Consider the following 144,179-nt stretch of genomic DNA (forward strand, 5'->3'; position numbering starts at 1 on the left):
GATGACAGATTACAGGTGCCCTCTGACAAATGTATGCTGCCCGAGGAGGAGAAAACTGATATAGTGGTGGGGGTATGCAAGTCCTAAGCACACTGGGATTTTGCAACTGGCCATAGAAATCTGAATTTCAGAAACAATATTAACTGTGCTGGGAGAAATCATTTAAAGGATTTTAAAATCTCACTTATGAGAATGGCCTGGCAAGAATGTAAGGTATTTATTGCTCTCCTGACCTCAACACTAACTCAAAAGACCTAATAGGCACGAAAGGGAATGGAAGAGGTACACACCCACATTACCAAAGTGGAAAAAGGCAAGTGCTTATGTGTCGTGCCTGCTGCGAGTGACAAAGCTAGCGTCTCATTGTTGCCCCGCAATCCGGTCTTTCTCCCATACTTTCCATTTGTTTTTCTTCCCCTTCTTCAGTTAGCCACGCGCTTTGGGGAAAACTCACTCTTAATGTTAGCTTTAGAGGTGGCCATGGTCTACATCCCATAGAACATTCCATTTTTCCAAAGTTTTTGATTCAGAGAAGTCATGTGACCTAGGAGTTCTGATTGAGGTGAATCCCTGGGTTCTTGCTAGGATGCTGGGCTAGTTGGGGTCTCTCACCCAGAAGGAGAAAACCTATGCCACCTGACAACCCCGTGCGAAGGGGGAACCAAACTTACTAATCGGCTAATGATGCTGAAGGCCTAACACAGATGTAGAATAACTGTATCTTTGAGGAAAATGTTGAGCCACTGGCTCAATAAAGCCCAAAGCCCGCTCTACCTCTGATTTCCAGGTACCCAAGCTGAATCTCCTTGTTATTTAAGGAAGAAATGAAAGAGGAAATAGCCAGGACTGTTCTTATCTAACTTTCAAAGCTGTCTACGTAGGTTCTGAGCTCCTATCAGGCTAGTTACACCATAGGAAAATTTAAACATTTAAATCAGATCAGGTCACTGCCCTGCTCTTAATCCCCCAGTGGCTTCTACCATGCATTGTTAACAAGGACAATAACAATAATGATGAATAGTCCAGTGCCCTCCCTGGCTTCATGGCTCTGGCCCCAGCTGCCTTAGCCCCCCTCCCTTTGTGTGCTGGGTTATTTTACCTTGTGTCTCAGTGCTGCTGTGCTTACTGTCCCTTCTGTCTGAAATGCCTTTCCCAGGATCGTCACATTTATGTCTAAATCATTCATTTACTAGCTCAAGGATCAGTCATCAGAGGGGGTTTCAATGACCCCCTTACTGAAAGCAGTACCTCCCCCCCCCTTTACACTCTATCCCTTGTTCTGCTCTGTTTGTCTTCAAGGCAATTGTCCCTGCCTGAATTTATATTATTTGCTTTTTAAACCTGTCTATGTCTGCAGAATGTAAGCTCCATAAAGGCAACAACTTTATTTTATTTACAACTGTGTCTCCAGCACCTGGAGCATTTCCTGGCACACAGCAAACAGTCAGTACATATTTGTTGTAGAAAAAATAAAGAAAACAATAATAATCTCAAAGAGTGGTGGTCCTCAAGAAGAACTATCAAGGGGCAACTGGGTGGATCAGTCTGTTAAGCATCTGCCTTTGGCTCGGGTCATGATTCCAGGGTCCTGGGATCCGGGCCACATTGGGCTTCTTGCTCAGCGGGTAGTCTGCTCCTCCCTCTCTCTTTGCCTGCCCCCCCCCACCAACCTGTTTGTGCTCTCTCCCTGTCAAATAAATAAATAAAATGTTTTTAAAAAGGAATTATCAAAGAAAAGTCCTTGACTATTTTTTATTTTAATAATGGGGTATATACTGCTGGTTGAGTGACTCAAGAATCATCCCCTGCCTGCTTCTGTCTGGCTGCTTTCCACGATCCTGCCTTCAAGGTTTAAATACTTCTTTTCTTAGTCTTCATTGCTACCACAGTCCTGCCTATAAAACAGTTCTGGCCAATGAGATATAAGTGCAAGTCTGGAGTATATTTCTGGGGGTGTGTTCGGTTGCCCTAGTAAAAGGGACAAACAACACTGGCTCTATCTTTCTTCCTTATTTCTGTTCAGATGCTGGGTATGATCATGGTGATCAAGCAGGGATCTGCGGACCATACAGCTATAAACCCAAGAGAAAAGTCATATCATACCATCGAGCTGTCCAAACAAAGCCAGTAGTGAGAAAAAGAACTTCAACTGTCGACTGAGTTTTCTATTACTCATAGTGCAACAAATCATAGCAGACACAGTGGTGACAAAAACAGTTACTGAGCAACCACTGAGTGCAAGACACTGTGATGAGTGGTGAATGTCGCCATTCCTGTTTCCAGAGAGTTTCCAACTTAAATGGAGAGAGAGACCCTAATACTATGAAGTAGACTGGGTTCACTGTTAAAATCCCCATCTGACCTTGAGCTTTGTAAAGTCACTATCCAGTGCCCACTACGATGTCTGACATATACTGGTATGAAATAAACATGTACTGAGTGAATGGAGGTGAGACGAATTCCACTTGGGTGCATTAGGGAAGGCCTCAAAGTCTTGAGTGGCAATTTAAGCAGGTAGGATTTCAACAGGGAGAAATGTTGGGTGAAAGGTAAAATGGCATTTCAGGCAGAGATCAGGAAGCTTCAAAGCATAATGGTAGCAAAACATAACAAATATAAGAGAATGATGATTGGGGGTGCCTGGGTGACTCAGCCATTTGGGTGTTTGCCTTAGGCTTTGGTCTGATCCCAGGGTCCTTGGATTAAGCCCCGCATCAGGCTCCTTGCTCAGTGGGGAGCCTGCTTCTCCCTCTCCCTGCTGTTCCCCCTGCTTGTGTTCTCTCTCTGTCAAATAAATAAATAAAATCTTTAAAAAAAAAAAAAAACGAATGATGATTGGCCATTTTGTCTAGGTAAAAAAAGTATGTGACCACTTCTAACTTAAGAAGGGGCGATAATTAAATATATATGCCTTCATAAGCTTTTAAAAAAAATAACTCAAGCAGACATTCTTCAGAAATATGCATTAGTGAAATCTATTTATTTTACAGATAAGGACAATGTTTTTGTTTATGCTGATGATGGATTCCTTGCAAATGGGAGGTACATAAATGTACAAATCTTTATCTGCTACCAAACATAATTTAAAAAAAAAAAACTGGTAAGTACAAAGCTCTTTGAAATTTTTAGAGTCTGTAAAAGAAAAATAAAAATATTATCGAGAGTTCAAAATGTGTTTTGTGATTGCAAAATAGCTCTGAATGGAAACTGTTTCCAAAGAATAAAGCTCTGAGTTTTATGAGGATGATAATGGGGGAAGGGATAGAGAGATGAGGTCTCTCCCAGAGCTTCGCCATATTTCCTGGGATGTGCAATCACCTTCATTTGAGGTATGCAGTATCACCTCAAACAATAGTTGTAAGCAACTGAAGATCAAGGTAAGATGGCCTTAGGGCTTTACTTGGTCTTATTGGAAGTCCAATGTTCTGTCCCAAACTTCCATTTCCTGAGGGACACACATTTCAAAGTACTCTTTCACTCATCCTCCACTGAAGTCTTTTACTGTGCTTCATGTCCTGAAATTTTCCCTCATGTCTTCCGTGGTCGATATTCACATGGTAGAGCCTTGGAAATTTGGTACTCAATTTAATTCACACACACCTAGACCTAAGACTTTGCACTGGTTCCTATTGCCCTTACCCCACCCAGTCATGGCACTGGTTGGAATGACCCGTACAGTGAGTGCAGAGAATCAACGTTATGAAATTAGGCAGAAGAGAAACCAACCAAGGGTACTGAGAAAAGGTAAGAAGCAAGGTAAGATATAAGCAAGGAAACCGTGGGATCTTGGAAGTCATGGAGGGAAGTGCTCCGCAAGGATCTCTGTTGAATCCAACATTCAAGGATGCTGAGTTCTGCTGAGAGTTCAGGGAAGTCGAAAGTAGAAAAGTGACCAGTGAAGGCGGTGACTTGACAACATCTTGGTCAAGGGATGGAAACAGAAGCCCAGCTGGGATGGCTTGAAGGAGAGGAAATGAAGACAACACGTATGGACAGATGTCTCAAAAAGTTTTGCTAAGAATGGGGGAGCTGGAGGGAGTTAAAGGAACGTTTTTTGAAAAGTATATTTATATTTGGTTGGGATGAGTCAAAAGTGAGGAAAAATAGGCAAAGCAAGAGAGAGAAAGGGAGAAGAGACAAAGCATAATTACAAAGGCTAAATTGTTGAAAAGGAAGAACAATTTCAACAATTGTTGAAAATTGGGGCGCCTGGGTGGCTCAGTGGGTTAAGCCTCTGCCTTCAGCTCAGGTCATGGTCTCAGGGTCCTGGGATCAAGCCCCTCATCGGGCTCTCTGCTCAGCGGGGAGCCTACTTCCCCCTCTCTCTCTGCCCTTCTCTCTGCCTACTTGTGATTTCTCTCTCTCTCTCTGTTAAATAAATAAATAAAATATTAAAAAAAAACAATCATTGAAAATTGTTGAAAAGTTGCCTTTTGTAGGAGCAAATTTACCTCAAAATAGCAGTAATGAAGGCAAGGGAGCAGATGCTAGCAGGGTGGATGATTGGGGGGGGGGGATGCTGAGGAAATTCCCACCTTAGTTCTGTCTTAATTCTCCCAAGCACAAACTCTGTGACAGCAGAAACATCTCTCTTCTGAGCTATTGTTCAAAATAATCCCTTTGAGTATGTTTCTTCCCCTCCTCTTGTCAAAGATAAAAACCAGGGAAGTGAAAAATTACAAAGGGTTATTCAGTGTAGACGCTATATCTGTACCTGCTAGCTGGCAATTATCTTTGGGGACTGGGAGATGGAAGCCGATCCTTCCTGATGACTACATTTCAAAGGAATGGCTTTCAAGTCCTTGAGAAAGGCACTCCTGAGTTGTAGAAGGTACACATATGTCTACCTCAAAGGTACAGAGAAAGAATTCACAATTGTAAGCCCTTTTTAGTAAATGTTCTAAGAAACAGCAGTCCAGGGCTTACGTGAAGTGTTACAAACAGTAAATTCTTTTGGCAGCCTTGAGCTATCTCAGACAGGGACCTTACAGGAGGCTAGGCTCATCCCGGAAATGAGGCTTGAGCTGTTAAAAACTATGTTCGTGTTGGTTTAAGTATTTTAATGGGGTGGGGGGTGTGGACAAAATCATCTGTGCTGGGAGTCTGTAGTTTTTATAGGACACAGTTGAGGCCCAGCTGAGAAGGTTCAAAGAGGCCTGGCTGAGGTTTGGTCAAGAAGAAATTGTCACTCTCCACCTACCAGAATCACATTACCCTTTATTGTTTAAAAGGAGAAAAGCTTGGGCTGCCTGGGTGGCTCAGTCAATTAAACATCTGCCTTTGGCTCAGGCCATGATCCCAGGGTCCTGGGATCAAGTCCTGTGTCAGGCTCCCTTTCCCTTTCCCTCACCCCCTCCGCCGTTTATGCTATCCCTCTCAAATAAATAAATAAAATCTTTTAAACTGATAAGAGGAGAAAACCTGCATGCTGTTTTCTTGCCTTATTCCAGCCAAAGTGATAGCTCTCTTCTGAATTCATACTTAACTATAGTACTTCTCATATAGAAAGACATCATGTTGTGTCTCTGTGCAACTTCTATTATCCTGTTTCATTGTGTATCTGTTCATGTATTTTTCTGGATTCCCCAATTAACCACAATTTCCAATCGGTGCACGGGGCTAATATCTCTGACATGTTTTTACAGTTACAGGTTCTGCACAGCACCTGGTCACTTGGAAAGGACTCAATCCAACTTACAGGGTATCCATTCACCTTCACTCATGCCAGAATGGTTGTAGTGGGTGCCCACTTTGTGCATCTCATTTTCCCAATGCTGCTGGGATGAAGCTCAGTAAGATCCGTCCCTGGCTTTTAGTCTTGGCTCTCCCTCTTCTCTTCAGAGTCCTGCCATGTTCTATCGAGTAGAGATATACATTTACTTGAAGCTTTTAAAAATTAAATTCTGGGGCTGGCTGGGTGGCTCAGTGGGTTAAAGCCTCTGCCTTCGGCTCAGGTCATGATCCCGGGGTCCTGGGATCGAGCCCCGCATTGGGCTCTCTGCTCAGCAGGGAGTCTGTTTCCCCCGCTCTCTCTGCCTACTTGTGATCTCTGTCTATCAAATAAATAAATAAAATCTTTTAGAAAAAATAGAATTCTGCAGAACCTGATCTGTAAGACAATATTAGATGAGTCATCATATATATAATTTAGAAGTCTGTTATTCAAGAATCCCCTTACAACCACAGGCTCGAACTCAGGATACATTAAAGTCATAACCACAGTGAGATACCACTCATGCCCACTAGGATAGCTATAATGGAGAAATCAGAAAATAACAAGTGTTGGCAAGTGAAGAAATTGGAAACCCTTATACACTGCTGGTAGAAATGTAAAATGGTGCAGCCACTTTGGGAAACAGTTTGGCAGTTTCCCAAACATTTCAATACAGAGTTACCACATGACTCTCCTAGGTGTGTAGTCAGTAGACATGAAAACATCTGTCCATGCAAAAACAGGTACAATTTTCTTTGTAGCATCCTTCATACTAGCCAAATGATGAATGAAGTAACAACACGTGGTATATCCACATACTAGACTACTCTCCAGCAATAAGAATGATGTACAGATACATGAATGAACCTGAAAAAGTTATGCTAAATGAAAGAAGCCAGACACAAAAGGCTACATAATGTATGATTGCATGTGCGTGATATTCAGGAATAGGCAAATTCATAGACACAGAAAAGTTCATCAGGGCTTGCTAGGAGCGTGAGGGTGATAACTGAAGGGTATTGGGGGAGCTAATGACTAAAGGCTACAGTAAGGGGTATCTGTGACTATACTAAAAGCCACTGAATGGTACACTGTAATGAGTGAATTGCTGGTGTTTGAGTTCTATCTCAATAAAGCTGTTAGAAAAAGCGAAAAAAGTCATGCGACCGAGTATTTCAGCCACCAAGAGATCGAGAGCCCAAACACTGCGATTTCGAGTCCCCGCGGCCAGCAGAGCAGGGTAGTTCATGGGCAAGCATCCGTCTCCGTGCGTACAACAGTACAAACGCCGCGGTGCCGCGGGTGGCGAAACCGGGAACGTTCGCCCAGCAAGGACAGACCGCAGGCTGGCCCCGGTCCTACCCGGGCCCCCGGGGACCTGAGTGCCTCGGGGTCAGCGCGCGCCCCTCCTCCGGCCTGAGTCACGGCGCCGCCGGAGTCCCCACGCGAACATGCTCCGCTGAGCGCGGCCCGGACGCCGCGGGCCCTGGGGCGCAGCGTCGGGCGGTCGGGCTGTGGGGCGCGCAGCGCCGCCACTGCACGCGAAGCCAGGCCCCGGCCCGCGCTCCCCTCCCGGCCGGGACCTTGCAGGCCGGCTCACCGGACCCGCCTCCCAGCCGCGTCCCTGACTCCTCGCGGACGACAGCGGCGCCCGGGCCGTGCGTCCCCGCGCGCCCGCGCGCTGCCCTCCCTCCATGGCGTTTATCCGGAAGAAGCGGCGGGAGCAGCAGCTGCAGCTCTACTCCAAGGAGCGGTGAGCGCCTGCCCGGGACCCGCGGGCGGAGGCGGGGAGGGCGGGAGCGGGGGTCGGGGCCGGGGACCTGCTCGGGGGCGGGAGCGGGGTTGCCGGCGGGGGTCCGAGAGCCCGGCCCCGGTGTGGGGGCCCGGCACAAAGGCCGAGGCCCGGAGCGTGCTGGGCGCCCTGGCGGGCGTCGCGGCCGGAGCCCGGGAGCCGGTCAGGGTCGGGGCCGGGTCCCGGGCCGGGTCCGACGGCACGCGGAGCCCAGGCGGAGCTCCGCTGGTCCCGGCTCCTGCGGCCCGGCTTACCCGGAAGAGGCCGCGCGGGTCCCGGCGTGGACTCCCTCGCGGGCGTCCGGCCCCGAGCGCGAGCCCCGGCGTTCTCTAGAGGGGAGCGGCGGGGGGTGCGCGGGCCGGCGGCCTCCCTTGGACCCCGGGTCACCGGCGCTGGGTCTCCGCACTGCGTGGGAGCCACAGCGTTGTTCCGCCCGGGCGGCGGCGTGCAGGCGCCGACCACCCCGCCCGCACCGGGGCAGACGCGGATGCTTCGCTTCCCTGCGCCTTTTTCTGCCAACTTCTTCGGACGGAAGGCGAAGGCCTGCCCAGCTCCCTGCCCGGCTGGGCCGCGAGGTGGGCCGCGAGAAAGGCCTTCCCCTGAGAAAAGCCAAGCGGCAGCCCACAAACATGTTCTGCCGAGCAATGGGCCTCATTATATTTAAGTGTATTTGAAGGCTTTGCATTCGAACGCTCCGTGAGGCACAACAGTCATTATCACCAGATCCCTGTAAGGGGGACCAGTAAGGATTTAGGGTCCCATGGCGAGCCCAAGCTCAGATGATCTCAGAGCAGCACCGTTTTAGTTTCTGATCCTCAGCCTTCAAAGGAAAACGTTTTTAAAAACAAAACAAAACAACACACAAAAAAACTCACTTCTGCTCTAAGTGTATTTCTGGTGAATGAAATAACTTGCTGATTTTCGGGTCTGTGGTCCCAGGTGCCAAAAAGAACTGGGAATGAATCATTTTACAGTTATTTTGATTGTGAGAACAAATTACCCAGGAGTGCTGCTAGCCTGTCGCCTTGTTGTATGATGGATGGTGTAGGGAAGGAAAAAAATCTTTACCCTTTAAGATCTTCCAGCTGGACTAAATGAAATATACATAAAACAGATTAACAGGAGAAGAAAGCCAAAGTTTTATTACATGTATGCAGAGGCCCAATATTAAAATAGAGGCCTAAAGAAATGACCAAGGCAAGTAGTTTTTATATATTTTAGACAAAGAGACAATACATTTGTGAGGCATTGACAGGGTAAAAAAAAAAAAAACACAGATGTTTGGGAGCTTTAATTAGGAATTCTAAGCAGAATTTAGGCTGAGGTAGTAGATTAGAAAAAAAAAATAGTAACAAGGTTTGTTTCTGCAGCTTTCTTGGCTTCTAAGTCCCTATCTCTGGTGATAAAGATGTCTTTTTACTTCTTAGTTCAGGGAGATTTGTTTCCTGCTTTCAAGGGGACAGAGGAGGGTCTGAGTGACCTTGCACTGGCTATTTCTTAAGTAACTTTTATTTCAAAAAATATGCCAGAGGGTCACATTTTGGGGCAGCCTGCCCTTGGCCCCTGCAGTGGACACCAACAAAGCAGATTATATGTGGAAATACAGGTGTAGGCTTAAAGGTCTGTGTGATCTTGCAGCATCCACACTTATTTTATAGGTATTGACTTGACCCATTTCGTCCAAACATTCATATCCTTTTCTAATCTCTAATATTGGCCTGGCCAGGATATCCATAGTTTAAGATTTTATTCTCCACTCTAGAGAAGAAGATAAGATGTATCAAAAAAGCATATCTTGGTTATGGCTTCGGAGAACGTTTTGGTTTTATGATTAGGTTTTATCCACAGAAAGACTTACTTTTAATGCTAAATAATAACTAGACCCTGAATAAAGTAACTCACACTCGTAGAGGCTCTTCTGACTTCATTTATAATGCCTGTTTCATGCGGGAGGACCTCGAGGAGAGTTTCTTTGTTCTGTACCAACAACATTAAGAATTGGGGGTATTCTGTATTAAGTAGATGGATGTGCAAATTTGCATCGTAAGAACTTAGAAACACTTGAATTGCCATCGTGTTCTGTGATCAAAGAGTCGTTTGTAACCATTCCGTGGCCCCTTTGGTATAGAGAGAAACCTGTTTTCTTTAGATCTGCCAGTTAATTCCATAGCTGTCATTTTTGTTTAATTTGGTTGGTTTATACAGCTCGGCAATGTCACACAAATCTTAAAGTCTGCTCTTGGGTTTCAGTGTATAATCTGCTTTGTGGTATCTATTGGTCAGACAGTGTGACAGGCTAGCAGCGCACCGAGATAACTGTAGCTCTCAAAACCAAAACATTTATTCATCCGTCAGCAGGCAGCCAATATTCCTGAGCATCAGTAATCTGAAGAAGTTGGTGTCGCATAGCTTCAATATATTTGAATCCTCTTTGCTGACTGCTCCAATTTTTTAACTCTTGGCTCCCTAGCTTTGCAACTGTGGGCTGAGAAGCAGACTTCTACCCAGAAGGTTTCTACAGAATACTAGTTGGATGAAAGGACTCTCTCACAATTAGGTGTGGGTTGGAACCATGCGGTCCCTATAAACCTTAGAATGCACTCTGAAAGAGAGGAATATTTTAAACCGACTTTATTTCCACACAGATTTTTTCTGGGTCATCCCTTTGTGGCAATAACACCAATTAGCGCAAGAATTGATAAAGGTCATTGGCTCAGGCGTACCCATGAGAACTGTTACTTTCTTTGGGACTGCTTCAGGGCTGACCCAGCAAAAGGCCTCACATCTTCAGAGTTGTGAGTTCATTGGTCCCCCTCTCATGCTGCTTGTGAGATTTTAGAGTACTACCACTACTAGATAATGACCCCAGGAAATGAAAACCCTGAAGTTAGCTTTTATTTCCTTTAGTATTAAACTGATGCTACTGCATTTAGAGTAAGCAGTATTTCTACAAAGGTAGAGCAGAGAGACTGGTTGGGAGTTTCTTGGATTGGTGGCTTAGACCAAGATGGGGGCAGAAGAAAGATGGATGGGTTTTAGATATTTTTGGGGGGTAGAGTGGACAGGTCTTGGAGTGGTAGATTTCATATAAAAGGTAACAGAGAAAGAATCCCAGCTAGAGCTGTCAGGTAAAATACAGAATGCCCAGTTAAATTTGAATTTCAGATGAATAGTGAAAAATCTTTTTGTATAAGTATGTACCATGCAATATTTGGTATACTTATATTAAATTTTTTGTAGCTTATCTGAAATTCAGATTTCACTAGGCATCCTGTATTTTCATTTGCTCAACATGGCAGTCCTCTCAGGTTTCTGGCTTAAACAACTGTACAGTGGTGCCACTTACTAGTAATGTTTATAAAGAAATGCTTTGGTAATGTTTGGTATTAGAAAACAAAAGAGATACTTGGTCATTCAGGTTAAGTACACTGGTATCCTGGTTAAGATATAGATGCCAGAAACTATAATAATTTTACTGGTTTTTAAAAATTCATTGTGTAGGTGTTAATGAAGGTAAATGGAAAAAAATTTCAAAAGACAATTCACATATCTTTCTTTTGAGTTGTTGGAAATAACAAACATGTAGATAAGGAAATAAACATTAGTAGATAAGGATAGTTTACAAAAGGCTGCTATTTAAGATATTTCTATTTTAAGATTTAGAAGTAGGCTAATTGTTAAATATTTTTTATCTTTACATTTAGAAGTGGTGTGATGGAAGAATAGCTGTTTTTTCTTGGATGACTAGAAATTTAGGGAGTTGAGGCATGCTCCTACTGGGGGAGAGCCAAATTTTTCATTTTAAAATGTTGTACAACAAATGACTTAGGTGTAGCTTGTAAGCTGTCATCCCAGGATAAAATATTAGTAATCATGAATTATATATTGAGCACACATACTTCCTTAAGAGTTTTACAGGCACTTCTTAGAATTCAACTTTGCTTTCAAACATTCCACTGTATGTGATTCTCTTGGTTATGCTTATATTACATTTCTTGGCTGATACTAAATATCTTCTGCTTAATATGTTATTTTTTATTTATTATACTATAAGTACTGGTTGAGAGGGAAAAGTGCTTTGCTATCCTCCTGTTTATTCTCTTATTTCTAAGACTGACCGTCCTGTTCTTGTAATATCTCATTGATATATGCCAGGTGTTGAAAATGGAAATAAACTGTAGAGCCACAGTTAGTCAGGAATGCTGAAGGGTTGAAGGAAATCTACCACACTATGACTCAGAAATAGGGTTTATTTTCCTCACATAAAAAACAAAAAACAAAACAAAAAATTGTGGAAGGAGAAATAAATGTTGCAGATATTTTGATTAACTTAGAATTTACACTGTATTTACCCAAACTACATTACTAGTCCTTCACCTTATGCCCTTATGGCTGTCTAAAAATAGCTTCTTCCCAAATGGTTACCATTTAAGAAGACACAAGAAGGGGTGCCTGGGTGGCTCAGTGGGTTAAGGCCTCTGCCTTCGGCTCAGGTCATGATCCCAGGGTCCTGGGATCGGGCCCCACATCAGGCTCTCTGCTCCACAGAGAGCCTGCTTCCCTCTCTCTCTCTTCCTGTCTCTCTGCCTACTTATGATCTCTGTCAAATAAATAAATAAAAAATCTAAAAAAAAAAAGAAGAAGAAGAGGAAGACACAAGAAAACAACCATAAATTTTAAATGGGTTTGCTCTATGATTTTCATTAAAAAAATTTTTAATGTGATATAAAGTTGGGTATGGTCACTTAATGAATTCATTGCTTTTTTTTTTTTTTAAGATTTTATTTGTTTATTTGACAGACAGAGATGACAACCAGGCAGAGAGGCAGGCAGAGAGAGAGGGGGAAGCAGGCTCCCCCCTGAACAGAGAGCCCGATGTGAGGCTCGATCTCAGGACCCTGAGATCATGACCTGAGCTGAAGGCAGAGGCTTTACCCCACTGAGCCACCCAGGTGCCCCATTGCTTGTTTTTTTCTAAATAGCGTTGCAATTTCATCTTTCCCCATCAGACATGTACAGTTGTAACTTAACATTTATAACTCAAAGATTTTGAAAATTATCTCTGCCTTTTTTATTTCATTAAGTAGCTCTACACCCAGCATGGGGCTTGAACTCAGGACCCTGAGATCAGGCTCTGAGCTGAGGTCAAGAGTCAGATGCTTAACTGACTGAGCCACCCAGGCGCCCCATTTTTTATATTTTAATTTATGTTTAGTGAATAAGCTTTGCTTAATACTAATTCTTTGAAATTATTATGATTTAGATTGTAGTCATTTTTCACAATTGATGTGAGATTGCAAATAGATGTATATTAATATTGGTATAATATCTATATCTGTTACATTAAGCTTGTTAGATGGGTTTAGAGCTTTCATTTTTAATAAAATTTTTTCTGATTGACTTATCAGTGATTGGGAGTTTCTTCATGATGCAAACTTTGACTTATATTTCTATCAATTTTTGCTATACATATTTTCAGAGGATATTATTAAGTATGTAAGTTTAAAATTGCTATCTTCTTAAAAAATTGAATCTTCTGTTGATATACAATGACCTCTTCTAGTAATGATTTTTTTTCTGTTTTGTCTGATATTAATATAACTATATCAGTTTTCTTTGGGGTATTTGCATTATATGGAATTTTCATTTCTCTGCTTTCCAATTTTTCTGTATCCTTAAGTTTCAGGTATATTTCTTATTAATAGATTAATATAATAGTGGGATATTTTAATAATTCATTTCCAATACTTTTTGTCTTGACAGATTAATTTTAGTCCATTTACATTGATTATATTACAGATATATTTGGATTTTTAAATTTTGTTCTTTAATTTTGTCTTATTTTTTCCTTCTTTTAGATTAAGACCCCCTTGCTCCCTTTCATTTTACCTGGAGATTATGGTACTTGTATGTTCTGTTTCTGTTTTTCTAGAGCTTACCTGGAAATTTTAACGTTTATCTTTAGCTTAAGATCTGAAACTAATCATTCTCATAATCCTCCTCCCTAACAATATAAGGACCTTGGAGTAATTCCTGTTGTCCCATCCTAAATTATAGTCTCTGTTTTCTAGTATTTTCAATCTAGATTTAAAATCTAGATTTTAAACCTACAAATTAAACATAGCAATTATCTAGTTAATATATTTTTACACGCATATTTACCATTGTCTTGGTTCAGCATTCCTTCTTGACGATCATATGTTCTCTGTGGAATTATTTTTTCTTTCCTCAAGAATATCCTTTAGAGGTACCCTTAATGGTAATAAACTATTTTTGTCTGTTTGAACATGTGCTTATGTTCTTGTTTTGGTGATCAGTTTTCCTAGATATATATTTTTGGCCCTTGAACAACATGGGGGCTAGGGGAGCCAATCCCTGTGCAGCCAGAAATCTGTGTATAAATTTTTTTTAAAAGATTTTATTTATTTGACAGAGAGAGATCACAAGTAGGCAGAGAGGCAGGCAGAGAGAGAGAGAGAGGAGGAAGCAGGCTCCCTGCTGAGCAGAGAGCCCGATGCGGGACTCGATCCCAGGCCCCTGGAATCATGACCTGAGCTGAAGGCAAAGGCTTAACCCACTGAGCCACCCAGGCGCCCCTGTGTATAAATTTTGACTTCTCCAAAACTTAACTACTAGTAGCCTGCTGTTTACTGGAAGCCTTCCAATAACAACCAACCAATTAACATATATTTCGTATGCTATGTGTATTATATGCTGTATTTTTAAAGTAAGCTGGAGGAAAGAAAATGTTATTAAGAAAATCATAAGGAAGACAAAATACATTTACAGCACTGTAGTGTATTTATTGGGAAAAAAATCCACATGTCAGTGGATCAGCACAGTTCAAACCCATGTTGTTCAAGGGTCAACTGTAATTTTCTCAGCATTTTGAAGATGGTGCAAATGAAGATAGTTAGCCAGGGAATATGCACCCAACTTGCTGGAGCAGTTGTTGGTGGGAGGAAACCCAACTCGCAAACTCCGAGAAAAGGTCACTAACAGGTGTGCTCTGCGCCCCCCCCACCCCCCCCCACCCCCCCCCGCCGTGGTGCAGCTCTTAGCCACCTGACAGGGTCATGCTTCAGGCTCCAGGAGAATCCTGTATCTCATGGAGTGCCCTGGAGCCAAGATGCCTAGAGCTATGCTGTGATGGAACCTTGTCTCGCCACGTCCAGCTCGGCCTCTGTGGCTGTGCATTGGCCTTGTCTCTTCCCTGGCCTGAGTGGGACTGTCAAGCCTTGAACTTGAGTCTGTATAATGTGGCAGGATTGGGGCAAAACTTGATTTATCTGTGTTCATGTTTAGAGAGCCACCAGCATGTTCTCTGGCATAATTAAGACACTGGGGTCCAACCCTTGCATTTGACTGGGACTGTTTGCCGGTGATCCGGGAGCATAGCAGGTTTCTGTGGAGCTTTGTAGGAGGCCACTTTCCATTCTGGGGGAGACCAGCCTGCATTTAAGTCTAACAGCTCTTTGTAAGGACTCTGTCTTTTCTCTGGCTGCTTTTAAGATCTCCTCTTTTTAGTGCTTTGCTGTTTGTCTCTATAGAAATTTCTTTTTATTCACCTGTCCTGATTGGTATTCCTAAAGCTGAAACAGTTTCAGAAAATTTGGAGCCGAGCCTTTGGCTCTTAGAATATTGCTTTTATGTCTCATAAAGACTCTTTAACATTTATCTGTATTTTTATGTGCTGCATTCTGCATTATTTAAATCCATCTTACAACTTACAGTTTTTTTCTCTAGTGGCCTAATTTGGTGTCTATATCACTCATTTGCTTTAATTTCAATTATTTTTAAATTTCTAATTCTATTTGGGTCATTTGTAAATGCCTGATCCGTTTTGATAAAAGTCTTTTTGTTATATTTTGATGTCCTTCTATTTCTTTAAATTTATCTCTTGAAGCGATCAGATACAGAAAATAAATTATCTGTATCTTACAGATCCAACTGAACAGTTTGTTGCTTGTATTGACCCTCATTCGGTAATTTTGTTACTTGTTTGTTTTAGGATTTTTGATTTTGGCTTCTTGTTCTTTGGAAGCTTATCCTTGGGGATTCTTGTAGGCCTGGGTTTCAGCTGGATTTTTCCAGAAAGTGTTTGCATTCATTTCTGCCTGGGGTGCTAGGAGAAAACACCCTGGTTTGTCTTGAGTTTTACTGGGCTAGTTAGTGGTGTGAGTTCTAGCCCCTAATGTGTGTCAAGGTAGGCTGGTGGTTTCATATTCTCAAGGGAGACTGACTTTGCCCCCAGCCCAGATCCCAGGGCCTACCATCTCCCTCTAGGAAAGGGAGGGTAGGTGGTTTTATTTCCAAACTCCAAGGGTGTTAACTCTAGGGATTCTAGCTTTTTCTGGCCCTGCTTCCTGTACCCCTTTCCTCTCCCCACCCCCCACCATCCTTTCAGGGCACATGGCTCTATGAATGCAGGCTCTCTAGTACTCAGAGTTGGGCAAAACCCCGAGGGGGAAAAGACTGCTCCAGTACCTACTAACTTCTCTCTTCTGTGACTTTCCCTCACTTTCCCCATGTCCTCAGCCAAGCATTTGAAAAAAAGATTGTAGTAATTTATCTAGCAATTTTAGAGTCTCTGTATCTGTAGTGAGATTGTTGTTCTGGACATGTAATCTGCCATTAATGTCTGAAATGGGATTCCTGCTGATTTGTGTAAGCCTGGGTTTATTTAGTGTATCTATAAATCCACTGGTTAATAAGAGACTTTCAAATTCATCTAATTTGTCTCTCTCGCTTCAATTTTATAGTTGAGGCCTAAATAGATAAAGTGATTGGACTAAAAGTCTAATAGCCAAGTCACAGTTGAACTAAGACCAGAACAGATGTTATCTGATCCAAGGCCATCCCCAGTGCCACCATATGTGTGGTTTCTGTCTTAGATATTAGGACAATGCTTATTTTTATGGTATCTCAGAAATTTAGAATGATTGAGGAATGATGGAAGCCTGGTTTACGTGGAAATGAGTTAGAACCTTGTTATTAGCAAGACAGGAAACAACGTGTGTTGGAGAGGATGTGGAGAAAGGGGAACCCTCTTACACTGTTGGTGGGAATGCAAACTGGTGCAGCCACTTTGGAGAACAGTGTGGAGATTCCTCAGGAAATTAAAAATAGAGCTTCCCTAAGACCCTGCAATTGCATTACTGGGTATTTACCCCAAAGATACATATGTAGTGAAAAGAAGGCCATCTGTACCCCAATGTTTATAGCAGCAATGGCCACAGTCGCCAAACTGTGGAAAGAACCAAGATGCCCTTCAACGGATGAATGGATAAGGAAGATGTGGTCCATATACACTATGGAGTATTATGCCTCCATCAGAAAGGACGAATACCCAACTTTTGTAGCAACATGGACAGGACTGGAAGAGATTATGCTGAGTGAAATAAGTCAAACAGAGAGAGTCAAGTATCATATGGTTTCACTTATTTGTGGAGCATAACAAATAATATAGGGTAGATGGAGAGGAGAAGGGAGTTGAGGGAAATTGGAAGGGGAGGTGAACCATGAGAGACTATGGACTCTGAAAAACAACCTGTGGGTTTTGAAGGGGCTGGGGGCGGGAGGTTGGGGGAACCAGGTGGTGGGTATTAGGGAGGGCACAGATTGCATGGAGCACTGGGTGTGGTGAAAAAACAATGAATACTGTTACGCTGAAAATAAATAAAAAGTTTAATTAAAAAAAAAAAACCTTGTTATTCTCACCATGGACCTGCAGCCTCATCATTGCCTTGGAGCTAGTTAGAAAATGCACAGTCTGGATGTCTGGGTGGTTCAGTTGGTTAAGCTTCTGCCTTTGGCTGAGGTCATGATCTCAGGGTCCTGGGATTAAGCCCTGCCTGGGGCTCCCTGCTCAGCGGGGATCCTGCCACTCCCCCTGCTTGTGCACTTTTTCTCTGACAAATCAATAAAATCTTTTTTAAAAAGAGAGAAAATTCACAATCTTGGGCTGCACCCTAGATGTGCTGCATCAGAATCTGCATTTTTATGTGATCCCCGCATGTCGTACACACATTCAATCTGAGAAGCACTCTCCGGATAACAGTAATTAAGCATTTCTCTCTCTCTCTCTCTCTCTCTCTCTCTCTCTCTCTCTTTTTTGGCTCCTTTGAACTATGCTTCCATGTTTATCTTCTCCATAGTTTAGAGAAGGCTTATGGCGTATCCTCCCTCAGGCTATGACCCTTGATGAGTAAATTGAAAGATTTTGAAAGCATGCATGATCTTTTTGCCATTTGTTCTCATAGATAGTTGAGACTTGAAAGTAGAGATGACTGGCCTTATGGAGGGTGTCAATGAAAGGGATTTCCATATCTGAACCATCTTGTCCAGGAAGTAACTACAGTTTACATAGTCAGAGGAGAATGTAATTTCCTAGAGTCTGGCCAAGTGGTAGAGTTTTAAACTTAGCCCCAAAGGAGAGGATCACAAGGCCAGAGGAAATGGTGACATTGGTTACACTGGAGGACAACAGGTAGAAGATGAGATGTGACTCCAGTGGGAAGAGGAGGCAGTAATTTACATAAGAAAACAATCAGTTCCGGACCTAGAAATAACATTCAGTCACTCAGATGTCTCTATGCGAGTATGTATAACATGAATAATAAAATGAGTTAAATTTTATTACAGAAGAGGATTAGTGTGTGTCTTAGATGTAACTGAAGTTTATTAGGATGGGGACTCAAGATTGGAATCTAGGGACGCCTGGGTGACTCACAAGGTTAAGCGTCTGCCTTTGGCTGAGGTCATGATCCCAGGGTCTGTACACTGAGTCCTCTATCCCACTCCCTGCTCAGTGGGGAGTCTGCTTCTCCCTCAGCCTCTCTCCCATGCTGATGCACACACGCCCTCACTCTCTTTGTCTCTCAAAAATAAATACATAAAATCTTTAAAAAAAAAAAAGGGATTGGAATGTAGTGCTGAAAAGATACAGACCTGCTCAAAAGGAATGACGTGTCAGGAGGTGAGGCCCTGAATGTCAAGGAGTACAACTGCCAGGGAATCTGTGAATAGAGGGAGAAAACCTAGGGAACTTTCTAGAAGGAGGATTGGAGATAATTGCATTCCTTTGTTAAAGGTCACCTAAGTGAGTAGAAAAAATGGCGGGTATGTACCTGATGTAGATTGAAAACAGGAAATAGCAACACAGAAAGTGATGAGAGACCTTACTTAGTCAATGCCTAGTGAGATATAATTACAGTTTCTTGAGTTCCCTTGTTGAAATTTTGATCTATTTTAAGGCAGGAAACTTGAGAACTTTGCAAAATTCTGAATATTAAAAAGAAACTAATTAAGTAGTAGTGCTGGTAACCTTTAGGAAAAGCTGTCCATATCCAGTTGTTTATCATTGAAGCCCCAGGAGGGGGATCAAGCTAGATTCTGTCTTAACACAGAAGTAGATTTTTTAGAAGGCAGATAATGAAAATTACAAGGGAAAAAAAGAGATAGCTATTATTACTGGGAAGTTCTGGAATGGATATTGATCCTGTAAGTTTTGAGACTCTGAAAATTTAGAACGTCCAAGCCAAATGGTCTTTGGCGAGGAGTCATAGAAAATGAGACAAACAGTTAAACCTAGGATGGTCAAATAGGTATTGTTCCTCTGAGCTTATAATTTTTTTTAAAGTGTAAAGCTGGAAGGACAACAGCCACGGACAGATGAAGAGGATGCACAGACCTGCACAATTAGCATCAAGAAAGTTGAAGCCCCAATGAGTGGTGGCTTTAAAAAATGCTACAGATTAAAAAAAAGTTGGTTTGGTTTTTTTTTGGTTTGGTTTTTTTTGTTTGTTTGTTTCCTAAAGTTGAATTTAAAAGCAGCTTGCTGCCTCGGGCCCAGGCCGGTAGTGGAAAGTTGATGTATAACAGAGGAAGTGTGTTTTGTACTCTGTTAATGATACTGACCTTCAGACTGGAAATGACAGGATCAGCGGTCCTAAGATGTGTGCTACCTCCAAGCTGCTGGGAGAATTTGAGTTTGGGACCACAGAATCGTTCAGTGATCCAAGAGCTTGGAAAGGTGCAGAAAGAACATATGTGCATAAGTCAGTTCAGTGCTAACTCTAGCTCAGACAGGTTATTTATAAACCACTAGAAGAGGAAGTTGTTGCCACCAGGCTCCAGCGTGAATCCACTATAAAGTCATGTCATGCTAATCTCTTGACAGAATTCTGGCTGGTAAGTCAGGAAAACACAGCAGCTTAATTCACCGGAACTTTGTCAGAGAGTAAGGGTGGGTGATGGTGGTTGCTGTTGTTTATGTCCTAATAGTGGAATTGAGAAAGGAAAATTAATGTTAACGTAGATAGGCGGGATACTATGTGTCTGAATGACTGTGTTCAGAGGTTCCTGTCAAATGTATTATGGGGGGAACATTTTCATGTTGAGTCATAGCACTGTGTTCTCGCCCTTGTCCGTTCAGCATTTCCTTAATGTCGTTATTTCAGAGCCATTTTAAGAAGCTCACAAAAAATGCCCAATTTGGTTACACCAATTCTCTAAGTGGTAGGGGCCCTAGAGTCCAGTATGACCTGAGGATAGTGGTAGGGGATCCAGAGTAGAGATGGCAAATGCTGGGCTCTCGGGCTTTTCCCATGCCCGTCCCTGCACACATTACCACGGCATCGGGTCTCTTTCTCCCACTGAGCACATAACAGTTCTCCTCAACACAGCGCCACCTCTCCAATCCAGAGAAATGATGGACTAGCCGAGTCTTCTGGATCCATTATAAATACTGTTCATCAGTAGAGTGTTGGGTGGTGGGTGAGTGTGGGCACAGACGCAGGGTTACTCTGAGGGCCACCTTGAATGAACTTGTTTCTGTTTTTTGGTGGAGTGCTGAATAATAAACTTCAAAATTAGGTGACATGAGGATGTGGCAGCATCTTTTCAGGAAAGTTAAGCTGCTGAATGAATAAATTTATCAAAGAGGAATCCGAAGAGCCCACCACAGTTCTGTAAAGACAAGACAGATTAAGCTAAGGAGTTCCCAGGGGCAGGGCAAGAGTCTCCTAAAGAAAACATTTAAAAAGTGATTTCTCAGGTGCATGGGTGGCTCAGTGGGTTAAGCCACTGCCTTTGGCTCAGGTCATGATCCCAGGGGCCTGGGATCGAGGCCTGCATTGGGCTCTCTGCTCAGCAGGGAGCCTGCTTCCCTTCCTCTCTCTCTGCCTGCCTCTCTGCCTACTTGTGATCTCTGTCTGTCAAATAAATAAATAAAATCTTAAAAAAAATGATTTCTTAGAACATTTTCCTCCTGAGGATATGATTTGAAAATCATCGTGCAAAATGTCATGAAACTTTATTGTTAGAATTTGTGTATACAAAAATAAAGCAGGTGTAACACTTCAGTAGAAAGAAAATGCATACTCTGAAAAATTCCTTAATCCTTTAACTTCAAATAATATGATTTGGTTCTATCTGTTTATCTTGTATTTTACATTTCTTACAAAATACATGTCTTGGTAAATTAAGGAGGACGTAAGTTACTTGCCAAGATCATTATCCAGTTCTACAATAGTTGATACTAATTTTTTTAATTGTGGTAAAAAAAAAAAAAAACATAACATAGGCTTACCGTCATAGCCTCTTTTAATTGTGTAATACAGTAATGTTATGGATGTTCACTCACACTGTCGTGCAACAGATCTCTAGAGCTTTCTCACCTTGCAAAATGAGCTCTCCCCCCACTGAAAACAACTCCCTGAAAAGCAGCTCTGCTTTCCCAGTACAACCAGCTCCTAGCAGCCACCCTTCTGTTTTCTCTTGTAAGAGTTTGATGACTTTAGATACTTTATGTGAGTGGAATTATGTAGTATTTGTTTCAGTGTGACCAGGTTATTTCACTGACATAATGGTTCATCAGTGTAGTAGTATGAGACAGGACTTCCTTCTTTTTTAAAGCTGAATAATATTCCACCATATGACTATATGACTATAGTCATATATGACTATTCCACATAAGACTATACCACATTTTCTTTAGCCATTCATCGGTGATGGACGTTTAGGTTGCTTCCTCCTCCTGGCTATCGTAAATAATGCTGCCCTGAGCACGGTGATGCAAATATCTTTTTTGAGATCCTGTTTTCACTTCTTTTAGATAAATACCCAGAAGTGGGCCTGTGGCTTGTGTGGTAGTTGTATTTTTAATTTTTGAAAGAACCTCTGTACTGTTTTCCATAGCAGTTGCACCATTTTACAGTCCTACCAACAGTGGGCAAGGGTCCCAGTTTCTCCACATCCTCACCAACATTTGTTATTTTCAGGTTTGTTTTGTTTTGTTTAATAAGGTATGAGGTGATCGCCCTCTTCTAGTTTCGGTTTGAGTTTTCCTGATGATAAGTGATACTGAGTATCTTTTTTTTTTTAATTTTAATAAACATATAATGTATTTTTATCCCCAGGGGTACAGGTCTGTGAATCGCCAGATTTACACATTTCACAGCACTCATCATAGCCCATACCCTCCCCAATGTCCATATCCCCACCACCCTCTCCCGTCCGCCCTCCCACCAGCAACCCTCAGTCTGTTTTTTGAGATTGAGTCTTTTATGGTTTGTCTCCCTCCCAATCCCATCTTTTCATTTTTTCTTTTCCTACCTCCCCCCAACCCCCCCACATTGCATCTCCACTTCCTCATATCAAAGAGATCATATGATAGTTGTCTTTCTCCAATTGACTTATTTCGCTAAGCATGATACCCTCTAGTTCCATCCACGTCATCGCAAATGGCAAGATTTCATGTCTTTTGATGGCTGCATAGTATTCCATTGTATATATATACCACGTCTTCTTTATCCATTCATCTGTTGATGGACATCTAGGTTCTTTCCACAGTTTGGCTATTGTGGACATTGCTGCTATAAACATTCGGGTGCACGTGCCCTTTCGGAGCACCACATTTGTATCTTTAGGATATATACCCAGTAGTGCAATTGCTGGGTCATAGGGTAGCTCTATTTTCAGTTTTTTGAGGAACCTTCACACTGTTTCCCAGAGTGGTTGCACCAGCTTGCATTCCCACCAGCAGTGTAGGAGGGTTCCCCTCTCTCCTTGAGTATCTTTTCATATACTTTTTGGCCACTTGTATATCTTCTTTGGAGAAGTATCAATTCAAGTCTTATGTCCATTTTTTAATTGGGTTACATTTTGTTTCTGTTGAGCTGTAGGAGTTTTTAAAAATATATTCTGGGTAGTAACTCCTTATCAGATATGTGGTCTTCTTATATTCTTTCCCATTATTTAGGCTGTCTTCTCATTCTGTTGATCATTTTCTTTGCCACACAGAAGTTTTTAAGTTTGATGTGGTCACATTTATTTTTGCTTTTGTTGCCTGTGCTTTTGTTGTCCTGTCCAAGAAATCATTGCCAAACATAGTGTCATGAAGCTTTCTACCAAGTGTTCTTCTAGGAGTTTCATACTTTCAAGTCTTGCATTTAAGTCTTTAATCCATTTTGAGTTAATTTTTGTATGTGGTGTTAAAGTAAGGGCCCACCTTCATTCTTTTGCATGTGGAAATCCAGTTTTCCCAGCACCATTTTTTGAAGAGATTGTCCTTTTCTTATTGTGTGGCCTTGGAGCTCATATTTGAGCATATGTGAGGTTATTTCTGACCTCTCTTCTGTTCCATTGGTGTATATGTTTGTCTTTTTGCTGATTGTGATTTTGTGTCGATTACTGTAGCTTTGAAATATGTTTTGAAATCAGGAACTGTGAGGCTGCCAGCTTTGTTTTTCTTTCGTGATCGTTTTGGCTATTCAATTCCATATGAATTTTAGGATTTTTTTTTCTATTCCTGTATTAAATGCCATTGAGATTTTGAGAGGGATTCCATTGTATCTGCAGATCACTTTGGGTAGTATGGACACTTAATAATAATATATTGTAATGTTATATATGTAATATATAATGTATAATGATAGGAATATATTTTTAAATATATAATTTATATGTATAAGTAAAATTATTAATATACTATTATATATAATAGGATTGCATTTTTTATTTTTCTTTTTAAAAAACTTATTTTTAATTCAAGCATCATTAACATCAAGCATTATATTAGTTTCAGTGTATAAAATAATGATTCAACAATCCTGTGCATTATTCAATGCTCATCACCCTTCACCTGTTTCAGCCATCTCCCCACCCAACTGTCCTCTGGCAACCACCAGTTTTCTGTAGATGAATTTTTTTTTTTTTTGGTCTCTTTTTTTCTTTATTCATTTGTTTCTTAAATTCCACATATGAATTAAATCATATGGTATTTGTCTTTCTCTGATTTATTTAATTTAGCTTAATGCCCTCTAGATCCACTCATGCTATTGCAAGGAATAGGACTATATTTTATTAATTATGTGGAAGAGCTGGTTGTCTGTGAAGGCTACCTGTGCTTCATAGAAATAAAATTATGCCATTGTCTTATTAAAGATACTTATTTTATTTTACCTTCTCTCTAAGAGGAGGAGTGGGAAGATGAAGAGTGGGAAGATAGGGTAAATAGCTCCAGCTCAAGCAGAGGGTTTCAGGTCATTAAGGCATGACCTAAAAATAAGGGGCAAGGTAACTAAAAAGGATCTCTCTGAATTAAACGTTCATGAAAATTATCTGAGGCATCAAAGGATTGTTCTAGCAATCCTAACTCTTGTGATTGTATGGAAATTCAGAATAAGTATTAATAGTGAGTGTTTTACTTTGAGCTCTGGCATTTTAGCCTGTGATTAATTCTTGTTCATGGACTTAAAGACATAAATAGGCTAATAAAAAGTTACCTATTGGGATGGTAAAGCTGGTTCCTGCTGTCATTAGTCTTTATGAGTTATTTTTCTTTTGGCTCAGTTTTCTTTGTAATGAGCAATGTCTTCTTATTCCATGAATATAGTTTCTTCTTTGTAAGGATATTTATTATAGGCTTTTGATCTCCTGTTCTCTAGAGAGAAGTTCTCAAGAACTTCACGTTGTGTCCTTCTGCTCGTTTTGGTCTAGTTCTTTCATATTAGAGGCGGGTGATCTTGGGTTATCCATTCTTCTTTAAGTGTGAAATATGTAATTCTGTGTCACTGTGGGCAGGCCTTTTCTGTTGGGCTTCAGTATGGGATGATGCTGTAAAGACCTGACTCTTTCAAATATTCCTATCCATGGGTCTTTACAGCTATTTTGTGTTTTCTAAAAATAATCTATCAAACTGTTACTTGGAATGGTTATGTCTTCCTACTTTTTACTCCATAGCCCTGCTCTCTATGGGGCTTCTTTGTACCTGATATCTGCGATTTGGGGACTTTTTGGAAGACCTATGATTTAAGTTGGTTTTCTCCTGATAGGTACCTTCCACCGGAGGTGTGTGCCATTGTGATTTCTGATTGCTGCTGATTCCTCCCATCTGTTTTCCATTTCTCACAGATTTGTTGCTCTCATCTTCCTCTGTGACTCTTCAATTTTCTTTAGTCTGTGGTTTTTAAAAAATATTTCATTTACTCAAATTTCTTCTGGAGGTAACAGAAATAGACACACACGCTCAATCTGCTGTGTTTATTGGAGACCCCGTCCCTAACACAGCAGAATTCCAGTCCCACACTCCCCCTGGGAACTTTTCCTGGAACTCTGGATGCCACTGGTTTCCTGAATGAAAACACTTGTTTCCAGTTATTTGCCACATACTTGTTTCTGTGGCCATACAACTGAATTAATACCTTTACTTATTACCTTATTTTGGTTGATTTTTTTTAAGATTTTATTTATTTATTTGATAGACAGAGATCACAAGTAGGCAGTGAGGCAGGCAGAGAGAGAGGAAGGGTAGCAGGCTTCCTGCTGAGCAGAGAGCCCGATGTGGGTCTTGATCCCAGGACCCTGGGATCATGACCTGAGACGAAGGCAGAGGCTTTAACCCACTGAGCCACCCAGGTGCCCCTACTTTATTTTGTTTTTAAAAGTTTAAAACACTTGGGCGGCTCAGTCTGTTGAGTGTCTGCCTTCAGCTCATGTCATGATCCCAGGGTCCTATGATAGAGCCCCTGGTAGTAGTTGGGCTCCCTGCTCAGCGGGGAGCCTGGTTCTCCCTCTCCCTCTGTCTGCTGCTCCCCCTGCTTGTGCTCTCTCTCTGTCAAATAAATAAATAAAATCTTTAAATAGAAGAAGAAAGTTTAAAACACATTAAATTTTAAAAGGAACTATATTTTAATCCTATTCTGTTCAATTTACTTATTTGTTCAGTACCAAAGCATTAGACTTGTTATTACAGGGAAATATCTAGAGATCTACCTCTCAGAGGCATATGATCTTGTAGAAGTAGCAGGATAAGTGTAACTAACCATGAGGCAGAACACTAGACCGGGAGGGGTGTACAGCCTGGAAGGGGAGGTAGGGAAGTCTAGTGGTCAGCCAGCAGAAACAAAGGATGAAAACTCCAAAGGTGGGAAAGCCCCAGGTTTGGATCAGACAAGAATAAGTTTTATTTCATGAAATTCTGGGTTTCTCTTAAAGGAATTTTAAAAATCCATCTGTAAGTAATTTTATTTATTGAATCTATTGCTCAGCTAGGCAAGTCTGTCTGTTGCTTTCTCCCACTGAATAGAGGACAGCATCTAATGTATAATACACACCTATAGGTATTTGATGATTTAATGAACAGACAATCACTTCGGGAAAAGTTGCTTTAAATATTCTGCTTTCTTATGCTTAAAAAAATAAACATGAGGTTTTATTTTGTTCTGGTTTTTCCAAATTTAGATTTTCCTTGCTCCTACTTAACTTGGAGGAGTACTACTTTGAACAGCACACAGCTAATCATATTCAGAACAAGGGCGGTCAGAATGAAAGGTAAGGAAGATTTCTGGATCTCTATGAACTAACAGACCTTTCCCTTGTCTGATATTTTTAAAATTAAATGTATGGTCATATAGATTTGTCCCCCTTTTGTACTGGGAGAGTAACAAGAAGGGAGGACTTTGAAGTTATTGCTATAACTTCAGATATTTCCTAAAGCTGAGAAGCTGTGCATACGAATTCCTCTTATGTGAGTGTCTAACTCAGCCCAACAGGACTGATTCATTCCAGCTCTTTTTTCTTGTATCACTTTTGTACTTACACTCTCAATTATTTGGGTTATGGTGTTATAAAGTCATAATCATAAAACACTAGAGTGGTATAAAAATCAGTACTTTCAAAATGAATAATTTGATTTGAACTGGAAGCAAAGTCAATTTTCTCTATATTTGAATTCATTACTGTGTATTGCTATAGAAACACATTCGGTTTCTTTTGCCATACTTTTTGAAAGCTGTGTACAATAACGTGTAATGAAGTATTTTGTTTAAAATGCCAACTTGGAATTAACTAAGATCAGAATTGTTCCCACAAAATTGTATCTGCCGATGATTTCCTTTAGGGATGTCCCTTAACTATAGGTCATAACTTGATCACACTTTGATATTAGATAAACTGTATAATTTTTAATGTTCCTCAGCTTTTATCTTGAAAGGACCACCACAGCCATGTGCTATTTGTTTAAATACAACCTTAAGTGAGAATTACTTAGCTTTTTGTTAGGGAGTTTATGGCATGTCTGTTTCCTTAGCAGTCAAATTAGACAAATTCTTGTTCCTTGAGATCAGCACCTTGCTTTCTTCTGGAATTTTGCTCATGTTCTTCTCCCTAATTCCATACCTCTGTTTTTCTTCCCAGTACTCCTCTGCTGTATACCTTAAAACATCTTGCTTACAATTAAGTGCATTTGTTTATTATTAAAACACAAATATAAGCTAGCAACCCAAAACCTGTTTTTATAATTTTTAAGTTACTAATGGAGTTCAGTGGTATGACCCATTGAAGTGAATTCAGTGATATCTAGCAACATTGCATGTGCATTTACCTATTGATCTAGCAAGTCCACTTGTAGGGAACTATCTCACTATCTTACCAATGGGAAATATAGAAATGGAAATATGTACAAGGTTATTTATCATTACACTACTTGTAATTGCAAAGTACTGAAAATAATCCAATAGGGGACTGACTGAATAAACAATGGCATGTCCTCATAATGGAGTACTATGCAGCTGTAACAAAGGAACGAAGCAGGTCTATGTAGTGCTGTGGAGTGATCTCCAGCATATATTCGGTGCGAAAAATAAGGGGCAGAGTACTGTGGATTGTATGCTATCTTTCACATAATTATGAAGGGAGAAGAATAATTTTTTGTTTATATTTTTAAAAATTAAAAACATTTAAAATCATATATTTAAAAAAACATAAACTAAAAGCTAATGAAAGTGATTATCTACACAGAAGAAGGATCGATGGGGAAATAATATAAAATGACAACTAGACTTCTCTGACTGTTCCTTATTTTATAACTTTGCCTTTGGAACTATAGAAATATTTTACATATATTTTAATATAGACTTAACATTTCAGAAGAAACAGTAAATCTTAAAAATCAAAGAGAAAATGAAACAAGTGAACTTAACTATATGTATGTTGGAAGGTTAACCACAGAGAATTGTTGTAATCAGCTTCACAACATAGTAATTTGTGTCTCTGGGGAGATATGGCCTAAGTTGAAAAAGAATTGCAAAAAGAGGTTGTAAATGTTTTAGTTGTAATATCATTGTTAGTAATTTGGGTATTATTATTTTGAAATTGGTTTATTCACATGTGCACATAGATTTATATAGTTAAATGAAGCAAATGAGTAATATGTCTATGCAAAGACAAGACTTTCAGGATGAAAGACCTACAAATCTAATAGTAAAGGTAAATAGTAAATTAAAAACCTAATCTTACATTTGAATTGGAAATGTTTGTGTGGGTTCATATACTTTTCTTTTAAAAGAAACTATTTTCGGGGTGCCTGGGTGGCTCAGTGGGTTAAAGCCTCTGCCTTCAGCTCGGATTACGAGCTGCTGAGCAGAGAGCCTACTTCCTCCTCTCTCTCTGCCTGCCTCTCTGTCTACTTGTGATCTCTGTCTGTCAAATAAATAAATAAATAAAATCTTTAAAAAAAATAAAAATAAAAAAAAAAAGTAAAAGAAAGTGTTTTCTAGCTCTCCCCTCTGGAAAGGCCTAGAAACAGCCCTGTAGCCATGAGCACTGAGACTGTGCTGTCAATACCACTTCTCACAAAAAAGGAATGAGGGCTCTTTGAGAAGTCGCTGAATCTAAGTCTGGGGCAGGAAGGGTACAAGGTGAGCCTGGCACGTCTTGTCCTACTGGCAAGTAAGGGAGGTGTCAGAAACTACTGCACATTGAATGAAAAGGGCACAAGGGCCCACTGGGAGAATTGGGCAATAAGTGGGACAAACTGAACACCCAAAAAGAACAATGCCTGCAGTAGTGGAAATGTATCAGAATCATTAGAATCCACAAGTTCATGAGATGTTTATATTACCTGGTAGGGATCCTAGGATACCAACTCATTATTCTAAAACTTGATGAATAGGAGATAAAGAATCAAGCTATTTTTTCTGCTTTCTTTGTACAAATTGTACTTCAAATCACAGGTAAATACTGTACTCGAGATCACATATATATATATATATATACACACACACACATACATATATATATATATATGTATGTATACTATAAAGTTGTTCTTTGTCGATGAATTCTGGATAATAAACACAGAAGGAGTGATAAAAATTTCAGTTCCTAATGAATAATAGGATTGGGTTGGCAAACCATCAGCCTGGGGTCAATGTAATTAAAATTAATTATATTGTTCTTTCAGTTAATGCTTTAGTTATCTACTTTCTAGTTAAGATATATTATGATTCTTTTTTGACTTTCATCGTGTTCACTAATAATAATCCTTTGTACTTTGATCCCTAGGAAAATCAGAGGCTCCTTAAAAATATGTTCAAAATCAGTTATTTTTGAACCAGATGTAATATCCCAGCCCATCATTAAGGTAAATGCATTTTAAATTTGAATAGAGACATTATTATTTTTTGTGTATATCTTATCCTTGCTTATTTTTGTAATATTTCTCTCAATTTTATCCAGATTCCTTTGAGAGATTGCATAAAAATAGGAAAACATGGAGAAAATGGATCCAATAGACACTTTGCAAAGTATGTCATTGTCACTAATGTTTAATTTTACTTCTACCAAAAAAAGTTTATATATTTAATGACTTTTATCTGCATTGTAGGGCAAAATCTGGGGAGATTTCACTCATTTTCAGTCAGGTAAGAAACACATTGTAAATATTTTTTCCTAACCTGAGTGAATGCAGGCACACAGACACAGACACAGACACAGACACAGACACACACACACACTTTTTTTTTTTTTTTTTTTTTTAGCACTGACATTATTTGTAGAAATCTCAGATGAAGACTGTTGGCATAGATGTTTACATGTTTTTAAGATTGAACCATTGAGAACTATATTTTTTTTAAAAGCTGTGATCCGTCATGAGATCCTTAATGTTTGGGTTTGGGTTTTTTTTTTTAAAGATTTTGTTTATTTGAGAGAATTAGAGTAGCACAAGCAGAGGGAGAAGCAGACAGAGGTAGAAGCAGGCTCCCCACTGAGCAGGGAGCCCAGTGCGGGACTTGGTCCCAGGATCCTGGGATCATGACCTGAGCTGAAGGCAGACACTTAACCGACTGAGCCACCAGGTGCCCCAAGATCCTTAATGTTCATAAAGTTGTGTGATGCCTATAGTTTTATGGCTTTATCCTCAGGAGTCCTGCCAGTGTGTGGGGGTTGAGCTGGAAGCACTGTGGTCTCTCCTGCAACCTCTGAGCCATTCAGAAGGTGGGAGGCCAGCAGCACAGCCCTGAGGGGAATCTCAGGGTGACTTCTGGTGACAACCAAGGCCCCAACTCAGGATATGCCATCTCTTACAAGCTAGGAAGCTTGGGGTCCTGACCTTTTCTCATCCCAAATTTATTCGGCATACATATACGTTCCCAGTATCATGCTTAATACCAGCAACACAGAGAAAAAACATGGTTTTTCTCCTGTCATACATGTAGTTCATCTATTTTAGTTTAGTTTTTTTTTTTTTTTTTTTTTAACTTATAAATAAGATGGGAGTGGAGGGACTCTCTCTCTCGTGCTTTTTGCTCTGGATTTTTACCTTGTTCATGTCGAAGATGAAAGGGTTAGAGATCATGTTGCCCCAGCTATGTCCAGAGCCCTAGTTCCATGAAGTGTTCAAAGGAACATCCTTCCGCGCTCAGGTAAGTGTAGGAGAAGCCGTGGGAAGCGAAGACACGACTTTCTCTACTTCAGGACCTGACCCAGTGCCTCAGCAAACAATAGAGAGAGGGTCTGGAGGAAGCGCCATGAGGGTCTCAGGGAGGCAGAGGACTGGGAGCACAGGTGCTCCCAGTGGTTTTTTTGGACCACTTACCTCTTCTTTTCATGGAGCACTTTTTAATGTATATTGAAAAATATTTTTAAAAAGTTGGGAGATACCACATTAGGTAGTTTTCTAGGTCTGCCTTGCACAATTCAATGAATCTTAAGGAAGAAAGCATTTCACAGCCTATCTTTGACTTCATGTTGTTTTAACCGGCATAGAGGCAAACTTTTGTAGCCATCTACTACTCTGGGTCGTGAGGGGAGAGCAGAACACCATTATTAATAATTCAGGCCTGTACCTGTGCTCTTGTTGTTTCTGAAGTATCCTTCTGCTTCATGGCCTCTTGTTAGAAAGTCCATATCTGGAAAGGAAGAAGTACTTTTTCAGTCAGAAGTGTGGTTTCCATTATAAAAATTATCCATTTTACTTTATTTACAAACTTACTATAAGAGGTCTCATGTCAGGCAAACTCAAAACCAGCTTCACATCCAGGGGTGACCAGTCATTAGCTATTCTTTCTAGAATTATTTCAAGCTTCCTGGATTGAGTATACAATCAAAAAAAAAAAAAAACCCAAAAACTCAACTTTTGTGGGTTTTGATTACCTCAAGTGGTCACACTGTTTCAGAAATAATGTTATGGTTCTTTAGCCTTTTAGAGAGTTTTGCTTCTTTTGCTTCCAAATTTTCTTTCCAAATGTTAGAAAGTTTTAGCAAGTTTTCCAAATATTAGAGTTTTGCTTCCAGATTTGCTTTCCAAATTTTAGAATAAAGAAGGGTGTATGTGTGTAAATAATAGTTTTCGTCATGCATTTTTGTATCCAGGAAATATATTTAAGATTATGAAGCTATGGGAAAAAACAAAATATCAAAATCCCCTCTCCCCAAGGACTTTTCCTTGAGATGGGGGAAGAGACAGTAAGCAGACACCTTCTACAGTGAAGACAATGCCAACAGGACGGAAGGATAAAGAAGGATGAGGAGCATGTGTGCTGCATTGGATAGAACCGCTGGGGCTGCGTGTGAAGGCACACCGCTAGGGAGGTCTGAGCGAATGAGCCAGGCAGTGCCCTGAGCTGCGGAGGCCTTGAGAGGGAGCAGACTGGTGGGAGGAGGGTGCCGAGGGCAAGGCACAAAGGGCAGGTAGGCAGAAGGGTCTGAGCGGTGGCAGGGTCCGTGTCACAGAGAGCCTGCGGGCCACAGTTAAGAGTCTGAATAAAGCACAAAAGCAAAACCCCCCTGGAAAGCTGAGAAGAGGAGGGGCGCCCCCTGCTTTGTATGTATTTGCACAACTCTTGGAGGCCAGGTAGAGAATATGCTAGGGGCGGGAGGCATGAGCAGAAGCAGGAGGGCCTTTTGGGGTGCTGAGAACTCAGGGGTTTTAGACCAGGATGGCAGCGATGGCAGGGTGAGAGGTGGTCAGCGTCTGGATGTATTCTGAAGGAAAACCCCACAGATGCGCTGATGGCTTCGTTGCAAGATACAAGGGAAAACCATCAGAAATGATTCCAGCAGGGTGGATAGCCATGCCCTTTATTGCTGTGAAGAAGCCTGGAGAAGAGCAGGCTTTGTTTAGAACGTGGCCTCTGAGAGGAAAAGCCTGGTAGGCATTTGGGAGCATTGGTGTGGGTCTCAAGGAGGAGACAGAAATGAGAAAGAGAACGGGTTACCTTGGGTAACACCCTGGGGCTGGATGAGGCCTCCCAGGGGCTGAGTGTGCACAGAGCAGTCTAAGGACAACGGCCCAGCAGCTCTGCCAGGGGGTGCTTGGGAAGACAGAGGGTTGCAAGGGAGACAGTAGGAGCAGCGGGTGAGGTTGGGGAGGGCCAGGAGCCAGCGGCTGGAAACCAACTTGGAAACTGCTTTAGGAAGAACCGGGAGCTCTCTCGCATGCTCTGAGAAACAGAATCGAGGAAGTCCTTAGAACAAACTCCTGGGTTTGGTGACATGGAGATCCTTTGCACCTTTTATGGCCTTCTCAGGACTGGATTTCCATAACGCGGTGCAGCCGAAAACCTGTCCTAAGCCCAAGAGAGAATACAGTCAGCTCTTGCAAAGGGTTTTGCCACAAAGAGGAACAGAAATGGCAAAAGGAGGATATAAGACCAAGGGAGGGTTTGCATCAATGGTTTGTTTCAAACGGGAGAAAGTGCAGCGAGCATATTACACAGAATCAAAGTTTTTGAACAGCTGACAGGTAGAGGGAGGTCTGCATTCTGTGGCCTAGTCCAGTGACTGGCTTTGAGGGCCCAGGCGCACCCTTCACCGAAACAGGAGGGAAGGCAGGACTAACCGGACCAGCTCCATGTTAATGGCTCTGGGGGTGACATTGCTTGTTGGACATCGTTACTGACCTACAGCATAAGCAGCTGGCTGTGTGTATGAGATGCCGTGTGCCCAGATCACTTCTAGAGAGATTTCTTGATGTTAATAAATGTATTTCATACCATAGTGACTCTGTTTCACCCATTTCTTAGAAAATAGGCACTTAGATTAGCTTCTTTAACCCATCTACTTGGTTACTTGGGACAAGTACAGAATTCATAAAACATCTTAAATATTTTATTTATTCAGTAATTGTTGCTACCTTGTTGCCTGGATGAATCTCTTTTTAATTTAATATTTGTTGTTCTTACATCAGCTAAGATTAATGCAAGTGCTTTTAGAAATTGAGATTATGTGACAATGATTTAAATTCCCTTCATAATACCCTAATTTATGGTAACTCATTATTATGAAAATTTTTAGTTATTTTACAAGTATTGACTTCTTTCTCAGGTGTATTTCATTAAAGAACACAACATTGTTGCCCCATATAAAATAGAAAGGGTAAGTAAAGCTTTGCATTTATTCCTAGCAATTTGTGTAGTGATTTGAAGCAATACGATTTTGTGACTTTATTAACATCTTTAATCAAATATAATAATCATGTGTATTTAGAAGCTTCTTACCAGCAGTTATAACAAAATTACCCAAGGGAGCCACAGACTTTAGTCCAAGAGATTTCAATTAACTCTTTGACTTAAAAGCAAATGTGTCTAATAAGGGAGGAAAAAAAGCTTAAATTATTAGATTAGAAATTGAAATCAGAATATGTATCATTTATAAGATTATTTGCTGGATATTACTGAGAATGTATTTTTTAAAATGCTTGAGAAATACTGATAAGTTATAAAATACCCTTATTTGGGAGCTCAGTCATAATTTATAAATTCTCTTAATTGGGAGAAGCTATGAGTAGACTTGAATTCAATGTCTGGTTTTCCAGGACTTGTCAAGGAAGCATAGATGTTACATTTAACCATTTTGTGCTTTATTTAATTCTTTTGCTTCAGCTTAATATATAGTAAAGGGTAACTTTGACCAGGAGAGACTTTATGGGACTAACATTAGGGTAGTGCTCTGCATAGTGCCACCTCTGTGAAGAGGAAAAGCCACCCTCTCTGAGCAAAGAGCCCCGCAGGCTGAATGTCTGTCTCTGCAGTGCTCAGCCAGCGCCCATGGGACATGTGGACCACACACTGCGGCCTTGGGGCTTTATGCACAAGAAACACTTGCATGTGCCAGTTAGTCAGAAACCACAAATATGAGATTAACTTACTTTCTGGTGGGGCTGTTGGCATTGGGGAAAGATAGTTCTTAATTGCAGGGGCATCCTTACACTGCAGCCTGCTCCCAGGCTAAACCAGACACCCCTACTATACCTTCACCCCTGCTGTTGGGTAGTACCTCCATATATTGACACAAGCCTCATGGAGGTGGGGATGCCTCTCCCCCAAGCTGAGAACCACCGCCTGGAGGGCTCTCCCTCCTAAGGCTCTCCTGATACCCACTTGAAGGGCAAAGCTGTTCTTGGCCCACTGAAAAGTTATGTAAAGGGAGAGGAGGGAAGTTTTCTGAAGCAAAGAAAAGCTCTTTTGTTCCAGTGTGAATTAGAACACCCGAGGATTTCCAGATTTAAAAAAGAGGGGAATAGTGACACTGATGGTGACCATGAGAGATGACAGAACAGAAAGTGCTTGTTCCTCTCATGGTGACCCTGATTCAGTCAACGATACATGGACTGGTCCCTTTTGTGACAAACCTGGAAACCAGTTAAGAGGCTCTGCACCCCAGGTTAGCATGAAATGAGCCTCATTGAGGCTGATGGGGATGTTGGTAACATCCTTTCAGTGTGGGCCCTCCCTAGGCAAAATACCACATGATGGGAGGGAACTCCCAGCTCCCACCTTCTGTTGGGGAGGGAGAGACAAGACTGGACTGTGTGCCCAGTGTTCTGACTGTTGTGGTGGCTGCCCAAGGGATTGGCTTCTGTTTTGCCTGTCTTGGAGCAGCAACAGGAGCTGGCATATGCCCTAGATGCATGGGGCCATTGAAAACAAGGGGGAGCTGGACATCGGGCTGCTGCTCCAGGGGACCCATAGTCCAGCAGACAGAGGACAGAGCAGCCCAGCAGACTCTCCCTCAGGGCAAGGAGAAGAGGACAACATGTGACACATCACATTAATCTTCACAATATATAACCCCCCGCCATCCTCCAAGCATCTAAGTATTTGAAGCAAACGTTGACAGAATTGAAGGGAGAAATTGTCAGCAACCCAGTAATAATAGAAGACCTCAGTGCCCCACTTAGTAATGGGTAGAACATCCAGACAGAAGGTCATTTAGGAAACAGTGGGTCTGAACAACACTGTAGACCAGATGGACCTAAGGGACACAAAGAACACTCGACCCAACAGCAGCAGTGTCCACATTCTTCTCAAAGGCACACAGAACATTCTCTTGGCTACATCACATTAGGTCACAAAATGAATAAAAATAAATTCAAGATTAAAATCATGTCAAGTATTCCTTTTGCCCACCGTGGAATAAAGCTAGAAATACATAGAAGGAACATTCACAAGTGTGTGGAAGTTGAACAATACCCTTGAACCACCAGTGGGTCAAAGAAGAAATGAAAAGGGAAATTAAAAAATATCTTGGGAGAAACAAAATCGAAACTAGAACATGCCTAAACTTAGAGGATGCAGCTAAAGCAGCACTAAGGGGAAAGTTTGTAGTGATACCTGCCTACATTAAGGAAAAGAAACGTCTCAGATTGAAAAACCGAACTGTGCACCTTGAGAAACTAGCACAAGAACCACAAACTAAGCCTGAAGTTAGCAGAAGGGAGGAAATAATCCGTGTAGCAGGAAGTCTGACAGAATCTACTCTCCCCTTCCAGGGTGGGGTCGGGCAGATACGCACACAGGTCAGCAGGGGGTTGCAGATGTTCTTAAAGGAATACAGTTTGACTTGCTTCTTCCCCTCCTTTGATTTGATTTGATTTCCCTTTTTTATTAGGGAAAGATGGAGTATGTCTTTGAACTGGATGTTTCAGGAAAAGTGGAAGACGTGGTGGAGACCTTGCTTCAGGTAAGCCAGCGCCTCAGTAGGGCATTCGTGGGGCAGAGAATTCAAAGCAAACTTAGGCAGAAACTCAAAAAGAAAGAAATCATATTCATACATCTCACTAAAAAAATTTCTTTTATAAATATGAAGCGGATTTACTTGAATATGTGGAATTTGAAAACTGCATATTAGGAAGAAGTCATAGATATAGCAGAAGTGATCTTAACCATTACTAAGTAACAGAATGATCGTTGTTTTTCATTGCTTCTAAGGAAATACCTTCCCACTGTTTTAGCGAAAAAAATAAATTCTTGTTTATTTTTAATATTGTAGCTTCACAGAGCATCCCGCCTTGACAAACTAGGGGACCAAACTGCTATGGTAAGAATTTCTAAAGTAAATTGTCTTTACTGTGAATTAAATTGTATTGATATTTTACTCATAAATGCTTATTTTTAAATGGTTTTGTTTTCATAGATAACAGCTATTTTGCAGTCACGTTTGGCTAGGACGTCATTTGACAAAAACAGGTAAGTTAATGATTTCATTCCCTGATTTTTTTCCTTTTTCTTTTCTTTCTTTTTTTTTTTTTAAGATTTATTCATGTGAGAGAGAGTGCATGTGTGTGTGAGTGGGGTGGGGGGCAGAGAGGATTTCAGGCAGACTCCCTGCTGATCGTGGAGCCTGATGTAGGGCTCGATGCCAGGACCTCCAGATCACGACCTGAGCCAAAATCAAGAGTTAGGTGCTTAACCGACTGAGCCAGCCAGGTGCCCCTCTCTCCCTGACTCTAAAAGACGTCTTATAGCTGTATGCCTGCTTCAGCTTGTCGGAAACCACCCATGTGACCACCTGCAGCATCCAGACCCACGCGTAGTCAGGAATGGCCCTGGCCTCCGCTTCTCCATCCTGACTTTGGTCAGTCAGCCAGGCTGACTGACCGATGCTCCCTAAGATCTGTCTAGTCTGTCACCATCTTTTCCCACTGTTGTTGCCTGAGTTCTGGCCACCATCACCTTCAGTCAGAACATCGTAACAGCTGTTAGCTTGTCCACCTGACCCCGGTCTTCCCTTCTCCTGTCCTCTCTTCCCTCCTGCACTGAGTGTACTTTGAAAATGTGGTTTTTCTAAAGAACTTAATTATATCACTTGTCTAAAACTCCTCAAGATTTTCCATTGCCTTCGGGGTGAAATCTTCACCTTCCATGGCTTAAGGTCTAGCCCTTGCACACTGCTCTAGTCGCTGGCGGCTTGTCTCGAATTCTGTGTGCTAGCTCTTTGCGTCTGTGCAGATCCCAAGCAGGCCCGTGGTCTCCTCCCTCTGAGCCTTTGGACGTGTTGCCTGTGCTTACCCGGCTCAGGCTCCTTCCTCTTTTGCACCTGGCTGACTCTTACGTACTCAACTGATTTCAGCTTAGCTGTTGGTAGTTCTGCAAAGTCTTTCCTGACCCTTCAGGCTGTGATCAGTATCTTACTAAGGCATCCTGCAGGGACCAGGAGACTACATTCCTACTGGTTTTTTTCATTGATTTTCTTGGTTTTTCTAAGTATACAATATATTTCCTGCAAATAATTACTTTTTTTAATAATTACATTTTTATATGAACCTGTTCTCTTATTTCTCTCTTGCTTTATACTAAGTAGCTTTGCATCTCATCTACAATACCACTGTATCAATCATGTAGCTTTGTAACAACTCTTGGCATCTGCAGGTTCTGGGCCTCGCCCCTTGTTTTCCTTTTTTATCTGTGTCTTCCCTATTCTTGGCCTTATGCTGCACTTCCGTGTATTTAGAAACAGCTTGTTGAGTTCCATTAAAGAAAGCTCTCTTGAGATTTTGACTGTGATCGCAATGACTCTCTCATTTATTTAGGCTTTCTTTCATGTCTTCCTTATGGTTTTTTCCATAAAGGTCCCCTTCTCTTGTGCTGGATTTAGTACACATTTCTGATGGTATTGTAAATGATGTCCTAAAAAGCTCATTTTCCGTTTATTGTTGATCTATAGAATGCAGGGGATGTTTGTGTACTCATATTGTTTTCATCAATCCTGCTAAACTTTGTGATCAGTTCCATTAACTTTATATGTCAACTCTTTAGTATGTACAAAATCTTAAGTGCACATTGTTGTAGGCCCTATTCACTAAATATTTTTCTTTTAGATTCTCATCTTAGAGTTCTGTTAAACCTGTAGGTCACTACAGCTTAGGACAACATAGACTGTATTGGTTGAATTGATTCATTTATGGATTATGATGTACTTGGCTTTGGTTAGACGCTTATGTTTATAAATAAGGTCAGTTTGTAATCTGTTTTATTGCTATCTTTGTGAGACTTGTGACCCTCACACTACATTTTAAAGTGTTGAAGAACTTGCCAGTAAAGCCATCGGGCCAATAATGTTTTTGTGTTTATATTTGTTCCTTTTTCTGTTTCACCTACGTAGCATTATTCTTCCTATTTTAATACTTGCAGGATATATTAGGTAAGTGGATTGCCAGGGGGAAGAAAAGCTTCCATTTTAGGAAGGAAAAGGAGTAAGAGGAATTAGCTTCTTTTGACCTACTTAGAATGCATAATTCTTCTGAGTAGCGATTTTTTCAATCCTGGGCTTCAGTGTGACATTAATTTAGAAAATGGCTCACTCTGGAAGTTGTAATTAAATCCAGTCCCTAAAATGTTAGACTGAAGAATTTGGAGAAGAAACTTTTGCCGTTTAAAATAGATGTTCCAGTGCTATATACTTCCTCTCAAAGAAAAAAGTAAACTTTTGCCAAAATAAGCTTTCATCATAGTTCTGAGGAAATAACTTTCTTATTGAAGAAATGAAGGGTAACTGTATTTATTTTTCCCTGCTGTTCATTCTGAAAATTTTCAAATCCCCACAATTTGAAAGAGAAACCTAATGAACGCAGATACCCTACGGGTCACCTGGCGTTGGTTTGTTAACATTTTGTCAGATTTGCTTTAATTCGTGCATACTCTGTGAGAGGGTGCGTGTGCCTGTCTATGTGTTATATGCGTGTATACGTGTAGGTAATGTGTGCATGTGTGTTTGTATTGTGTGTAAAATACGCTCCTTCAGAATCACTTGAGTTACAAGACGTCATGACACTTCACCCATAACTACTTCAACATGCGTCTCTTCGAAGGGTGTTCTCTGGCACTCTCTGTACTCTTAAAATACTCGGGTACCAATGATTCTCTAACACCGTGTGATTTCTAGTTTCAGAGTCAAGTTTCTCCCTTTTGTACCCCAAAACATCCCCTTTAAATTACTTTATTTGGGGTGAATTTTAGATCTAGACAGAAGGTGTAAGGATAGCCCACAGAGGTCTTTCACAGTCACCCGCTTTCCCCCACTGTTACATGTTTAGTCTGTCGACGTGGCCGCATTTGGTTGACCGGATTCCTAGACCGGTGATTTTTTGGATGTTATTTAATTTGCTTTTTCCAGTTATTTGTTACTGGCCTATAAAAATACGGTGTTTGTTGTTGTTGTTAAACATTCACCTTGTATTCTGTGACATTTCCAGATTTACTTATTGGTCCTTGTGGGTTTTTTATAGATTGCATAGAGTTTTCTATATACCTGCTTGTTTAATCGTTTAATTGTTTAATTGTTTAATACTGACCTTTCCACAGAAATCCTTATGGCTTTTACTTCTGTCTTGCTTCATCGTACTGTTTAATTACTAGATGTGGTGGGAGCACATCCTTGCTCTGTTCTTGATCTTACAGGAGAAGGGTTTATTTCACAATTAAAGAACGAGGCCGCCGAGGTTTTTCATGAATGCCCTTTATCAGAATGAAGCAGCTCCCTTTTATTCCTGGTTTGCTGAGAGTTTTTTCAATAATAGTTTTAGAGTTTTGTTAAATTTTTTTTCTGCACTTTCTGAAATGATCATTTTTTTTCTACTTTATTCTGTTAATGTTGTGAATTACATTGATTGATTTTTTTCAGTGTTAACCAGCCTTATTCATGGGCTAAATCCAACTTGATCATGATATATTCTTTTTACATGATTTGATATTACTGGATTTGCTTTGCTGGTGTTTTGTAATGGGTTTTTGCATCTGTGCTCATGAGGTATATCGCTGTGGAAATCTTTAATGTATTTTTCAGGATTTGCTATCAGGATGAGGTCAGCCTCATCAAATCAGTATAGTGATGTTCCTTCATCCTCTGTTTTCTAAAAGTGTGTTGGATTGTATTTCTTCCTAAAAATTTTAACAATTTATTGGCGAAGTCTTACAGCCAGAGTGTTCTTATTTATTTAATTTATTTACTAGGTACGAGACTGTGTAGGTTGTCTGTGTCTTCTTGTGCCTGTTTGGTAAGTTGTGGTTTTCAAAAAATGTTTCCACTTCCTACCAGGTTTATTGGTATGAAGCTGTTAAGGTCCTTTTGATGTAAGTAGTATCTGTAGCGCCGGTCCCTCTTTCATTCCTTATACCAAGGCTTTGTCTTTTCTCTGTCTTTATCAGTTTTGCCAGGTGGTTGCCAATTTTATTAACCTTTCAAAGACCCCACTTTTGACTTTACTGAATTTTGTCTACTTCTCCTTTTTATATAAAATTGATTTCCACTCTTAGGATTTCCTTCCCTTGGTTTACTTTGGGGTTTAACAAAGATGAGACCACCAGTTTCAGACCTTCTTGTAATCTAACTAGTACTTCACTGTAACTTGACCTCTGAACTGCTTCAGAGGCATCCCACGCATTCTGATATGCTGTGTCAGTGCCATTACTGTCAAAATATTTTGTAATTTCCTGTATCATTTCTTCCTTGACCCATGGGTTAATTAAGAAGTATGTCGTTTACCTTCCGCATATTTGGGAATTTTGTTATTATTTTATAATTACTGACTTTCAGTTGAATACCATCTCAGTTCAGAGAGTATTTGCTCTGTGATTTCAGTCTGCTGCTGCTGAGAGTTGTTCTGGGCCCTGTGTATGGTCTGTCACGGTGAATGCTTCCCAAGGCCCAGAGGGGAATATATACCCGGCAGTTGTTGAATATCGTGTTCAGATCCTCTCTACTTTGTTGATGTTTTGTCGATTTGTTCCATCAGTTACTGGGAGAAAAGTGTCAGAATTGCCAATAATAATAATGGAATTATTCCCCCCATTTCTGTTAAATTTATGCCTTGTATATTGTGAAGCTATATTGTTAGGTTCATGTACATTTAAATGTAATGTCTTCTCAATGCATTGAGCCCTTTGTCATAGGAAGTATCCCTCTTTAGCCATTTGTCTTGAAGTCTGCTTTGCCCTCTTTTAATCTAGTCATACCAGTATTTTCATGTGATATGATTGCACGTTAATATCTTTTTCTGTCCCTTTATGTTGTACCTGTGTCCTTATTCTGTTTCTGAAAACCACAGGCTTTATATAGTTGAGTCTTGCTTTTTATAGTCTGACAAGCTCTCCTTTTTAATGGGGTTGTTTAATTCATTTATTTATTTTTTTAATTTATTTTTTAGAGAGAGAGAGAGCAAGTACAGCAGGGGAGAGGGCAGAGGGAGAGAGAGAATCTGAAACAGACTCCATGCTCAATGCAGAACCTGATGCAGAGCTCGATCTCACAACCCTGAGATCGTGATCTGAGCAGAAACCCTAGGAGTCGGATGCTTAACAGTTGAGCCCCCCAGGTGCCCCTAATTTATTTATGATGCTGTAGCTATGGTTGTCAATGTCATAACACTATGTTAGCATTCCATTTCTTCTTTGTTTTTCTGACCCTCTTTTCTTGCCATCTTTTGGGTCAGTCCGATATTTTTAAGTATTCCATTTTATCAACTCTCTTGACTTTTTTAAGCTGTACCACTCTTTGTCATTTTAGTGGTTCCTCCAGAGATCACAGTACACACCTCGTACCATCGTGTGCGTCCAGTGACATGACACAACTGTACAGCGGTGTGAGAACCTTACACCAGTGGACTTCCTTAGAGCTCTCCCACCCACTCTCATCTTGTGGTCTTATATTAAATTTCTACATATTGCGTAAAACCCACAACACAGTGTTCTTTTTCTTCAAACAGTCATTAGCTTTTTCAAGAATTTAGACACATACATATGTGTCTGTGTCAATTAAAAATACTGAAAGATTAATTTTCTTCTGTTTACTGAGCTATTTAACCCTGTGCTGTTTCTGGTGCTCTTCTTTCCTTTCTGCAGCCCCCGTGTGTTTTATCTGGCGTCCTTTCTCTTCAGTGTGAAGAACTTTCTGTAACATTTCCTATAATGCAGATCTGTTCAAGATGATTTCCCTCGCTTCCTGGAGAATTGAGCTGTTTCCCCTTTGTCTTTGCTGCCTGTGGGATTCTAGGTTGGCAGGGGTTCCTTTCACTACTGTGGAGATTCTCCTTCCGTTGTCTCTTGGTGTCCATGTTGGCTCTGAGGCCACAGCATTTGTCTCACTGTTGCCTCCGTGTCACTGCCGATTTCTCTGTGCTTATCCTGCTTGGGGACCTCTGGATTTTGGGCTAACAGGCATCTAGGAATCGGCACCCCCTCACTCCCCATTTCCTCTGCCCCGTTTTCTGTCTCTTCCCCCACAACTGGAGTTATGCTTATGTTAGTGTGTTTTATATATTCCCTCAGGTCTCACATACCCTGTTCTGTATTTTTTGTTTTTATTCTTTTATCTTCTTTTGTTTTGTTTCAGTTAGGCCACTTCGTTGTGACCTGTTTTCAGCCTGACCGGACGTCTCTGCTATGTCCAGTCTGTTGTTCCGCTTGCTTAACTAATTCTTCATTTCTCTTCTCTGGACATGGAGACCCAACTAAATGCTGTTTACCTCCAGAAGCGGTCACACGCCCACCCCTTCTTGTGCCCCCCTTCTTGTGCTGGGCACTCTGAGCGGGCTGAAGCCGTCCTGGCAGCCGTAGTTACAGTCCCCATCTCTGTTGCCTGCAGTTCTTTTGGGGAGCGATGGAGATTTTCTTCCAGAGGGGCTCAGGACCTAAGCGCTTGAAGAACCTTGGAGACACCTTCGTGCCTTGCAGCTGAGCCACAAGCCTTCTGTACGCTGGGCTATTCCCCCCTACTCTCCACCTAGTGGCAGCATTTTTGCGCCTCTGCTCTCCCAGCCTGACTGCCTTCTGCTTCCCTCTAGACCTCTCTCCATCCACAGCCCTTCCCTTTCTATCTGCCGCAGGTGGCGCCTCTTGCCATCACCCAACCGCTGCTCTCTTCATTCCGGTTTCTTTGCATCTTAAGCTTCCTGACGGCTTTTAAAAAGGCTTGTGAAGCTCTTCTAGCCAGTGTGTGTGGTTAGGGTGACAGCTTGGAGGTCCCTTTCACTCCCTAAGGAGGTAGAAGTGGGCTGTCCTGTGGGCTGTCATCCCATTGTTATTGCTAACAATGCAGGGATTTATTTTTTAACCAGTTGATGACTTGGTTGTTTCCCCTCTTTTTTTTTTTTTTTTTTTTTTACTAATTAATAAAGCAAAAAGACAGTGGACTTTTTCGACTAGTTAAATAATTTAGGAGGGGTAGTGGAAAAATCACATTTGACTGGTTTTACCGCAGTAAAGCCACAAAAGAATGTTCCTTGGAACTGACGTTCAAGTAATTGTAATTATGGACGTGAGGCCTTACCAATGCTATGCAAAGTAAATGGCACCTGTGACTCAAAAACTAAGACTTAGAGACACAACAATAGAAAAATATGTTAATATAAGAATAGTTTCAAGGCCAGTTTATTTTGGGAGGAAAAATAGTTCACCTATAAAGGGTTGTTTGGTATTCCTTATTTGTGTCTTCTCTTCTGTGATAAACTCATCTGTTGTTTGAGTTCTTACTCTGCCACTTAAAAGAATTTCAGGTTTTTTGTTTTGTTGTTTTTGTTTTAAGAATGTCAGTTTTATTTAAGCAACCAGTTTATAACACCATTTTTCTTGTATTAAGTGTAGTGTTCAGACAGATCCCCCCGTGCGTAGTCACACTATAGCTCCCTTCGAGAAAGTGAAACCTAGGAAGTAGATTGGTTTATGATTCTTCTTACTTTTGCTGAAAACCGTATGGTCAGATTCCAGAGTGTTTCTGAAAAGCTGCACATGGAATGCAAAGCAGAAATGGTGACACCGCTGGTGACAAATCCCGGACATGTGTGCATCACCGACACAAACTTGTATTTTCAGCCTCTCAACGGGTACCCGGTAAGGAGGGCCACAGGGTCAGATGGGGAGCTGCTCCAGCACTGGAGTACTCCTTTTTCCCGGGAACTTGACCTCACAGTTACAGTGTTCTCATAGTTTGGCAAGGATCGAAACCCCACCCCTTCTCCTCCAGCAGCTGTGTGTTCAGGAGGACTCCCTATGTCATCCTGTTGCCCCCTTATCCAGATTCGAGCTCTTCTGATGTTTTTCCAGTAATTCTGGGGTCACTTGCTCTCACTGTAAAAAGAAACCCTGCCCTCCGCCCCCAATTTTAGTAAAGGGTTGTTAGAGGTTTATACCTTTCTCCTTGGAAGCCATTCTGGAAGAGACCAATGAAATGTACTAAAATTAAAGAGAAATGGGTATTTTCTGTATATCTGAGTTTGCATCCATATATGCAGTATTTCTTGTTTCTCTTTATTGAGGAGCAAAATCAGTAGATCCAAGTCTGTCACAAGCAGTGTGACAGTGTCCCCTGCCAGCCAGCACCAGCACACCTCTGGAAAAGCTGTCATTGAGCAGCTGTGGTGCTTCTACCATGATGGTGGAAACAGTCTTCTCTTCCACAGTGACTTTAGATTTACTCGCCCAGATAGTTTAAGATAAACTCGGATTGCCACACTAAAATTTGTAAAGATTTGTTGCTGTATCTAGAGCTGAACACTTTTTTGAATGGTTCATTAGAAGAAGAGAAATGCTAATACGCTCTGACAGTGCATCGGACCATTTGGCAGGGCAGCTTGAAGAACGTGTTGTCTGTCATAGGAGGCTATGTCCTGGAAATTCTCCGCCTGGTGGGGTTAGTCATTCTGTCACTAAAACACCTGATTCTTTCCTGTCTGAAAAATGGTGCTATGACAAATTTGTCCACCAGGTGGCAGAACACCCTCACCAAGCCCTCCTACAGACACTACACCTGTACTGGTGTAATAGTTGGCTTGACCACTACTGTTACTATGGCTTGGGTCAAAAACTTTTGGGATGATACTGGAGTATGTGCTAGAGCTTCAGGATCCATAGTGTGAGCATATATCCTCTCCCAAATCTCTGGGCTCGGATCCTTGACCAGTTGTCGGGCAATTTCCACAGTTCCACATGTGGGCTTTTCCTCTCTCTCACGGGGGCAAGGTAGATGTGTCACCATGTAGCCAAGCTCAGTGGCTTTTCTAACCTCATTCTCCTCTTACTAGTGCTTTAAGCCTCTTGAGAAGCAAGAATATTTTTTTTCCTCATGAAGAAAAATTTAGAGGCCCTACTTAATATCTTAGTTGTTTATGAGTCTTAATACAATGTAGTCATTACAGAGATAAAGGACAGAATTCTAAAAAAATACATACTGCGTCAGTTCTAAGAAAACCTTTGATCTGTAAAAAGATAGCAAAATTCCTGAGAGGTTATCTGTACCAGCACTTTAATATCCCCTATCACTCAGCAACCTTGCAGGAGTCTGAATGATAGATCAGTGCATTAGCATTGTTGGGGTCCTGAGTGAGGGTAGGGAGACTCATCCAAAGTCATAAAGTTAGCGGAAAAGGGTAGACTAGGACGTAAAACCAGAAATGTCTTGTTCTAAGAGCTGCCTTTCCAATTGTTCACATGTAACATGTCGGGAAGTCAAGATTTGGCCACTTTTTCACCTTTCTGATAGGGCAGGTTCTAATTGTGTCCAAATGTTGATGTTTGAGATTGTCTATCTACTTTTAAAGAAACCTGTGGTCCAGATAACACTCCAAGATGTCCGCCGCATTTACAAAAGGAGGCATGGCCTCATGCCTTTGGTGAGTTCTTGTGGGATGTCACTTCTTGGTGGATGATTGTCATATCCTCAGTTTAGCCAATGGTGCTGACTTGTAAACACTCATGGCGTGTCTGAAAAGTACAAGTTTGTTGTACTGTAAGCACGTTGTCTGCAAGTCTTTCTTTTGGGTGAACTGTGTGCACGCATATACACACTGCGTATATTCATACAAACACACACATATATGTGCATTGCTGAATCAAATCTGTATGTGGAGAATGTGAATAAGTGAGACCTGCATATGAAAAGTAGACATCTTTAATTGAAAAGCTTTTGTACTTATGTAGCTTGTTTTGAGATTGCAAGGTAAATACAGTGCTATTTATTTTACTGTTTTCGTACTGAATTTATAGGGCTTGGAAGTGTTTTGCACAGAAGACGACCTCTGTTCTGACATCTACCTAAAGTTCTATGAACCTCAAGATAGAGATGACCTCTATTTTTATATTGCCACGTATCTAGGTATGGTGCTCACCTTTCATTGTATCTATTCATATGATGATAGTTCAGCTCCTGAGTACCTGGGATAGGAAATAGGAGAAGAGAAATGCTATCTAGAATCACCTGTGTGGGTCTCCTTATTTCTTCACATCAGGAGCTAGGGTGGGCAAATGGCATTCTAAAAATAAAACCATAAGTTCATATAAGTGAAATTTGGCAGTAGTTCATTCCAAGTGTGTGTTTGAAAAACTCTTGATAAATATATTTGAATATTTTTTATATTGTAACACCCCCAAGTTGAATGGATTACAAAGAATCCACCTAATTATTTTTCTGTTCTGTCATGTCTAGATTCGTTTATGGAAACCAAGACTTGGTTTCTTAATGTGATGGCAGTGAGTTGTCCAGTCATGTGTTTGTGATCGTTAACTGTCATCTTAATCATAAAGCTGAAAAACAGTACAAAAGGAACACATGAGCCTTCTGTACTCAGAGGACTCCATGGGACTTGATTTGCTTTAAATTAATAGTTCCTCAGCCTTCCATAAAAATGTGAATTTTCCCACCTTTATCAGAAAGAACACCTGGTTTTTCTTTTTAGACATGAACATATGAAATTATATGCTTGAATTATTCTTGTTTACAGAGTTGCTAGATAACTAAACTGGGTTGATTTTCAAAAGCAGATGTTGGGATTTTATTTTCTATTTTTATTTTTGAAGATTTTATTTATTTATTTCACAGAGAGAGAGATCACAAGTAGGCAGAGAAGCAGACAGGGAGAGGGGGAAGCAGGCTCCCTGCTGAGCAGAGAGCCAGACACGGGGCTCGATCCCAGGACCCTGAGATCATGACCTGAGCTGAACGCAGAGGCTTAAACCACTGAGCCACCCAGGTGCCCCATGTTGGGATTTTATTAATGCCATCTTAACTTTGTTTGCTGTTCTTACTGCCTTAGAAATGGAATTTTCTCTCAGAAGAGTAGTTTATTTTCAATAAGGAATATATTTTATTTTACAATAGGCTTAGAATTCAATTTTTTTCTTCTCACAGTAAACTGTTACATTTAATTTAATGCCTAAGTATAGCTCTGATACACATTGATTGTTATTTCCTGCCTCCTGATTCTTTTTTTTTTCATTTTATTCCTCTAACCATATAACCATATTCCTCTAACCATATAACCATAATTCCTCTAATCATATAACAAGATTACAACAAAAAATTCAACTTTCATGGTGCATCCTAAAATTTCAAGTCAAAACACTTGCCATGACCTAAGAACTTGTTTCTTAAAGCTTCCTTACTCCCGCTGATCTTATTCCTCAGGTTGGTCAGACTTTCTTTGAGGTATTGTGAGTGTAGGAAATGAGAATAAGCATTTTGAGTTTTTAAGCTCTTTCCTTATAGCTGGTGAGAGAAGAAACTTGGTAAAAATAAGTAAGGATAAATACTGAATCAACAGATGACTTAGATAAATTGCCTGGTGGAGCCAACCAAAAGTTGAAAGCAGAATTTCCTGAACAAAATAGAATAGTTGAGTCACTTTATGCCCTCCAGGAGGAAAGCTGTCCTTGGTGCCCCATACTCTACGGTTGCATGTTTCCTGAGGGTATTCTCGGGGGCAGGGGGAGACTTTCTGGTTCTCCTTTGAGAAATCGTGCTTTCCTGCCAGAGACCTTCTTCTCCTTCAGCGGGCTCTTTTCTTTGCCGTGCTCCTCATGTGCCCACATAAGACATAGGCTTTGGCAAATCTGTGTGGTAGACCTCTTCCTGATCTACAAGAAAATGTTTTCGTTTTGATTTCATAAAAAGTGGAGGAAATAAGCTTTTACAAATGGTCATGGCTTCTGAAAGGCGTTAAAACTCAAGCACTTTGTGTACTTGCAGGCTATATAGAATATAGTAAATATTATGTGTTACCATGTAACGTGTACATATTGCCCCATACCTTCATATATGTTTTACGAGACTGACGCGCTACCTACTGCACTAATGAGGCACCTCATATATGTTTTATATCGTATATTTAAATATGTAATAATGTTTCTTCCTGGTGAATGTCCTTGGAGATATTCATACTTAATGCAACAGCTACTTGGTGAAAACCAACCACAGCCTACTTTTCATTTTCTTAAAACGTATTTTTCAAAAATGCAATAAAGGGTCTACATTTATCTAGTTTGGGGGGCACCTGGGTGGCTCAGTCGTTAAGCGTCTGCCTGCCCCTCAGGTCATGTCCTAGGGTCCTGGGTAAGTCCCACAACAGGCTCCCTGCTCAGCAGAGAGCCTGCTTCTCCCTCTCCCTCTGCTGCTCCCCCTGCTTGTGCTCACTGTCTCTCTCTGTCAGATCAGTAAATAAAATCTTTTTTAAAATTTTCAAAAAAACCCCCAAACATGCAGTTTTTACACACTCAGTACAACTTAGCCCATGTTTGCTAAGTTCAGTGGTGACCCGCGGGCCCTGTCCTCCTCAGAGCACCACGTGGCAGAGCGCACGGCTGAGAGCTACACGCTGCAGTGGCAGCGCGGGCACCTCTCCAACTACCAGTACCTCCTGCACCTCAACAACCTGGCGGACCGCAGCTGCAATGACCTCTCGCAGTACCCCGTGTTCCCGTGGATAATCGACGATTACTGCAGCGCCGAGCTGGGTAAGTGCCCCAAGGCCCAGTGTGAGAGGAAAGCAGGTGCTGCGATCGTGAGGTGTCAACAGATTCCAACCCATCTGGATCTCTGTACTAAGGGTTGCTAGTTTCCATTTCGCAGTACCAGGTCAGTGTTCTCCATGTTGTGTGGGGTTTGTAGGTGTTTTCTCCACTAGCTCTTAACTGCTTTTAATCCCAAAAGAAGGACTCCCAGACTTCTTGAAAGGCATGCACAGAAAGTATGCGTATGTTTTTAAGCTATATCATTATTACCTGTAATGACCACATTTCAAATATTTAATTGTTTTTCACTTTGAAAAGTGGTTTCGGGTTATCATATTATTTTAAAGTTCACAATCAAAAATGTGATGCCAAAAGTAATAATCATTCATTCTAGAACATTTAAAAAGTACTGAAATATTTAAAGAAGGAAAGAAAAATCATCAATGATTACATTAATGAGAATCATTTTAACCTTGTGGCATATGTATTTCTCTCATTATTTCAACAAAAATGTGACTATACTGTAATTTGATTTTTGTAATATTCTAAATTATATATTATGAACAATAAATTCCTTTTGACAGTTCACTAATTGAACCCTTACACTTGAAAGAAATAACAGACTTTCTGGGAGTTTGAGAATTTATTTCTCTGTTAACATTCAGTCTCCAATTCTCAGATTATGTTATTATCACACAATAATAATATTCACTATAATTCAAACTTCAGAAAATCTTGATAGAAGAATACTGACTTTTCAAATGTGCTTATTTTTGTTGTTGTTTTCCTTGAAATATAGTTTTTTTTTAACCAGTCATCTTTTTTTTTAATAATTTTTTTGATTATGCTGTATTGTCACCGTACAGGACATCATTAGTTTTTGATGTAGTGTTCCATCATTTATCATTTGCATATAACACCCAGTGCTCCATGCAGTACGTGCACTCTTTGATATAGTAATCAGGGCATTTTCAAATTAGAGATGCTACTCTTGAGTGACTTGCTGACTTAAAACTCAAGCCCTAACATTTATAGTTATGTAAGTGACTATCAGAAATACTATAATTCTAATGGGTCTGTCCCCATTTTTTAAAAGTTATTTGTGGAAATAAATCTGTGCATGTTATCCATGGGGGGTAATGTTACTAAGTTTGTTGGCTTTATTTTAATTAATTCATTTCTTAAAAATATATTTATTTCTACAGATTTGTCAAATCCAGGAACCTTCCGGGATCTTAGCAGGCCGGTAGGGGCCCTAAACAAGGAACGGCTGGAGAGACTGCTGGTACGTGGATCTGGGGATGCCTGGCTTCTAAGGATCTCCCTGAGCTGTGGTGGCCTGTTTTTATAGTAAGGGAAACTCATTTCTCCCAAAAATTAGGGGAGGTCTATGCCAAGTGACTGGAGGATCTACATCATGTTTTTTTCCTTACCCCCCTCTCTGCCCTCTGCCCTCCCCCTTCAGGTCAGCTCCTCACCCACCCACTTTTGAATTTTCTGCCTGAAATTCAGGAAGCAGGAGGCTGACCTGATCACAAGTTGACTGATTTAGTTGCACAGAGGGGGTCCCTGGTAAATTTTAGAAGAGACATGTAACATCCATTCTGTTCAATCCAGCCCAACACTGTTCGCACTGAGCCAAGAAAACCAAAGTACTTGTCACAGGAATCCTGTGTGTTCACAGTGCCCCCCGCCCTTCTCCTTTTCCTACTTAAGAGAGAAACTAAGGGATGTAATGTACCCGTGCCATGATTTGGGGTTTGGCTACCTGAGGTAGTTACTGTTTTCCCGGCCGACATCTAGCACCGTCTTTCCCCGTCTGTTGCAGACCCGCTACCAGGAGATGCCAGAGCCAAAGTTCATGTATGGCAGTCACTACTCTTCCCCCGGCTATGTGCTCTTTTATCTTGTGAGGATTGGTGAGATTCTGAATCAGCACTCCCAGTTCAGTGGGGTTTCTGGTTGATTCGCCGGGGATTCTGTTATCTCACCTAACTCTGATTTCCCCTCTAGCACCCGAGTACATGCTGTGTCTGCAGAATGGAAGATTTGATAACGCGGACAGAATGTTCAACAGGTTTGACCCCATGCTTCACCTACCAGTTCTTAAACTCTCTAATTATTAACATACCCTATGTTTGCTTCGAAAAACAACGGATTAAAAAATGTCAAGACATGTAAAGAATCACTGACTGGTACATCTGTTCCTTTCAGGCTCTTTCTAGTCGTGTGCGTGTGTGTGTGTGTGTGTGTGTGTGTGTGTGTAAGAACATCTTTCAATTACAGCTTTTGTCCTGCCTAGTGTAGCCCCGTCATATTAGATGTTGAAGTTTTCCCCATATATCAGATGTTCAAAACAGTGACTTTTAAATTATTGTATCACATCCTAATGTATGCCATAACTTAAGTATTTTAACTATTTCTCTATTGTTGGACATTTAGGCTGTTTCCAACATCTCCTTATTCCAAATAATTCTGCTATGAATTGAATACAATTTCCCAGGAGTGTTTAAATGACTTTTTTTTAAATTATAAAAGTAGTATTCCTTGCAAAAAAAAAAAGTCAGAAAATTAACTTGGCCTCCCACCATGCTGAGATAATAGTCATTGTTAATCTTTTGATCTGTGTCTCTTCAGTCTTTTTCTAAGCTGTGTGCAAGTTAATCGCTTTCTGAAGTGATCTGTTAAAACAGCCATGCTAGGTTTGCCGTGTGTAAGCAGTAGCCTGTGTTGCCCCTTCAATGAGGCAGTGTGTGGCTGAAGGTTCACGGTATGGGCATGGAGACGGGGTCCTTGTCCTCACCCCATGTCACTCCCTGCATGAGCTCAGAGAGGGCTTCTCTTCTGTCAAAGGGGAATCCTCATACAGATGTTGAGAATTATGAGTTAATGAGAGAAATGAGTTAACATAGGTGAAGTGTAGGACAACACCTAGATGCATAGAGAGCGCTTTGGTTGCTATTTCCAGACCCAAGACTTCAGATCAGTTGATTTTTTTTTCTTTTTTTTTTGGTATCTAGTATTGCAGAAACTTGGAAAAACTGTTTGGATGGTGCAACAGATTTTAAAGAGGTAGGCAGTTAATAAAGCTAATAATTCACTGGGCTTGTGGTTTCTAAGTGCTTTAAAAAATGTTCGTTGCTATTCTTTCCCACTCACCCCCCCAAAAAAACTTTCAGTTGATTCCAGAATTCTATGGTGATGATGTCAGCTTTTTAGTCAATAGTCTGAAGTTGGATCTGGGAAAGAGACAAGGAGGGCAGATGGTCGATGATGTGGAACTCCCCCCCTGGGCACAGAGTGAGTACCACCTTGGAAGTACCGAGTTTCAGCACTTCTTCACCTGGGAGAGGGGGCCCTTCAGTATTACGATTTAGTAGCCTCGATTTTTTAAAATAGCAGTAGAATTCTCTATGTAAATGAGGCGCTATCAGTTCTGTTCCAAATCAGAACTAGTCTGTGAGTCTATGACGTAAAAACATCGATATGTGTTTGAAAGATCTAAATGTTGTGAGAGTGATCTTCACCACTCCCCTTCCCCCGCCAGAATATATATTTTATCTGATGGGGCCAAAAAAGCCTCATTAAGAAACACGTGCCTCTTACCTCTCCTAGAAGCTTTATCTGCATGTGGATAGACAAAAGAGATGCGAGAGAGTAAAGGAAGACAGTGACGTTCTGATGGAGTCTAATCTAACAGGTCCCGAGGACTTTCTCCAGAAGAGCAAGGACGCGCTGGAAAGCAATTACGTGTCAGAGCACCTCCACGAGTGGATCGATCTAATATTTGGCTACAAGCAGAAAGGGAGTGATGCCGTTGAGGCCCATAATGGTAAGTGAGGGTCTCAGAAATGTCATATAGCGTTTGATGAAAACACAAGCAAAAAGAGAAAAAAAATGCGGCCGGAGCAGCCCAAGCTCATGCTTGGCAGAAGCATCTTCTGTCAGCAGAGGGCGGCCCCCAGCTCCATGGCCCTGGGTCAGGTACTGAGTAACAGAGGAGGAAGGACTTCTGCCTAAAGAACCCCAACTTTGCCCCGATCCCCAGAGGTGTTTTTCTAAAGTCTTCCAATGTTAACATGTACTCTCCACCCCACTCATCGATTTCAATTCAAACTCAATCTGAATATGGTAGAAGAGTGCCCCCCACCCCTCCTTCCCCTAAAGGGCCCAGGGCTTCCTATTAATGGAGCAGAAAGAAACCAGCAGCAGCATACCCTCCTCGGGCTCCTTCTTACCTGCCGCCGGGCTGCCAGTGGTGTCAGCTGCTGAAGAGGAGCGAGCAGGTCAGGGCCGACAGGCGCAGGGCAGTGAGGGGTGACTGGTGCTTCCGCTGGGGGCAGAGGTGCTCACCAGCAAACACCTGGAGATAAGAGGCTGTCTTACCTGCCAACTGGATTTCTCCTTAGCAAAAGATAACTCGGGTTGATATTTATTGCCATTGGTTTTTATTAGTCTTTTCTTGCAAAGTGACCATGAGTTTCTTTGAAACCATGAGTTCAAAGTTGTTGAGTTTTATTTAAGAGTCTGTGCAGAGCATTGATTATAACCAAACAGTACCCCTTTCAAGAGAGTTTTTCATCTTTTTTTCAGTATTTCATCCCCTGACCTATGAAGGAGGCGTAGACTTGAACAGGTACCTATACGTCTAGAAGGAGTTTCTACTTGAGTTACGAAAAACCTCTTTGTCTAAATGATGAATGCAGCTCTTTGATCATATGAGGTGTGGAAATTTTACGGTGAATTATATCTTGCTTTCCCTGTTAGGTAAGTCACCGAGCCTCAGAAAATTCTCTAAAGATCTGTGATGAGGCTTGGACTGTCCTGGCACAGAGCTGTTCCTGTTTGAGGATTACATCTCTCTCCCATTGAGCCGCATTGTTTGACATTTGTGCTCTTGGGGGACTTGAACCTCATGGTTCACTGCATTACTTGTGTTCTGTCCCAAAGCATCGAGGACCCTGACGAGAAAGTGGCCATGCTGACCCAAATCCTGGAGTTTGGCCAGACACCAAAACAGCTCTTCGTGACCCCACATCCTCGACGGATCACCCCAAAGTTGAAAACTGTCACCCAGACCTGTGGTCCTGATGATCCCATGGCAGATTCTCCAGGTGAGTGTGTAAGGAGAATCAACGGGAGCACCTGTGGCTGCTTTTTTCTGAGTCAGATGTTCCTGAAGGTTCTGAAGAACAGGAGAGCCACGAACAGCCATGTGGCCCAGGGGTGGTTGTGTTGGGACACCCGACGGCCGTCCTCCCATTCTCCTGAAAAACAGCTCCGACAAGCGTGTTTTTGTTGTTGTTTCGTCCGTGTTTTAACTGCTGATTTTAAAGAAAATCAGGTTACTTTTCTTACCCGGTGGTATTACTCCCATCCCATGAGACTTGGCAGTATTTTGTTGTTGCTGCTGTTTTTCTCCTTCTCCTTTTTTGTGGTTTTCCAAGCCAGTGTTTGATGCCCTTCACTTTCACACTGGCCATCCTGGCCGTGCTGCTCCCACGGTCACCCCGGCCCCGCTGTCCCCTGCTCTCTCCCAGAAACAACTTTGCCATCCCTCACTTTCCTCCTCCTTCCCCACCCACAGATCTTGAATTCAGGGTGCTTGGTTTTCTTCATTTGATTCATTTTCTTAGTCATTTGATGAACACACACAGAGTCTGTTGTGTGCCTGGCATGTGCTGGGTGCTAAAATGAACTTGACCCCGTTGTAACATCCAGTATTTGGAGAAGGAGGAAAGAGTACTCCCCTTCAGCCAGTTACCTGTGTTTCACATTTCATATAGGATGGCCTCAGGTCCACAGGCTCCCAGGAGGAATCTGACACTATGTGGAACCCTGGGAGCAAAGTCCCATGATTTCTTATCATCTACACTCCTGTCTGTTCCAGGCACCCGGGGACCTCGTAGGTGCTGAGAGCAGAGTACTCTCTCAGGCCGGAGGAACAGCTCGCAGGGGCCCGGGACCCCGGGTAGCTGGCCTTTCTTCTCTAAGAGATAATGGCCCACGGGGTTCAGTCATAAAGACCATGAGATTATCTTGTGATGCCTCTTAAACCCGTGCCCCACTTAGTCACCAGGCTCATACCACTGTCTTGTGATTATACTAGGGAGCAATTGCCCGGCCCTTCAGATGACAGGAGGGACTGCTTCCCTCATCCTGGCCAGGGCACTTGTAGCTTGGAATGCAAGTCTGCTTTCTCCCCCTCGAAACCAAAAGGAAACCGCAGCATTTCTAGGGAACAGTCAGGCTCTTGCAGTGATTACTGACAAGGAAATAGTTACTCGGTCTTGTGTTTCCTGAAGTTCCTAAGGCAGGGGCTGAGTGAAAATTTCGAGAACACTGGTAAGAGTATAAAAAGACTTCAGGCTTCAAAGATACTTTTCAGTCTTTCTCCCAAGGATTTTTATGTTATTTAAATTATACATTTTGTCATTTTCCCTTGACGAACATGGAGCGCCCCAGCACATTTCAGGGTAGTTCTGTTTCAGTGGGGCACTGTGTTTCCTTGGTCATTTGGTTATAATAGAAAATACTGTGGCCCTGATGCTTGTTGTATCTGGTGCTTGTTAATAATTCAGTTGACTCACTGGGCAACAATTCGATGTAGTCTCTCCAGGTGAAGAGTCTTTTGAAGACCTGACCGAAGAAAGTAAAAGCCTGGCCTGGAATAACATCACCAAACTGCAGTTACAGGAGCAATATAAAATCCACAAAGAGTAAGAGCGCCCCTCTGCCGTCCTTGCCAAACCCGGGGTCTTGACCTGGAGTGACACTGTTTTAAGTGGAGTTAAGGGGGTGGGAACTCTCTTTCTGTGTTGTCTTGATGGGTTCTCCCCCCCCCACAATGTCTGTGGTGATCAGCCAGGTGAAGTCAACGTGGCAAGGGGAAATTCGGCACAGAATGGATTTATGTCAGCCTTCCATGCTGTCATTTCTCCCACTGGTCCTTCTGGAGCCCAGGGCCGGGTCTGTGGCCAGCAGGTAGTTCTTTGCCTCTCAAACTGGGGTACACTACCCCTCAAGTGTTTGATGGGAGAAACATGGTAGATCTTCTCCAAGTGTTGAATTTACAGATACTGTAGGGGAAGATGTGTCCTTTTAAAAATTTACAACAAGTATGTGGAGAGAGAGAGAGAGATCAAAGGGTGAAGTTCACAAGAGTTTTAAAAATAATACCCATACTTTCAAAAAAAAGGGCTTGCTGTCAGGCCCAGAGGGGTTATGAGTGTTTAGACTTCTGCCATTAAGGATATTCGCACATTTTGGTAGGAAGGCTTGAGAAGCACTGAGTTCCCCTGAGCGATCCTGTTATGGATGAGAAAACCTAGGCTCAGAGACGGGCCCGGAGGCCTGCTCGATGGCGTAGATGTCCTGACATATTGATACCACAGACACCATGGGTCATGGGTGGGTCTGAATGTCCCAATCCACTTCAGATCCAAGGCTAGGGACCAGAGCACACCCTCCTGCCAAGAAATACATAGTTCCACCTCATTCATTCTAACAGTGGCTTTCCTTTTCTCAGTGTCTCTAAGTGACCCACAGAAAGAGGCCCTATCCTCCCAGGCAGTGTAGACAGGAAGGAACCCGTAAAAGGAAATGGTAGCACCAGACAAGAGTATCCTCACTGAACCGAGGCTCGGTAAATTCGATTCAGCAGTGAAGCAAGTGAAGTGCTTGTAAAAGAGAGTTTCAGCAATTCGGGGGACAGTCAGATAAGGTGGAATTGAGGAGAAGCTGATTCATGGCATCGGGAAGATGTTCGACTTTGACTGTGGCAGCTAGGGAAGCCGAGACGTGGAATGGTTTCCAGCCGCAGGTCTCACCGGAAACAAAATTTGAAGCTCCCAACTGATGATTTGGTCGTGGCAGGTGTAATGTGTGCAGGACAGATCCAGCAGACAGGCTGTGACAAAAATAAATACAGACACTTGGTAAAATGAAATCCAGGACTTGAAAGCGACGAGTATCCCAGCTCATGGATGTTGGTAACTTATAAATCTCTGTCTTTAAACAGGGCAGTTACCGGAATAGCCGTCTCTTGTAACGGGTCTTCCGTGTTTACAACCTCACAAGGTGAGTTTTCCTGCCTGAACAGTGGTTTACCTGGAACCGTGAAGAATCCAGGTTTCTTGACCCTGAGTCAAGGATTGCACTTGGGTGTGCTGCCTCCACAGAAAGTGACTTTTGAGCAGTTTGTGGCATTTAGCAGAAAACGTCACTGTAGTTTGCCAGAAACAATCATGAGATTCCATTGCTGACGAGGTTTCCTGAAATTTCAGCGACAGGGCGGGCACAAAGAGCTCAATCCTGGCTCCTTGCTAGGTGGGGGGCCCCAGAACAGCCAGGCAGCTGCAGGGTGTAGCCGGGGCGTCCCAGGGCACCGTGCACGGGAGCATGGACAAGTGCACCTTTGCTCTTAGATGTTTCATTTGTGTCACGGGCTATGCGTTTCAGGGCATTTGTTGTGGAATTTCACTGGAAATCCAAGGCACACGTTGTTAATGTTCTACGGTATCAGATTCTTAGTCATCCTGCTTAGGTTTTAAGACAACTCGCTCTGACAGTTAGTAGCTGGCTGTTTTGGAGGGGACTTTTCCTTTAGCCTTATCGGAGGAAATTATGTGTTTCATCGATTAAGTCTGGAAATGGTGCTGTCCAACCAAACCCTCCCGGAGAAGTCAGGCTTACCGCTCTCAGAGTTGCTCATGGTGGCTCATTATCTGTAGCACGTCCTTCCTCACTCTCTCAGGGACAACCTCAGGATGCATACAACAGAATTTTGCACAAAGCACAGATAATGGTTCTGCTGTCAGCCAAAGGAAGTGACATGCAGGACACACGCTGGGCCCCATTGGGATCAGCAGGTGCCCTGTCAGAGGGAAGCACTCCACCTTCCCCCAGGATCCTGTCCCCCGAGTGTGCCAGCATCATCACACGAGACTGAATGCTGTATCGTGAAAGCATTTTCTCACTAAAGCTTTATCGGCAAGCAGAGCCTGGGTTCGTAGTTGGATTTGTCCACCAGGGTTTAAGTCCCTCAGCCTCCTGTACTTATATGACCTTATAAACCATGATTGGGGACGTTGGGGAGCGTCGAGGCTTGAAACCCCGGATGCTCATTAAGCATGATATCCCTTCTTTGTAAATTTACCAAGTGAAGGGGAAAGAGGGTTTTGTTTTTTTTTTAAGTGAGAAGCCTTTGTTTTTTTTCTGTTTCTTCTGTTAATAACCTGTAGTACTGATCTATGCATATCCTGATTGTCACCCCCAAGGGACCTTCCTTGCTCACACACACATGGTCTACGTTTGGCTGTGTGGGCACTCAGCGGGGGCTCATCAGCTGTGAGCCAGGCTCCGGCAGGCTCCCCTCTAACATGGGCACAGAGTCATCTGTTTTGAGAACAGCATCCTCACATCCAGGCTGACTTACGGCTTCCCGTAGGATCCCCCAAATTCATAAGCTGCAGTAGACTTTGTGGCGATGACTCAGAAATGCCTGCTAGAAAAGGCATTCTTCAGAGTCAGCAGCACGGTCAGGAAGAGGCTCAGAGTTGAGTGTCGCCCAGAGGGTAAAGTTCAGGTAATGCTGTGTTCACTCCCTGGATTTTGTTTCCAAGCTGAATGCTAGAGAGTGTTTCGGCTTGAAGAAGTCTCAGGACTTGCGTGTTGCAAAAATGAGGTCAAAATGTTAAATTTTACTATACCGAAGAAATTATTTCAAGCTCATTCTGACCTTTTCTTTATCATGTTGTGAGTTTACAAATTAGGAAATGTGTTACTTGTTTCAAATATGGGATGTTCAGAGTTCACTATCGTTTTTGCAAGTCTTGGTTCCCAAGAGATTGCTTTGCTACACTTTTTCAATGTTCTCTTAGGCAAGGAAATTTTAATCCCTGCTTTATTATTCTTTAGGAAGTCAGTGGTTGCTTCATAAATGCTAATTCAGTTCAGGGGTAGCATACCATAACTGGGCAATTGGCTAAAAAAAAAATAAATTAAAAAATATATATACGTATCTCCATGATTTTTGTTGTCTTTAAAGTTGCTATTTTACTCCCCTTTAACTTTTTTTTTTTTTTTAATATTTTCTTTATTTATTTGTGAAAGAGAGAGAGAGAGAGCATGAGCTGGGGGAGGGACAGGGGGAGACAGAGAAGCAGGCTCCCCGCTGAGCAGGGAGCCCAATGCGGGCCTCAGTCCCGTGACCCTGAGATCATGACCCAAGCCAAAGGTAGACGCTTAATTGACTGAGCCACCCAGGTGCTCCTTCTCTTTAACTTGGAGCTTCTATCAGTGACTAGGCCTCTTCCGGGTTCAGTCATGCTGAAATGTGAGCAGTGTGCTGGGCCTGGACTGGGTATGCGTTGGTTTCCTTGTCATGAGCTGACAGGTCACCAGATAGGGCACCAGATCCTCTGGCCCCACCTCCCACCCCACTCCTGCTGCCTCCACTGCTGTTTATCCTCTGTAAGGGTCAGGAAATCTTTTTCATATGTCTGCCTTATCATCATTAAACCAGATTCCACCTTGAAGATGTTCTCCAAGGAATCCAAAATGCTACAAAGAAGTATATCGTTTTCAAATATGGTGAGTTCGTTTTAATTTTAAACCAGTGATATGATGGAAATTCAGGTAGCACTTTGTTTCATACACACATGATGGCATTTCGTTTCTCCCCAGCAGTTGGGTTTTTCCTGTGTGATGTCTACAAAGTACCTCAGTGACATTACTTCTAAATTCAGTTTAAAAATTTTTCAGGGTGCTTCTTTTTCAGAATACAGTGATTTTGCTTGTAGCCTAGAAAACTCGAAGTGCCAACCACTAGAATTCCCCTTAATAATTCTTTCCTTTTCTGGAACTGTCAAACTAAATATGTCTGTGTTTTTTATATAATGTGTGCATTTCTGAGTGGATAGGACCCCGAATTCTAGAAAACCGATTCTTCTGAAAAACACATTTTATTGTTAATGTAAACCATCCGAATGGTTTTGAAAGTCCCTAAAGAATTTTGGAAGTTCTCCCTACCTGTGGAAGCCTGTAATCCAGAGAGGCTCTTTGAGAATAACATGCAGCCCACCCTCCCTTCACGATTTACCCGCGTGAGGAGTTTGTCCAGCCCAGGGCTGTGAGGGCCCTCCAGAGCCCCTGAACGCCCGCAGGCTAGATCCATGTGCCCTGGACACACTTACTTGCTTACATTTGGGAAGGAACCTAGCATCTTGAATTAGCCAGTTGAAAAGAAAACACTTCCCAAATAATGAGGAAGGCCAGAATAAACAGAATTTAAGCATTAATTTTGGGGGGAGCTTACAAGATAGTTTTAACATGTTAGGGATTTACTAATTATTGTATATAATTAATGTCAAACCATTTGTATTTCAGGCTTTATCATCTTGTTTACTTTTGCCAGGAGATGCCACTGTCATAAGTTCTTCGTGGGATAATAATGTGTATGTATCTGAGTGTGCTCCTGGTGTAATTCCGCACACGGCATAGCTGTCTTTGTGGACAGAAGGCAGGAAAGGACAGGTCTTCCATTGGTGGGACACTGCATTGTTTTCAAAAAGGAACAGATATTAGATAAGGCTAGTACTGGCGGCTTTGACTGTGATTGTTTGAATCTAGTAATTTCTCCCACTGGACTCTGTTTTTCTGTTTTAACCTGAGGTGAAAACACAAATGAGCCAGACCTGGAGATTTCTAGTTTCAAAGTCAGATATTGAGTATTTTGGTGTAATAACATTAGAATAGTATTTTGTAATTCTAGTGAGTCTTAGTGTAGAATTAAACAACGTAATACTCCTTGAATATGTGTTTAAGAGTCTCCAAATTAAGCTGGAATGCTTTTTAATAGTTCTCCTTCTCTTTTCTGTTAGCTATTTTTACTCTATAGCATTTGCAAGACGCCAGGACACGTTAATGGGACATGACGATGCCGTTAGTAAGATCTGTTGGCATGACAACCGACTGTATTCAGCATCGTGGGACTCCACTGTGAAGGTCTGTATAGATTTTATAACTTAAAATGTTTGGATACTGCAAGTGTTATAAACCGTTGTACACCTGTTGCTAGTGTGCTCCCTCACTTCACTCCTTTTCACAGAGCGTCAGTGATCTGTAAAGATACTGAATGTTATCGCCTCTGTTTTCCCAACATGTGTACTTCTCAATAGGAAGTTTTCCCGATTTCTGTACTGTGCACTCAACTGGGGGTTGGAATGATGCAGAATTCACAAAACAGAGTTACAGAGAAATAAAGGTGACTTGTGAACAACACAGGTTTGAACTGCACAGTCTGCTTAGACATGGAGTTTTGCTGATAAATACATACAATTTATGATTTTCTTAACCTTTTTTTCTCTAACTTACTTTACGATAAGACAACAGTATATAGTACATGTAACACAAAATACATGGGTCAACTGTTTATGTTATTGTAAGACTCCTGGTCAACAGTGACATTTGGGGGGAGTCAAAGTTACATGTAGATTTTCAACTGCATGGAGTAGGGGGTAGGAGCTCTTCCCCCCCCACATATTGTTCAAGGGCCAACTGTATACAGTAACAGCCCCTCTTATCTCACACAGTCGGAACTAGCAGTTAATCCGTCAATCAGAAAATGTCAAGTTTAAGTGAGGACTCATGAAAAGGGAATGCATTTTATTTCAAGTCAAAACATATACATGCACATTCATTCATCATTCTGTTGATATGGGGCCATCCTTGCCCTCTTCTTTGGGACCTTACACAACTATCTTGCAAAGACCACACCAGTACTCATCATCCTCAGCTTCCAATTTGCATTTATGTAAAATGAAATCAAGAACCTAAAACTGTTAGAATTCCTTCAAGAGTTTTTCAGGATTTCCCCCATTCTTATCAATTTTCTTGCCTACACCAAATTTTATTAAGTTATTTATTTATTTTATTATTATTATTTTTTTAATTTTAGTAAAATTTAGCTTTTTGGTGACTTGCCTTTTTGGGTCTTCTCAAACCCTCAGTAGACACTACAACACTTTTACACTCATGTTTCCTCAGTTTGCACTAAAACCGCAGAATACAGCAGCAAGTACAGAGGGTAGAAACAGACACACAGGTGCAGTGGACACTCGGTGAGCGCTGTAATGGGAATAAAAACACGGCGCTGCAGGAAAGGAACTGGAAGCATTTCACGGCTTTATTTTGTTGAGGAGTACGTAAACTGGCAATTGGTTGGTCAAGAGCGCTTTTCTTGAATGTGTTAGACATGCTTTTGTTCTAAATGTTTGCAAATACCTTCTGCAATATATTCCACCTTAGGTGTGGTCTGGTGTTCCTGCAGAAATGACATGCACCAGGAGACAGCAGTTTGACATGCTGGCCGAGCTGGAGCACGACGTCAGTGTGAGTACCAGCCATAGCACTGCTCAAAAGCCGAGCCTGAGTCCCGGGGAGGGTGGCGGTGGTTGGTTTTACCTGTGTGTTTTTTTGTTTTTGTTTTTGTTTTTTTCTTTTTCATTTTATTTTGCTTACTGGAGGAGAGCATGGGCTCTCCGTTCTTTTGACTTGACTCTTTGGGTTTCCGAGTCTGCTTTGTTTTCCCCTCCAATTTGCCATTTCCCTGAGAATTAACTACCGTCCCATCCGATTTCCAAAATACCAATTTCTGAGTATGACACTGAATATTTGGATACCCTCAAACTATCTGGGGCATAGATTTTCGTGTTTTCTGACACAGACAGTAGACAGGGCCGTCTGTCCAGCATGACGGCCTCTGACAGTCTTGGGGGGCACACACAGGCACACATGAGCCAGGAGAGCCACGCTCGTGCCGGCCCCACCGGGTCAGGTCCCCCTTTTGCATCTCCCACTAGAGCTGACAGTACTGCCTTTTTTCCGAGGTGCAAATTGATGCCTGACTTGCATGGTCGGCAGATGAGCTGAGGTTGAGATATTTATGTAGTAACTCCAGGTGGACATGCAAATACAACCTTGAGATTCCCCGCTTTTCCCAAATCCCTCACATAGGCATGGGTCCGCTGTGCTTCAGACCGCCTGGCATCATGGTAGGGTTTATAACTCTTGGAGGCATCATCCTGAAACTTGTCAATTTTAGACTACATTAAAACAGCAAATGGGGTGCCTGGGTGGCTGCGTCAGTGAAGCATCCGACTCCTGATTCAGGTTCTGGCTCAGGTCATGATCTCATGGTTTGTGGGCTCAAATCCCATGCCCAGGTCCACAGTCAGTGGGGAGTTTATCTGAAAATACTCTCCCTCTGCCGCTGCCCCCATGCACTCTTGCACATGCTCTAAAAATTAAAAAATCTTAAAATCCAGTATTGCAGTTACCCTACCAATATTTCCTTTTATTCACTAGCATAAGAAGAATTCCATTTTTAAATAATTAAATAGGCAATGTTGAAACACATCTGCAGTAGTCCCATCAGTACACTGTACAGTGGAGTTGAACCTTTATTGTGTCCTGATAGTGGAGTCAGCCTAGGGAAACCGCTGATGACTGTAATTCTAAATGGAATACTTTTGTGTTTTCTTCCTTAGGTAGATACAATTAGTCTAAATGCTGCAAGCACACTGTTGGTTTCAGGCACCAAAGAAGGCACAGTGAATATTTGGGACCTCACTACAGCCACCATATTGCATCAGATCCCATGCCATTCAGGGACTGTGTGTGATACTGCTTTTAGCCCAGGTAGTATGATCCTTTTTACTATGGATGATAACTGGGGGAATCAGAATTATTACTTTAAAATAGAGAAGAATGCAAAAAGGAAAACAGTCTGCCGATAAAAGTGTCGCCTGTATCTGAGGCTGTTAACAGGCACAATAACATCTACTCGTGCCATTTGCACCCACAGAAAACCTGTAGTGGACATTGTTCTTAATTCGTCAGCTCCCCAGAGAAATTAAATTTATGCAAATGAACTCACACCAAAGGGTCATCAGCCCAGTGTCTTAGAAGCATTTCAAGGAGAGGAAAGTCATCGCTTAAGTACAAGTAGCTCAAGGAGCCCGACAGTGAATGTTATGTCAGAGATAAAATGTCAGAATAATTTTCAACACACTTCTGAAGCCGTTTTACCTCATGTTACAGACAGTCGCCATGTCCTCAGCACAGGGAAAGATGGCTGTCTAAACGTCATAGATGTGCAAACAGGAATGCTCATCTCTTCTCTGACTTCGGATGAGACCCAGAGGTACATTTCCTGAGTTACTAGTGGGGGAAGACATGTACAAACAAGTTCATGATCCTGTCATGTGGGCTTGCTTTGGCAGGATAATAGAGCCCCTCCTTCATGAGGACTGATCACATAATCATTTCTAAATCATGCTTGCAGATGCTTTATCTGGGATGGAAATTCTGTTTTATCTGGAAGTCAGTCTGGTGAACTGCTTGTTTGGGACCTGCTCGGAGGAAAAATCAGTGAGAGAATACAGGGCCATGCGGGTAAGCAGTTATGCAGCTGTCTTCACCTTTCTTCCTAAAATGCTGAACTCAAACTGCTTTTCCCATCAGGAAGCATACCCTTCCCAGGCAGAAAACACACCATTTCCCTCCACACTGTCAGTGTTCCCCTCCAGCACCTTGGTTGGCCAGGTGGGAGTCCTTTGGGACTGAGATTTATGTTGACAAGACATGAGATTCCGAAAAGGAAGTTTTTATATTAACTTCCACATGGAGAATTAAAAACCACAGTAAAAGCTGGAATCGTTTTAAAAATACAATGAAACCCCAAACAACACAAAAATTACAATGAAAACGATTTTCCTCCCACCACTGACCCCACCCCAACCCTGCCATTCTCCTCCCTGAGCAATGCATGTCCTGGAGTTGTGCCTTCTTATTACTGAGAGGGTAGGTTATAGGCATATTAACTATTCTGCCCGTTTGGTTTTTTTTCCTATGTAGTATCTTGTGGAGATTCACTGCCTTTGCTTACATTTGCATGGTTGCCTCCTGATCATCTGGAAGATTTTATGGTTTTTAATTCTTCTAATAACTAGTTATATATATCTATTTACTTTCCACTGTGACCAGTAACCGCCCTGTTCAGTCCCTTCCCTCTGTCACTAAGTTATGTGGTTATTTCCTAACATTATAAAGTGATCTGTTTAGGTCATCCTCAACTTATTGGCTTTAAGCAACATTTATTTGACTCCTTCCTGCAGAAATGGAATTAGCCAACTTCCACCAGCTCCCTGCCTTCTCTTCTCATCCGTGTCCTAACCACTGCAGTAGGAGTATGTTTGCATCTGTTATTTTAGCTTTATGTTTAAGTGGTTTTATTGCTCACAAGTTCCCTATAGCAATAAGTGATTTTTAATTTACATACCAATTACAGGATGAGAGAAGACGACATAGTACTTGAGAGTACATTTTGGGGGGCCCCTGGGTCAACTTACCACCTAACCACAAGGTCTCTTTCTCTTAGGTGCTGTGACATGTATATGGATGAATGAACAGTGTAGCAGTATCATCACGGGAGGGGAAGACAGACAAATTATGTTCTGGAAATTGCAGTATTAAGTGCCTTTTCCTCTCTTGAATGTTAAGTTGAACTCTATTTAATGTATTTTTAAACCAGACTTTTAAATGAACTGGTGAATGTGCAATGACAGCAATTAGAAGTTTTACCACATGAGACATTGTGGTTTTAAACTTCCTAAATCATGGCGACTTCATTGAAAGCCATTAGTTGCCATCCTCTAAGGCAGACAAAGATATGACAGTGTTAGAGAGAAAACATTACATTTGAAAGGTGGATGGTCATCCTAGTATGCTGATGGTCAGAAGGCAGGTTTGGGTGGCAAAGAGAAGTAGCTAAGAGATACTAAGATGGGAAAACTTTCAGGAAACACTGAATAATTTTGAATTTTCCAAGAAAACGTGCTGTATTCTCTACTACTTCTGAGTCACTCTATTTTGTCTTCCTAATCTAAGAATTGCTGCCCACTGGGTTTTTGGGTATGTGTTTTCTTGGAGTGGTTACTTTGTATAACCTACTGTCCTCAGATTCTAAGAACCTGGGGAATGATTAGCAATTAAGTTTACTGTGTATAGGAACGGTTTATTTCATTATAACTATTAAATGCTCATCTTTTCTACATTAAAAATATTTTTCTGTAATGAAAGCAGTTTTCATTTTCTTATTTAAATGATTACCAAGACTAGCAGTACCTTTTAAGAACTTCAAGTATTGGTCCTTCTAGAAAACCATAAAGTGACATGAATGTCATTCATTCTTACATTTTTGGAACCATCCTCAGACTCAAATCTAGGTAATAAGGTAGGTAAACTGGGAAACTCTGTTTGGTGTGCTTTTCCAAATTTCAACAAGGTAAGCTGTAAAGCCACACTACTGACTTCCTTTTATATTATGACAATGTTTTTAAAGGCTATAGGAGAGTTTTATCTTGTAGGCTGTATGATATGGGGGAAAAATGACCCAGGGTAACAGTTTTCCAAGTCAGTTTTAAGTGTCATTGGACATGACTTAGTCTCAGGTATTGCAGAGAGCACCCATGGCCTCCGCTGAGTTCCTGCTGCTCAGCCTTAAGTGTGCAGGCTGGCCATCTGCGGTTCCCAGGTGGAAGCACTCTTCCTGACACACCTACTCTCTCAGCATAGATGGCTTTTCTCAGGGCCTCTGGATGCTCACTGCTTCAGGAGACAATTCCCACAGGCCCAAGTTGTGAACTTCATGCGCCTGTTCTCTAAGTCATGCAAAAGTTTGGTGAAGGGCACTGACAGCTTCCAAATGATGCAACAAACTAAAATCCGCTTTATTTATACATATTTAATTAAGATGAAATAGGCATAAACCATAAAGAAAAAAATCAGGATAAAGTGTCACTTCCATTTTCTGGGAGGGGTCAGGAAATGGAACAGATTACCTGGGAAACATCCTAAGACCATCCCAAAGTAGTGAGGTTACAGAATGTTAAAGACAAAATTAGGTATTATTCCACTTAATCTACAAATGAATAAAGGGAGTCAAAACTTTATCCTATTTGGTATAAGAATTTTTACATTTAATATATAGTGAATCATTTCTCAGAAACTAATACCGGTAAGTTTTAGAAGAAAGAAATTTCCATTACACAATTGACTAGAAAATCTCAAATGCAACTAAGCAGCTATGCTATAGCTCAGTATGTACCATTACATTGTTCTGGGCTAGTGTACATTTCAGTTTAACACAGAACTGCATTTTGGGTTTTAGAAAGGCAGCAATAGTTATATTTTGGCTTTTATTCTAGATGCTTAACACAGTTAAGGCGACAGTTGAAGCATATTAAGTAAAGGTAGTTACAATTAAATGATGATCAACACAATCTCTAGCAACCTACATACACTGTATAATGCTTACATGGAATGAAACCAGTGTACTTAATTGGTATTTTACACGCACACACACACACAGAACTAAAAAAACACCAAAAGCAGTCATTCTACATGTACTATGGTTACATATTAAAAATGCAATTATACCATAGAACTAAAGTAATATGAACAGCACTACTTGATATGTAAGATAAAGGTGATTGGTTCTAACACAGAGCTAAGCCTGTATCAGTCATTCTAATCATAATGGCTTGTAAAAGCATCGGGTTTCCAGTAGAGAAACTACTCTATGAAAATCAGTTAAAATCTGTCCAAAGTTTCACATCAGTAAAACCAGGATAAGGCTACAATGATCTTGAAGTGTGAACAAGATATCCAATCAAAACAGTAAGATTCCCAGCCATAATGTAAGATAGAAAGGTCTTCATGCAGCATATGCTCTCTGGCTCCTAGAAAGCTTCATGTGCATAATATAAAGTTAAGTTGTCCAAGAAGTAAACTGGAGTTCAGTGAAGTTTCCATTGTGCCATGACTTTTAAACCTCAGGAATGGTGTGATCCATCAGGCTTTTCATAATGCTTGGTGCCATCCTATGAGAGAGTCACTTTATTAAACAGTGTGGTTTGGGTTTCTTTTTTCAAAAAGGCTGTGCTAATCCAAAAAAATGCCCATTCAAATTCAGCACTTGCTAGCATCAAGTGGGACTGTGGGGAAAGGGAAAGGTTTTTGTTTTTGTTTTAAATGAGTTCAGATCTAGGAGTGTCAGGGGAAATCTAGTCTCAGGGGAAATCCATCATAGCCAGTGTAAAACACCATCTGCACCTTCGCTAGAAAAGTTAGATCAGATACAAGTAAGTCCTCATATATTAAAGCTGATGACTAAAAAGAGGGAAAATGACAACAATGTTATGAACTGGGAGGGACACGGTAAGGGGGAACCTGTCACTATTTTAAGAGAACTTGAGAACAAGTAGTCTTGACTGTAACACTTCCCTTTTCTTTCTACCCAGAAACTGAAAACTTTTATTAAGGTATTATGTTTTTAATCTTTTAAATCTTATTTCCACAGGCAAGATAGATTCTGAAAGAAGGATCTAAGTTGGCTCGGCAAAAACAGCTATGATAGAAGCCAGACTTTTAAAAGTTCTAGGGAAGGTAACAACACTTGCTGCCTTTCTTCTATTCCCCCACTCAGAGATGTCCAAACCTCCTTTCCTGAGGTCCATCCTAGCACCACACCCCACACCCCTGCATGCCTCTACCTACCTCCTCAGATGCTCTCAGAACAAAAGCATTGTTTTTGTTCTAACATCCCACAGACAAGAATTCTCCAATATGAACCACCAGAATAGATTTCTACTAAGAGAAGAGAAGCTGTAGGCAGAGTACAACTGCAGTCCATTTTACTGAAAGCTAAAATGAAAGCCTGCCCACTTTTGCTCATATACCTCTTTTCAACTAGAAAATGTCAACATTTCGGAAGTGTATGGGGAATCTTATTCAGTACTTGCAAAGTTGTGAGAGATCGTCCTTACCTACCAACTCCTCTGATTTAAATAAGTAACTTCAGATTTCTAGGTAAATACCATGTCATCCCTTAGGTAAAAGAACCAAAGATTTGAGACTTAATATAAGCACTGTACCTTAACTCGGAAAACCATAAGAATCTAATTGAAGTACTGTCTACTTACCGTTTAATAATATGTTCAAAGATAAAAGCAGGCATGATTGTAATAGTAACTACAGTCTCAGATGTTGACAGTATGTCTGCAATTTGAGAATCCTGTTGGAAACATGTAATAAAAATTAAGGCTTTATTTCAAAATATGAAAGTATGTTATTCTTGGTAAATATGTATGTCCTCTTACATCTTGCTAAGATCTCTAAAATCTGACCCTTGATATTTGTCATTTTTTCCATTTTCTTTTACCAAGTTTAATTCTATAGAATCACAATTTTATAGATGGAAACAAAATTGCTATGTAAACTGAGTAAATATTTTAGCTTAAAGAATCATCTTTTCATTACTTAAGATGAAATAATTTTCCTTACAATACTACCCCCCTCAGTTAAATGGTGCAGTCTTAACAAAGTTTATGAAATGAACACGTCTTAATGAAAACTTTTATACCTTAAAATAGGAATCTACAGAGGAAAAAAAGGTACTAATACAAACAAACTACTACTCATTTTCTACCATTCCTGGGTTGAAAAAGCTGAGCAATCATTCATTTAGAATGTCACCAAAATCTTCGATGCTTACGTCTCTACAGAATTCTAGTTCAAGGGACTGCTAAAATCATAGAGTCAAGCCCTTTGCTGTAGGAATGTTAATTCCAAAGAGCCTTAAGTAATTCCTTTGGCCTGAGAGCACAGCCAGAGCCCCAGGTTCCCATCACCCATCTCCCCACTGAGTTTCTATTTTGGGGGTCAAGATGAAAATAGCACTGAAACAGACAAATGGAAAAGACAGTTGCTAAAATAAAGCTTCAGCACAAGACACCAGTTCTATTCCTTACCTTCAGCCCAATGACATTCTGCCCATTGACTTCACAGATGTTATGTTCTGTGAGAAGACCATTTCTGGCTGCAGAACTATCTTTCACTATGGATGTTATCTTTCCATTTTTAAAGATAAAGCCAACATGTCCAGTACTATCCTTATGCATGGTAACTGTCCGTTCAAAGGGCCTGTAAACATAATGGATTAAATTAAAAATGTCCTTCTTCCTATTGGTCCAAGTTACTCTTTTAAAGTTTCCTTAGATATAAGGTAAATTCGGTGTTCATCTACAAAATGTTTACTAAAAATACCTACCATGTGTGAGAAACTGGAAACAGGGTTATATAAAACCTAAGTTTAACTGAGAAGATTAAAAATCCAAAAGCTAACTGTAACTTAACACTTATTACGGTGCAAGAAAATAAAGGCCCTTATTTCATGCACCTAAATGTTTAGGTTATAAACTAACTGTTAAATAAAATATTCTATCTTCCCACTTTGACAACTAGAGAGTCTATAGCCACCAAAAAAAGCCAGATTTGGTTTTTAGAACTCCTACACCACTTGGGAGTTATGCAGGAACCCTGGCACTGTCTGTGTCCATCCTATGCTGGACATTTAAGCAACAAACTGGGAAGCAAGGCCAGAGACACCATCCTGCTAACTTTTCCAAGATTTCGTTTTTTATGATCTAGAGAGACAGAAAGTAACATCTTAGAGGATGAATTTCGTAAGCTCTGAAATAAGATCTACACAAAACCAGAATGCTATTAAAAAAAAAAACACACACAAAAACGATGGGGTGCCTGGGTGGCTCAGTGTGTTAAAGCCTCTGCCTTCGGCTCAGGTCATGATCCTGGGGTCCTAGGATCAAGCCCCACATCGGGCTCTCTACTCCGCAGGGAGCCTGCTTCCTCCTCCCTCTCTCTCTCTCCCTGCCTCTCTGCCTACTTGTGATCTCTGTCAAATAAATAAATAAAATCTTTTAAAAGAAAACTATGTAAGAAGAATCTGCAACACACAAATTGCCAGATTATAAGGCTGATCAGAATAAGGTGATAATCTTCTGCATCAAAGTATTATATCCACAGAATCTTAAAAGCCCAAGAAAATGGAAAACTAGTCTTGAATCTCCATTTGAACTGTCTAGTCAACTTACCTGTCACGAACAGTCATAGTAATCTTCTCTCCAAAAGCCTGTTTGAGTACCTTGTGTGCTTTATCAGAGCTCCAGCCTGCACAGTTTTCCCCATTGATCTGAAGTACTTGGTCCCCAAATCTCAGACCAACCAAGGAGGCTGGAGAATTTGCCTGGACCAGCTGAACAAATATGCCCTAGAGAATAATAAAATAACTTTGGTCACTTACCACTGTTATGATATGGTTTAAAAATGCTGGGAAGTTAGGAATCTACTCTAGTAAAGAGAGAAAGAGAGAAACTACATGAATGTATATTGTTATTCCCAAAAAGGAAACTGAAAATTTTATCAAGACAGTGACCTCAAGAAATAAGGCAAAAATGTAATATCTCACTAGTAATTCCAACCTCAAATCATGACCCACCACCCACCTGACCAACCTTAATCATCCTCTTCGTCTTGGAATAAAAAGTCTAAGGAAAATAAAGTAGGGCTGCCATAATAAATGTAAGCTTCTATGCGTCTGGTAGAATACGAAAAGAGGTATTGGCACATAGTTTTTGTTTAGGGGAAAAGTGAGTCTACGGTTAGAAATTTCATGATTTCTTTTAGTTTAAAAAATGACAATTTAGTGTAAGGTCATAACTCTCCTTACAAATGAAGGACTCCTTAACCCATTTGCTAAATTAGATAAGTAAGATTAGAGTTTATTTAACAGCCTAAAAAGGTGGGTACATTGAATACCACTCGTTCTTAGAAGGAATCCACTATGAAATATAGAAAACTCAAGTTCAGTCGACGAAGAACTAAACCCATGTGGATATTTATCCTTCTATAAACTCCTGATCTCAGATGTTGAAGAAAATGCAAAAGTATAAAAGAAGAGTAAAGTTGGTAAAATATGAACGCATCTACAAAGTTGGACTCTTTCTATCCTCCTAGGCTGGGTCAGACATGTCCTATGTCTTACAGTTTACTTCAGGGCAGTACTGAAAACCAGAAGGCACCATGTAAAATGGTCAGAGCAATTGAGTTTTGGCCAAATGGAGAAATCCACCGCAGGGGTAACTGCATTGGAGATGGGGCCTATGAAGAGTGTCAGGTCTTTTAAGACAAAGGAAGGAGCAGAGAAGAAATCCTGGCAGATGGGCAGCATATATTATTCACTGAAAAGGAAGGGAGAGCAGTAAAGTCAGGGCCATTGATGCCCTCAGTTCTCTGGGTAGGTAGTCTGGGTTGGGGCTTCCTGCTAAGATCAGCCTTAGCCATTTACCAGTGTGGGATACTCATTGTCATTTTCTGTGTGAAGAAGTTGGACACACTGAGCTAACAAGACTTAAGATTAATAAGGAATCCAAGAGGTAATACCTAAAACCACAAATCGGGATAAAGACTCAGCACATCCCTACCAATCCTAAATGCCTCCTAGGAGAATAACCCTATTTAATTTCTTCAGTATCGTGAGGTTAAGAGGGAGAGTAATTACAAAGGTAAAGGAACAGCTGCCCTAATTAGAAAATCACTTTTACTCAAAAAAATGACCTATTAAATCAAAATGAAGGATGGAAATAATAAACCTGCAAACCCACTTCACAAGTTAAATGATCATTATTTAATTTAAAAATACACACCATTAATGGACACCAATTCTCACTGGTCAGTCTCTTAACATCACATACAATGCCCTATTTGAATACCATAATTTTACTTGTATAAACTATGTTATAATACATGAAGACCAGTGAACTTCATTCCAGAAGACTCAAAAAAAATTCATTAAAGGTAATGAAGTACCAACCTGCCTCTTCACAATAAGGCATCTCCAAGTAGAAAATTTTAAGTTAGCAGATTTAAAATGATCTTGATTATAAATGCAGTTATTGTAATTCATGAAAACATTCTCACTGTAAATTATTCTAACAGTGATCACTTAATATTTCAAGTTATTTGGACAAACTGAAATAGAATGAAAAATACTTACATTATCTATTGATTTAAGCCTGAGCCCAATTTTTCCATCTTGATCCTTACACAAAATGACTTCACGAATCCCTTGCTTAATTTCTGCTCTACGAATTCCAACATCATTACCAGTTACAGGAGCCACCATATAGTTCATACTGGAAGGTCTTGCTACCAACTGCTAATAAAAACACACACAATGTGTCAATACTTAGAAACATTTTAATTAACTCAAATATACCCAGTTGTGGTTTCCCAAAAAGTAATCTGCATACTGTTAACCTCAGATAAAGTCTGATTTACCCAAAAAAGGACCTAGTTTTTATTCATTCTTTTTTTAAAAGATTTTATTTATTCATTTGAGAGAGAGCATGAGCAGGGGAGAGAGGCAGAAGCAGGGGGAAAGCAGACTCCCTGCTGAGCAGAGAGCAGGCTGCAGGTGCTCAACCATCTAAGCCACCTTGACGCCCCTTATTTACTAATTCTTAAGGAAATTTATCACCTCCAATAGATTCAATAACTTACCTTCTGAATTCACTAGTTTTTGCTTCATGTATACTCTGGCTTATCTCCACTCAAATGTATTATCCTCGAGCTTAAAAGCCTTATCATACTTCTGAAACTCACACAATTTTCCAGAGGGTTCTTTTATATGTGGTCTGATCTTTATTAGCCATCTACTGACTTTCAGCATTTCATAAGAGGGGGAACCTTCTTACCTCACAGTACCACTCTGAGAATTAAAACTGCATGTTTACATGAGTGCTGACACACGTAAGACAGGATAATACATTTCTCGTTCTCTGTAATGAACATTTATGGATTAACCAATTATATGCACAAACCAGACTGACCAAGAACAGCTATACGAGGGAAGCATGGCAGGTACCATGCTGCCAATTTTTCAATTTTCTCAAGTTTTCTTGACCAAAACTGCTTTTTTAAGTGAACCCCTTTTCTCAACCAAAGAGATAGTGAGGGAAGAGCTAATCAAAGACTTCTTCACTGGAATCTGTCAAAAAAACCTCTGACCTACCTAAGAACTGTGATGCTCAGAGTAGCAATAATAGGGAAAGAGGAACCTCAACTACATAATCACTACAGATGGCAATTTTTTGTTCAGAATTCATGGTAATTATGATAGCATATTCTAAAGCGGACAGTCTAACAGGAATAATGTACACACACAATTACACTAGAAATCAGAACGCAATGCCAGAAAGTATTACTTGTGAGATTACAAACGTTCAAAATAGAAATGACTAAAGCTATAAGAAACACAGGAAAAACCGGTAATGGGATAGAAACAGAAAAACTTCATTTAGCAAATGACTTATTTAGTTTAGGTGGAATACAGAACAAAGGGTTGAGGGGGCTTTGGAGTGGGTTTTACTTTTGGAAAATATTTTTTCCAGCAGTATTTTTAAGTACCTGACTTACTAGGTGTTCTTACTTATTATGACCAACACCACATTACCACTGTCCCCTTTCCCCATGCAACTATTTCTGGTAAGGGCTACTAAAATAACCTAGATCATCTTCCTGATTCTCCACAGAGCAAGCACAGAAATCTTAAAAAAAAAAAAAAAAAAAAAAAAAAGAGAGAGAGAGAGAAAAGAAATCATCATGATCAGACCACTCCCGCAACTTTATCCCAATTCCTTACACCATGGTTTGTAAGGCCAGAGAGCACCTGGTCCCCACTACCACTCCAGTGCCATCTACTGCCATGTCCTGCCCTGTTTCCTCTGCTAGTCACACACGTCTAGTCTCAAGTCCACTAAGTTCATTTCTGCCTGAAAGCCTTCAGGTTCTGTCTATACTGTACAGAATGTTTTCCCACCGGACATTCACATGCCTTATTCCCTCGTTTCACTCAGTTCTCTATTCATATGTCAACCCATCAGGGAGAACATATATGCTCCCTATATCGAAATATAGCCCTAGCATCTTATTCACTTACTCTTCTTCCACTTGGTTCATGTCATAAGCACTGGTTTATTATTTGTCTACAATATGACTTTCACTAGTGTGTGTCCTGGGGAAGGGGGCACTGCTGTGGTTCACTACAGTATCTACCGCACCTGGCACAGTGCCGGGAATGTGTCGGTTCTTAAGCTACTGATTGTCATCTCTACTCATTTACGGTGCCGTGGGAGACAACACACTGAAAGCGGTTTTACCTTAAAGGATAAAAATATATGTTTTGAATGAGCAACCAAATACATGATGCAGTTTCTTCCAAGGCCCAAATAAAAGGTATCAACCAAGGTGTGGCCATGGGAATGGTTCCTCTCACTGTTATATCTAAACACACACACACAACTTTTACATCCTGTCCCGACAGGAGTGTGAAGGTCTTATTTAAGAGGGAGGAAGGCCTCCACTGGGGAACACATTTTCCCTGAATTAGAAGATCATCACCTGACTGTTTTGGATTTTATATGCCACTGAAACAAAGGCAAAGAGGAGATTACTGAACAGGCTAGTGTGATTAATTCTAGTTACCAAGAAGAAATTGGGTCGCTACTAGATAATGGATTCTATGGCCAAAATTAGCAAGACAGGAAACAACGTGTGTTGGAGAGGATGTGGAGAAAGGGGAACCCTCTTACACTGTTGGTGGGAATACAAGTTGGTGCAGCCACTTTGGAGAACAGTGTGGAGATTCCTCAAAAAATTAAAAAATAAATTAAAAATTAAAAATTAAAAATTAAAAATAGAGCTTCCCTATGACCCTACAATTACATTACTGGGTATTTACCCCAAAGATACAGCAATGGCCACGGTCGCCAAACTGTGAAAAGAACCAAGATGCCCCTTCAAAGGACGAGTGGATTAGGAAGATGTGGTCCATATACACTATGGAGTATTATGCCTCCATCAGAAAGGATGAATACCCAACTTTTGTAGCAACATGGACGGGACTGGAAGAGATTATGCTGAGTGAAATAAGTCAAGCAGAGAGAGCCAATTATCATATGGTTTCACTTATTTGTGGAGCATAACAAATAACATGGAGGACATGGGGAGATGGAGAGGAGAAGGGAGTTGAGGGAAATTGGAAGGGGAGGAGAGCCATGAGAGACTATGGACACTGAAAAACAACCTGAGGGTTTTGAAGGGGTGAGGGGGTGGGAGGTTGGGGGAATCAGGTGGTGGGTATTGGGGAGGGCACATATTGCATGGAGCACTGGGTGTGGTGCAAAAACAATGAATACTGCTACAGTGAAAAGAAATTTTTCAATTAGCAATAATCGCGCCTCAGATAAACCTCATTGGCTAGGATACTGCCACTGCACAAAACTGAAAAGAAATTTTTAAAAATAATAAATATTTAAAAAAAAAGATAATGGATTCTAGACTATGTTTGGAATCCTGGAGGTTCTCTGAGGTGCCTTTTAGGTCTTCCATATTCAACAGTAAAATTAATTAAAAACAGGAACAGACTTCTGCTTATAGTCATAATGGAGCCCGGCTTACTCTCCTGCTATAAATAACTAAAAATTTGGAAAAATAGAAGGCAACAATTTTTGAACATTGGGTATTAGGCAAGGTAGGGCAGTAATTCCTGACAGAAAAGAAACGTGAGGTGAGCCCTTTCATCGCCTGGCCTTCTACCCAGACCACTATCTGGACTGGAACACAGAAGTACAAATCTCAAGCAGAGCACTGTGCTCTTCTAAGCTGAGGAGACAAAAATCAGGAAGGCTAAAGCAGCTAGTGAAACAGCAAGAATGTTCAGGGATGAGTCCCATAAAGGAGAGAGCTAAGCTATACAGAGAAAAAGCTCCAGAAATCTATATTCAGGTCTCCTTGAACTCTCTGCTAAATACTAATCTCTGTATCTGTGAGGTAAAGCTCCAGAGGCCAGGCAAAGTACATGCAGGAAGCTATAAGCTGAACCTTCCTGCAGATCACACAGGGTTGGGAGACATCCAAGGTCCTATCAGCAAAAGCGATGTGCTCACTGAACACCCAGGGCCTTCAGCAGAGAACCCAAGGGGACACCCATCCTGAGTAATGGGGCTACGATAACCCTACAATAAAGGCAGCTTCAGACCTACCCTAACAACATGTAAAATCAAGCCTCGGAAGGACCAAGCCGATGTACACGTAACTTAACTGCTTGCCAGAACAAGTGCTGACACTCTTTAAAGAAGACATAATCTAGCACCTAAAAATGTAAAATTCAGTGTCCCATTCTGATTTTAAAAGAATTAGTGGCATGTAACAAACAGGAAAATGTAATCTCTAATAAAGAGAAAAATCAGTTAACAAATTCAGAAATAACAGACCAGAAAATTAGCAAACTGGGATTTTAAAACAGTTACTATAAATTTGCTTAGTATGCTCAAGGACTTAAAGCCAGATGAAATATCCAGAGAAGAAAAATACAGTAGGTGAAATGAAAAATTCACTACATGGAAACAGTTAATAGAACCAGCAACAAAATAAAACCTAAAGAAAAAGCAAGATGCTTCAGAAGGAGATTCTGACACTTCAAAATGGTTTAGGTCACCCCAGGAGGTATTAAGAAAAGACCAGCTCAAGGTGGTCTTGAGGGCAAACGGGATAAAGAATGTATAATAGACAAAGGGAGTCATAATACTAAATACAGCCTCATGAACAGTTACCAAAATAAGAATCCCAGTAGCCATAACTACCTTCTTTGATTGTACCTGTATATTTTCTGTAAATAACAATTGTTTTGTTCCTCCATATCTCCTTAGCTGTAAATACATGAATTTTTTATAGCAGTGAACTTTATACTTTGTCTTTACATCAAAAATATTCAGCTGGGAATGTGAATACTAAGGGGTAATTAATATTGCACAGTAACTGATACCACATGCCACTGCCCAGAGATGGCTATGATAACTGGCACTGCCCCATCTTGGCATAAGGGTAGGAGTACTTCTTTATAGCAGAGGTAATTGGCTTGGTTTTGTATACCCCTGGGTTAAAAATTACTTTTGTATTTCTAAAACATTATAAGCAAACAAAAAAAACAAAAGAATACGCAACAGAAACCATGTGTGACCAGCAAAGCTTAAAATGGTTACCATAGGGTCCCCCTTAACAGAAAGTGGGCTGAAACCTCAATTTTACCAAGAATTGCATCTTTTAAAGGGAAACTATGCAGTTATTGCTGTCATTTGAACTTAAAAACTGTGTGGATATAGACAGTAGTCAAAGGAGTAGGCAGTGCTGTGTATTAAGCTACTGTTTGTCAGCTCCAAACCCACCTAGATTGTACAGGGTGATGATGGGGCTTGTGCAAAAGATATGTGCAAATTACATATTCCTTTGTCAGCAGATGTCTGGTTAGCATCCAGCACAGGAGGCTGGAAGCCTGGAGGAGGACAACTGCCTTGTTCTTTCCTCTTTGTTTCCAGACCCTATCAGCTCTGCCTGGGCCTCACCCTTAACCCTGATGGAAGCAGGTGATTCCATTCTCCAGCTTTTACTGCCACACTTCCAGAACCAGCCTTGCTTGCAACCCCTCAGAGGTACCAGTACTGACAGCAGTGTCTACTCCTCCAAGGTGTGATGAGGCCCAGCTCCAAGGGGCCCTTTGCCCAAGCTTTTAGGTTCTAAAAACTCCAAATTCTTCCCTGTGTCACTCCAGTCCTAGAAGGAGCAGTGACTTTCTGCAATTACATCTCTCTTCCATGCCTGCGTTTTTAAATTCTTCAACCTTTTTGCCTAATTTCTTAAATTATTTCTGTTGACATACCTACTGTCTACCAAATGGGCCCTGACTAATAAAAGCAAGTTTTCAATAAATATTTGGTAAGTAAATACTAGGTACTATATTAAGCACTGGGGTTATGGCAATAAGATAGCTAATTGACCCTGTCCTTCATGTTTTCATTATATTTATAGTAAGTACTATAAAAATGCCATGGCCTTCCAACAAGGAGGCTGTTAAGAGATACATTATATTTAAAAGCCTAGAATTTGGGGGTCTTTTACAGAGAGCTTTAAACTTTGGAATGTTAAAAGATTATGAGAAAAAAAAAAAAGATATGACAGATCTATACTTCAGAAAGATTAACCTCGCAGCAGCTTAGTACTGTTTGCTATAAGAAGTTACTAGAGAAAATTTAAGAGATGACTGTGATAATCTAGGTTAAAAGTACAGAAACCCAGAAGAGGGTTACAGTAGGACTGGAATGGATAAAGTGAATATAAGAAACATGGGGAGGACAGAATCACTAGGTCTTAGTAACTGACTAAATGCAGAAGACTAAGGAGAATGGACTAGTCCTAATAAATCTTTAACTCCTAATAAATTAGAAGACTGGTAAAAGGTTAAAAGAAAGTAAATCATTTAAGAAGTGATATCCAGAAGGCAGTCTAAAACTAGAAAAGAGAGAGCAATGCTAAAGTTATAAATCTGTGAGTTGGTCATGAAGAGGAGAGCTTCTGTCTACGTCTAAAATATGATTTTATACAATTCAAAATTAAGTACAGTATACGTACTCCATGAACTGGTGCTCCAGGGACCACGGCCATATTTGCACGGATTTCTTCTTCATTTAAACTCAGGCCCATGTACTGGGAGAGCTCCGGATACAATTTAGGATAGAGATCTAATATGAATAAATAAATTAGAATATTTTAAATGAACACTGTTGTTAATATGGGCTTCTATTTGTGTTAAAAAATTACATGTATTTTATAAAAGCTAGAATGAATCTAAATAAGCAATTTGGAAAATCGTCTCCTTATCTCTGTAATGGCAATTAGAAATAGGAAATACAGAAAGTTTAAATAGTCAAGATGGAAATAATTCTTCCAAATAAATTATCTTGCCTTTCTGTTTTCCTAAAATAAACCCATTTTGATTAGGAATTTCATAAGCATACCACTGATTCTCCACCTCAGATCTGACTAAAATGTTTATTGTCAAGTCAGCAACTTTACAACTCATTTAATAAACGTTGCTATGAAATGATTCTTCTGAACTACAATAAAAAAAAAATTCAAGGCTTGTAAAAGTGTATTTATATTTAGTATCTTACCATTTAAAAAAAGTTAACCACATTCCAATGAAATCTTGGAAACAGTATATTTAAATATTAACAGTACTTAACTTAGTAGCACAGTTATGTACTATTTCCAAATGTTCTTTTTTACATGATTTATGACTTAAAATGAATTTTCTAAAAGAATGTTACCAATAGTTATATCTGGTTAGTTATAAAATAGTTATAAAATCCTATTTAATACGCTTTTTATCTTAAGTCATATTATTTAGGGGCTCTGTCCTAAATTCCTATAAACTTAGAAGGAAAAGGAACTGACGTAATGAGAAGTATATGGAGACCTAATAAAGATTCCAGAATTTGGGAAGCTCCCCCAAAGGAGATGGTTGAAAACTTCAAAACCCACCCTCACCCCACAATGATGGAGGACAGTTCAGAAGTTCAAGAGCAGTAGCATGGGGCACAGTTCATATACACGGTTTCTTCATATATCAATCAGTCATAAGTTAGGGACTTATGAGGGTTGGTACTGAACTGAATTCACTTAATTCTGATTAAGTTATAAAAACCTATCTTCATATTCATAGTTCACTTTCTTGATTAAAGGGTTATTTTTTTTAAGTAAACATTTTTTTCTGACTTTTACTAGAACTTTTAACCACATATTTTATGCTGCAGGTTAAAAAAACCTTGGATTCCCTATTTCAGTAAAAGAAGACTTAAATATTTTCAGTTCAAGAATGAACCTAAAGTATAAACCTACTTCCATCTTGAGAGAGGGGAGCAGAAGCTTCAGACAAAATTGCTGGGTTGCCAGGGTTTGCAGAAAAGGCAGTTTGAGCCTGAAAAAGAAAAGAAGAAAATTCTAACAATGCTATATATATACTTACTTAAAAGTCTTATATAATTTGTAAGTTAAGTTTAGCACTTTTTTTTTTTTTAAAGATTTTATTTACTTATCTGACAGCCAGAGATCACAAGTGGACAGAGAGGCAAGCAGAGAGAGAGTGAGGGAAGCAGGCTCCCCGCTGAGCAGAGAGCCCAATGCAGGGCTACATCCCAGGACCCTGAGATCATGACCCGAGCTGAAGGCAGAGGCCCAATCCACTGAGCCACCCAGGCGCCCCAAGTTTAGTACTTCTAAAAAGAAACTTAAACACTGAAGTCTTATTCAATAACGTTTAATTCTGGGGCATCAGGGTGGCTCAGTCAGTTGAGCATCTGACTCCTGATTTCAACTGAGGTCCTATCTCAGGGTCTGAGATCCAGTCCTGTATCTGTTCCTGCTCAGGGCAGAGTCTGCCTGAAGTTTTCTTTCTCCCTCTCCCTCTGCTCCTTCCCCACAACTGCTTGAACTTGCTCTTTCTCTAAAATAAAGAAATAAATTTTTTTAAAAAATTTAATAGTTTAATTTTAAACACTTTAATATGTTTTTCAAAGAAAATTTGCAAATCTAAAGTACATTTCATATTCTAAATATTTTAACACTATGGACATAAAATTTGACTAAGTCCCATATAGCCAATATTTCACAGTGCTGTTACAAATTAGTAAATTCGTATTTTCAAAATGTACTGTGAAATATATGACTGCACATTTTACATTTTTCATTATTTTTTATTAACTAGTCTAATGATATTTTATTTGCATAAGGAAAAAGCTCTACCATATTCATACAAGTCACATAAAACACCTAAAACACATAAAAACACCTAAAATTTAAGTACCTGCTAAGCTGTTAATATTTTGCCATTCTAGCATATCCTACTGAAATAGTATTCATCTTCATTTTAGCAACTAAAAGAAGGGGATACACTATACTAAGTAAAAAAAATTACAAAGTAGGGAAAAATACCTTATCACTGACATAAAAGAATGATTAAAATAATGTAATTTGTAACTTTAAAACAAATTTCTCAAAATCGTCTTGCAATGTATATATTTATCAAAATGCTACTCATGAGGCGCCTGGGTGGCTCAGTGGGTAAAGCCTCTGCCTTCGGCCCGGGTCGTGGTCTCAGGGTCCTGGGATGGAGCCCCTCATAGGGCTCTCAGCTCAGCGGGGAGCCTGCTTTTCCTTCTCTCTGCCTGCCTCTCTGTCTACTCTGATCTCTGTCAAATAAATAAATAAAATCTTTAAAAAAAAAAAAATGCTACTCATGCTCAAGTATGCCAGGAACTCCCCTCAGGCTGCCTTCATAGCCTATCTCTCAGTAAGTATTCCAGGACAAAATCCTTTTTCCTATACGGATAGATCTGACTTTCTAAAATAGCCATGTATCATTTAGAGACAAGATTGGTTGTATGGCCAATCTCTATTATCACTTTTTACTTAATTGGAAATATGTGGATCACATAATGAAGTTTATACTTAAACCTTAACCTAGCCCTGAAATTAATGACAAGAGTAGTCCCAAAGATGCTTGGAGTGATGTATGCTTAATTTAAGTAAGTACAGCCTATAAAAGCATTAGATTCTACTTCCCTCATTGGATTTTAAATGTTCTGATATGCTTGGTATTACATCATACTTAAGTATTTACTGTTTTACAATTTGTCACATTCTAAATTGAAATAAAATGCAATGAAAATCTCTGTAATTTTAAATAACAGTTTACAAACTCAATGTATACTGAATTTGCAAAGTTCTTTCACCAAATATCAGCTAAAAGGAGCTAGGAGCCAGTAGATTACTTCTTGGATAATCTCTAAGGAAAAAAAAAAAAAAACGAACCACTGTTCACTCAAAGGAAATAACTATCATGGCATGAAAAGACATGGAGGAAACTTCAATGCATATTATCAAGTGAAAGAAACCGATCTGAGAAGCCTGAATATAGTATGATTCCAAATGTATGACATTTTGGAAAAGGCAAACTACAGAGAGAGTAAAAAGATCAGCGGTTGCCAGAGATAAATAAAGAGGGAGGGAAAAATAGGCAAGAAATTTTAGGGCAGTATTCTGTAATAGACTTCTATATGATACTACATTCTAAACAGTACTACAATGGTGTCTATGTGTCATTATACATTTGTCAAAACAACACCAAGTATATAACACCAAGAGTGAACCCTAATGTCAACTATCGACTTTGAGTGGTAATAACATGTTAATATATGTTATCAACAGTAACAAATGCACCACTCAGGTGAGACTACTAAGAGTGGAGGAGGATGTACTGTGTGTATATGTTGGGGTAGGGGCAATTAAGATGCAAAGTCTTTGTGCCTTCCATTCAATTTTGCTATGAACCTAAAACTGCTTTAAAAAATAGAATGTAGGGCGCCTGGTGGCTCAGTCATTAAGCATCTGCCTTCGGCTCAGGTTATGATCCTAGGGTCCTGCGATCAAGCCTCATTGGGCTCCCTGCTCAGTGGGAAGCCTGCTTCTCCCCCTCCCACTCCCCTTGCTTGTATTCCCTCCCTTGCTGTGTCTCTGTCAAATAAATAAATAAAATCTTAAAAAAAAAAAAATAGAATGTAGTGAGGCACCTGGGTAATGTAGTGGGTTAAGTGCCTGACTCGCTTTCATCTCAGGTTGTACATGACCTCAGGGTTGTGAAATCGAGCCCTGAGTCCAGCTCTGCACTCAGTGTATAGTCTGCTTAAGATTCTCTCTCCCTCTACTTCTGCCTCTCCCCTGCTCACTCTCCTTTCTAGAATAAAAAAATAATAAAATGCATTAATTTTTAAAAATTGTTCTTTTTTACATTGGTTATTATTTTCTATTCTTTCACTCGTGGCTTTTATTCTTGTACAACAATACTGAAGGAAGAATACTATATATAGAAAGCTCTCTAAGAGTTATATATTTATTATGTAATCTGTAATAAAAGTAAAACAGAAAAGAAGATGGTACATCAAGGAATTAAAGACTGTATGTCATTAAATGTAGCATATTATTTCAGACCTACGTGGAATCTCAAAGTACTTAAAAAAAAAAAAAAGTAATGAGGTCCCCCAAGAAGCACACAGTTACTGCCAGAGCATGTGTGTGGAGCCATGCTCACGGTCTTAGGAGACTAGTAAAGACTGGATCTCTGTTACATCACTGTTTCTTTTTAAGATTTTATTATTTATTTGACAGAGAGAGAGAGTGTGTGAGCACAAGCAGGGGGAGTGGCGGACAAAGGAAGAGGAAGAAGCAGGCTCCTCAGGGAGCCAGGAGGCTCAATCCCAGGAATCATAACCTGAGCTGAAGGGAGACGCTTAACCGACTGAGGCACCCAGATACCACTACATGACTGTTTCTTAAAAGCTTATTTTATACAGGTGTAACTACCATAAACTTCTGTTAAGAATTCATAATGGATAGAGATTCAGGGATTTTATGATGCTAAAAGCAACAGCCTATTGCCTTTGTAAAATAGTTTACAAAATATGAGAACTGCCAGTTCACTGCTGCAACTTTGCTGTGGTGTAACTGGGGCTCAATCCCAGGACCCTGAGATCACAACCTGAGCTGAAGGCAGATGCTACATAGTTCAATTCTATAAAAACTAACAAAAAAGAATGAAAACAGATTAGTCATTCATTCACATCTGTCTGCAAATCATTATTATTTATTGCTCTGATGTCATACTGATGGCTTGTTATTCGTGAAGGCAACATATTTTAGATAAAAGCTTTTTAAAAACAAAGTATGTGTGTTCGGATGAACTCTGTAGAAATAAAAACCCCATGAGAAAAATACTGACAAAATACTGAAGAAAGAATAGAGCATTTAAGGTAACTGAACAAACCTCTTAACACTGAAGCATCAAAGCCTTTACCAGAGGAACAGATTTCAGAGATTTTACAAACCACATTTTAATATCCTCAGTGGACTTATGATGTAGAATATGTGTTCACCATGATCTCCCCCCATATTTACCCTATCACTGCTATATGTAACAATTCCACTATTATTGCTGGGGGTTTTCACCCTAGAAAGGCCAACATTTTGCCTAAAAGACACTTATACTTGACATTGCTTAAGACTTATCACAAGTTTGTAATAAATTTTTATGCCCGTTAAATAATTATTAAGAAGTAAATCTTACTTAGAGTACACTAGGGCCAAGGCCCCAAGTAAAAGGATTCTCAGTGTAAGCAGCTTTGAAGTACTACAAATTATCCCCAGCTAAACAGAATAAAAACTTACAAAACAGCCAGACTTGACCCCTATTCCCAAACTTTCTTAAGCAGAAGCATGTATTTTCAAAGCTAATATTTACTTGAAGGACTACAAAAAATTTTTGACTTCATGAAATTAGAAATACTGTAATATCTAACATTTAGACATTTAGAGAATGAATACATGAACCGTCTGCCACTTACACCTAAAAGGAAATAAATTTCTTCACTTTCATTGTGCTTTTATACTTCAAGGAGCATTTCTGTAATTTTAAACTTCAAAGTAAAGGCAAAGAATTATTTTTAAAGATAGGTCCTATCTGAAAGAACAATGTACTAATTTTAAACAAAACTATCACCATCCAGAGAGTTGAAGTGTTTTTACCAACTCAAATATGTGGTATTTAATTTAAATTTTAGTCTTAAAATCAATCTTTGTTGAAAGAGTTTAAGTACAGTTTTAAAGAAATAATATCCCATGTCCATTAATTCAGTGACAAAAAAAATTTGTAGCTTTTTCTGTAAATTTTAGTCTGCAATCAATAAACTGAAAAATGTATAAATATAAAAATGGATACATATGCTATTTAAGTTCTTTGCTTCACTTCATCTATAAGCACAATGTAGGACACTGTATATATTGAAGAAAAGTACATAAATAACTTGAACATACCTGAATAACTTTGTCTACCTTCAGGTCTTCAAGAGATGGGTACAGAGACATTTTTGCAGGATTTTTCTAAAGAAAAAAAAAAAATCCTGTAATTCTAATTTCATTGAAAAAAAAAAAAGATTTTTTTTGAAGATCTTATTTGTCAGAGAGCACATGCACACAAGCAGGGAGAGCTGCAGGCAGAGGGAGAAGCAGGCTCCCTGCTGAGCAAGAAGCTAGATGTGGAAATGAATCCCAGGACCTTGGGATCATGACCTGAGCCCAAGACAGATGCTTAACCAACTGAGCCACCAAGGCATCCCTGAAATTTAAATAGTATGTGTAAAACAGCAAAACATATAAACATCTATAAATTTTTAACATGGTAAGAAACACTTAAATTGCAAAACATGGAAAAATATGAACATCTAGCCTATACTAAAATCTGATTACTGGTTATCAAACTACATCCCCCTTCCTTACTACTACTATCAAACTATATTCACTGAAGATCTTAAATTTCCCTTCAAGGAAAAGTCCCTTAATTTCAAAAGTTTAAAAAATCAAATAGAACAGTTATGTGACTTGCCTAGCTTACATAAGTGCTTGGTAAATGAGAAAGCATTATATCTGAACAAAAACCTATAAGGGCTCCTAGACCATATCTATGAAATACACACACACACACAGATATATTCTTATATATGTATTTAGAAAAAACAATATACACCAATCATTAACAGTAATTTTATCTTTAGGACACATTAATAATACAGATAATAAAGGACTGAGAATTAAGATGGAAATTATTACATTTTAAACATTTCTATACTCTTCAGTGTTTTTTAATGACCACTGGCTTTTGTAATAATGTAAGAATTTAAAACAAAGTTCTCTAAAAGTATCACAAGGATATGTATTTGAAAATTCTGAGATGAGTATCTGGTACTTTCTTTAAACCCAACAAAACAATATAAACCAAACTGGCACAGCACAGCTGTAGAGGTTCTTGAGCTGGCTATCAATTTATTACCTATTGTCTCCAGATCCACTCATTACTGGGGGCTCTGCAAATGGAACTGGGCCCTTTAAATAATGCTCTGTGGCCAGCTAGCAGGAGGCTGAGCTTCATCAGTGTAGAGAGCTGGAGATACACTGGAGGGGAAAAGGTTTCTCATTCCAGTTTCCAGTATACCACTCCAGCCAGCCTCCTGAAGAACCTGCTTCTCCAGCACCTTGCTCCTAGCAGGAAGCAGCTTCTTAAGCACCCACTCCTTCAGTCCACAAAACCAACACCAACCCCAGCACTGTTCAGCAGCTTCTCAGCATGGTGCCACCTGCAAGGCATCTCCTCATGTGCAGCAAGTTCCAAGGTGCAGCACCTTCCTGTAACTTCCACAAGCACTCCACAGGGAGATTTCCAGTTAAGTTTGGTTATGAGAAACCAACTTCACTATCCACTGAGCAACAGCTGCACTCTCCAACAAGGCCTGGGCTGTCAGGCATGGGAAGAGGGTAGCCTCTTCTTGGGACACTCTAACTCACCCCTGAGGTTAGTAGATACTTATTAAATCTGCTTTTCCTGTATTCATTAAAGTTATCTTTACCTACTTTTTACAATTCTTGTTCCTTTAATCATGTTATAGTTAATAATACTATACATTAAATTTTTTCAGTTTAAATTACTATATGGTTTCTCTGTCTCTTGGCTGAATGCTAAATAACAGTACTTTTTAAAAAAGTTTATATACTTTGGGGCACCTGGGTGGCAAAGTCACTTAGGCAGCCAACTCATGCTTTTCGCTCAGGTCATGATATCAGGGGTCCAGACATCAGGCCCCACATGAGGCTCAGAGCTCAGTGCAGGATGCTTGAGATTCTCTCTGCCTCTCCCTCTGCCCGCCCCCCACTCATGAGCATGCTCACTCTCTTTAATAAATAAATCTTTAAGAACTCTTAAGAAATCTTAAGAAAAAAATCTTAAGGAAAAATGTATATACTTCGCACACCATAAAATTCACCTTTTTAAAGTATACAATTCTACAGTTTTAACAGATCTGCAGTTGTGCAGCCATCCCCTACCATCTAATATTAGAACACTTACATTACCCTTCCCCCAAAAACTCCATGCCTACCCATTCTACCCTCCCTCCAGCTCCAGACAACTAAAAATCTACTTTCTGCTTCTCGATTTGCCTATTCTGGACATTTAATCAAGAATTACAGAATATGGGGGAGGAGTCAAGATGGCGGAGAAGTAGCAGGCTGAGACGACATCAGGTAGCAGGAGATCAGCTAGAGAGCTTATCTAACCATTGTGAACACCTACAAATCCAACGGGAAGTCAAAGAGAAGAGCAACAATTCCAGAAACAGAAAATCGACCACTTTCTGAAAGGTAGGACCTGCAGAGAAGTGAATCCAAAGCGACAGGAAGATAGACTGCGGTGGGAGGGTCCGGCTCCCGGAAAGTGGCGGAGCAACAAAGCACAAAATTTTAGCACAGACTTTTAAAAGTCTGCTCCACGGAGGGACATCGCTTCAGAGGCTAAACCAGGGGAAACCCAGGCGGGGTCAGCATAACCCCAGGTCCCGCGGGGTCATAGAAGGACCAGGGGCGTCTGAGTGCCGCAGAGCTCGCAGGTATTAGAGCGGGGAAGCCGGCTACAGCAACAAAACCAAGGAGTGAGCTCTCAGCCCGGGGTTACCTTGTGCCTGTTGCAGGCTGGGTGGGCTCCGAGCACAGTCAGAGGCCACCTAGACGAAAGCAATCCGGCACATTTTGCCAAGTGCCAGCAATTGACTGCTTTCCTACCGGCGCGACCGCAGGACAGGGAGACGGGGCGGTTGGGCGCTTTTCTCTGAGGGCGCACTGAGGAGCGGAACCCCAAGCTCTTGTTTCCTCCGGGCCAAGAGATTGGGAGGCCGCCATCTTCATTCCTGTCCTCCGGAACTCTACGGAATGGCTCAGGGAACAAAAGCTCCCAAAAGCAAACCCGAGTGGATTACTTAGCCCGGCCCCTGGCAAGGGCGGTGCAATTCCGCCTGTGGCAAAGACACTTGAGAATCACTACAACAGGCCCCTCCCCCAGAAGATCAACAAGAAACGCAGCCAAGACCAACTTCACTCACCAAGAACAGCAGAATTCTATAGGAGGAGAAAGCAAATCCTATCTGGACAAAATGACAAGGCGAAAAAACTCACCACAAAAAAAAGAACAAGAGGCAGTACCGAAGGCTGGAGACCTAATCAATACGGACATTGGTAACATGACAGACCTAGAGTTCAGAATGATGATTCTCAAGGTTCTAGCCAGGCTCTAAAAAGGCATAGAAGATTAGAGAAACCCTCTCTGGAGAGATAAAAGCCCTTTCTGGAGAAATAAAAGAACTAAAATCTAACCAAGTTGAAATCAAAAAAGCTATTAATGACGTGCAATAAAAAATGGAAGCTCTCACTGCCAGGATAAATGAGGCAGAAGAAAGAATTAGTGACATAGAAGACCAAATGACAGAGAATAAAGAAGCTGAGCAATAGAGAGACAAACAAATACTGGACCACGAGGAGAGAATTCGAGAGATAAGCGACACCATAACACGACACAACATTATAATAATTGGGATTCCAGAAGAAGAAGAAAGAGAGAGGGGAGCAGAAGGTATATTGGAGACAATTATTGGAGAGAATTTCCCTAATATCGCAAAGGGAACAAACATCAAAATCCAGGAGATGCTAAGAACGCCCCTCAAAATCAATAAAAATAGGTCCACACCTCATCACCTGATTGTAAAATTGACAAGTCTTAGCGACAAAGAGAAAATCCTGAAAGCAGCCCGGGAAAAGAAGTCTGTAACATACAAGGGTAAAAACATTAGATTGGCAGCGGACCTATCCACAGAGACCTGGCAGGCCAGAAAGAACTGGCATGACATATTCAGAGCGCTAAACGAGAAAAACATGCAGCCAAGAATACTATATCCGGCTAGGCTATCATTGAAAATAGAAGGAGAGATAAAGAGCTTCCAGGACAAACAAAAGCTGAAAGAATTTGCAAACACCAAACCAGCTCTACAGGAAATATTGAAAGGGGTCCTCTAAGCAAAGAGAGACCCTAAAAGGAGTAGATCAGAAAGAAACAGAGACAATATACAGTAACAGTCACCTTACAGGCAATACAATGGCACTAAATTCATATCTCTCAATAGTTACCCTGAATGTTAATGGGCTAAATGCCCCAATCAAAAGACACAGGGTATCAAAATGGATAAAAAAACAAAACCCATCAATATGCTGCCTACAAGAAACTCATTTTAGACCCAAAGACACCTCCAGATTTAAAGTGAGGGGGTGGAAAACAATGTACCATGCTAATGGACATCAGAAGAAAGCTGGGTGGCAATCCTTATATCAGATCAATTAGATTTTAAGCCAAAGACTATAATAAGAGATGAGGAAGGACACTATATCATACTCAAAGGGTCTGTCCGACAAGAAGACCTAACAATCTTAAATATCTATGCCCCTAACATGGGAGCAGCCAACTATATAAGCCAATTAATAACAAAATCAAAGAAATACATCGACAGTAATACAATAATAGCAGGGGACTTTAACACTCCCCTCACTGAAATGGACAGATCATCTAAGCAAAAGATCAATAAGGAAATAAAGGCCTTAAATGACACACTGGACCAGATGGACATCACAGATCTATTCAGAACATTCCATCCCAAAGCAACAGAATATACATTCTTCTCTAGTGCACATGGAACATTCTCCAGAATAGACCACATCCTGGTCATAAATCAGGTCTCAACCGGTATCAAAAGATTGAGATCATTCCCTGCATATTTTCAGACCACAATGCTCTGAAGCTAGAACTCAGTTACAAGGGGAAATTTGGAAAGAACGCAAATACATGGAGACTAAGGAGCATCCTTCTAAAGAATGAATGGGTCAACCAGGAAATTAAAGAAGAATTGAAAAAATTCATGGAAACAAAAGATAATGAAAACACAACGGTTCAAAATCTGTGAGACACAACAAAGGCAGTCCTGAGAGGAAAATATATAGTGGTGCAAGCCTTTCTCAAGAAACAAGAAAGGTCTCAAATACACAACCTAACCCTACACCTAAAGGAGCTGGAGAGAGAACAACAAAGAAAGCCTAAACCCAGCAGGAGAAGAGAAATCATAAAGATCAGAGCAGAAATCAATGAAATAGAAACTAAAAAAACAATAGAACAAATCAACGAAACTAGGAGCTGGTTCTTTGAAAGAATTAATAAGATTGACAAACCCCCGGCCAGACTTATCAAAAAGAAAAGAGACAGGACCCAAATAAATAAAATCATGAATGAAAGAGGAGAGATCACAACCAACACCAAAGAAATACAAACAATTATAAGAACATACTACAAGCAACTCTACGCCAACAAAATTGACAACCTGGAAGAAACAGATACATTTCTAGAGACATATAAACTACGACAACTGAACCAGGAAGAAATAGATAACCTGAACAGACCCATAACCAGTAAGGAGATTGAAACAGTCATCAAAAATCTCCAAACAAACAAAAGTCCAGGACCAGACAGCTTCCCAGGGGAATTCTACCAAGCATTTAAAGAAGAATTAATTCCTATTCTCCTGAAACTGTTCCAAAAAATAGAAATGGACGGAAAACTTCCAAACTCATTTTATGAGGCCAGCATCACCTTGATCCCAAAACCAGACAAGGATCCCACCAAAAAAGAGAATTACAGACCAATATCCTTGATGAACACAGATGCAAAAATTCTCACCAAAATACTGGCCAATAGGATCCAACAGTACATTAAAAGGATTATTCACCACGACCAAGTGGGATTTATTTCAGGGCTGCAAGGTTGGTTCAACATCCGCAAATCCATCAATGTGATACAATACATTAATAAAAGAAAGAATAAGAACCATATGATACTCTCAATAGATGCTGAAAAAGCATTTGACAAAGTGCAACAACCCTTCCTGATAAAAACTCTTCAAAGTGTAGGGATAGAAGGCACATACCTCAATATTATCAAAGCCATCTATGAAAAACCCACTGCAAATATCATTCTCAATGGAGAAAAACTGAAATCTTTTCCGCAAAGGTCAGGAACACGGCACGGATGTCCATTATCACCACTGCTGTTCAACATTGTACTAGAAGTCCTAGCCTCAGCAATCAGACAACAAAAAGAAATTAAAGGCATGCAAATTGGCAAAGAATAAGTCAAACTATCACTCTTTGCATGTGATATGATACTATATGTGGAAAACCCAAAAGGCTCCACTCCAAAACTGCTAGAACTTGTACAGGAATTCAGTAAAGTGTCAGGATATAAAGTCAATGCACAGAAATCAGTCGCATTTCTTTACACTAACAACAAGACAGAAGAAAGAGAAATTGAGGAGTCAGTCCCATTTACAATCGCACCCCAAACCATAAGATACCTAGGAATAAATCGAACCAAAGAGGCAAAGAATCTATACTCAGAAAACTATCAAGTACTCATGAAAGAAATTGAGGAAGACACAAAGAAATGGAAAAATATTCCATGCTCATGGATTGGAAGAACAAATATTGTGAAAATGTCTATTCTACCTAAAGGAATCTACACATTTAATGCAATCTCTATCAAAATCCCATCCATTTTTTTCAAAGAAATAGAAAAAATAATCCTAAAATTTATATGGAACCAGAAAAGACCTCAAATAGCCAAAGGGATACTGAAAAAGAAAGCCAAAGTTGGTGGCATCACAATTCCAGACTTCAAGCTCCATTACAAAGCTGTCATCTTCAAGACAGTATGGTACTGGCACAAAAACAGACATATAGATCAATGGAACAGAATAGAGAGCCCAGAAATAGACCCTCAACTCTATGGTCAACTAATCTTCAACAAAGCAGGAAGGAATGTCCAGTGGAAAAAAGACAGCCTCTTCAACAAATGGTGCTGGGAAAATTGGACAGCCACATGCAGAAAAATGAAATTGGACTATTTTCTTACACCACACACGAAAATAGACTCAAAATGGATGAAGGACAATGTGAGAAAGGAATCCATCAAAATCCTTGAGGAGAATGCAGGCAGCAACCTCTTAGACCTCAACCGCAGCAACTTCTTCCTAGGAACATCGCCAAAGGCAACAGAAGCAAGGGCAAAAATGAACTATTGGGATTTCATCAAGATCAAAAGCTTTTGCACAGCAAAGGAAACAGTTAACAAAACCAAAAGACAACTGACAGAATGGGAGAAGTTATTTGCAAACGACATATCAGATAAAGGGCTAGTATCCAAAATCTATAAAGAGCTTATCAAACTCAACACCCAAAGAACAAATAATCCAATGAAGAAATGGGCAGAGGACATGAACAGATATTTCTGCAAAGAAGACATCCAGATGGCCAACAGACACATGAAAAAGTGCTCCACATCACTGGGCATCAGGGAAATACAAATCAAAACCACAATGAGATACCACCTCACACCAGTCAGAATGGCTAAAATGAACAAGTCAAGAAATGACAGATGCTGGTGAGGATGCGGAGACAGGGGAACCCTCCTACACTGCTGGTGGGAATGCAAGCTGGTGCAACCACTCTGGAAAACAGTGTGCAGGTTCCTCAAAAAACTGAAAATAGAGCGACCCTATGACCCAGTGATTGCACTACTGGGTATATATCCTAAAGATACAAACGTGGTGCTCCGAAGGGGCACCTGCACCCGAATGTTTATAGCAGCAATGTCCACAATAGCCAAACTGTGGAAAGAACCTAGATGTCCATCAACAGATGAATGGATAAAGAAGATGTGGTATATATACACAATGGAATACTATGCAGCCATCAAAAGAAATGAAATTTTGCCATTTGCGACGACGTGGGATGGAACTAGAGGGTATCATGCTTAGCAAAATAAGTCAATCGGAGAAAGACAACTATCATATGATCTCTTTGATATGAGGAAGTGGAGAAGCAATGTGGGGGGGTTGGGGGGAGGTAGGAAAAGAAAAAATGAAAGAAGATGGGATCGGGAGGGAGACAAACCATAAAAGACTCAATCTCAAAAAACAGACTGAGGGTTGCTGGGGGGAGGGGGGACGGGAGAGGGTGGTGGGGATATGGACATGGGGGAGTGTATGGGCTATGATGAGTGCTGTGAAATGTGTAAACCTGGCAACTCACAGACCGGTACCCCTGGGGATAAAAATACATTATATGTTTATTAAAATAAAATTCAGAAAAAAAAAAAAAAGAATCACAGAATATGAGGACTTTTGGATCTGTTTCTTTTTCACTTAACGTAACACATTCAAAGTTCATCCATGCTATAGCATGTACCAGTACTCCATTCCTTTTTATGACTGACAAACATTCCACACTATGGACATGCTACATTTTGGGTATCCATTTATCAGTCAGTAACATTTTGGGTTTTCACACTTTTTGACTATTAAGGATAATGCTACTAATGATGCTAATGAACATTTACATCCAAGTCTTTATGTAAACACATACGTGTTTAATTCTCTTGGTATTCAGCTAAGAGTAGAGTTGCTGGGTCACATGGTAACTCTGTTTCACTTTTTGAGGAACTGCCAAACTGGATTCCAAAGTAACTGTTCCACTTTACATTCCCACCAGCGACATGTAAGGGAGAGTTCCAATTTCTCCGTATCTTTGCCAATACTTGCTATTATCTTTTTTATTACAGCCACCTTCCTGTGAAGCAGCATCCCACTGCAGTTTTGATTTGTATTTCTCTAACAGCCAATGATGTTCAGCACCTTTTCATCTGCTTATTGGCCATCTGTAGATCTTTGGAAAAATGTCAATTCAAATTCATTGTCTGAGTTACTAATTTTTCTTTTCTTTTTTTTTTTTTTTCTTAATTTTCCTGGGCTAGAACCTCGAATAAAAATGCCAAATAAAAATGGCCCAATACAGGGGTGCTTGGGTGTCTCAGTCAGTTAAGTGTCTGCCTTCCACTCAGGTCATGATCTCAGGGTCCTGGGATTGTTCCCACATCAGGCCTGAATCTACTTCTCCCTCTCCCTGCCCACCCTACTCATGCTCTCACCCCTGCCTTTCTCTCTCAAAGAAATAAAGTAAACCTTAAAAAAAAAAAAAAAGGCCTGATATAGTTTTTAAGGAGAACATAGGGCTTGTATCTGTGAATAAAACACAAATTCATGATAAAGCACAGTAAGAAATTGTTTAATTCTATTAATCCAGGGAAACAAAATGCACTACCTTTTACGCTGAGTGAAATAAGCCAAGCAGAGAGAGTCAATTATCATATGGTTTCACTTATTTGTGGTGCATAACAAATAACATGGAGGACATGCAGAGATGGAGAGGAGAAGGGAGTTGAGGGAAATTGGAAGGGGAGGTAAACCATGAGAGACTATGGACTCTGAAAAACAACCTGAGGGTTTTGAAGGGGTTGGGGGTGGGAGGTTGGGGGAGCCAGGTGGTGGGTATTAAGGAGGGCACGTATTGGATGGAGCACTAGGTGTGGTGCAAAAACAAAGAATACTGCTACGCTGAAAAGAAATTAAAAAAAAAAAAAAAAAAAAAGAAAAATTGTATCCCCCCAAAAAAAATCATTAAGCTTCCTTCTTAAACATGTTTTATTTACATTTCCAATCATTTTATCGACATCATAAAATCATTTTACATTCACTGGAATAAATGTTGACTTTTAATCTAGTACTATCACTATTTTTGGTTTCTACTTCTAGTTCTGCCACTGGCCACCTACAAGATCCCCCTTTCCTTATGAAAAATGAACTGGATGAGTGATAAATTTAAAAACTCAGTGAGCAGTTTTCTCAAACATTTTCATCATAGAAGCTTTTCCTTAAACAAATATTAACCAAAATTGTCTGAACAACTCTTAGTTCACTCATTCCCCAGAAGTTACTTCATACTCACAAACACTCAAACTTAATCCCAGGAAAGAAATGTGCTTTTCAGACATTCTTTAAATAACAAATATAACACATTATGATAAAGATTCAGTTTCAGGTTTGCTCTAAGTATGTGACCTTAATCAACTCATCATTCTTCTAAAATATAAAGGATTTCTCAATGATTTTACTTTACAAACTATTTTTATGGCCTCATTTCATATCATTTCTTTCTAATAAGCATTACAACATTCTAGCCACAAACTACTTGCTATTTACCACACTGGTTGAGTTCTTTGCTCTGTACCTGCAAAAACTTGCTTTCTCTTCCTGGAATGTACTTGAGGACTTCTCTCAGAATCTCAGTCAAGAGCCACTTCTGTAATGATACCTCTAATGACCTCAGTCTAACATTGTTTCTCTCACTTCAGAAGTTTCACTCTGCATTTTATGATATAGTGAGTTTCTCTGCTCTTGAGATCAAGGCCTTAATTTCTTATTTATCTAGCATGATTCCTTATTAAAAGAAGTCAAACGTTTGTTAAATTTTGACCAATATTATCAAAATAGCAGTAAACAAGATATATTCAAACATTCATTGAAAAGTTCAAATTTTCTGGGCGCCTGGGTGGCTCAGTGGTTAAAGCCTCTGCCTTCAGCTCGGGTCATGATCCCAGGGTCCTGGGATCGAGTCCCGCATCGGGCTCTCTGTTCGGCAGGGAGCCTGCTTCCTCTTCTCTCTCTGCCTGCCTCTCTGCCTACTTGTGATCTCTGTCTGTCAGATAAATAAATAAAATCTTTAAAAAAAAAAAAAAAGTTCAAATGTTTTAAATCTTTCATGTCTACGTCTTGGAACACAAACTGTTCAAAGCTTTCAGGGAGAATAATAAATTTCTTGTATTATTTTTCTGAAGGGGTCCATTAACTTATATGAGTTAATTTTTGATCTAATGTCAAAAATAATTAGCCCTTTTTGAAGAACTACCAAACTACCTTTGAAAAATCCTTTCAAGTATGACTGGAATTTCAGAATGACCAATAATGAGACTTAAGGGGATTGTGAAAATTATTCTACTACATCAGTATGTGAATTCCTCATTTTACTTTCACTTGAAACTCCTCTCACATGCTGTTGTTGTGCTGACTACAGAATTTTGTTTCTAGGCCTCTCCTTCAGCTAAGAATCAATAACAAGGTATAGATACTACTGACCCTGAGATTAGTAGGCAAAACGTCTTGCCATCTACTCTACCAGAGTTTAGCACAGCATTCCTAATAGCTTTGTTTCACTAGTCTAATTCCTGGAAAGAACTGGTGTCTCCACTTACCCAGAGCCCAGGTTTGGCCCACTCTAAACTCTTTGCAACCTCACAGACTCTCAACTCTCTCCATGCATAATGAAAGGTCTCTGCACCCAATGCATCCCTAGGCCTTAGAAAATAACCCCCAATTTAGTTTCTACTAAGAGGTTTCTCAGGGCTTGGAATATTTACAGGGTTTCTTTAGAACATCTAAAAATAAAAAATACCTGACTATTCTGCCTCAGTATCAACTTTCCCATTTGACTCTCCATCTCCTCAAGGTAATGTCAGGGCAGCTTCTTTGGAGTCTTTATGTATGTACAGTCTCCGTAACTCAAATACCGTATGTAATATTTTGGAACATCTAGTTAATTTGCTTTCCAGCTTCAACACTCTGGTTAATGAGGTAGGAAACATACTAGTAAAGTTTTCCAGATACTATCACCTAGAATGGCAATACATATAATTTTCTGAGTTGTTGATCTCACTCCCTCAATCAAACCAACTGCTACAACTAGTCTCCATTTTTTAAAAAAAATGACGAGTGATTAAGTTAAAATGGTATTTGTTTATTTAATCCCAGCTGTTAAAAAAAAAAATCATAAGACGATGAAAATTCGGGACTGTAGAATCCGTGATCTTCAACTATAGTTACAACACTCCTGGTACTCTACCTTTTGTAGCTGCTGCCCAGAAGACAATCCTTGTTTGCCTGGCTCTGGTGGCCAGCCTGACTTAAATTCATCAATCCCGTAAGACTCTAACAAACAGTACAGCTGTTAATAGGCTATCTTCCCCAGGGCACAAGGCAGACACAGCAGACTGAAATAAATCCCACCCCCCCCCAAGTCTTTCTATGAAAGAAGTTGATTAGCTTATCTTCATAGCTGTGGCCTTAAAGTATAGCCTTCTAATTAAACACACATCCAAGGGCTGACTACAATTGTCCCCAGAAACGGGGAGGCCTGTGGGTGCCATCTAGGCACTCTCCCTTTGCCCCTTATCAGGTCGCTGGTGTCTCCTAGAAAGAAGCTGAAGTACAGGCTGCCCATAAGGCACATCCCCAGATAAACAGGCTTTAGTAGCCAGGAAGCCTGTATTCACAGGTTCAAAGGACTATAACAAAAACAACAACAACAAAAGTGAACTGGCTATCACTCTAGGGCACAAAACAGAATGAGCAGACAGAAATCTTCCCCTGAAAGAAGTATTTTGCATACTTTAAAAGTTGCTGCCTGAAGGTCTAGCTTCCAATCAGTCTGAATCTAGGACCTGAGATTCTCCCTTTTGGAACTTGGACCGATCTCGGCATACCATCAACTACCAGGAGCAACTAAGAATAAAGTAGGCCGCTTGGACAATTAAAAAAGTTTTGATACACAACCAAGAACTGAATTAAATGATGCGATCCATCTCTTCTATGCTCTGTGTCACTCAAGAGTAAGAAAGACGGTTTTTTAATCTAATCACTGAAATCAACAGAAAGTCAAGGAAAATGGAGAAACAAAGGAATATTCCAAGAGAACAAGATATAACTTCAATAAAAGACCTTAATGAAATGAAGATAAAAAATACACCTGACAACTCAAAATAACAGATATAGAGATGCTCACCTAGCTCAAGAGAACAATGGGTGAAAAAAGTGAAAATTTCAAAAGAATAGATATAAAAGTACCAAGTAGAAGTCACAGAGCTAAAAAATACAATAAGATAACTGAAAATACAACAGAAGGATTCAACAACAGGTTAAATTAAGTAGAACATAGAATTCATGAACTCAAAAACTGAGTAGTACCACTAATCCAATCAGAGCAGCTGCAGCAACAACAACAACAACAACAACAACAAAGGATGGGTGAGGGAGTAAAGATGGCTTAAGAGACTAACAGGACATCAACAAAACCAACATTCCCACTATAAGGGTCCCAGAAGAAGGCAGAAAGGGGCAGAAGAACACTTACTTGAAAAAATAAATGGCTAAAACTTCCCTAACCTGAGAAAGGAAACAGATATACTGATCCAGGAAGTCCAAAAGGGTCCAAATAACATGAACCCAAAGAAACCCACATCAAAAAACATTATGATGTCAAACGTTTTAAAAAAAGAGAGAGAATCTTAAAAGCAGAAGGAGAAAAAAAACAGGTTATGTACAAAGGAACCGCAATAAGACACTAAGCACACTTTTCAGCTGAAACTCTGCAGGCCAGAAAACATGCCATAATATAAAGAAAAAAACTGCCATCAAAAATACTCTACTAGGTGGGAACCTGGGTCGCTCAGTGGGTTAAAGCCTCTGCTCTCAGCTCAGGTCATGATCCCAGGGTCCTGGGATCGAGTCCCACATCGGGCTCTCTGCCGAGCAGAGAGCCTGCTTCCTCCTCTCTCTCTGCCTGCCTCTCTGCCTACTTGTGATCTCTGTCTGTCAAATAAATAAATAAAATCTTAAAAAAAAAAAAAACAAAAAAAACTCTACTAGGTAAAACTCTCCTTAAGAACTGAAGGAGTTGGGAACCTGGGTGGCTCAGTGGGTTAAAGCCTCTGCTTTCGGCTCAGGTCATTATCCCAGGGTCCAGGGATCGAGTCCCGCATCGGGCTCCCTGCTCAAGAGGGAGCCTGCTTCCTCCTCTCTCTCTTCCTGCCTCTCTGCCTACTTGTGATCTCTGTCTGTTAAATAAATAAATACAATCTTTAAAAAAAAGAAAAAGAAAAAGAAAAAGAACTGAAGGAGTAGATACCTGGGTGGCTCAGTTGGTTAAGCAACTGCCTTCAGCTCAGGTCATGATCCTGGAGTCCCATAATCGAGTCGGCCATCAGGCTCCCTGCTCAGTGGGGAGTCTGCTTCTCTCTCTGACCCTCTCCCCTCTCATGCACTCTCTTTCTCTCTTAAATAAATAAATAAAATCTTTAAAAAAAAAAAATTGAAGGAGAGATAAGTTTTCCAGATAAGCAAAAGCTAATGGGATTCATCACCACTAGATGTGTCTTACAAGGAACCAAAGGGTGCTAATTACAGGAAAATATAAGAAAGTATGAATCTCACTAGCAAAAATAAATATATTGTAAAATTCAGAATTATCTAGTGCCATAAAGATACAATCACTTGCAAAGCTAGTATGAATGCTAAAAAACAAAAGTAAAAATAACTAAGTATAATAATTTGCTAAAGAATATACAAGAGAAAAATAAGTCTGACATCAAAAATAAAATGTAGAGATGAGGATGCTCACTCTTGTCACTTTTACTCAATACAGTATTGGAAGTCCTCGCCAGAGCAATTAGGTAAGGAAAAAAAGGCATCAAAACTGGAAAGGAAGAAGTTGAAACTGTCTGTATTGTGGGTGATATATTATGTTTGGAAAGCCTAACGACTCCCATCAAAAAACTGAGCTAATATACAAGTTCAGTAGAATTATAGGATTAAAAAAAAATCAATATAGCATTATTATAGGATTAAAAAAAATCAATATACAAAAATCACCTGTTTCTACATACTAATAAGCTAAAAGAGAAATTAAGGGAAAAAATTCCACTTACAAATGCATCCAAAAAATAAGATATTTAGAAATAAATTTAATCAAAGAGATGAAAGACCTGTAAACTGAAACCATAAAACAAGGATGAAAAAAACCAAAGACAAAACAAACAAAAAGATATTCTATGCTCATGGACTGAAGGACTTAATATTGTCCAATCTATAGATCTATAGATTTAATACAATCTATAGATTTAATTTAAGCAATCTATAGATTTAATACAATCTCTGCAAAAATTCCAATAACATTTTCAAAGGACTAAAATTTTAAAAATCCTAAAATTTTATCTTGAAAGAACAGGCTAGAAGCGGCACACTTCCAGATTTCAAATTACCTTATAAAGCTATAGTAATCAAAAGGGTATGCTAAAAACAGACATACAGATCAATGGAACAAAAAAGCCCGAAATAAACCCACACATGTGTGGTCAATTAACTTATGACAAAGAAGCAGGAATATACAATGAAGAAAGTGCTGAAAAAATTAGACAAACACATGCAAAACAATTAAACCGGACCAGTATCTTATACCATACACAAAAATCAACTCAAAATGGATTAAGGACTTGAACTTAGGCCTAAAAACCCCTAGAAAAAAGATATAGATGACAAGCTCCTCGACATTGGTCTTGGTGACGATTTTTTTTTATATAACACCAAAAGCAAATGCAGCAAAAGAAAAATAAACAAGTGGAGACTATGTCAAACTAAAAAACCTCTGCAGAGCAAAGAAAACAGTCAATAAACTAAAAGGCAACTTACAAAACAAGAGAAAATACTTCCAAGTCATATATTTGATAAGGAGTTAATATCCAAAATAACTCAAGACCAAAAAACCAAAAAAAATAAATTATTCAAAACTGGACAGAGGAGCCAAACAGACGTTTTTCCAAACACCTATAGATGGCAAACGTGTATATGAAAAGATGCTCAACATCATTAATCATTAGGGAAATGTAAATCAAAATGAGAATGAGGTACACCACCTATTAGAATGGCTATTATCAAAATGACAAGAAATAGGGTATTAAATACTCTGAGGTATTTATCTGAAGGAAAAAAACACCAACTTAAAGATACCTGCATCTCTATGTTCCAGGCAGCACCATTTAAAATAGCCAAGATGGAAGCAAGCTGTGTCCACAAAGGATGAATAGGTTAAAAAAAAAAAAATGTAGTAAATATACACAATGGAATATTTTTCAGCCATAACAAAAAAATCTTGCCATTCATCTATGGATGAATGGATAAAGAAAATATGAGACTACACAAACACACACAATGGAGTTTTAAGCCATTAAAAAAAGAGGGGTATCTTGCTATTTGTGACAACATGGGCAGACCTTAAAGGCATTATGCTATGTGAAATAAGTCAAAACTGTAACCATATGACCTCATTTATATGTGAAATCTAAACAACAAAAATACTCATTAACACAGAGAATAGATTAGTGATTCCCCGAGATGGGAGGGAGGTGGGAAAGGAAAAAGATGGCAAATGGGGAAAGGGAATCATAAGGCACAAAACTTCCACTTATAAAATAAGTAAGTCTCGAAGATGTAATGTACAGGATGATGACTGGAGTTAATAATGCTGTCCTGTATATTTGAAAGTTGCTAAGAGAGTAAATCTTAGAAGTTTTCACCACAAGGAAAAAAACCGTGTGGTGACAGATGTTAACTAGACTTACTGTGATCATTTCACATTATGTACAAATATAGAATCACTATGTTGTATACGTAAAACTAATATAATGGTTATAGCTCTATTATACCTGAATTTTTAAAGATTTTAAAAATTAAAAAATATACTGGGGGGAGGAAAAAAAAAAGCCAAGTCTTAGTCTCAGCTCTGCCACAACTACGTTTCTTTCTATCAACTTCACAGATGATACAGTAAATCAACAAAGTACCTATTCTGTAAGTCAAAAAATTTAGAACACATTCTTCTTTAAGTATCTGCCACTAGTGCTATGTTCCTGGAACTCTTCAATAGCAAAGGGCTTAAATGTTCTAGTCCCATAAATTACTTTCATAGGAAAGCAGCATATCAAATTATTCCCTTATTTAAACATAGAAGCAGCCTAATTAGCTTCAATACAGTACAAAACATTTTTAATTAGCACAAGAAACAACAAATGAACATCAGGACAGTAACCTAAAGTACCCCCTTAATCCAAAAGGGACACATTCCAAGACTTAGTGAATATCTGAATTAGGGATAGTCCCGAAGCTATATATACCATGCTTTTTCCTACACATATACAACTATGATAAAGTTTAAATTACAACTAGGCACAGTAAGAAATTAGTAACAATAAAACATGCTACAAAAGTTATATGAATGTGCTCGAATGTGCTCTCTCTAAACATATTACTGTACTGTACCTGCCCTTCCTGTGATGATGTTAGATGATAAAATGATGAGATGAAGTAAGGTGAATGACATAGGCATTGTGACCTAGTGTTAGGCTACTACTGACCTTCTGATGATAGATCAGAAGGGAGGATCATCTGCTTTCAGACAACTGGTGACCATGCAGATAAGGGGTGATACTATATTACTATATGATAGCAAATTAAAAATCATCTTAAGGCCCTAAAACAGCATTTCTTCAAATTTCAAGTCCACAAGGATAAACCAGAAATGCTAATAAAGATTCTATAGTCCTAGCCCCAAAACTGAAACAGTTAAGTCTAGACTAGGGTTAAGAAATCTGCCCTCAACCCTTTGTATTCCATCAGGGTCCCCTGGATTCGATTTTAATTTCTGAGTTCCTTTTCTCAGAAGTTCTATTTAGTGACTTTTAGTCTTTCTTGGAGATCTTCCAAAGAAAGAAGAAAAACAAAAATCTTTAAATGTAGTAAAAATCATTCCCTTTTAAATATTATAAGGGTTCAACTGAACTTTTTTATAAATCTAAAATGTACTATGGGATTTTAGTGAAGCTGTATTCCTCTATGTTGAAACACCCTTCTATTTCATCAATCCATAAATTATTATATCAGAATTCATCAGTTATTGGCAACTATTCTAAAAAACTAAAAATAACAAAAAAATAAGATCACCTAGAATGATGCAACACAGAAATAATCACATTCTTTCATCCTTCAGTTTGTATTGCCCAAAGTACTGCATCCTCTTTCAAGAACATATGAACTCTGAAGACACTACATCCGTAGCTTGTTCTCTACAGAAGTGTTCCTTGAACACTTGGAATTTTTCATTTTACCCATGATGGCAGAGAAAAGGAAACTGGAGGATCAGAAGACATGTAGCTATACCCTAGACTCATATGATAATGACAGAATCAATTATATAAGCAAATCACAGGCCTTGAATTTTCAGACCATGATGATATCCTAACTGAAATTTTTCCAAATTAAAAAATGAGTAAGTAAACAATATACTTGCAATTAATAAAAGACATAAAACTTTTCACTCAGTCATTCAAAAGGAAGAATTTTATGATACAGTATTTTGAAACAAGTCCCTTGATCCTGTTTTACTAATATATTACCATCTTTTATTCTTTTATATTTGTAGACCAAAATTTACTTGCTATGGCTTTTAAGTGACCAAATGAAAGTTGGCCTTTAAACAAATATGACTGGAAAGAAACAGTAATATAATGAAATTTTTAAAACTCACCACATTGATTATCTGAATTGGTATTTACAATATAAAGTAAAAATGAAAATACTCTGCAAATACAGAACAAAGAAGATGGTCATCCTCTCAATAAAATCATGAGCCATTAAAATTTGCAAAAGTGCTGCATTTTGACAATACAAGTACAAAAATTACCAGATGGAACAGTATACAGAACTAGAGATGTATTTGAGATCTAGAATCAGTATTGTATTTTGACAACCAAGTTCACGAAGGAGAACCATAAATAATGATTAACTATAACAGAGATATATTTGAAACCTGGGAACAGTATCAGATGGACATGTGCTAATTTCCTGCATGACAACTGATGAACAATTAGTTGTACTCAAAAAGATGCTGCCCATTTCAGCTATATATACTTTCAAATCCAGGAAAATTTAGAATAAAAACATGGGTTTCTTGGCATACCACAGTGGCTCAGTCTGTTAAACACCCAACTCTTAATTTCAGCTCAGGTCATGACCTCAGGGTCGTGATATCAATCCCCGCATCAGGTTCCATGCTCAGCTCAGCATCTGCTTGATATTCGTTCTCCCTCTCCCTCTGCCCCCACAACCTGCTCATGCTCTCTAATAAAAACAGAAAAACAACAAAAACTCAAGGGTTTCTTGTGTTCCTCAGTTATTAAAACTGTATTTCTTATAAAACCGTGCTTCAACTATCCCTTTACCCTCACTTCTGCAAATTTTTCTGAAAATAAACTAAAATATAAAAAAGGAAGTGTCCACTGGGCTCAGATGGTAAATGGTGATGACCAAGTCTGAAAGTACACAGAGGATTAATTAAGCATTCTAAACGGTTCATAAATGATGTCAATAACTCACTTTGATAAAGTCCTAACAGCCATCTACAACGACGGTTCTCAAACCTGGCTAATCATCAGATCAGAATTACCTGGGCACTACTTAAAAATAGCTTCCCAGGCTGACACAGATTTCATCAAAGGACTTAAGAAACCTTCTTTTAATAATTATCCAGGGAGATTCTCAAAAGTCATCGTGAAATGTGGCCATATAAATCTACCGTTAAGTCGAATACTTTCTTCTTACCCATAAGGTTCCATTTCTGACCCATTGGACTGGCAAAAATCCAAAGTTTGACAAGACTCTCTACTAGTAAGGTTTTGAGAAACACTCATACGTTACCCATGGAAGTGTACAATTTCCATACAGAGTAAGTTTGCAGTATCTATCAAAATTATAAACACAGATACCTTCCAACCCTGCAATCCAGGTCTACAGTCCATAAATGTATTTGCACATAAAAAGAGACATATATAAAAGCTTATTCACTGAAGCATCAACTACAATAGCAAAAGACTTCAAACAAAGGAGGAAGTTCTACATACAATATTGAAAGGGATTTAACATATCATTACCTGGAAAACAAAGCATGCTTTAGAGCAATATATAAACATGCTAACATTTGTATTACAAGGAGAGGGAGCTTAAAGTTCTAGAAAAGGAAGTACAAACTAAACTAAAGCTAGCAGAAGGAAATCATAAATATTAGAATAGAGAAATGAACCAGAAAATGGGGGGGGGGGGGAACCAATGAATCCAAAAGTTGGTTCTTTGGAAAAAAAAAAAAAAAAATCAATAAAATTGAGCTAGACCAAGACATAAAAAAGAGAAAACTCAAAATACTAAAGTTAGAAAATGGGAATATTCACACTGATTCTACAGAAATAAACTGAAAGTACTCTGAATAATTTTACACCAAAATATTGGATAACTTAGATGAAATGGACAAATTCCAAGAAACATAAAACCTACCAAAATTGAATCAAAAATAAATTAAGAATCTGAACATAGTGAGAAGACTGAATCAGTAATCAAAAATCTCCCAACAAATAAAAACCCTAAACCTTAAGCTTCATTGGTGAATTCTATTAAACATTAAAAAAAAAAATACCAATCCTTCTCAAAATTTGAGATAAAGTTGAAGGGGACACTTCCTAACTTATTCTATGAGGACAGCATTAACCTGGTATCAAAGACAGTCACTCCAAGGAAGAAAACTACAAACCAACATCCCTTATGAACACTGCAACAATCCTCAAAATACTAGCAAATGGAATTCAAAAGCACACTGAAGTATTATACACATTTTAACAAGTGGGATTTATTCCTGGAATACAAGGATGGTTCAACATACAAAAAATTAATCAATGTAACAGACCACATCAGCAAAACGAACGGTAATAGAAAAACATATGATCATCTCAACTGATACAGAAAAAATATTTCATAAAATTCATAGTCTTTTATGATAAAAAAAAAAAGAAATTCAACAAAATAGGAATAGAAGAAAATTACATCTACATAATTTAGAGCCACATATGAAAAACTCATACCAAGCATCATACTCAGTGGTAAGTGACTGATTGTTTTTCCTCTAAGATTAGGAACAAGGCAAGGAAACCCACTTTCACCATTTCTATTCAACATAGTACTAAAAGTTCTAGCCAGAACTACTAGGCAAAAACAAGAAATAACAAACTGAAAATTAAGTAAAATGATCTGTGCAGATTATTTAATTTATATATCTAAGGTTTAGAAAACTGTAAAGACTCCACAAAAAAAGCTATTAGAACTAATAAATTCAGCAACGCTGCAAGGTACAGTCAATGCACAAAATCAGTTGATTTCTATATACAAAAAATAATTTGAAAATTGTTATTGTCTTACAATAGCATAAAAATAATACTTAAGAATTAATTAATGAATTTGTTAATTTAATCAAGGATGTAAAAGGCTTGTATAATGCAAACTACAGGGGTACCTGTGTGGCTCAGTCAGTTAAGCATCCAATCTTGATTTTGGCTCAGGTCAGGATCTCAGGATCACAAGACTGAGCCCCAAGTCAGGCTCTGCACTCAGCAGGGAGTCTGCATGAGATTCTCTCCCTCTCCCTCTAACCCTCAACCTGCTTGGGCTCGCACTTGCTCTCTAAATAAATCTTAAAAAAAAAAAGAGAAAGAGAGAGAAAGCTACAAAACACTGTTGAAAGAAATCAAAGAGGATATAAATAAAATGAAGCACACCCCACATTCATGAACTGGTAGACTTAATACTGTTAAAATGTTGGTATTATCCAAAGTGATCTCAAGATTCAATGGAATCCTTATGAAAATAACAATGACTTTTTTTCAGGAACAGAAAAACTCACCCTAAAATCCATATGAAATCTCCAAGAACTCAAATATCCAAAACAGCCTTGAAAAAAACAAAAGTGGAAGGCTCATACTTTCTCATTTCAAAACTTACTATAAAACTACACTAATCAAAACAGTAGGCTATTAGCATACTGCCATATAGATCAATGGAAAAGAATAGAAAGCCTAGAAATAAACCCTCACATACATGGTTAAATGATTTTTGTCAAGAGTGACAAGACCATTCAATGAGTAAAAGCCTTTTCAACAAATGGCGCTGAGCAAATTGGACATCCACATGCAAAAGCGTGAAGGTGGGGCGCCTGGGTGGCTCAGTGGGTTAAAGCCGCTGCCTTCGGCTCAGGTCATGATCCCAGCGTCCTAGGATCGAGTCCCGCATCGGGCTCTCTGCTCAGCAGGGAGCCTGCTTCCTCCCTTCTCTCTCTACCTGCCTCTCTGCCTACTTGTAATCTGTCTGTCAAGTAAATAAATAAAATCTTAAAAAAAAAAAAAAAAAAAAAAAAGCGTGAAGGTGGACCTTTACCTAACACTACAAAGATTAACTCAAAATGGTAAAGGACCTAAACTTAAGACCTAAAACAATAAAAACTCTTAGAAGAAAACATAGGACAGAAGATTCATGACTTTGGATTTACCAGTGATTTCTCTGGACATGATACCAAAGGTAAAGGTAACAAAAGAAAATCTAGACACAATGGACTTCATAAAAATTTTAAATTTTTGTACGTGAAAAGACGGCATCAACAAAGCAAAAAAAGCAACCCACAGAATGGGAGAAAATATTTGCAAATCATATATCCATTAAGGGATTAATCCCTTAATACCTAGCATATTTAGAGAACTACTAAAACTCAACAAGAAAAAAAAAATACTTGCAAAAAAAACTGAATAGAAATTTCTCCAAAAAAGATACAAGAAGGGCCATGAACACATGAAAATAGGCTCAAAATCATGAATCATTATAAAAATGCAAATCAAAACTAGGAGATACCACCTCACACCCCTTAGAATGGCTACTATCAAAAAAAAACAAAAACCAAGTATTGAAGGAAAATTAGTCAGATATATGCAAAAGAATGAAACCGGACCGCTTTCTCACACCATACACAAAAAATAAATTCAAAATGAATTAAAGACCTAAATGTGAAACCTGAAACCATAAAAATCCTAGAAGAGAGCACAGGCAGTAATGACTCTAACATGGGCTATAGCAACATTTTTCTAGATAAGTCTCCTGAAACAAGAAAACCAAAAGCAAAATTAACTATTGGGATTCCATCAAAATAAAGTTTCTGCAAAGGAAAAGAAACTATCATCAAAACTAAAAGGCAACCTACTGAATGGGAAAAGAGATTTGCAAATGACATACCTGATAATGGGTTAGTATACAAAATATGTAAAGAACTTAACTCAAAGCCCAAAGAACAAATAATCCAAATGGGCAAAAACAGACATTTCCCCAAAATACACATCCAGATGGTCAACAGACTCATGAAAAAATGTTCAGCATCACTCTTCAGCATGGAAATGCAAATCAAAACCACAATGAGATATCACTTCACAACTATCAGAATGGCTAAAATAAAAAACAGGGGAAAAAAAAAACAAGTGTTGGTCACGATGTGAGAAACAGGAACCCTCTGCACTGTTGGTGGGAATGCGAACTGGTACAGCCACTCTGGAAAACAATATGGAACTTCCTCAAAAAATTAAAAATAGAACTACCCTATGATCCGGTAATTGCACTACTGGGTATTTACCCCAAAATACAAAAAAATGAATTCAAAGAGATACATGCACCCCTGTGTTTACTGCAGCATTATTTACAATGGCCAAACTATGGAAGCAATCCGTGTCCATCAATAGATTAATGAAGATAAAGGATATACACACACAGAGGAATATCCAGCCATAAAAAGGAATGACCTCTTGCCATTTGCAACAACATGGATAAAGCCAGGCAGCAGGCTAAGCAAAATAAGTTAGAGAAAGACAAATACCACATGATTTCGCTCATATGTGGAATGTGGGATTTAAGAAACAAATGAGCAAAGGTGAGAAAAAGAGGTAAACCAAAAAACAGACTCTTTACTATAGAGAACAAACTGATGGTAACCAGGAGGGAAGTGGCTGGGGAATCAGTGAAATTGGTGATGGGGATTAAGGAATATATTTGTCCTAATGAGCAATGGGTGATATTCGGTATTGTTTAATCACTATAATGTACACCCGAAACTAATATAACACTGTATGTTGACTATATTGGAATTAAAAAAAAGTATCAATTAGCAGGAATGTGAATAAATTGGAACCCTTGTGCACTGTTTATGGGAATATAAAATGGTACAGCCACTATAGAAAACAGAATGGTGGTTCCACCAAAAAATAAAACCAAAAAAATAAAAAATAAAAAATAATTAATTATATGATCCATCATTCCACTTCTGGGTATACATCCAAAAGAATTAAAATCTGTGTCTAAAGAGATATTTGTACACCCATGTTCATAGCAGCAACATCCACAAAAGCTCCAACATGGAAGTAATGCAAGTGTCAACCTATAAATGAATAGACAAGCAAAATGTGGTATATACATACAATGGAACATTATTCAGCTTTAAAATGGAAGGAATTTCTGCAACATGCTGGATGAATCTTGAAGACATTATGTTAAGTGAAATACACCAATCACAAAAAGACAAATACTGTATGATCCCACTTATATGACGTACTTAGTCAAAATCATAAACGTATAATGGTGATTACAAAGGGCTGGGGGAAGGGGAGAACAGGGAGTTATTGTTTAATGGGTACAGAGCTTCCACTTTACAAAATGAAGAGGTTTTTAAGGACGGTTGGTGGTGGGGCACCTGGGTGGCTCAGTGGGTTAAGCCGCTGCCTTCGGCTCAGGTCATGATCTCCGGTCCTGGGATCGAGCCCCGCATGGGCTCTTTGCTCGGCAGGGAGTCTGTTTCTCTCTCTCTCTCTCTCTCTCTCTCTCTCTCTCTCCCTCTCTCTGCCTGCCTCTCTGCCTACTTGTGATCTTTCTCTATCAAATAAATAAAATAAAATATTAAAAAAAAAAAAAAAAAGGACGGTTGGTGGTAATGGTTGTACAACACCATCAATGTATTTAAACCTCTGAACTGCATACTTAAAAATGGTTGAGATGATAAATTTTGTTATGTGTATTTTACCACAATAAAAAAGAAAAGAGGAAGGGGGAGAATGCATAGGTATCAAATATCCCTGGATGGATACCTAAAAAACATAAAACAGTTGACTCCTATAGGAAGGAACTGTGGTTGGCTGGAGGATCTTTAAAAGGAAGGAGACTACACTGCACACCTTTTTTATTGCTTACATTCCAAGCCATGTTACTGTTTACTGCCTCAAAAATCAAATAAATGTACAAATTATGTTGGCAGCACTTGGAAAAGAAACTAATAAATGCTAATATAACTATTATTAGAGGCAGGACATATTTTAAAGTTGTTCAGAGGAATTTTTATTTATTTATTTATTTATTTTTAGAAAATCTTGGCATTTACTACCTAAAAAAGGTATCTAAATCTGGCAAAAACAGGAAAAAAAATAGTTGACTCATGTTTAATTTAAGAAATGGTTTTATTGAAGAGTACATTCAACTGCCAACTCTTTGTAAAGTCATCCTCTTCTGGTAAAGATTTTTATATCCTTATAATGCTCAAAATAACTAAAACTTAATGCTGTCAAAGTTAAATCTGGATTATAATGGACTATTTCCTGAACATTTTAAAGGACATTCCACTTAATTATTTTCATTCTATAGCACAAACCACTTGATCTGTAATATTTCTGTACCATTTAAAGGAAAAAAATTTACAGAACTGAAGTGGAACAGAAAACATGAAAAAACTTTTTTCTTTTTCTTTTTTTACCATTTCCCTCAACCTCAAATAGAAAAGGTAAAGAATGGAAAATCTGTATTTTAATCACATACACTGAAGGTAAAGCTAACAGCCTGCAGCTGTTTTCAATATAATTTTCCTTTTTAATCAATTTTTTTTCTTTCAAACACGTAGATGTTAAAAATTTGGTAAACCAAGTACTTCTCAAGAAATGTAGTACATAAAGAAAAAAAAATCACAATATACGTGCTGCCGAAGCGAGCACAAGAAAAAAAAAATCACAATAAATACGTATGCAGATAATATATACAGACCAGATAACCTAGAAATTCCTTTCAAAACCTGGCACACTGGAAGGCTCCATGATTAAATAATTCCACTTCGGTGAAAAGGAAAACTTTCCACATCCATATGCCTTCACTTTCCCATTATTACAAGGAAATCCTGAAATGAAAACTGAGTCATTACATCTCAAGGGATACTTCCTTCTGCACACACCCTGCTGGAACGTTTCTCCCTCTTCTCCAACTTCTCCAAGAATAGGCGCGCAGCGAACAACCTCTCCCAACCCCCTTCCAGAAAGTCAAGGCTTGGCCCACTCAACAGACACCTCCTTCCCAACTCCAAACCCAGGGCGGTCCGACTAAGCCACCCAGGAAGGTGACTGGGTACAGTCCAAGGAACGCAGAGCACCGTGACGAGCCACAGCCAGCCGCTGTTCCTCCACCGGTCCCCAGCGATCTCAGCCAAGAGGAACAAAAAACGCTCGAGACGGACCAGAACGAGGAGTCCGAGCTGAGGCGGCAGCTGACGGCGTCGCCGCGGGCCGGGCCGCAGCGCTGCCCCTTACCCCGCCAACTCCCCGCCGTCCCCCTCACCTCCCCCTCACCCTTTGCCCCAGTCCCGGGCGGGACCACGAAACGCAAGGGTCGCAGGCGGAGCTAGCGGCTCGCGCAAACTTTCGCCCCGGGCTCCGGAGGGCGCAAGGACCGGCGCGGAGACCACTGAGGAGAGGGCGTCGCCGCCGCTTCCCGAAAACCGCTGAGACCCAGACGCTCTCCGCTAGGTGACCCGTGGCTCCCTCGCCTCCGCCCCTAGTCCCCGCACCCGGGACGCGGCCGGAACACCCCTCTCTCCCCCCATACCGCTGCTCACCTAGGCCACTAGGACCCGCTCACCGCCGTTGCCGCCCCGCCGCCTCCGGTAACTGGCACAGACTTCCGAGACCCGAAGAGCGAAGAGCAGCGCGCGCCCGAGGACCGCCCGCGAGGCGCGTCACGGTGCCGCCCCCGCCTTCCGCCCGCGCAGGCGCGCGGCTCCAGGTCAGGTGACCCAGTCCCTATGGTAACAGGCCGGGGGTACTGGGGGCAGGGCGTGGGCCGCTCCTGCTAGTGCTAGGGTTGGGGAAGGTAAAGTCGCCCACCCGCTGCCCGAGGTTATGCTCCCCACCTTCTCCACCCTCCCCAGGAGTGGTATGGGAGGGCCGGTGCCACCTGCCCTCCCATCTGCTGTGTTCCTGTGTGCTCAGGGTCGTTTGGTTCACATCACCTGCAGTACAAAGAGAGTCCGGAGAATATATCCTTTGGAGATTTCCTTGACAGCCTTGGACTTCCACCACTTTGCTCCTGCTTATCTGGACCCTCTCACTTTACCTCTCCACTCACAGGCTCAGAAACATTTCTTCCCCTAAACCTTCTCAACTCCTCCCCTCTTTGTTACAACTTTATTCTTCAGCTTTTATTACTCTTTGTCCAACTGAGCTAAAGTTCATTGGCTGTTCGAGGTTATGTATGGTACTGCGCAAAAGCAATAACCCATATCCTAAAGCAAACACTGAAAACTATATTTCTTGAGGGCTGGCTAGGTTCCAGGTGCTGTCCTAAGAACTTGATGTATGTAGTCTGAAATCCTTATACCAGTCTGTAAGACAGATACAACATCAATGTTAGCAACAGAGAAACAGGCACTAAATTACCCACGCATTAACTTAGAAGCATTTTATTTCTATTTAGTGCTGTAACAATTTAATGTGGCAAAACTAATAAAAATCTGAGCATAAAAGAGATGACAGTAAACAAGATGAAAATTCGCCCTCAAAGAGTTTATGGTCTAGCTGATAAAGTGGACATTTAATAATAGACAGTAGATTGGTAAGGAAGAAATATGCCTGTTTTTTAACAACAAACATGTGACATGATTATATAGAAAATCCCAAAAGATTAACCAAAAAAAACCCCTAAAACTAATAAACAATTATAGCAAAGTTGTAAGATACAAGGTTAACATACACAAGAGCTACTTGCTTATATTTTTCAGCAATGTACAATTGGAATTTGAAATTAAAGACACAATATCACTTATATTGGCACAAAAAATGAAATACTCATGTATAAATCTAACGCATGTACAAAATCTATATGAGGAGAACTATAAAATTTGGATGAAAGGAATCAGATACAAGTAAATGGAAAGATATTCCATGTTTATGAGTAGGAAGATTGAATATTGTCAGGATGTCAGTTCTGGGTGCCTGAGTGGCTCAGTTGGTTAAGCGACTGCCTTTTGCTCAGGTTACAATCCTGGAGCCCAGAGATCAATGCCTGCATTGGGCTCCCTGCTCTGCAGGGAATCTGTGTCTTCCTCTGACCCTCCCTGTCTTGTGCTCTCTCTTTCAAATAATTAAATAAAAATCTTAAAAAAAAAAAGAAAGAAAGAAAGAAAGAAAAAGGATGTCAGTTCTTCCCAACTTGATAGATTTGACATAATCCCAATTAAAATCCCAGCAAGTTATTTTTTGGACATCAACAAGCTAATCCTAAAGTCTTTACGGAAAGACAAAAGTCCCAGGAGAGCCAACCAATACTGAAGAAGATGAACAAAGTCACATGCCTGACAGTGCCCAATGTTAAAACTTACTATAAAACTACAGTATTTGAAACAGTGTGGTATTACCAAAAGACTAGAAAAATAGACCATTGGAACAGAATATAGAGCCTAGAAATAGACTCACACAAGTATATTCAATGGATCTTTGACAAACATGCTAACAAAAAAAAAAGTCTAAACATAGACTCTACACCTTTTGCAAAACTTAATTTGAAATGGATCACTTGGGTGCCTGGGTGGTTCAGTCAGCCAAGTGTTTACCTTCAGCTCAGGCCATGAACCAAATCCATGAACCCTTGGATTGAGCCCCACATTGGGCTCCCTGCTCTGTGGGGAGTCTCCTTCTTCCTCATCCTCTGCCCCTCCTTCCTGCTTGTGTTCTCTCTCTCTCTCTCTGAAATAAATAAATACCCTCTTTAAAAAAAATGAAATGGATCATTGACCTAAATTTAAAATGCAAAACTAAACTTCTGAAAGATAACGTTGGAGAAAATCTAGGTGGTCTTGGGTTTAGTCATAAGTTTTTAGATACAACAAAAACACAATCCATGAAAGAAAAAATTTGTAAGTTAGACTTCACTAAAATTTACAACCTCTGCTCTGTGAAAGACACTGTTTAGAAAAGGAAAAGACAAGCCACAAACTGGGAGAAAATATTTGCAAAATACATATTTGATAAAGGGCTTGTATTCAAAATATTCAAAGAACACCAAAACCTCAACAATAGTAAAACAACCCAATTTAAAACTGGGCAAAAGAGGGCGCCTGGGTGGCTCAGTGGGTTAAGCCTCTGCCTTCGGCTCAGGTCATGATCTCAGGGTCCTGGGATGGAGTCCTGCATCGGGGCTCTCTGCTCAGCATCGAGACTGCTTCCCCCTCTCTCTCTGCCTACTTGTGATTTCTCTCTCTGTGTGTCAAATAAATAAATAAAATCTTAAAAAAAACCAAAACTGGACAAAAGATCTGAAAAGACACCTCACTAAATAAGATATACAAATGATAAGTAAGTATATGAAAGGAGACTCAACAGCATAGGACATTAGAGAAACACAAATTAAAACAGTAATGAGATACCACTACACACCTGTGAACAAGGCTAAAATCCAAAATACTGACAACACCAAATGCCAACGAGGATATGGAGCAACCAGAATGCTTATTCATTGCCAGTAGGAATGTAAATGGTACAGCCATCTTAAAAGGTAATTTGGAAGTTCTTACACAGATCAACATAGTCTTGCCATATGAACCAGTTATCACGCTCAAGGATATTTATTCAAATGGGTGGAAAACTTATATCCACGCAAAACTCTGCACATCGGGTGGGTCTCTGGGTGACACAGTTGTTTAAGCTTCCAACTTGATTTCTGCTCAGGTGGTAATCTCTGGGTTCTGAAATCAAGCCCCAAGGCGGGCTCCACACTGCATCCAGTCTGCTTGGTATTCTCTCTCCTCCTCCCTCTGCCTCTCCTGCTCATGCTCTTTCTCAAGTAAATAGATAAATCTTTAAAAATAAACCAAAAAACTCTGTATATGAATATTTATAGCTGCTTTATTCATAATTGCCCCAAACTGGAAGCAAATATATCATTCAATACGTGAATGGATAAACAGTGGCACATCCATACTATGGAATATTATTCAGCAATAAAAAGGAATGAGCTATCAAGTCATGCAAGGACATGGAGGAACCTTAAATGCACATCGCCATTGAAAGCAGACAGTCTAAAAAAGCTACATGTTGTATGATTCTAACTATATGACATTATGGAAAAAGTAAAATTGTAGAGGCAGTAAAAGATAGTTGCCAGACATTCAGGGAATAAGGAGAAGGATAAGCAGGTAAAATACAGGGTGGTGAAGATATTTTTATGATATCATAATGGTAGTCAATGACGTTAGCATTTGTCGAAAGCCATAAGAGTATGAGGTGTGTGTACATATATTTAGTCTTTGTCCCCAGTTCCTGGATCAGAACTTCAGAAACCCTTTGATGGGGAGCATATGTGTTGTGGTGAGCACTGTGTATTGTGTGAGACTGATGAATCACAGACCTGTACTCCTGAAACAAATAATACATTATGTGTTAATAATACAAAAAGAAAGAAAGAAACCCTTTGAGTTTCAGGAGTGATAGGTGTTTCCTTGTTATGCTAATGAGGTGGCTAATGGCTGGAGGAGGAAGGAGTCCTAGATAGCTTCATGATGGAGGCTGGTTGTCAGGAAGACCAAGCATTTGATCAGAGATGGTGCGCCTCGGTGGCTCAGTTGGTTAGGTGTCTGACTTTGGCTCAGTTCATGATCCTGGGGTCCTAGGATCCAGTCCCAGACTGGGATTCCTGCTCAACCAGGAGCGTACTGCTCCCCCTGCTTGTGCACTCACTCTCTCTCTCTCAAATAAAAATCTTTAAAAAAAAAATTGATTAGAGAGTTGGTAATTTCAGCCTCGGTTCCCCACTTTCAAGGAGAGGGCACTGGAGACTGAGTTCATGCACATGCTCCCAGGTAAAAGAAACAGGTCCTGTGCTCATGACTGACAATCAGAATGGATTGGACTTCTCAACAGAAATGCCTGAAGCTGGTAAACTATGAAGCAATGCCTTCAAAGTTATAAGAGAAAGTGATTTCTAACGTAGAGGTCTACGTCTGAGGTAGATGAGATCATTCAAATTGGATACATGAAGACATTTTTATAAATACTGCAAAGAACCATAAAGTTTCTCTCCCATGCTCTGCCAGGAAGTAAATGACAACCTAAATGTGCATTTGCTGCACAAAAATAAGAATACGACAAGGAAAAGGAAAAAGGGATGAGGAAATTTCCACAACACAGAGGCTTCAGCCTCAGAAAGGTGAAGATTGTTGAAGAACGTTGTTGAAGGGAGATCCTTGAATGACAGCTAGGCAAGAGGCCCAGAAAGGAGCAATCCCACTTACAACTGGATAATAGAGGGCTCTAGGGGGACTGTCTCCAAGAAAAGTAACATATTTGAACATAGCAAGAGATTCCTATTTCTCGGAGAGGGGAGATGAATTAATAAGGAATTAGAGTACAAAGCAGTGGGAAAAAATGAGGCAAATTGACCAAGAAAAGAAATGTAATCATATCACTTTACATGACTCATCTTTGAATAATATTTATGTAGGCATAGTAAGATCAACATATTATTTATTAGTTTAGACCCAAACCATGATCACAGGTTAGCCACAGATGCTAATGTTATTTTCCAGAACATGTCACTTTCTTTGGACTTTTGAGTGGTCTGACACAAAAACAGACCCACAAATATGAGTATACTCTAACAATTACCAAGGTAGGATATGCCTAACCAAAGATATTACTATTAATATTACATGTTAAAATCTCTTTATATTTCATGCTATGCCTAAAGTACAGTATTCTTATTTTTAAAAAATGCCTCTTAGGTTTCTTCTTGATTTATAATGTTGTTTATGGTGAGGAGTAAAGATAAGAATTTTAAGATATATTTTTATTCAATTTTTAGAACGGACAACTTTTTTTTTTAAGGCCCTTGAAATACTAATAATGAATAGTACTACCATAATTAACATTGTTGCTATTTCTAAAGATTTAATTTTACCATAAAGACCAAAAATAGCCGATCACTTGCCCGTCACTTGCTCTACCGAATTATGCAATTTCCTCTTCTTTTTTGAAATCCCAGCCACATGACAAACCAGACTGCCCTAAACTCTTTGTAATGCTTGCTTCCATTCCGGAACACATTTCCTTCCTCAGGGTTTTACATCAACAAAATTACGAACAATGTTTTATTGAACAGTGAAAGCACCACTTAAAACACACCTCAGCTGACTTTCCTGGAACAAATTTGTTTATGTACATTTTAGAGAATCTCACTTAAAAGAGAATATTTTCCTGAAAAACAAATATGTAAATTATATTTTGTTGATACTGTTTAAATGCACAAGGGGTGCTCCCTATTTCAAAAGAACATTGAAAGTAAAGACACTTGTGGAAAAGTGAGTAATTATTTCTTAGTAAACTGTACTTTTAAAGTTTGGATTTAGTGTAACTGGTTATTTTATAATAGAACATTCATGTGTAAATCTGAATAGTCTCTGTTGTTAAATTACCATTTTCCCAAGTATTCACAATTTTACAAAGTTTTTTTTTTTAGGTTTTTAATTTTAATTCCAGTTAGTTAACATACAGTGGTATATCAGTTTCTGGTGAACAATGCAGTGATTCAACACTTCTATATATCACCCTGTGTTCATCTCAACAAATACATTCCTTCATCCCCATCTCCTAATTCGCCCATCTCCCCAACCATCAGTTTGTTCTGTGTAATAAAAGTCTGTTTCTTGATTTGTCTCTCTCTCTCTTATTTTTTCCCTCTGCTCATTTGCTTTCTTTTGTTTCTTAAATTCCACATATGTGTGAAAGCATGTTATTTGTCTTTCTCTGACTGACTTACTTCACTAAGCATTATACTCTAGTTCCATCCATGTATTTGCAAATGGCAAGATTTCATTCTTTTTTATGGCTGAATAATATTCCATTGTATATATGCACCACATCTTCTTTATCCATTCATCAATCAATGGACACTTGGACTGCTTCCATATCTTAACTATTGTATATAATGCTGCTATAAACATAGGGGTGCATGTATCCCTTTGAATTAGTGCTCTTGTATTCTTTTACAAAGCTGTTTTTAAAGTTCCTTCATCATAGATTATTTTGCCATAGTGAAGTGATCATCAGTACTAAAAATTCTATCACAGTCATGATACACACCTTTCACAGGTAAAAAATATGGTTGGATGACATACCAATAAGTTAAACATAACTTGTAAAAATACTGAAGTTAACTTAAAGTATGGTATTTGACTTCCCTTTCAAAAATGTGTGTTGCATTCTGCTCCACTAAAAAATTCAAATTTTACCGCATTAAGAGAGTCCTCCCCTCCGCAAAATAGAAATATTTTAGGGGGTTGCTGAAAATTTTCAAGCAAAGCAAAAGTGAAATGTGACTTAAAAAAGAAAGAGTTTAAGTTGTCATTTGGGTCCCTTGCATTGTTTCAAGGTTCTATTTTCTATATTCTTTCACTGACCATGATGAATAATTCTTACAAGGAGTGAAATTTAAATATATTTTAATGCACTTGATACATAATTCTTATACAGAAAATGTAAAGAACAGATCAATACTATACAAGAATTTATGATAGCACATTTGAAATAGCCATGTTGGCAAAAGGACAAAGCTCTTTTTCTACATCAGTGTCCAAAACAATCATAAAGGAACACTATAGTAGTTTGAGTCCACTTCTATTCGAGTTAATTTTTAATAATATCTGGAATATTTAAGAGCATCTGGGTTCTATTAAGAATGCAAAATCATTGAAGTCACTAAGTGCATCCACATTCCACAGGAGATGGGCCACATTGACATTTGGGTTACCCTGAGCTCCATCATTTATTAGTTGAGTGTTTTTTTATCACTCCGGACAGTACTCGTTCAGCATATTAAAAATTGTATTTGCTTTTAACCGTGGAATTCTATCAGGGATTCCTCCCTACACTGTGAAAGCGCACACCCTTTAAAAGATGCCAGATGCTTTGTTCCAAGCTTGACGTGACCAAAATGTTCCAGATGTTTAGAATCAACCATATTAGTTGCATTTACATGGCCAGGAAAATGCACAATTTCTGAACTGTATTCATAAGGAAAATTACTATAGTTTCAAACATTTAGTCTCTTGTGTGTGGATAATGAGGCAATTGTATTAATTTGACTTTTGGATGGCACCCTTATCCCTCAGCTCTTGTCATAGTCCTTAACATGTAATTTTACATGTAATCAGAAGTGATCTTGTCTTTGCTTTTCTTCCCAGTTGTTTCTTCTATGTAATCATTACTTCATCTTATAGAAACTTCCTGAGGGCTGGGGCAATGCTTGAAATGGTCTTTGATGCTTGGGGAACAGAAGTTTTCCTATAATTCTAGAATTACTATAGTTTTCTCTTCCTAGGATCCATATTGGTTTTCAGATTTTAACAACTCAGAGCTTAAGATTTCTGTAATAATTGGTGTCAATAGAATTTCAGCTGCCAGGCCAAAGAGTAAATTAAGACATTTTTTTGGCCTCCTTATGTAGGCATGTCCAGAAGTACCCCTGAATAATTTGTCACCTAGATGCATTATTTACATTCTTACCACTCCAGCTGTTAAATTTTTAACATAAGTCTGGATTCCTTGTCACCAAAAATGCCTTCAACAAGGTTACACAGTGAAGTAACTAAAATCTACAAGATAAGGAGCAGATTGCCTGGACAATTAAAGGCAACTTGGGGCACCTGGGTGGCTCAGTCAGTTCAAGGTCTGACTCAATTTCCACTTAGGTCGTGATCTCAGGGTCATGGGATGGAGCCCCAAGACCAGTTCCACACTGAGCATGGAGTCTGCTTAAGATTCTCTCTCTCCTTACCCCTCTGTACCTCCACATCACCCTTGCATGTGCTTGTGTGCATGCATTCTCCCTCTCTCTCTCTAAAAAATAAATAAATAAATAAATAAATAAATAAATAAATAAATAAAAACAATGAAACAAGGCCAGAAAGAGTATTTCATTATCTCACCTACATGTATATTTTTTAATTATTTTATTTTGTTCATTCATGATAAGTGTACCCTTTAATCCCCATCATCTATTTCACCCATCCTCCCACCCACCTACCCTCTGGTAACCATTAGTCTATTCTCTGTAGTTGAGAGTCTGTTTCTTGGTTTCTCTTTCTCTTTTTTATTTCCCTTTGTTTTTTTGTTTTCTTTCTTAAATTCCACATGAGTGAAATCATATGGTATTTGTCTTTTTCAGTTGACTTATTTTACTTAGCATTATGCTCTCTAGCTCTATCCATGTCATTGCAAATGACAAGATTATATTTTTACAGTATTTATAAATATTTATAATATTCCTTTATATATATAAATATATACAAAAACTATGTGTGTGTGTGTATATACACATATATATATACATGCATACGTGTGTGTGTATATGTGTATGTGTGTGTGTGTGTGTGTGTATATATATCTAACATCTTCTTTATCCATTCCTCAATTGATGGACACTTGGGCTGCTTCCATAGTTTGGCTATTGTAAATAATGCTGCAATAAACATAGGGGTGCATGTATCTCTTTGAATTCATGTTTTTGTATTTTTGGGGTAAATGCTTAGTAGGGCAGTTACTAGATCATAGGGTAGTTCTATTTTTAATTTTTTGAGGAATTTCCATACTGTTCTCCAGAGTGGTTGCACCAGTTTGCATTCCCACCAACAGTGCATGAGAGTTCCTATATCTTCACATCCTCACTACACTTGTTTCTTGTGTTTTTGATTTAAGCCATTCTGATAGGTTGAAATGGTATCTCACTGTGGTTTTCATTTTCTTTGACCTGATGATGAGTAACGTTGAACATCTTTCTATGTGTCTGTTGGCCATCTGGAAGTCTTTGGAGAAATGTCTGTTCATGTCTTCTGCCCATTTTTAAATTGGATTGCTTGTTTTTTGGATTTGAGTTGTATAAGTTCTTTATATATTTGGATACTAATCCTTTATTGAATAAATTATTTGCAAATATCTTCTTCCATTCAGTAGGTTGCCTTTTAGTTTTGTTGATTGTTTCTTTTGCTGTGCAGAAACTTTTTATTTTGACGTGCTCCCAATAGTTTACTTTTGCTTTCATTTCCCTTGCCTCAGAAGCATACCTAGAAAAACGTTGCTATGGCCAATGTCAGAGCCATTACTGCTTGTGCTGTCTTCTAGGATTTTTATGGTTTCAGGTCTCACATATAAGTTTTTAATCCATTTTGTATTTATTTTTGTGTATGGTGTAAGAAAGTGGTCCAGTTTCATTCCTTTCCATGTAGCTGTCCAGTTTTCCCAACACCATATATTGAAGAGATTTTTTTCCCCTTTGTATACTCATTCCTCCTTTGTAGAAGATTAACTGACAATATAATCATGGGTTTATTTCCGGATTTTCTTTTCTCTTCTATTGGCCTCTGTGTCTATTTTTATGCCAGTGCCATATTGTTTTAATATATGTTTTTGTATTTGTATTATACCACTTGGTATTATAACTTGAAGACTGAAATTATAATGCCTCCAGCTCTGTTTTTCTTTTTCAAGATTGCTTTGGCTATTTAGGGTCTTTTGTGGTTCCATATAAAGTTTAGGGTTTTTCTAGTTCTGTGAAAAATGCTGGTGGTATTTTGATAGATATTGCATTAAATGTGTAGATTGCTTTGGGTAGTATAGCTATTTTAACAATATTTGTTCTTCTAATCCACGAGCATGGAATGTCTTTCCATTTCATTGCAGCATCTTGAATTTCTTTCAAGATGTATTTTATAGTTTTCAGAATACAAGTCTTTTATGTCTTGGTTAAGTTTATATCTAGATATGGTATTGTTTTTGGTATAATTATAAATAGGATTATTTTATTACTTTCACTTTCTTCTGGTTTATTATTAATATAGAGGAATGCAACAGATTTCTGTACAATGACTGACACTTTACTGAATTCACTTATAATTCTAATAGTTTTTTGGCGGAGTCTTTAGAGTTTTATATACATAGTATCATGTCATTTGCAAATAATAAGAATTTTACTTCCTCCTTATCAATTTGCATGCCTTTTATTTCTTTATGTTATGTAATTGCTATGGCTAGAGCTTCATTACCCTGTTGAATAGAAGTGGTGAGAGTTCCAAGACTGAAACAATCCATTTTTAAAGGAGGCCTTCAGTTTTCCACTTTTCTTTCCCGTGTTCCATATAAATAGGGTATCAAAAGTCAGTTTCAACCCTTCAGCCAATTTATTCTCCAAAGAGATTTCTGTTCCAAGAGTATTGTCTGTATTCCATTTCTGGGTGAAGGTAATCCCATAGTTATAGACTTTATATTTGGTCTTTATGTTGCCTGACACTTTCCCTGTATTAGCATAAGCAGGACCAGAAGTAGAAAATTCCACTCCACTACAAGATTTGATTCTCAGATCTATTTTGACCATTCTGATTCCATATCCTTTATTGAAGACATCCTTGGTGGCCTTTCCTAGGTCACAGTAAGTTGGAGTATTACACATATCTTCAACCAGAGGGTCTGTCTCTGCTCCACCAGGGCAATGCTGAAGGTCTTCTTCAGTAATGTTGATATAGATTTTTCTAGACCAACCACCTATGGCTGGGCTCTGTTAGCCTTTGAAGGTTAGCTTACTGGCTATCAGGTGAGTTTTGACATAGCCAAATCCAAACTATTACAGAATAATTTTGCCCTGGGTTACAAGGCTGCAGACTTCCAGCTGCACACTCATGTGAGTGACAATGCTGAATCTGGAGGATCTACCTAGCAGAAGGTTAATGAGAAGATTGAAAGGTCAATAAAAATTGCTTGGACAGCCAGCAGTAACAATACCCATTTTTGACATTGCTGTTAAATTCAAGCTGGGCTGTAGAACTTCTCTGCTAGAGTAAATAATGCCAGCCTGATTGGACTGGATTATCCTCAGACCCTTCAACCAGGCGTCAGACTGACCCTATCAGCTTTAATCAAAGGAAAGAATTTCAGTGCAGGAGGTCACAAGTTTGGGTTGGGATTTGAACTAGAAGCTTAATGTGGTTTTGAGTAAGCATCTGATTCGTCCCTGGAGGTGAAGGGAACCCACCATGTTTTGGCCTTAAAATTCTTATGTGAAATTTCTAAAGTGTGAAATTTTTATTCTACTAAAGAATTGTAATCCTCCCCACACTGAAGTCTACAGATCGCAGGTCCATCCTGAGTGAGGTACTTGAAGGCATACCTAGAAGCTGTCATGTTTGTGCCACATTTCAGCTGAGTTCCACAGTGTTACTTGAAATGTGTGCCTTAAGCGACAATGTAGTGTCATGTTATAAAGGAAAAGACCTGATCCTTTAGCAGGTCCACAGCACTTTCTCATGACCTTTCAATACATTGGTCTCTATGCTGTAGTAGAATCTTTGGTTTTGCATCAGAGTGAAATAAGATAAACCAATCACATTTGGAACATTAAAAAAAAAAAAAGTGTTGAGAGTGGACATCCTTGTCTTGTTCCTGACCTTAGGGGAAATCTCTCAGTTTTTCACCATTGAGTATGATGTTGGCTGTAGGGTTTTCATATAAGGCCTTTATTATATTGAGGTATGTTGCCTCAAGACCTACTTTGCAGAGGGTTTTTAATCATGAATATATATTGTACTTTATCAAATGCTTTTCCTACATCTACTGAACTGATCATACAGTTTTTATCCTTTTTCTTGTTGACGTGCTATATCATGTCAATTGATCTATAAGTATTGAACAACCTTGCATTCCTTGATTGTGGTATATGATTTTTTAAATGTATTGTTGGATCCAGCTTGCTAATATTTTGTTCAGAATTTTTACGCCTGTATTCATGAGATATATTGGCTTATAGTTCTCCCTTCTTTGTGTTATCTTTATCTGTTTTTGGTATCTGGGTGACACTGGCCTCATAGAATGAATTTGCGAGTTTTCCTTCCTCTTCTATTTTTTGGAACAGTTTGAGAAGAATAGGTATTCACCTGCATGTATTTTAAAAGGTTGTTTCCCTATGAAGGCCCACCCTTTTCCAGGGAGGCCTACATCACAATAAGCCTAATATCTGTCAAAGAGGTATATAAGATAACCAAGGAATTTATCAGGAGCGAGATCTGGGCTGGGCCTAGGAAATTGGGACAAGTAGGTGTGTATACTGTTGCTATTTGAAGCCAAAGGTCTGAAAAAGGATACTCAGAAAGAGAAAGTGAATGATCAGAACTTTACATCTCTGGAGAAGTGCAGGGATGGCGCTTCCTGACCAGGGTTTTGAGAGGTAGAGAAGCCCTCTGAGCTATGCCACAGGCACAAAAGTATGAAGTATTCCATGTGCTTTGGACAAGTAAATCTCCTATTAAAAGTACAGGGTTGTTACTGGAACTCTGGAAATGTAACAGGATGACATCCATTTTTTTATTCTTATGTCCTGATAGCCAGTGTAGGATGTGTGGTCCACACTGTACAATGGGAGCTGCAGGTACAGTCCTATCTCTTGTTTTTCAAATCAAGTTAGAACTGTCTGTCTATGGTCTTACAGCTAATTCTTCCCAGTGTCCTCAGTAGAGCTGTAAGACACCTTTAAGTGTTAGTTTTCCATATGCCCAAGCATATCCCCTCATTTGCATTTTCCAGGAACCCCATCTGAGCAATTTGTCTTCTGTCAGTTCCGGGAAGGTTTTCTGGGGACCTTTCATCACTATTGCCCAAGACCTTTTCCCACTGCTCTCCTGTCCTAAGCCCCTGACTCCTGCATCCCACCACTCATGCTCTCATTCTGGAAGAGTATATCTCCTCGTAGCCTCCTGAGAATAGGAGTAAAATGTTTAAGGCTTGACATTTTTCAAGACTTTTTTTCTAGATGATACTAGAAGATGAAATTATAGAAGGTAGCAGGGGGGAAAGCCAACTGTGACCAAAGAATTGGCACTGAGATGCGAAAGAGGAATATTGTATCAGTTATACTTTGTTCTAGAGCTATTCGTACTGTTTTCCTAGCACAGCTAGTTTTTTTGTTAAAAAAATCATGTATGCATTCCTTTGAAGCTTTGCATTCTACAAAAGCATGTGCTTTAAAAAGGGCATATGGGATAAGTAAGGTTAGAGGCAGAACACACTAACTTTACAACAGGAGCGCTAACAAAAACCATAAACATGTATTTGTTTAAAAAACATTTTATTCAACTATTTAGAGAAAGAGAGAGTCTGTGCACGTAAACATGGGGAGTGGCAGAGGGAGAGAGAGAGAGAGAATCTCAAGCCAACTCTGTGCTGAGCACAGAGTCCTGTGCTGGACTTGATCTCAAAACCCTGAGACCATGACCTGAGCTGAAACCAAGAGTCAGATGCTTAACAAGCTGAGCCACCTAGGTGCTCCTGGTTTTTGTTTTGTTTTGTTTTGTTTTTAATGGCTTAGTTTGTCTCCACTAGCAGCTTGCCCTGTGTAGACTTTAAATTTGGGGACTTACACTTTCTTCCTTGAAATATAGGAGCATTTGCTTCCAAGAGAGCAGATTTATCAAAATTAAAAATCTGATTCAGGAGGATCCATCATTAAAAAAAAAATACAGAAGGGAGGCTCCTGGGTGGCTAACTCGGTTAAGCGTCTGGCTTCCGTGGGGGTCATGATCTCGGGGTCCTGGGATCAAGCCCCACATCAGGTTCCCTGCTCAGCAAGGAGTCTGCTTCTTACTCTCCCTCTGCCTCTGCGCCCCACCCATGTTCTCTTGCTCTCTCTCTAATAAATAAATAAAAAGTCTTTAAAAAAATTTTTTTTTAAATATTTTATTTATTTGACAGAGATCACAAGTAGGCAGAGAGGCAGACAGAGAGAGAAGAGGAAGCAGGCTCCCCTCGGAGAAGAGAGCCCAATGTGGGGCTTGATCCTAGGACCCTGGGATTATGACCCGAGCTGAAGGCAGAGGCTTTAACACACTGAGCCACCCAGACACCCCCAAAATTTTAAAATACAGAAGGAAATATCATTGCAAGTTCCTTACCTGCCTTCATAGCTTCAGGCAAATAGTTTAATGTAGGGAAATGTGTAGCAGTTATTGAAACCACTAACCCCGCCCTTGTTTTCACTACAGGAAGGTATCTCTGTAGGATTTCTTTCTTAAGGCATTCATATACTGTTGCTGAAGCTTGCTTTTTAATTGTGGAGGAAGTTTGCTCCTGATTTCTGGGAAATCACATGCTGAGAAAAATTGTTTATGAACCAAAATGACTTGAGCATTATTACGCTGACATCATTTTCCTACTTACTGATTGTCCGTGAGCTCATTTGTGTCGCCAAAACACGTGTGATGGCAGAATAGATCGGTCGTTTTGTTCTTTGAAAGACTTGAGGGAATACACCACCCCTAGAATCTTAACACTGTTTTGTTTTGTTTTGTCTCTTCCCCATTTCCTCAATCTTCTCTCCATGTTTCTTTTCTTCTGTTCTCTACAAACTAGGAAAAACAGGCTTGCTTTAGTTGGGATTATGTTTGGTTGCATACAGAAAGCTAAAATAAAGTGTCTTAAACCATATGGACACTTTTTTTTTCCTACATAAAAATAATCCAGAGGAAAATGATGCCAAATTTCTGCTCTGCTCTAGCTATCACATTTACATTCCAACCACAGGAAAGAGGAAGAGCAGAGGGGCAGAAGGACACAGTCCCCCTCCTTCTGTGGAGCCTTCTTAGAAACCTCAGAGAATAGTTACATTATATCTCACTGGCCACATCTAATTGCAACAGAGTCTAAGAAATATCTTACAGCCAAGCCTACTTCCCAGGGTTCTGTTATTAAAGAAGAAGAGAGAAGGGATGTTATAAGGCAATGAGCATTCTTTGCCACAACATTCCTTCAAAATAATTCAGATGTATGGAGTGTTTTCAATATGCCAGACACTGTGTCACTTGATTTCTACCATTAAAGATACACGACAGTATGATGGGCAGAGTTAGTCATAAGAATTCAAGGTAAGTCTGAGAACAAGGATCCAAGGTAAGTCCGAGAACAAGGATCCTTACCAAGGAGTACACACCTCAAACTTACTTAAACTTATATTTGTTTAACTTTTCTCTTTGTAATTGCCACTTGCTTCACAGTCAGCCCAGGACAGAAAAATCAGCTTGAAGCAGATTTCTCTGATATGGGGAGGGGCAAGAAGAGGTTAAGGAATTCAGAAACTTTTTGGAGGAAAGGAAGCTGTATTCTTTTTTTTTTTTTTTTTTTTGAAGATTTATTTATTTATTTATTTATTTGAGAGGACAGAGAGTGGGGCTGCAGTGGGGAGGAAGTGGAGAGGCAGAGGAGAGGGAGAGAAGTCCTCAGGCAGACTCCCAGCTGAGTGCAGAGCCCTCCATAAGGCCGGGTCCCAGACCCTCAAGATCATTACCTAAGCCGAAATCAAGAGCTGGACGCTTAACTGACTGAACCACCCAAGCACCCCAAGGAAGCCCTATTCTAGTTCTTGCTCCCTAAGGTTTGAAGTTATGGGCATCTTCCAGAATCAACCAAGCTAGGTATGGGGAATGAGGCCCCTGAAATAGAGTTACTGTAAAGGTGAGGGTGAGCCAGCTCTGACATTGAGGCAGAGAGAGAAGTGAGGGATGGCCCATCTGGGTCTTGGGAGGCTGGATCAGGGAACCCGACCTGACCCAGCGTCCAGAGGTCACCTGGTGCTTATCAAACACCTACACATCTGTTAGAGCAGTTTCCTTCTAGATGTAAGCATTGGGGTGCAGAAATGTCAGGGCATAATCTGGAGATTTCCTTCCCCCGTGGACTTATGGCCAGGAGCTCCTGGCGGAGCAGCGAGAGGAGAGAACCTAGCCAGTAGGTTCACACTTTCTACCCAGCTCTCAGGAGGATGCATCCGGGCAGAGGGCCTTTCTTTTGCTTGCTGCTTCCTCCCCACATCCCTGAACAAGATTTCGTCTTTCCCCAGTCCCAGTGACATTCCTGGGCTCTTTTGCCATTATGGTACCCAACACAGTCTTATAGCATAACTCCACTAAAGTGCAAACTTCCACGGGTTCCCTTTTGTGAGGTAACTGGCCCCTGTCCATGATTTTGACTCCAGGGCAGGGAAGAAGAAACAGGTTTCTCTGGAGAGCTTTGGCCAATTTGGCTGGGACCACCCTACATTGAAGATAGCATGGGGAAAATACGAAGCCCACACCTCCCCCACTCCAAAATCGCTATTGCTGGGGAAAGATGCCACCTGTATTTGTTTCCTATTGCTGCTACATAACAAAGTATAGCAAACTTAGTGCCTAAAGACAGCACAAACATCTTACCTCACAGTTTGGAAGTCAGAAGTCAGAAATGGGTTTTATGGGCTCAACTCAACGTTTTGGCAGAGTTGTGTCCCTTCTGGAGGGTCACATGTAGAATGCATTTCTTTGCTTTTTAGAAGCTGCCTGCATTCCTTGGCTCAAGTCCCCTCTTCCATCTTCAAACTTAGCTTCTTTACCACATCTGCTTTTCTGACTGTAACCCTTTCTCCTCTCTCATGATTACATTGGGCTCCTCTTGTTAATACTGTACAGAATATTCCTCCCAATGTCATGTGATTCTTAGTCACAACTGCAGAGTCCTTTTTGCCATGTAAGTGAACACTTCTGCAAGTTCTGCGCATGAGTACAAAGACATCACGAGAAGGTCATCACTCTGTCTCCTATAACACCCTTGCATCTATGGCTTCTATGAAAAGAGACTTCTTAGCTTTTCTGCCTTGGACACAGCTCACCAGAGCTATCTGTCTCAATGGGCAGGCCACTCTGCTGCTGTGAACACAGTGAGGCAGGCCCTAGTTACACAGATTCTTCCCCCAGGACACTCAGAAACATCTAAGTAATGGATAGAGGTGCTGAGGGGGCTTCTTCCCTCACTGGAAAATAATACTGAAGAAAATTGTAGCCCAAAAGACATGCAGAAGAGCTCTGGTTTGAAGGCATGGACATTTTCACAGCAACTCCAAGCTCAAGTAAGTAAACACAAGAAGTAAGAAAGTTGTTAGAATACTTAGCAGAATTGTCGATGGGTAGCTGGGTACAGAGCAGGTACACTTATTTTTCTCCCCGTCCTTCTTCCCATGTGGACAAAGGGCAGTTGTGGTCACCTCACAGGTAGACACAGGTAGAATACTGAGTGTGGAAACTGGAGCGGAAAAGCCAGACATCGCTTCAGGTAAGTGAGTCCAGGAAAACCTGGGGAGCCCTCATAGATAAGCAAGCTAAGGGCATAGCCACACACTCTTCCTGAAAGAATTGTTTGAGGATATATTCTAGTAAATTAAACAATGACTCTAAAAATGAGGGATAGGAGGGGAGGGGATTGGAGGAATAGGGTAACTGGGTGGTGGACATTAAGGAGGGCATGTGAGGTAATGAGCACTGGGTGTTATATACGATTGAAGAATCAAGGACCTGTACCTCTGAAACCAATAATACATTATATGTTAATTTTTTAAAAAGGGGGGAAAAAAGCCTCTCTGAGAGGCACACCTGGCTGGTTCAGTCTATAAAGCACATGACTCTTGATCTTCAGGTCATGAATTCAAGCCTCATGTTGGGCCTACAGTTTACTTAAAATAAATAAATAAACAAAATTTTAAAAAAGAATAAAACTGCTATGCAGTTTAAAGTACGAAAATAAAATAAAAATGAGGTATATATATGTGGGATGTGAAAAATAGTAACACTAGCAAAACATATAAAGTCTAATTATTGGTGTATAATGGGAAAAGAGCCAAAACTTTAAAACAACAAATTGAAAATTATCTCCACATAGGAGATTCTGGGACATTAGAAGGAGAGAAATCAAATCATGTTCAATTTTTCTCACATTTGAGAACATAAAAAGACACTAGATGTTCCTAGAAGAATACAAATTAAATACACATATTAAAATGAGTATAAGCACTATTAATATTGAAATTATTTATGTATATATATTAGGTATTAGGAAGATATATGATATGTATCTATATCTATTAATAGATAGATATAGCTATCAGTCTCTATATATGTCACAAAAGAGAATCAAAATTAAGTATAGAGAGGAAAAAAACTTCAACAAAAGTAAGAAGGGGCAAGGAAATAAGAAAGAGTGATAATTGGCAAATAAAGAGTAAGATAGGAATATAGGAGAAGGAAAAATAAACATGAAATAGTTTTATCCTATGAAAACGTAGAAGCTCTCAAGGGTGCCTAGCTGGTTTAGTCCATAGAGTGTGTGACCCTTGATCTCAGGATTGTGAGTTTGAGGCCCATGCTGGGCATGGTGTCTACTTAGAAAAACAAAAAGGCAGAAGCTCTTATACTGTAGGAAATAAAAACAAATTCTGACTCTTTGATATTAAAGAAATCATACATTGAAAAGTGACCAGAAAGAATGGGAAAGATTTACAAGGTAAACATTAATATAAAGAAGATAAATGTAGCAATATAAAAACAAAAATAACTAGACTATATGGCAAAAGTCTTTATTGGTGAGAAAATCACGAACCTCTAATGTACCTATCGATATACCTTCAAATATATAGCAAGCAAAACTTGACAAAATGACAAGGAGAAAATGAGAAATCCCCAACGAGAGGAGGAAAGTCAACTGTAAGTCAGAAGTAAAAATATCAAAATGGGAATAGTAAAAACTTAAAAATTTTAATGGAATATAAAAATTCTTATTAATAAAAGGATAAAGAGCCCTATACTTAACACATAAAAATATACACTTCATTGTGAAACCCACATGCAATACTTACCAAAACTGATGATATATTAAGCCACGCTGAAAAATTTTAGAGTTCCCAAATCAGAATTTCACGTAAGACCACATTCTCAATCATAATGCAGAAAATGTGGAAATGCACACACACACACACAAAAATCCTTCCATTGGAAATTTTTAATCACCCCTTTAAATTACTTTTGGGCAGGGATGCCTGGGTGGCTCAGTGGGTTAAATGTCTGACTCTTGATTTCAGCTCAGGTAATGATCTTAGGGCTGTGAGATTAAGCCCCACTTCAGGCTCCACGCTGAGTGTGGAGTTTGCTTGAGATTCTTTCTCTCTCTTCCCCTGTGCCTCTCCCACTGCTCATGCTCTCTGTGAATGAATGAATAAGTAAAATCTATAAATTATTCTGGGACAAAGAAAAAATAGAAACAAGGGTTCAGAATTATCTTAGGGTATTATTTTTCCTCTATCAATTAATTGTTAAAAATGAAACACATACTAGTTTTGACAGTTACTAATCATTTTAAACAACATTGATAGGCTTGATTTTAATCATCTATATGTGCATTGGAATCAAACTTTACTTGTTTGTTAGTCTTTATAAATTCTTATTTATATAAATTGGGGAAATAATTTGATAGCAGTCTACTGAACAAACCAGAATAAGGATTCACAACTTCACTGATGTAACAAAAGATTTAGGTAAAAAAGGAGTATTAATGTTGTCCAAACGATCCTTTAATTTTATTCTCCCTTTTCAGTACATTTTCCCTAATCGTGTTGCTCTTAATGAGAGCAGTTACTCTTCAGAGCTGGCGTTCCTTGCACATATAGTATCCAAAATAAGTGACTTTTCCCTCTACTGACAAGTGGCATGACTTACAACTGTCTGATAAACCCTTATATTTAGGGAAGACTGAACACCTACCAGTGTCCTCTTGCAGAGTGGTCTCTATTCCAAGAACCAACCAAAGACTTCAATGATTAAAAATGCCTAGTAATACCTTTGGGCGGTGACTTGGGAAGATGCTGAGCTATATGGGAGAAAACCAAACTATAGAGAAGAGATCAAGCTCTTCTGTGTAGTAACTGATGAGAATAATCAATGTATTGAAACAAACAATAACTGGTGTCTACACAACAGACTTTAAAGATTTTATTTGTGTATTTTTCTTGAGGGAGGGAGAGAGAGAGAGAGACAGTCCGTTCGCGCAGGAGTGGTGGGAGGGACAGAGGAAGAAGATTTCCCGTAGAGCAAAGAACCTGGCGAGGGGCTTGATCCCAGAACCCTGGGATCACGACCCCAGCCAAAGGCAGATGCTCAACCGACTGAGCTACCCAGGTCCCCTACACATCAGACTTTAAAACAATCCCTAGGTAACCGCTGGGTGAATGGAGTGAGAAAGTATACTAGAATATACCCAACAATATTCGAGTATAAGTTCAATATTTCTATCTACAAGGCAAAATCTTCAGTAGGTGCTCATTGATACTACTTCAAGTGATAAAATCTGTACAGAAATTGTGACTTTTTGAAACTTATATTTGTGTGACATAAAAGAAATACCATGTGGAGAGATTTCATTGCCTCCAAGTTAAAAGCCCTGTGGACTAGAGAAACATGCAGACTGGCATAAGAAAGCATAGACAACCATGAGCTCTGATCTGGCTGTAGGACTGGATGCAGGGTGGGAGAGGGGCAGGGATCTAGGTAGAATCGGGGAGGAGATGTGGGCAGGGCCAGTGGGGGTCGGGTAAGGACTTGGGAATTTGGGGGCAGGGTTGCAGCTTACAATGCATGTGTTGGAGCCCTCAATATTTAGCTATCCTTAAGGGTTATCTGACATAACACTTGGGCTCAACCAAAAGACATTGCAAACCAGGTACAGACAACCAGTGACATGATGGAACACATTCAGATAAACTGGGAAGTAATGTTTTATAATGAGTAATGATAAGCTAAATATGTATGTCATACAGGAAGCAGACTTGGTAAAAGCAAGATAATTAATAAGAGATTAAAAAAAGTATGCCTCAGTTCTTAGGTATGACATCAGAGACCCATGGTATGCAAAGATGTAAGTTCTGCCCAGAAGTTTTACATACACAGAAGTACCAGTTTTCTATTTTTCTTTTAGCCAGATGTCAATCTTTAACTTATGCCAGTGATTCACATCGTCCTTCTCTACAGTGCTAATCCTACAGGAGATTTCACTGGTTTGATTTGGGAAGCCTAGTTGCTGTCACTGCAACTTCTGAAAAATCTCTGCCTTGGCTTTTAGTCTAAGGGGCTATGGGCGCCATGTTGTACCACTACTCTTTGGGACAATAGGAGGCAGTTCTTACATTGGCTCAAAGAACAATGAATGTAGATTTAATGAAAGCAATTGATGTCATGATCAATACCACTTTGAGGGCCAGAGCCTGTGAGGCTATGGAAAGTATCTCCTCATTAGCTGAAGGAAAACAGAGTACCTCAAGAGGAGAATTTGATGTTTGGATTAAAACTTATGAGAGCCAGAAATAACATCATTGGGTCCACTAGCTTAAATTTTGGATTATCTTTATCAGTTCAAAGCCAAAATAAAACAGTGTTATCTAATGCTGTATAATAAGTAAATGCAATATAAAGAAGCCATAAAGATATTCATTAAACATGCCTAACAACAGGATAAACACATTGTCCAATTAGGAACCAGTTTAGAACTCATAATTGCTGATGTCTAAGCAGCTGGGTGAAGCCACTCATGTGTGACAGCCCCATGTCTGTACGCCATTATTTCCTGGTTTGATTTTGCAGCTGAGTCAGACAACTATCTCCACTTTGTCTTGGGTAATGGCCAGATACAAGGATTTATCATGCCCTAAATAGGGACCCATTGATTTCCAATCAGGAAGTATGGAAAGGTATGGCACAAGGCAGTGCTCTCTACCTTGCACAAATTAAAGAAATTTCATTTCCCTCTCACCATTTTGATTTTCCATTCTTACTTTGTTTTCCCCTAAACATTTCCTCTCCTTTCACTCTTTTTTTCTAAAAGATTTTATTTATTTATTTGAAGAGAGTGCAAGAGTAGGGGCAGAGAGAAGCAGACTCTCTGCTGAGCAGGGAGCCCAATGCAGACCCTAGATGGTGACATGAGCCTAAGGCAGATGCTTAACAGACTGACACACCCAGGTGCCCCTCCTTTCACTCTTTTAACAAATGGTGCCTGCCTCTTTTTGTGCCAAAACTCTTCCAGACATTGGAATATAGTAGTAATTAAAGTACATAGAAATCATTGCCCAAAATATTTTAAACTTTTTGAAGAAAATATAAAGGATATGTTACCCATATCTATAGATAGAGATATACCTTTATGACATTGGGATAGGATAGATTCATTTAATCAAGATGCAAATAGCACAACATATTTTTTTTTTACGATTTTATTTATTTGCCAGAGAGAGAGAGAGAGAGTACACACAAGCAGGCCGAGAGGCAGGCAGAGGCAGCGAGAGAAGCAGGTTCCCTGACGAGCAAGGAGCCCGATGCGGGACTCAATCCCAAAACCCTGGGATCATGACCTGAGCCGAAGGCAGCGGCTTAACCAACTGAGCCACCCAGGCATCCCAGCACAACATATTTTTTAAAAGCTTGAAAAATTTGGCCACATTAAAATAAAAGTCAAATATATTAAATATTCTATTAGTTCTGTTTCTTTAGAGAACCCTAATTTAGATGTTATAGGATTTCTTTTCCTTCAGTGCCCACAGTTCTTGATCACACTGCTTTGGAGAATGAAGAGATAGACCAAACAGAGTGGTAGGCAGCAAAGAAAGGTTTGAGTGATAACGAAGTGGTAGTACAAATCTCTCGAAGAGGGAGGGAACGAGAGGGTTGCCACCAGAGTTTCTAAGTCTAAGGACTGTTATGGGCTTGTTGGCATGCTGTTTTAATCTGATTAACTTGTGTCTGTCATCCAATCGGGTTTTTGTCATCTGTCTGTTATGTGGGAAAGAGTGGGGGGGGGTCTCCTTCCAGGGTCGTATAAAATCCTTTTACGGGTGGTTTCCTTAGAACAGGGCGACCCCTTGTCCCAATCTGCCTTTCTTCCCACTATCCTTCATCACAGATGTACCACAGTTTGTTTATTCATTCACTCATTGAAGTATATCTTGATTGTTTTAAAGCTTCTATAAACATTTGTTTGCAGGTTTCTGTGTATACATACATTTTCAGCTCATTTGGGAAAACACCTGGGAGCATGACTATTGGATTGTGTGGTAGCTTATATGTTGTAATCAATTGCCAAATGGTCTTCCAGAATGACTATACCATGTTGCATTCCCACCAGCGATTAATGAGAGTTCCTGTTACTCTACATCACTGTCAGTGTTTGGTGTTGTCAGTAGGAGCCAGTTTTTAATAGTGCCATAATGTGTGACAACAATATTTTAAAACTAGAGTCTACTGGTGAACAGATGGGATTTCGTATTTGTCTGTCTTTGTGGTGTTTGGGAACAAGACTGATCCTTTTGGATTAAGTGGGTCCTTTGGGGTCTTATGTCTTCTTGATGAGAAGAGCTTACAAGAGGGTATTAGATGTCCTAATTTAGACAGGTGGGTACTTAAGCGATTAGTGGAGACATAAAAGTGCCATTGGCGTAATTGTACCTCAAGCCAGGGAAAGCAGTGGCATGTACTTGGAAAGATACTGTATCTAATCTCCGTAAAATCTTCTTTAAGAATCTAAGTAAAACCTGAAGGCTTAGTCAGCTGACTGCCAAGTGAAACCATGGTTATCTTTCTTTTGCCTTCTGGCTCTCCACTTCCCACCTTCCTCTACCACTGTGAGACAGAAAGAAGTTTCATGTGACTCCAATTCTTAGCTGCTTATGACTATTTGTACATACAGGTTCATCTGAGACCTTGGTGTTTTAGTTTAATGTTTTACAATAATTAAAAAAAAATTTTTTTTATTTGACAGACAGAAATCACAAGTAGGCAGAGAGGCAGGCAGAGAGAGACAGGGAAGCAGGCTCCCTGCTGAGCAGAGAGCCCGATGCGGGGCTCAATTCCAGGACCCTGGGATCATGACCCGAGCTGAAGGCAGAGGCTTTAACCCACTGAGGCACCCAGGTACCCCTACAAAAATTTTAAACTGGGATTTTAAACTCCCTTTTCCACTTATTCAAAAGAACAACAGGAGAAAATGACCTTAGCAATTCTCTGTACTTTCAGATAAACATTTCCAACAAATTGAGTAATTAATGATGACATTTAAATTTCAAGCTAAGAATAGTCAGATTTGGGTGGTGGGGTAATGGGTATGCAGTATTTCTTCATTGTTCTTGACATTTCTGCATATAAGCTGTGTCTCTCCATGTACACTTGCCTAGGGATTCAGTAGGCAAGCAATAAAAATAATAAAGCAGTATGTTCCTGGTTCACATTTTACCCTGTGAATTATGGGTTTTCCTGTTCCATTCTGCAACACCATGAACCTCAGCTCCACACACACACCTCAGATTCTTCCCACGTCTATCAATTCCATGTTCTAGGCACTAAATGGAACCATTGGAAGAAATATTGATTATGTATCTGGAAATGTAAATAGAACATGTCCCAGGCAATGATTTACAAAAGTCCCAAGGGATGGGGGCACTGTTGTCATTTGCCTTTAGCTCTTGTCCTGCTCCTATCTGGTTTTGCAAATAATTTGTTTCCATTTTGTCCCATATGGAGGAGTATAAATTAGTCTGGTTCTCTGCCTGGGACCAAAAAGTCCGAAGATCTGTAGTCCCAAATTCTAAGGAGAGCTGATTATTTAAGTTCCAGTCTGGGTCCTAAGGCAAGAAAAGACTGATGTTCCAGCTTGAAGACCTCAGACAAAGTGAGTGAGTTCTCTGTGGCTCATTCTTCTGTTCTATTCTGGCATTGAGTGGATTGGATGAGGCCTGCCCACGTTGGGGAAGGCCATCTGCTTTCTCAATCTGTTGATTCAAATGTTAATCTTATCCAGAAACACTCTCACTGACATACCCAGAATAATATTTAATCTAACATCTGCCTACTCTCCCTTCCCCAGCCTCCCTCCATGGCCCAGTCAAATTGACACAAAAAATTAACCATCACAACATCCATACAATGGAATATCATTCAGAAATATAGAGGCATGAGCTATCAGGCCATGCAAAGACACAGAGGAAACTTAAACATATATTGTAAGTGAAAGAAGCCAATCTTAAAAGCCTACGTGCTATATTATTCCAACTCGATGACATTCTGGAAAAGGCAAAGATAAAGAGGCAATAAAAAGGTCATGGTTGGAAGAGGTTTTTCAGGGAAGAAGTAAAGAATGAATTGGTGGAGCCATGAAATTATTCTATATGATGTTGTAATGGTGACGATATGACATTATGCATTCATCAAAACTCATAGAACTCCACACACAAGGGGAGAATCCTAATGTAAACCAAGGACTTTAGTTAATAATAATATACTGATATTGGTTTATCAATTATAACAAATATACCACATCAATGCAAAATAATAATAGGGGAAACTCGGAGGGCGTATAGGTGAACTCTTGGCTTTCTGCACAGTTTTTTGGTAAACCTGAACCTGTCTTAAAAATTGAAATCTATTAGTTAAAAAAACAAACAAACAAACCTATAAACTTTGTTCCATGGAGCTGGATGGATCCCCACTATGATGTCGCTACTTGTCTGAATCCCTGTGCAAGGTGCAGGGTGACTTAGACTTAATATTTTATTTCATGGCTTTAAAATTTTTTATATTCACATACTTAGTTATTTTTGCCAAAGCCTGGCTGCCTTATGTGGAGGCCTGCTTTCAGAGGCCCTTTCTGCCTCAGTCAATATATTCTACCAGACTCAGCTCTTGACCCGAAATATCCAATTGGATCAGAGTTCCCAGTACAGAGTCTCCCATCTCTCATAGTGAGTTTTTATTTCCCATTAGCTGACATAGATGAATTTAAATCTCATCACAGTAGCTTCTACAAAAGTAAGAAAAATCAGTCCATCTTCAAGGAATAAAGAATTCAACAGGTCCAGAATCAGAGATGACCAGGATGTTGGAATTGACAGGGAATCTAAAAGAATTATGATTAAAATGTTAAAAGATCTAATGGAACAATAGACAATGGGCATTAACAGGTGGTTATTATATTAGAAAGACAAAAACTATAAAACAGTCAAATGGAAATGCTAGAAATTAAAAAAAAAACCCATGAGATCAGAGATAAAGAATTTCTTCAATAAGCTTATTAACAGCTTAGAAACTACAGAAGAACCAATGTAGTTGAAAATAAGTCAGCTGAAGTCATACAACTGAAACACAAAGAGGAAGAAGGAGAAGCAGGAAAAGCAGGAGGAGAGGAAGGGAACAACATTGGGTTAATGAACTAACACACATGTAATTGGAGTCCCAGAAGAGAGTGAAAGAGAGGTAAAATAATATTTGAAGAGATAATGGTTGAAAATTTTCCAAAGTCTGAAAGAATGCAAGCCACAAATTTGTTAAAGAAAAAAAAAAAAAAAAAAGAAACCAAAAACACCTTAAGAACATCATTGTCAAACTGCTATGAACCAAAGTTAAAGAAATAGCTTTTTTAATTTCTTTTTTAAATTTTTTATTTTTTAAAAGATTTTCTTTATTTATTTGAGAGGGAGAGAGTGAGAGAGCATGAGAGGGGAGAAGGGCAGAGGGAGAAGCAGACTCCCCATGGAACTGGGAGCCTGATGCAGGACTCGATCCTGAGACTCCAGAATCATGACCTGAGCTGAAGGCAGTTACTTAACCAACTGAGCCACCCAGGTGCCCTCTATTTTTTTTTTTTTTGTTTGTTTGTTTAATTAACATACAATGTGTTATTTGTTTCAGGGAAAAGTTAAAGAAATCTTAAAAACAATCAGGGGAGGAAAAGCAGTATATATATACCCAGTACCATAGCCTGGCAAAACACCCATTTGGTCAGTATGAGTCAACCGAAGTTGTGACTGGCTACCTGATCCGCTGCTGGGTTTCTCTTCTTTGTCCACATGCTTGAAAACAGGAAAACTCAAATGGATTTATCCTAGGATCCCTGGGTTTCGAGCTTCTCCAGGGTCCTGCTGTCACCAGCTAGACCCCAAGACCTGACCTTTACTGCCCACTTGCTTGTACTCACTGACCTGACCTTTACTGCCCACTTGCTTGTACTCACTAACCTTTGTCGCATGTTTTTTCTTAAGCTCCTCTTTCCAGCTTATCTCTATCACCACCCCTCAGGTGATAGCAACTGCCCTGACAAGACCTCCAGCCAGCCCAGACCACCCAGACCAGTTTGGACTAAATCCCCGACTTGTGCCTCCACAGAGGGGCCATGGAGTGACCTTTGGAATGACGGACAATTACCTTTACCTCATGATAATACTAAAATCTCCACCCAAGGAAGAGCACCAGGCCTCATTTGCATAACATAATGTATATACAGGCATATTTCCTTGAAGGCCCATGCATGACCTTCTGCTCACCTCTACATATGATGACAAGACTTCTCTATCTAAATATGCATCCTGGGGGTGTCTGAGTGGCTCAGTTGGTTAAGATTCTGATTCTTGGTTTCAGCTCAGGTCATGAACTTGGGATCGTGGGATCAAGTTCCACATTGGGCTTGTGTTGAGCATGGAGACTGCTTAGGATTCTTTCTCCCGTTCCCTCTGCTCCCCTACCCCTGGCTCTTGCACATGCAGACTTGTGTGCTCTCTCTCAAAAAAAATTAATTAATTAAACAAAAATAAATATTTGTCCTAAACCGAAACAAAAGAAATCCATTTATCCTCGCTTGGAAGAGTCACACCTTTGGAAGTTATTCCCAGTGATCTCCTTACTTGTTGCAAATAACTTTTCCTTTGTGTGCCAACTCACCTGGTATAGTTTCTGTGACTCACCCAAAGACTGAGCTCACCTTGTTTCGCTTACACTGCCCCTTAGTGGTCTGTTTTCTTTTGTAAATCCCAGGGCCTTGGCTTTTAACAACAAAATGGAGGCTTCCTCAAGTCCAGGTTTTGTTGGCTCCAAAATGTGGGGTGGGAGACTGGATCTGTTTCTTTGGGTTGGATTTATATAGTACTATCTAGGACGCTAGTCCGTGGTTCCATCAGCGAGAGTTACGGGTGCTTCTTCAGGTTTCCTTCACTACAGAGGAAGTGTCAGTGTACATGGTTGTCCACTAGAGAGTGATATGAGCATTAACTTCTTTAAACATGACACTGAGCCAGATTTCTAGCACAAATGTATTTTTATGCTAGAGAAAAAAAAAAGAACTCTAAAACAACCAATATTTAAATTATTTTCATATTACTTTCTGGTTTGTGCAATGGTTGGAACATGTTTAATATTTTCTGAAAATTCACATTAATAGAAAAATCAAGCAAATGTAAGAGAAAATTATTGCTAGAGACATTCTAGAATGATAAAAGGGTCAAACATCAAGAAATTATAATAATTATAAATCTCTATGCACCTAACAATAGGGTTGTAAAATACATGAAGCGAAACTGACAGCATTTAAGGGAGAAATAGGCAATTCAACAGTAATAGAGGCTTCAGTACTTAACTTCCAATAATAAAGAGATAAGAGGCCAAAAGGGAACTAGAAGACATGAACAACATTACAGACAAACTAGAGCCAATAGATGTATACAGAACACCCACGCGACAACAGCAGACAAAGTCTTAAATACATGTGGAACATTGTCTAGACAGATATACGTTAGACCATAAAATAAGTCTTAATAAATAAATTTAAAAGATTGAAATCATGCAACGTATATTCTCTAATCATGATGGAATGAAATTAGAGTTCAATAACTGAAGGAAATTTGGGGACTCCGCAAATGTGTACAAATTAAATAATACACTTCTAAATAACCAATGGATCAAAGAAAAAAAACACAAGGGAAAGCAGAAAAATACCTTGAGATGAATGAAATTAAAAAACAATATGCCAAAAATTAATGCACTAAAAGTAGTGCTTAGAAACTTATAACTTCCTATTTTTAAAAAGGGAAGATCTCAAATTAATAACCTAAACTTCCACCTTAAGAACATAGAAAAGTAAGAGCAATATAAACATAAAGCAATCAGCAGGAAGGAAATAATAAAAATCAGAGCAGAAATATATCAAATAGATAATGGAAAAATAATAGATACAATCAACAAAACCAAAAGTCAGTTCTTTGAAAAGATTAATGAAATTGACAAAAAAAAAGGGAGACTCAAATTACTAAAATGAAGACTAACAAGGGGATATTACTACCAATATTACAGAAATAAAAAGGAGGAAAGAAATAAGGGTATGCTAAGTAAGAGCAATTATAAACAAGCAAATTCGATAACCCAGATGAAATGGATGCATTCCAGAAAAATGCAGATTATCAAAGGTAACTCAAGAAGGAATAAAAAATCTAAATAGATCCACAACAAGAAAAAAGACTAACACTGAAAATTTTTTGAATTCCTACAATGAAAACCCCAAAACCAAATATCTTCACTGGTAAATTCTACCAAACATTTAAAGAAGAAATAATACAAACGTTTCACAAATTCTCCAAAAATTAGAAGAGGAGGGGTCATTTTCCCAATACTGGATTCATCCTAGAATCCAGGATAATGATATTATAGCTAAAGATATTACAGGTAAAATAAATATATATAATATAAATATAAAAATATAGACACAAAAGTCCTTAACAAAATACTAGCAAACTGAATACAGCAACATACAAAAAAGCATATACACCATTAACAAATGTGATTTATCCTAGGAATGCAAGGATGGTTCAACATATGATAATTAATCAATGAAATATTAAATATTAATGCAATAAGGACAAAAATAACATGATTATCTCAATAGATGCAGAAAAAGTATTTAACAAAAGTTTAACACCCTTTCATGATAAAATCATTTTTAAAACCCTAGAAATAAGACACTGTCTCAATACAATAAAAAGTATCTATGAAAAACCACACCTAATGTCATACTTAATGGTGAAAGGCTAAAAGCTTTTCTTCAAAGATAAGGAACAAGACAAAGACATCTGCTCTTGCCACTTCTATTCAACGCTGTATAGAAAATTGTATGCAGGGTACTTGGGCAAGAAAAAGAAGTCAGAGACAGACATTTGTGAAAAGAAGACTACCTCTATTTTCAGAAGACATGATATTCTATATTGAAAATCCTAAAGAATCCTTTAAAAAATTTCTTAAAGCTAATAAACAATCTCAGGAAAGTTGTAGAATGCAAAACCAACATCCTCAAATTAGTTTATTTCTATACACTAACAATGAATAATCTGTAAATGAAATTAAGAAACAACCTCTTATACAACAGCACCTATAAGAATAAAATAATAAGAATAAATTTAACAACAACAAAAACGTGTGAGATTTGTATACTAATCTCTATACTATACTATATAGTATACTATAGTATACTATAATATACTATAAAACATCATCAAAAGAAATTAAGAACTTAAGTAAATGGGAAGACATCCTATGTTCATGGACCAAAAGAATTAATATTGTTAAAATGACAATACTCTCTAAATTGATCTACAGAGTGAATGCAATCCCTATCAAAATTCCAGCTACACTTTTTTTGGCAGAAATTTACAACCCGATTCTAAAATTCATATGGAAATGTAAGAGATCTAAAATATCCAAAACAAATATGAATAAAGGATTTGAATTTTTCAAGGAAGATTTCAAAGGCCAATAATCACATAAAAAGATGCTCTACATCATTCGTTACTAAGGAAGTGCAAATCAAAACCATAATGAGGTATTACTTCACACCCAGTAGGATGGCTATACTTAAAAAAGACAGACAATAGTAAGTGCTGACCAGGACATGGAAAAATTGGAATTCTCAGACATTCCTGCTGGGAATGTAAAATGGTGCAGCCATTTTGGAAACCAGTTTGGTAGTTCAAAAAGTTAAATATGGAGGTACCATATGACCCAGCAAATCCAATCTTAGCTATACACACAGAAAATTTCAAACATAAGTTCACACAAAAACTTGAACATGAATGTTCATAGTAGTACTATTCATAACAAGTAAAAAGTGGGAAAAAAAGTGGAAAGAGTCTCAGCTCCTGTCTTCTCTACCTCTGTATCTTTAGTACCTAACAATCGCCTTGCACAAAGTAGGTGCTGAGTTACTATGAATGATGCATGAAATAATATATCGTAAATGATCTGTTCATCTCTCCCTCATTACCTAATAGCACCTTCTACCTACTGAGTGTTCAAAACATGTTTGATGAATTAATTATACGTCTGAATGGGTAGGTGGCATGCTTACTCTTTTCTAAATGTGTTTTCAGGTGCATTCTGGTTGCAATGAACTTCT

General features: G+C 39.5%; 2 protein-coding genes and 1 pseudogene across 6 annotated transcripts; 2 read left to right on the forward strand and 1 right to left on the reverse strand.

Annotated features, from left to right (window-relative positions):
- The first annotated feature begins 7,014 nt into the window (after positions 1-7,014).
- Positions 7,015-66,421, forward strand: NSMAF (neutral sphingomyelinase activation associated factor). The gene is made up of 31 exons (XM_080801190.1): positions 7,015-7,466; positions 26,250-26,339; positions 29,352-29,430; positions 29,526-29,593; positions 29,674-29,710; positions 33,615-33,665; positions 36,180-36,251; positions 36,561-36,608; positions 36,705-36,757; positions 44,263-44,392; positions 46,099-46,170; positions 46,544-46,652; positions 49,109-49,285; positions 50,488-50,567; positions 51,111-51,201; positions 51,296-51,359; positions 52,303-52,354; positions 52,462-52,582; positions 52,983-53,114; positions 53,876-53,918; positions 54,233-54,396; positions 55,893-56,001; positions 57,303-57,361; positions 59,808-59,875; positions 60,671-60,738; positions 61,165-61,288; positions 62,591-62,674; positions 63,832-63,982; positions 64,385-64,487; positions 64,629-64,738; positions 65,724-66,421. The coding sequence occupies exons 1-31, from the start codon at positions 7,408-7,410 to the stop codon at positions 65,816-65,818; spliced, it is 2,763 nt and encodes a 920-aa protein (XP_080657316.1). The 5' UTR covers positions 7,015-7,407; the 3' UTR covers positions 65,819-66,421.
- Positions 66,422-67,068: 647 nt separating this feature from the next.
- SDCBP (syndecan binding protein) lies at positions 67,069-112,814 on the reverse strand. 4 transcript variants are annotated; one of them, XM_080801193.1, is made up of 9 exons: positions 112,673-112,814; positions 86,024-86,089; positions 80,999-81,077; positions 79,730-79,839; positions 73,260-73,421; positions 71,299-71,474; positions 70,156-70,327; positions 69,328-69,419; positions 67,069-68,226 (listed from the first exon to the last, which is right to left on the reverse strand). In XM_080801193.1, the coding sequence occupies exons 2-9, from the start codon at positions 86,072-86,074 to the stop codon at positions 68,172-68,174; spliced, it is 897 nt and encodes a 298-aa protein (XP_080657319.1). In that variant the 5' UTR covers positions 86,075-86,089; positions 112,673-112,814; the 3' UTR covers positions 67,069-68,171. The 4 variants fall into 4 exon arrangements, with proteins under 4 accessions (XP_080657319.1, XP_080657320.1, XP_080657318.1 ...); XM_080801194.1 differs by lacking the exon at positions 112,673-112,814 and adding an exon at positions 107,234-107,410; XM_080801192.1 differs by lacking the exon at positions 112,673-112,814 and adding an exon at positions 101,854-101,905 and having other exon boundaries at positions 73,260-73,418.
- Positions 112,815-123,585: 10,771 nt separating this feature from the next.
- On the forward strand, positions 123,586-124,074 carry LOC308341611 (non-selective voltage-gated ion channel VDAC3-like; annotated as a pseudogene). The gene has a single exon. The product of its transcript is annotated as a non-selective voltage-gated ion channel VDAC3-like (transcript).
- The last annotated feature ends 20,105 nt before the right edge of the window (positions 124,075-144,179 follow it).

The sequence above is a fragment of the Martes martes genome (assembly GCF_963455335.1).
Source record: "Martes martes genome assembly, chromosome: 4".
Taxonomy (NCBI): domain Eukaryota; kingdom Metazoa; phylum Chordata; class Mammalia; order Carnivora; family Mustelidae; genus Martes; species Martes martes.

Excerpts from the sequence above, each read along its gene's own strand:
- NSMAF (XM_080801190.1), top strand. The coding sequence starts at position 7,408 with ATGGCGTTTATCCGGAAGAAGCGGCGGGAGCAGCAGCTGCAGCTCTAC. Across the intron at positions 50,568-51,110 it reads AACGGCTGGAGAGACTGCTG|ACCCGCTACCAGGAGATGCC; the intron begins GTACGTGGATCT and ends CGTCTGTTGCAG. Across the intron at positions 53,115-53,875 it reads TGCCGTTGAGGCCCATAATG|TATTTCATCCCCTGACCTAT; the intron begins GTAAGTGAGGGT and ends TCTTTTTTTCAG.
- SDCBP (XM_080801191.1), bottom strand. Across the intron at positions 79,840-80,998 it reads TCCCCTCTCTCAAGATGGAA|ATCTCTATCCTAAATTGTAT; the intron begins GTAGGTTTATAC and ends TATTCATATTAG. Across the intron at positions 70,328-71,298 it reads ACTATGACTGTTCGTGACAG|GCCCTTTGAACGGACAGTTA; the intron begins GTAAGTTGACTA and ends TTATGTTTACAG.